Source organism: Chlamydotis macqueenii, chromosome 2, assembly GCF_036417535.1.
Source record: "Chlamydotis macqueenii isolate bChlMac1 chromosome 2, bChlMac1.mat, whole genome shotgun sequence".
NCBI lineage: Eukaryota > Metazoa > Chordata > Aves > Otidiformes > Otididae > Chlamydotis > Chlamydotis macqueenii.
In genome coordinates, this window is record NC_141557.1 from 112,860,742 (window position 1) to 112,991,424 (window position 130,683).

The following is a 130,683-nucleotide window of genomic DNA, read 5'->3' on the forward strand; positions in this document are numbered from 1 at the left end:
AGCTGTGATCGCACGGAGATGGGAGGAGGAAGGACTGGTGTGGGTGGGATGCGTTTGGGCTGTAGGAAAGCGTGGAGTGAGGGAGAAAATGGTCAGGAGAAGAAGTTTATTGAGCGGAGAGGGGGTGACTGATCTGCCAGCCGTTGTTGTAAGAGCCGGTGGCAGACTACAGATACGGAGCGCTGAAGGATGAGCGTGATGGCAATGGCCAGGAGCCCACGGGGCAATAAAAATACACTTAAAAAATATATTAAAAGCAAGAGGCATGAATCTCAACTGCTTCTACAGAAGCTTTTGGTACTAGGCTGTGATTAAAGAAATGAAATCAGTGCTTAAATATATAAAAAGGAAGAGTCAGAAAGAATCATCCCTTCCGCAGACCCCTCCTAGCTACCACCTGTAGAAACCCAGCGCTACCACGTTCACCAGCTCCTCTGCCAGCTGTGAGAGCTTCTGCCACCCTTTGGTTGTTGGTGTTTGTGCTTCTGGCCCTGCTTTTGCTATGGAAGGGAGATACCCAAAGCAAGAAGGATCTTTCCTTGGTAAACATACTGCTGGCCAAATGTGATTTTCAATTCCAGACGCCAAAGAAGAAAATACAAAATGACCATGAAAAGAATCCAGGGCTTGAAAGTGGAAGGCTTAAAAATGTTAGTATTTTCAGTTTGTCATGGAGCAGAACAACACTTGATTTTATTGTCCAGTGTAGGCTCCTAAATGTGAAAAGGAAGTTTTGGGGAACAAGGATTACATTTCACAGTTAAGCTCCAACGAGTAGTATGCTGAAATTAAGCTGGACCTTGAATTAAGATGGAGTTTTCAATTACTAAGGCAATGTAAGTGTTGTTAAAGTTTACCAGCAAGGGTGATGGATCTTCTGTTACTTTGACTTGCTTAAAGAAGCTTTCTAGAAAAGTTTTAATCCAGTTCTAGGGTGAGATCCTGCAGACCATCTATCTATGCAAGTGACAGCAGATCCCAGCTGTCTGCCTGTGAGTCTAAGCGCAGGACATCTCCAGTCTAGCCATTTGTTCCTCATACCAACTGTAACCTATATTGAGGCCTTTTATTCATGACTCCTAAATGAAAATTGAATGCTGTACAGTCTCAAGCTGCACGGAATACTTTTCTCAACTTTAGAAGATCAAATCATCAAAGATTGTTCATTTCCAGGATTTGGCAAAGGCACTAGAGGGTGCTCTGCTGACAGAGAGGAGTCGGGGTTTGTATCTGCAGGAAAACTCTTCCCAACCTCCGCAAGGTGAAGAAGCGCTACCTCCCTCTTCTTTCCTCCGAGATCACGTAGGCCTCTTCCTGCCATAACAGCTTTGTGCTTTTTTCCGTCAATAGATGCTGGTTTCCTTGAATCTTACACAAACTGACATGAGGACTATAGAGACAAAGAGGGCAACCTGGTGTATGAATATGAAGTACACATTGCCTTGACAACATTAAAATTGTAAAAGATTAGCTGAACATTATTAAATGCGTCTTTTTTTCTTAGATGAAGACAAGCCCTGAGGGAATCCTGGACCGGACTGTGTGGGCACGGGAACAGTGGAACAGTGCATCCCAGCTGTGTCTCTGTGTGCTTTTGCTGGGCCACCCAAGCATGGCTACCTCCCGTCCTGAGCTGGCCAGGTGCAAGCCAGCTCTGATCCAAAAGCTGGGGCTGTGCTGTTAGCACAATACTGCATGCAGGCGAACAGGCCTGGCAGGATTTATTAGTGCTGGAAGTTGGGTCAGAGCAAGTCCGGATCTGTTTGCAAAAGGCTTTTACTCAATCAAATCTCCTGTGGCTTAGTTCTGAGGAGCACAAGTACTAGGTGTACCCTCAGAGGGTACAAGCAGGTGCTGCGATGCAGCAAAAGGCATGAAGAAGCAAGGCAAGCCCCTTTGCGAGACATGTGATGCCTGTGATAGAACAGAGAAGGTAGTCTTAATTTTAAATAATCAGAATCTCAGGAATTAAAATACTGCATTTACATTTCTTGTTCCTTTAAAGGGGAATATGTGTTATCCTCATCCAGTATACTGACAGGTGCATTTATTAACATATGTTTTGTTTTCTATGGGGAACATAATGTTCTTGGGAACCTTTCTGTGTATCTTCAGGCTTTAAACATTTTAATGAGCCTGTGTTCACAGCACAGGTAGGATCAAATCACACTGTTAACACCTGTCCTACAGATAATTGCCATGTATATCAAACTCAGAAGAATCTTAGTTTTAAGTGCTTCGGGTCTGGTGTTCCAGTGTCCTGGAATGTTACAATGCTTACACGTGTAAGGAAAAGTTACTTTTCTTGATAAAAAGGTAAGCATTCCATTTCCCTGCACTGCAAACCTTGACTGTCTCCAAATGAGCACCCGGAAAACGAAGAACAGAAACAAGATACATGAACAGAACTCTGGCATGCATGATCTCTCCAGCACCATGCAAGGGCTGAGCGGGGCCCAGACAGAGATCACAGTGGATGCCTTGTGCAGTAGCAGCTCCTAGAGATCAGGACATGGCATAGCCCAGGCTCACCCAACCTGGAAGCCACTGCTACGTTTGATCCCTATCTCATGGCAACTACATCTAATAATGGATGATACAGAAAATGCAATGGCAAGGTAAAGAAAAATGTAGTAATCCAGGAGGTGTTTAAAGTAACATACACGATATCCTCCATTTCAGTGTTTTCAAACTTTGTGCACTCTGGGTCGCTATGAATGTACATCTGGGGGAAGGAAAGAGAACAAGACTCTGTTTGCGTTTTTTATGTTTGTAATAAAAAATTCCCAGTAGAGTTCACCAGCTCAGAAGGAAGCTCAGCACCTGCTGCCCATCCTCTCATTGCACAATTCCTGACTTGCTTCTGGCTACAGCCTCCATGGCTGCTGCTAAGTGCCGCTTGTCAGAGAGGACACATCTTTTTCTTATTACCCATGCTGTTTTGCTACAATGAGCTACTCCTGCCATTTTCTTTTCCTGTTTCCTTCAGCAGGAATAGAGAGGCTTGAAGAGGGAATGAAAAAGAGCAGATTTTGGCATGCTAGCAATGCTAATGACTTTCAACCTAATACAGTAATAAAAAATGGAAAAAAAGGTGGAAGCAAATCAACAAAAAAACTATCACGTAAGAATCTAGACTTCTCCATTTCTAAGTGTGTAAAACTACAGCTTCGCTGATATGAACAAAGCCAGGTTGATTTATGCTAGCTCTTCATAGCTTACACATTCACATCTCCTGATGACACCGGCACTGCATTAGATGAGCATAGGCAGAATGTTCCTGTAAGAGAAACCGTTAGTGACAAGGGTAGGAGCTAAGCAAAATAAGAAGCTAAGAGCCAGAAAAAATGGAGCTGTAGTGAACACAGGAGCACACTGATGACTTTTGTATGGTAAAGCTGATGCTTGCTAAAAGTTTAATAACAACTTATTTTTTTTCCCAAAAAATATCTGTTTACACAGTTGAGATCGTAGGGATTATTTTTCCTAACAGTAGAAACCTTTGGCTGAGTTTGTTATTCAAAGTATAGCTGTTCCTGTAGATAGACACCTTGCTTACAGTAAACATGTGCCAACATCAGTATACTAGAACACACAAACTGTAATTTGCATGTCTAGACTTTATTATTATAGCATTTTAGTTGCAGCTTATCCCAGACACACAAGTCAATGTTATTTTACACTTCATTATGTCTGCTGCTGCTTTCCCAAGCAAAATCAGCATTTAAAAAGAATTGCAGAATTTCAGCATCACTAAAAAGGTATGGAAGTGACAGTATGTGCCAGTCTGTAAAGCAAAGCCATTTTTTTTCCACAATCTTTCCCTCTTCCCACTAGTCATTATCTTTTCAAAACCGTTTTAATGCTATTTTTCATATTCATAAAATACAGACCTAAAAGATACAACTTTTATTACAACTTTTATTATTATTAATAAATTATTCAAACAAGACTTTTCGAGCCTTTAAAGGAAGCCAGTTATACATAAAGGAAAGCAGAAAAGCAATCCAAAACCTAACCTGGGTCTGGAGAATGACCTGACTTTTCTATGGCTCTAAATGTCCTGTAATAAAGTATGTATTTAACTAAGTGTCATAGTTCAGCCTGATCGGGACCAGACTACGCAGTCTCTCTCTTGCTCCCCCACCCTCCGAGAGAATAGGAGGAGATGGTATAAGGAAAAACGGCTCGAGGTTTGAGATAAGGAGGGGGAGAAATCCTTAAAGTTACCGTCACAGGCAAAACAGACTCGACTTCTGGAAAACTATTAATTTATTTCTAAAACTAGCAGGAGAATGAGATAGGGAACAAGATAAACTCCCCCCCACCCCTCCCTCTTCCCAAGCTTAACATTATCTCTACTACCTTCCCCCCCGAGCAGCACAGAGGGGGAGGAGGGAATGGGGGTCGCGGTCAGTTCATCACACGTTGTTTCACGTCGCTACTTCGTCGTCAGGGCAAGAACTCCTCGCATTCCTCCTCTGCTCCAGCGTGGGGTCCCTCCCACGGGCCACAGTCCTTCATTAAACTGCTGCGGCATGGGTCATCTCTTCCATGGGGTGCAGTCCCTCCAGAACAGCTGCCCCAGTGGGCCCTCCATGGGCCACAGCCTCCTTCAGGCCTCCACCTGCTCCAGCATGGGGTCCTCCACAGGCTGCAGGTGGATCAATGCCCCTCTGTGGATCTCCATGGGCTGCAGGGGGACAACCTGCTCCACCATGGTCTTCACCACAGGCTGCAGGGGAATCTTGGCCAGGAGCTGCATTACTCCTCCCCCTCCTCCTTCACTGACCTTGGCATCTGCAGCCGTTCCTCACAACAGGCTGGCAGACACCTCTCAGGGTCCTTTTTACATCTTATTCACTTCTCATCTCCTCTCCATTTCTTGCAGCCAGGCCAGGCTGAGTTGGGCCCAGTCAGCTGCCCGGCAGGAGGCCAGAGGGTGAGGCCTGCAAGGCCCACAAGGCTCATGCCTCCCCCTCTCTGCCCCCGCTCAGCTGCTTCACATCTTCTTCTTTCTTTTTTTCCTGTTTTCCCCTTCTTAAATATGTTATTGCAGAGGCGTTATCACGGGACATTCTGCTACCAATTGGCTCAGCCTTGGCCAGCAGGAGCTCTGCCCTAGGCCTGGCTGAGTCCGCTAAACAAAGGGGAGCAACTTTTAGCAGTTTCCTACAGAAGCTGCCACCTTAGGCCCCCCTCACCAAACAAAACCAGAACACTAAGATATGTCTAATCATCTTACTATATTATTTCCCCTCTGGGTATGTGACAGGAAACTAAAGCAGGTCGTAATTATCCCTTGTATTGCTTTGCAAGCCAACAGTCAATGTGACTGGTGATCTGGAAGGTAGCCTGTGCTCCATCCACAGCTTTGAAAATTGCTGACATTTGTGATACAGCAAGCTCAACATAGAGGAACTTTCCAAAATTACAACATCACCTACTTCTATTTATCTGTACTTCCCTCCCAGCTCTGTGACCTTCAGAGGACATAAAATCATTCGCATGTAATTTGTCCCTCCTTACTCCATTGTTCTACAGACCTTGGCAGATTACCCAGGGAGATTTATGGACAGCTAGTTTAATGGGATGCAGAGGTTGTTCCAAAAAGTAGACCAAAAACCCCCCAAACCACACCCCCAAAAAACAGTCCACAGTCACAGATTTTTGTCTTTTGAACAGGGTTCCTTGCACCCAAATAAGTGGGTTTCTCCGGCTCAAAACCTGCATCATGAAGGATAAAGCAATCACAAGGCAAGCTCAGGGTGGTGGTTGTATAATAAACCTAAATTAGGCTACTACAGCAGACCATGAGAATAAGGGAATAAAAAAAAAATATTTGTATTTATTCATATAGAAGAGTAAAAATAATGTTTCAGAGTCCCCTAGGCATTATGTTGCAAATGCATCTTGTACTTCTGTCAGGATAAAACACCATGCCAGCCATTTTCAAAAGAGTCTTTCCATAAATTACTTTATTTCTCATTAAATGAGCACAGAGTCATTACCATATTAATAACAGATATGTTTATTATTACATATCCATCAGTGCGGCTTTCAATACCACTTGAAACATGCATATCGTCCTAAGGACGAATCAGTTTTCCAGTGCTTCTTATTTAATACACAACTGCAAAGCCATTATAAATTACTGAGGAGGTATTTGGTTAAGAAATAAAATAAAATAAAACCATACTGCCCATACCATGAATGTATTCCTGCTACAAAGCAAGAGTCTGACAGCATTTACTGAAATTCCTGAATTACCCAGAGCTTTTGTGTTATATGCTTTTTTTTTTTTTTTTTTGCATTGCCTACACATCTCTCTCGGCTTATGAAACAGAATCAGTCTTTCTTTGTAAGAGGAATTCTCATTCAAAGATTGTACTTAATTTAGAAAATGCATCTAGCATCTACAATACTTCAACCAATTAAAATTCAATAAAAACCGCTGATATGCCATGGGTTTTTAGAGGTTTCCTTTGTTTAGTTTTAGATTTCTACATTTATTGACATGGCAATAATACAATTATCTCAAATTAAGGCACTACAAGGACAATGTAAAACTCAGTAAAAGTGTTCTAAGAATAATTTACATTTCAAACAGTGCATATATTTCTTAAATGTTTGTTAACTTAATGTATGTTATCACTTAAAATTGTAAGGCAATACATTATACAGTTATAGAAACAATGTACCCCAAAATATGCTTCCAAACTTGGTGGTTCTTTTTACTGTTAGTTTCTAATGCCTCTAATAGTAAAATAATTCAGTATGGCTTGGCAAAAATGCATAGATTAAAGGCAATTACTTGTTTTCCCCCCTTTACAAACCTGCTGAATCAGTATTTTGTAAAGCATAATACAAAATATTTAACACTTTGATCCATTCCATAGTGGGTGGTTAGCATTAAGGCTGTTAAGAACTCTGCAGTGAAGGCACTGAAGTTCAAGTGATAAGGCTTCATTTTTAAGCTAGTTCTGCAGTATTCAAGAGCACAACTTTGAGTCTTGAAAGCAATTGCAGTCCTTCTCATTGAGAAACCTTCCTCCTCTACTCCATTTCATATGCTCATCTTGACATAAATATCCCCTTCACAGGGTAAAAAGTCCTTTTCTTTCACTGATGCGAAGAATGTTGGCTGCATTTCATCATGATTGACAGGCTTTTTTTTTTTTATAAATCCAAAAAGGCAGCACCTTTTTTTATACACCTAGCTAAGCTTTATTTGCTTTAACTTGCATTACATAGTAATAATTAATCTAATCTACCTTTAGGCAAACCCGCAATTAAACACCCTCAGCGTGCTTTTGTGCCAAAGCAAGGAGGAGACAGTAATAGCAATCTTAACCCTGAAGCCTGTGATAGTTACGTTGAAAGGAACAACAGCCTGTCTGCACTGCTCTGTGTGGTTAAAAAAAGCCCTGTTTCTCAGACCGCATCCCATGAGATTCCATTAAGCCCTGTACGTGTGGTTAGCTGGAACAAAGAAGAAAACAGGCAATTAATAACAGATATAAAAATTAGCTTTGTAACACTAGTGCATGTTTGCCAAGAGCTTCAGTGAAGAAAATATTTTATGTTAACAAAATATTTTTTCAATTGAGATGGTAAAATAGCAAGATCATACCTACATAATCTTCCACAAACTGTTCTTAATTTCAAACAGCATGAAATGAATACAGAGATCATACAGATGATAATATTACTGCAGCTTTACAAGTAAACGATTAAGAGTAAACAATCATGGGTGTATTCATGGCAAATGCAAGGTGACCCCCTCTCACTTGCAGGACAAGAAAAGGCTCTCTATAGGGCTAAGAGCACGCACATGCAGTTGCCAAAGCTCATCTGATGCACACAAGTTTTGGTTGTTTGTTTTTTTTTTTTTAAACATGTTTTAACTTGATCCGGTGCTCAAGTCCAATTATATTAAAACAAAACACCTCAACTGTGCTGATACAATGTGTATAAATTAGCATACTATAAACTGTGAAGTGTAGTTTCAGATCTAGCAGCAGTACTACAAATACTAACAAGTTCATCATGAAGTTCTGATTCATATTTACTAGTGATAAGTTACTATAATGAGGACTAGAACTTTAGATTAACTTCTACGTGAAGCTCCTTTTAATGGGTCTGATACACCTCTCCATGAAGTTAAGTGCTGCCTACCAACTTCAAAGAAAGGTGGATCAGACCCTAAATGAAATCTGTACTAAAATGTCTTGAAGCATGTGTTAAAGTCTGTATCCATTCGACAAAATAGTTAATGCCTGCTTACGTGGTAAGACTCCATCACTGACAGCAGGTTCTGTTATACTGTCTGACAAGTGAACTATTTTCAGATACTTAGTAAAAGCTAAACATGCATATCCTATAAAAATCATCACTGCTTCTTTTACTCCCACGTTGAGGTAAAGAGGTCAGAATGAGAACTGCAGGGTGCAGTGTCTTGAGTTCAGAGAGGCTGATCTAACAACTCAGTGCCTCCTGAAAGGAAAAGAGCCCACTGTTCCTCCACTTTATCACCTTCCTGATCCCAGGGGAGCACCCTCCTACTTACCTGTCCTCAGATTTGGCAATCACCGCACTTCTCAGCTGTCTGATTCCACTCACTAGCTCAGCAAAATAAGTCTACATTTTTTTTGCCAGTCAGGAAACTGAACTGTGGACCTTCATGGAAGGGTCCAAAATGGATCACTTCAAGCACTTACCCAAGACACAATAACAGAAAAGCAGGGAAGGAAGACAGAGAGAGAAAATCCTCCTCCTTAAGTAGGAACAGGCTGTCAGATTAACTCAGCTACTGTGCAATCACCAGTTAAGTTTTCAGTATGTAAGATCCACTGTAAATTTATTTAATAATCCAAATGTAAACATCTGTTACATCAGAAATTACTTTTCCTAAAATAAATCTAATGCCTCTTCTTTCTAAACACAAAGGATGGAATATGTAGTGATATCAGGGCACAGGTTGGCCATACTGCATCACAGAAGTGATTGTCTAGTTCATAGACACAACTAACAAAATTTGTCTGACAAAGTCACAAAAATGCCCGCTGTAGGACAGCTTGAAAGAGAAGTTCCTATCTGACCTCTTTCTAATGCTCATTTGCTCAGTGTAACTGAATCTTTTCACTGTTCACTCGCATTGCTCTGCAGGTGCCATGTAAGCCCCACTACATTCCAGTGAACCCAGCAGCAGCTGTTTGATGGGGACAGAGCGTGCCACAAAGCCGCCCAAGCAGCTCCTCAAGCATCACCAAGGTGCGGAGGCTCCCCACCTGCCTCCTGCACACATCTCCATGCAGCACAACAGGCCAGCAGCACGCACGTACCTAGCACTCTTGCTGGTCAAGTACTGTGCCTCTCTAAATTGCTTATGCTCAATATGCTTCTTCCTTCATACTCAATGCCTACAATATGCAGTGTTAAAACAGAATCTGCTGTAAATTAATTATAGATTCTAAGAAGCTATGTCAGTATTAAACATCATTAAGAAGCAAGATTTCTAAGGGCAAATATCAATCACGTCATCAAACAGACTGACAGATTTGGCCTCAGTCTAGAAGAGTGATATCAATGTTAACTGTTTGTTTCACATCAGAGTCTGTTAGAAAAATTCAGGTTGAAGAGATAAGATATCATGCAGGTATTAACTTCTCAATTGCCAGGAAACCTAAATGCTTTATTTCATCTCAAGAACCTAGAAGATCCCCTTGCGTGATGAACAAGGTGTTAACAAAGGCCATACACTAGGGCAGGTGGAGAAAATGCAAGGCTGCAGTACTCTGAACAGCTGATCCAACCTGATACTTCACTACTGCAAGACCACCACCTTCTTCTTTCCGTTCTTGAAACGGATCTGATGCTCTCAGGACTCTTCCATGAAGCATTGCAACTTCCTAACCCAATAGAAAACCACATGCTTTTCTTTTTTGGTATTAGAGTTGGAGTTTTCTGTTGTTGAACTTCGGGGTTTTTGGTTTTTCTTTAGTAAAAACATTCCTGGATTAATTCTCTGCTGGAAGATAGATCAGTTTGCTGCGGTCACCTGTGAAGCATGAGCTGACACAAGATAAAGCGCAGGAATGTGCAGCTCTTCTCCTTCTGGTGCTGGTGAAATATTAGGCTCACTGTATCTCTAGGATCTTAAAAGGAGAGCTCTAAAAAGCTCTCTAAAAAGAGAGCTCTTTTTTTTAAAAAAGTTCCCATTCACTACTTGTATTCTCTAACACTCTCACACAACAAAGGCCAATAGGATTAATAACAGAAATTGTCTGAATAACGGATCGCCCTAAGCTCTTCCTTTAAGAGCTAATGTAAACTTTCAAATATGTAAATCTGTTCATTCTGTAAGAGATCAGCTGCAAATTTGTTCTTGCTAAAGGCAACCCCTAAGCATTTCTATTAAGACAGAGTGAAAAAGAATCAATGAATTGATTTAAGAAAATTTATTCGCTCCCATAGAAGAGTATGGATAAAAGCTTCTGTGCTCCTCCAACTAGCTCTAAAACTCCTGGAAAAAGGTTAAGATCTTGGACTGAAAAATCTGAGAAATCACATGGCTATTCTGGAAAAAAAAAAAATGGAAAAGCTAACAGTTATGAGACAACTGAATGTCAGAGCTGTTTTGCTTATAGTAGGTTTTTAACCTCCCTCTCCTTTTTTGTTTTTTAATTGCATGTGCGTGCACATGTAAATTCTCTCTTCACACCCTAGCATGAGGCATGTTACAGTAACTGCAGTATGGCTCATCTGAAGATCCTCCCAAAAACTGGAAACAAACATTGCAACAGAACTTCAAAAAAATCTGGTTATTACATCTACCAGAGAACTTTGCAAGGACAAATGGAAAGGAAAGCATACTCACAATACAATTCAAACAGTCTTTTGTAAAATAAAGTCTACAACTCTATCTAAATGTGAAATAAAGAAGTATGGACTGTCTTTACAAAGTGAACTCTACATAGGTAAGGTTTAGCACAGGGGAGGGAAGAATCTGTATACTCAGTAACAGAGGATGATTTCTAAAATATACAATCAGGACTATGATCTTCCAAGTGTTGTTTCAGATTATTCCAATTAATACAGCTTAAAGATGCATGTAAATGATATATTAAAATAATTCTTTCCAACTCCATTGGCTGGTTGGTTGGTTTGGGGGGAGTTGGTTGCTTTGGTTTTTTTGTTGTTTTGGGGGTTTTTTTTGTTTTTTTTGTTTTGTTTTTTTGTTTTTTTTACTGTTCAAGAATGCTACCTCATCAAAAGATTCTCAGTTAATTTGACATCTTTTTCGGTAAGCAATGTTGACTAGCATTATTTCAGTGTCACATTTTAAAAACACTTTTAAAATTGTATTAATTAATTTCACATTATAAGTTTTGGGTTTTTTTTCCCCTGATTTATGGTGGGATGACCATTCATTATCAAAATCGTTCCACCATTCCTTTTAAGTATCAATACAAAACACTTTTTCTTTCAGTTTTGGGTAGTCCAAGACTAACTGAAAAATCTTACTAATCAGTAGAAGAGCTCTTTAATCCGTTCTAAGTACTTCCATTTTAGTTTAAAAGATCCATAACTTCTGTAGTTTCTCACCTTGTTTTTCCAGAAGTGTTTTTAACAACTTTTCGGAATGACTGATTTGCTGAGGATCTTGTAGACATAGTTCTAGGAGAAGCACGAACAAAAGTAGATGGTGGTGTCTTAGGGATCTTCTTCACTAAATGAGTCACCCACTTCTTCTGTTCATCTTGACAGGATGCCAACAACAACATATCTCTTGCTGAGGTTACATCATAACTCACTATAAGTAAAAGGAGGAAGATGATTCTGTGAAAACTAGGACTTGTTATCAAAATAAGAATCATGACATACCAGGTGGGCCACTGGAAAGAACAATGGCACCTACATACAGACTTGTATTGGAATTGTTTATGTGTTTTTGGAAGACAACAAACACCAGAGGAAATTATGAATATAGTTCTTTCAATATTTGTCGCTCGGCATTAAGATTCTCGATTCTAACATTAATATTCAAGAAATGAGAAAACTTACACTAATTGCAGTCTTAATAAACTAGAAAGTTGTGTGGGTGCCTTATGGCTGAATTCCAGAGTATATACCCCAAGTACTCCACTTGGCAGAAGCACAGAGAGGAAACCTTTACTCCAATCTGTGAAGTGGCTGAAGAACCACTCTTCAAGGTCTTAGCACAGCTTGGTGATGTGGCCACTGCATTGTCCCTAATGTGGGCCACGCATAAGAGAACGGTCTGGGAACCAAGGAACTGCCCAGTACTTGAGCACAAACCTCTAGGGACCCTTGTGTTCTCAGGCCTTTCAGCAGAACCACATCTGTTACACCACCAAAGACCTCCCTACAGAGGCTTGCCACAGCTGTCTGTCCATAAGCAGTGTAACAGCCTATTATTTTAATAACACCTTTCACATCTAAAATTTTAAAACTAAAGAGTAGAAAACTTTTAAGCTAGAGTGCTTTTGTTTGCTTTCAATAGTTTAGCAGGTCTGGCTAAACAGGCGAAGAACACAGAACACAAAAAAAACATGAGTATACCTTTGCATGGTGCAATTAATTCCTCCTTTTTATCCAAGTGGTCTCTATGGCACTTCACATGGCATCTTCGACATTCTAGGGCAGCAGGGGGTTTAAAGACATGCCAGAGAGGCTTGGCACAGGCCTCACAGTTGGCTGGAAAGTGGTATAATGTTGGGATAAATTCATGGCCTTTGTGATTTAGAAAATTTGTCTTCTCTGTTGGCTGTACTGATTCTACCTCCAAGTCCTTCCTGCATTCCCCCTCATTAGCATAGAGAATCTGAAAAATAATACTGCTGTGTTATTGTTAAAGCACTACGTATTTTTATATACTTTTCAAAGAAGCTGTCAAACTTTTTTCGAGAGAGTTGAGTAGAAATATGATAACACTTCTTTTTACCTGGAATATTTTAGGAATTTCTTCAGTTTCAGCTCTATATACATCTCCTTGAGTTACAGGCCGGACATGAAACAGCTTACTAGATTAGAAGAAACATAAATCAGAAAATGCTAAAAGGCCATGTATGTTTTTAAAACAGTTATCAAAGTGCTTTCTTATAAATCTTATTTATGCAGGCAATATGATATACTTCAAGGCTGCAATATGATTTTAGGAATTAATAAATCATATAGATCTTGTCTACCCAAGTAAGACCAAAACATTTCATAGCATGGAAAAAGGATTATCTTACAATGGGTTCAAGATCCATCATGGCAATTTTACCTGTGAAAAAGGCTTTCAAATTCTTCCTCAGAACACTGGGAAGTCTAACTGATTATTGATAGAAAAGCTTATTGATAACCCTGGATGGAAGTAACCATACAAAGTACAATACTACTCACTAATTCTTTTAATAAATCATGTTATCAGTTAATAAACAAGCAATGCTACAACATCACAAAAGGCAATCTGGAGCACCAGCTGTTGAAAATGCTATTAAAATTGGAACAAACATAATCTTATACTGAGTCAAGACTGTAAGTCCATCTCTCCCAACATCCTGTTTTCAACAGTTGCTGTAACAGATGTTTATGAAAAGAGAATAAGAAACAGCTCAAAGAGAAAATAACTCTTTTCCTGGTTACGAGCAATTGGCAGCTTAAGCACTTCCTGAGTTTGAGATTCCTTCCAGACCACTGTATTTGTTAGTCACTGATAGACATATTCCTGAATTTTAAAACCTTTTTTCAATTACTACTCTATAAGGTCTCATAATGTCGATCAGCTGTTCAAACATTGTACTCAGTGATATTTGACACAATTTTCCTGACGTATAACCAAAGTACAGGGATCACAATTCATTTATTTTATCACTCTAAACAGAAACCATCTGGAAAAGTTAAAAATGCTTTGGGCTTGATCAATACTGATGCTTTCTTGGACAGGAACAAAAAGGTATGAAGCCAGGGGATGAGACCTAAAATCAGAAAGCCAGTTCCGTATCTATCCCACAGCTATAATACCCCCTGCTTTAGAAAGCAGCTGTTGAACCAACTGGAAAAACTAGTCATTAGACTGAATCATAAAAAGAAATAGCATAATACATAGATTCTACCGTCTCTGACCCTTCTCTGTCATAACGAGATCAGGCTCTTCACCTCTGTAAATTCAGACCAGTGACTACAGACAGTGACACTTCTGTATATTTAACTTTTTCTCTAACTTTTAGCAATAGTAGGACAAAGAAAAAGTAGTATCTTCTGTTAACAGCACCTTGAAATACAGATAAACAGGTATTTTCCAACTAGTATGGGAAATTCAAAATTTTTCATGGAATTTTAATTCCAAGCTTCTACATTTGTTATCAGTTATCTCACATACAATGCTTTTTGCCAATTTGTATCCAAAACTAACAGCAACTTTACTTACTCTATATCTAGTACCATGGATGGATTAGACTGGTCCTTGTCCTTTTCATCATTGTAGAACAGTATCTTTTTACTGCTCACCACAACATACTGGGAAAAGAAAGTATAAAACCAAGTTAAAATTGCATTTTTAAAAAGCAGTATTTATCCTACTGTACTCCCATACGTACATAAAAAGCTGAGTAAATTAAGATTTTTAAACTACTATCAGGAGATATGTAGATCATCATCCAGGCAGCTATACTACTGACAGCTGTGGAATGCTACAAGCTGCAGTGACTATTGTCCCTGGAGCACCCTACAATGCTCACGATTCCCAAAGTCAATCTGTACACAAACTCACAAATTTTCAGTTGCTACTGGCAAGTTACTATGAAAATTACTGTATCACTGAGAAACTCCTGGAGCGCAGAATTTATCACTTAATTGATAAAGTTGTAAACAACTTCTCTAGTTCTAGAGACCTGCAGGACTCACTGGTACTTCACACTATAGTAGGCTAAAAGATATTCTCACAGGTCCAGTTCACTATTTCCTACACTTTCGATTTAAAGAACTGGTAAAATAAAGAGCAAAAATGAATCAGCAGAAACAGAGGTCATTCCAAATCTAGGAATATGCCAAGACAGTAAGGGAAAGGTTTGCATAGGAAAAGAAATGGACATTCTTTTGCTACATGTCACTTTAAAGGTCAAACCACACAGGTTTTTTTTTCCAGAGTGGTAAAGATGTTAAAGAACAAAAACATTCGGTAATATATTGATTAGTTATTTCTCTGAGTGTTTTAAAAGTTCTTGCTCAAAATCTGCATATTAATATATTACATCTATCCCATGCCACTGAAGAAGTTGAACACTCCAGAATGCGTGGGATTCTGGGGAATCAGCAAGAGCTACTGCGAAGGTATTCTGAGTTTTAGAGCAGGAGTGGACTGCAGGCCCTATTTCCAAGAGAATTCCCAAATGCTGAGTATACCTGCAGTGTCTGCCCCTCCAGCCCCAAAAAGCCAAAGGATGTTGTTCTCAACTTAAAGTACACAAGACACTTCCAGTGCTGCTCACAATCACATAGAATTATAAACATTTGTTCATACAACAAGAAAAACAAAGCAAGTTGCTCAGTAAAAAAAAAATTGTCACTCACAGGCCAGTTAAGATAAAACACCTCTAATGTAAGCACTTCCCAGTGAGTTGAAACCTGTAGAATTCATAGAACAGTTTGGATTGGAAGGGACCTTTAAAAGTCATCTAGTCCAACCCCCTGCACGAAGCAAGGACATCTCCAACTAGACCAGGTTGCTCAGAGCCCAGTCCAACCTGGCCTTGAACATTTCTGGGGTTGAGGCATGTACTCTTCACTGGGAGCTGCCAGTCCAGCATCTTTGCTAAAACTGTCCATAAGCTCAGTGACAGCTGTGGCAGTTCCCTCCCTTGCAGTTTCAAACATTTTGGAAACAATGTATTAAAAGGTAGGAGGAACTATACAGGACTAAAAAGAGGTAGACTGACTGCTCTGTCTATATTGAGGTCCAGATTCAGGTAAAATACAACCCAGGAGCAGGGGAAAAAATAGAAAAGCCAGAGAGTGAATACGCAAACAGTTCATGTTGAATTCCAATTACTGGTAAGTAATTGAATGGGATTCTGCACAATGCAGATACTGACACTAAGTAAATGGTGTTTACTACTTCTACAAGAGAAGGTTGAAATTCCTCATTACACAGAACTTTGAGACCTCAAAGCCTGAATATGAAAGTTACCTTAGCAAGTTTATAGAATAGCGTTTTGAAAATCTGTTGCACAAGCTGTATGCTACAGTTGTACATCTCAGTTACTGAAATGCATCTATAAAAGCCACAAAGGGTGTTTTTTCCCCATGACTAAAAGGGCTTTCAGCCCCTTAGTCACGATTAATAGAAAGACTGATCAACTTGAATAGCCACTAAGTTTTAATGGTGTGAGCCTCTTGTGATTTTTCCCACTGAAGAAAAAGAGTTTATGCTTGAATTCCTTTGATCTACTTCAACAGAAAGTTAATGCCTTCCTTGTCTTTGAAGCATGCACCTCTGCCTTTCACAGACAAGAGCAAGGCCTTAAGATGAGTACTATAACAAATGCAAATTCTGACTGCATTGGAACTCAGTAATCACACTGTATACTACTCTTGGTCAAAGAACAATTTAACCTCACAAAACAAAAGTTACGCATAGCAGCCTCAGTATCCTGTTGTGAACATCCAAAAAAAAAAAATCTTCAGACAGTAGTTCTGTTCTACAGTGGTTTTTGAAGGATGTTTTTATCATCTCCACTTGGGATGAAGTGAACTTCCAGATAAAAATATGGCTAACCCATTTTAGTGTTAGCTCGAGGTATAACTCAACTGTTTCTTCTTTTCCACACTCACCCCTTTCTAACTTAAGCTAAACGACTTGGAGGGCACTACTGACATTTGAGTTAGAAATGCAGCAGCCCAAGTTATAACAACCCAAGCATCGATCCAACTGCACTGCTAATGCAATTTTGCTTTCCCTCTAATTTAAGTTAAGCTGGGCATGTCTATATTCAAGGTTGCATACCTCCTACCAACCCCAAAACTGAAAGTGCATAATTTGCAACAGAAGCACTTGAGGAGACTGACTACAAGCCATCTTACTTCAGATGCAGTATAGTTCAGCCAACCATAATACAGAATACAGGTGTAAGTCAACATGGCCCCTCACTACTGTCTCTCACTGGTTTGAATCTCAACTAGTTTAAGGACTCTTATCAGCATGAATCACTTTATGACAGAGGCATCCATCTGTAGCTCAAATTACTTCAAAGTACAAGAACTATCACTCAAACTAGGAAAGTATGAATGGAATAACTGCCTAAAATATCTTCAGGGAACTAGGTATGCCTATACTGGGCATGCCTAAAGAATATCAGATACAGTTTTTCACTGAGAAGATACATTTATCAGAAGTTTATAATTTTAATTATCAGATGATGCAAGAATAATCTTTATTTCTAGAAGACAACCAGAAAAGGCTGCTGGAGGTATTCTGACAGAAAAATTATGCAGTATTTTAGATAATCCAGAGCAGAATAAAGCTAGATGACTTATGCCTAGGCATAGTCACTTATCCTCATGGACACTGCCGAAGTCTGACAACAACCTGGAGAATCAATTCTGGAGCAATAAAAGTCAAGCAGCCTTAGCTATCAAACAGAGCAAGTTGTGGAACAGATTTACAAATAGGTGTGTTTTGTGAGACACCTGAAGAACATTCAAACACTATCGATGTTTGACTCAAATATGACACCAAGCACATCGTTGACCTTGCTCTGTAAATTTCCTGTAGTTCTGCTAATAGGGAGACAAAGTGAAATGCAAAGAGACCAGAAACCAAGTGAAAAGCATTTGAGGTATCTGCAGCAAACCTCAGGTTCCAAATTGTGGTAAGCAAGCATTTTCAATATGGCGCTTGTTTGCACTGCCTCTCATCTGAGGGTCTGGGAGAACGCTCTAAGCATCCACTAGTTGAAATAGGGCAGAGCTTAACGCTCAGCTCACTGCAAGCTAGAATAGTTGGCAGTTTTAACTTACAGACACATTAGCAAGGTCTGATATTGATGTAAAAATAGGAAGTGTTTTGTGTTCCACACTTGCAATTGTATAAAGAAGGTCCTGTTAGCCAACTGAAAAACAAGAGTACTTCAAAGAAGGGGTTCAGCACCTGAAGACCCAATACAAACACTTCAGTGCTTCTTTGACAGGAATTAAATCTTTCTCCTTTACATTTTGTAGGAACCACTTCTAACACTCATAGAACGTAAATGTAAACAGGAGCACCTGAGAAGGATCTTTCAGCAGGAATCAGAAAGTTATGCTGAAAATGTCATGAATAAACTGAGTAATTTCCAGCACTGGTCTTTGAACATAAATAAGGAAGATGCAGGGAAATAAACTATTTCATACAATTTGCTTGCAAAGTTTACAAAATTCTAGTGACTACGTTCACTTTTGCAATTTGTTATACTAAAGGATGTTCAAAGACAGGAACTGGAAAGCCAGAAAACATAATCAGAAACTGGTTCTAAGCTTCTAGGCATCTCAATTTGAACATTTGAAGTTTCAAACAACCAGATCAAACAACCTCTGCAGAGGCAAAACAATACTGCTTTGTTCAGAGTGGGAATTTCAGCACAGAGGTCCATTTTCTGAGAGTAAACCAGTTCTTTTCAAGAAAGCAAGAGAGCTGGAAACGTCCTTGGAAATCACATGTGGCAAGTTATATTTGATGCACTCTTCCATGGCCTTCAGAACATGTGTGGTATTCCCTGCTCTCTACTGTCAAGTTGCACAAAGAGCTTATTTTTTTCAGCAACAGGATTCTGAAGTTGTTTACTCAAAGAAGAAATGGGATTTTTTAACGGTTCCAAGATGCCCACTGTCAAGTGTTTCCTCATCCACCTGTCGTAAATTTACACAGTGTTATTACTAAAGATTTCATACTGAACTTGAATTTTCTTACTGGGTTTTTCTCTTCAATAAAGTAATGTATACACACTAAATTACTCTAATTATTTTGTTTGTTTGTTAAATGCGAGCTGTAAAATCAATTCACTGTACACTTAAAAAACTTCCCAAGTTTAAAAAAAAAAATAATAATCCATTTATACCTGTTTCTTCCAGCCATGCCGCTTTATATTTCCTTTGTTTGGTATTGAAAGCCAACCTTCAAGTCTTGATTCTGGTTTAAAAAAAATGCATATTAAATAATTTTATGTATTGATAAGAATAGAGCAGAAGAGCACAAAAGCAAACTATTACTAGAAAGGAAGATGAACTACATGCAATAATAGGCAATTACCTATTCAGCAAAGCAGAATAAAAAGCACAGCTAAATAAAATAAAGATATAAGCATTTACTTCATGCTTCATCACAAGCTAACACTTGATGATACAGTTACTGCAAACTGAAGCTGTTTTCCTTGATGCCAACATCTAACACTGTATGTAAATAGTTTGCAAAGAGCCAGGCAGGAAAGACTTTGCTTTGAAAACGTGTTACAGCTTAAACAGATAATGATTAAGAGATTTTCAATATAAACATAATTTAACATTCAGAGGGGCTGTATGAAAATACTCAGCAAGAAGATGCAGCAAGTAAAACAAACCAGATCCACATTTTCTAAGGGAAACCAAAAAAGGAGAGCGCACAACAGCAAGCAAAGCTACACAGGTGTCCCATTACTCACAGAAGATAAGCATAGGAGATAAATAAATAAGGAATGCAGGAAGAATCAACTAGATATAAAGAATAAGAGACAAGCATTTTATTCAAATTTTCATTGGACAATTTTCCAAAGAGTAGCGTAATAACATTTTCCTACCATGAAACTACTGAAATAATTTAACAATGATACAAAGAAGTGTCACAAGAAAATTTGCATTCTGCCTAATGTGAATCATAGATTTTAAAAACTCCTCTAGTTAACTGATACTGGGTTTTGATAGCTATTTTTTAAATTATGAAGCCAGCTAATAGCAGTGAGAAGCTATTGTGATTCCATTAATCTGAAATGACACAGTAAAAAGTCTCACAATTTTGTAAATGTGAGAATGAAGTAATCAAAATTTCACTCCATAATTATAAATTTATTTTACAATTTAGAAAATTTTGTATTTTTTTTTTAATGAGCGTAAAATTGTGATTTGTTAAAAAAGTGTCAGAGTACAGAAATACAGCCGATAGCTAATGCATTCTTTACAATAAACTTAACAGGCAGCACTGAAAACTTCAAAAACATTAAGTTAAGTGAAGCTGAAGCTGAAACATTCTCCACAAATACTTATGTAAAGAAGGAGCTACTGATCCCTTTTATCCTTTAGGGATAACTCTGTGAGGTGTAGCCCAGTAAGCTCTGAAAATACATCCCAAAATATAAGATATTTTTCATACACTTTGTTATGTAAAATTACAATGAGACTGACAGCCTAGCCTTTTAACAAGACATTAAAATTAGACATAAAAAAAAACCCTTCCCCCATTAGCCTCAGAGCATATAATATCTAGAAGTGGACCACACTTAAAAACATAGAATAATTTCCTAACATTTCTCCACACAAAGTAACTTCAAAATACTGGGGGACCACTGAACTATTGAAATTCTAATTGGAAGAAAGACATGTTAGCAGAACTCATTCCAGTAAGAAATGTGTATTTCCCTGCCTCTCCTAGCTGCATAAGAAATGCAGGGGGAGAGGGTTACCCACCCAGACCCCTCTCCAATTCTTGATATTCAGTAACTTTGGAAAAGGAAACCTATTTCCTTCATGTCTGCAGGCATCACAGATAATGCTTACCTTATTTTTAATACTTTGATTAATTTTTACATCAAGGGAAGATTATTTTTTAGAAATTTTAGAAATAACCTAAAAATCAAGTCCTCCATTGCAAAATAAAGTGATTAATTGCTAATAAAAAACATAGTATGTATGACTGTGATTCAAGAGGAATATAGTATGGACGACTGATTTGAAAGGAATAAGTACACATCTGTGGAAATTGTGGCATATGAAAACCTGCAAAGATCCAATAGTGATAAACTTTGAAAGATGTACCACATACTATGCTGCTTATAGGGACAATGTGAGTTTTTCTAACACTTCACTTCTATTTCAGTATGTTCTAAAAGAAATTTCAAAGGAAGTAGAAAGTGGATACGTTATTACAAATGAATCAGTTGACATTCTTCTCTGTCTACTACAAATCTATTTTAGTGATCAAATTTTATTTGCATGAGAGATGATTTCTGAGCCGTGAATAATGTCTTGCAGTTGAAAATAACAATTTCTGAATGTACTCCTTTTCAACAAACCTAAAATTTGTCCAGAACCAAATGTGCTCTTTGAAAGGGTACATGAGCCCTTTCATTCCAACCTTGCCACAAAGGTTTGTCTCAAGTAATATTTATAGTGCATTTTAATTTCCCTTGACAGAATTAGCTAGCACAACTGCAAAGGCTCATCTGGCCATTTCACAAATATTTGATTTAGAAGAATAATATTTACGAGTGTTCTGATTAAGTAATTAAGAAAATATGGGCTATCTAGACTATGAAAAAGAATCTTCATTCCTGTCTTTAAAAATAGGCTCAAAACTATTGCCTGACAACATCCCTGGATTTTGGAAAGAATCCGAGAACTGATACTTCATATTTCCAATCCAGAAAATCCAAGATAGGCCTCAAAAATATCTGACGGCTAGCTGGACCTGAATAGAATATGAAGAAATAAGATCTGTAGTCTTCATGGAATTCTAATTATCTCCGAATATATATTAAAATGTGGATTTGCATTCTAAATATCTTCATGGTTAGTATTCTTATTTCCAGGATTTGTTGTGATTCAGTATGATAAATTTAAATTCTAACAGTAAGTCTTCAATAAAATCACAACCATGACTGTACTGATTTATGAGACTTTTTGTTGTTTTTGAGCTAAGTAATACAGACACCTTCATGAGCAGTAGAGCATCTCTTTCCAATGTTCAAGAATTTCTACTCCTCAGATTCTTCTATAGTAACCAAAAACCTGGAGATACTGCCTTGCTAATTCTTTAAAGTCCACCCTTCCCATTTTATTCTTTCTTTCCTCACACTGTCTTACCATAATAACATGTTAATCTCACCAAGGACTGCTGTCTGGATCTTGCTTTGAGGTTTATTCAGGTGACAGCTACTTGCAGGTATTTCAGAAAGTCATGTATGTGTCCCATATTCCAAAAAAAAAAAAAAACTGTTGGCTTAAATGGTCCACCTTTATTATTCCATCCTATCTTTGTGTAAAACATGATTTATAACATACGCTGTAAAATATTACGTGCTGCAGTTAAATCTGGAGGACAGCTCAATTGCTTAAATTATCTTGCCAATCAGATGAAAAGAATTAATTCCCAACAGGTCAAGTGCCCTATAACAATTATGGAAAAAAAAACCTTTAGTTCCTGCTTATGTTTTGTCTTGACAAAGAAGAATTCTGTTTACAATCATGTAAGTATTAAGACTTCCTAAGTCCAGCCAGGAAGAAGAGGCATTCCAAAGTCATTGTTAAAAAGCAAGTATTTCAGCTGTTTCAGCCAAGACACTATACTAAAACTGGAGACATCAACTGAGACATGAGCTGCTATCTGAATCAATCAGGAGTGAGAGTTAAAAAAAAAAAAAAAAACAAAACCAAAAAAAAACAAATCAAAAAACCAAAACCCAATCCTAGAACTGCATACAAGGAAAATCTTCCTTCAAGTCATGTTCTTTCCCATCTGATAAAACAAAAGCCTGAGAACAGCCTGGACTGTCTAAAAGAGGCAATCCTGACCTTAGGAGCCCCACAAGTTGCCCTGGGAGCTACCAGAACTTGAGGGGGTATTTAGCCGAACAGACAGAAACCACCTCCAACTAAGATGCAGCTGTGTGTTACCATATGATTTCTCTGTATTTACCTCCTGTGTTGGTTTTGTTTAGTGGGAGGGGCTACAGTGGCAGCTTCTGCAGGAAACTGCTAGAAGTTTCCCCTTTGTCCCATGGACTTGGCCAGGTCTAGGGCAGACCCGCTGCCGGTCAGGGCTGAGCCAACTGATGACAGAATGTTCAGTGATAATGCCTCTGTGATAACGTATTTAAGAAGCGGGGAAGTGGGGGGAATTAAGAGCAGAAGCAGGGGCAGAAAGGGGGAGGTGTGAACCTGCGACCCTCACCCTTTGGCCTCCTGCCAGGTGGCCATCCAGGTCCAACTTGGCCCAGCCCAGCTCCAAGAAGTAAAGAGAAGAGATGTGAAGAGAACATGTGAGAGGCATCTGCATGAGCCTGAAGAATTTCTTGTGAGAGGAAAGGCTGCAGACACCAAGGTCAGTGAAGACGGAGGGAGGGGAGTAAAGTTGCTCCTGACAAGATTCCCCTGCAGCCCATGGTGAAGCAGGTTGTCCCCCTGCAGCCCATGGAGACCCACAGAGGAGCAGAGATCCACCTGCAGCCTGTGGAGGATGCCTGAAGGAGGCCGTGGTCCATGGAGGGCCTGCGTTGGGGCAGCCATTCCGGAGGGACTGCACACCGTGGAAAAACGACCCACACCAGAGCAGCTTCATGAAGGACTGCAGCCCATGGGACGGCCACCACGATGGAGCAGGGGAGGAATGCAAGTTCTTCCCCTAAGGGGGAAGGAGTGGCAGAAAGCACATGTGATGAACTGACCATAACTCCCATTCCCTATTTCTCACACCATGCTGCTTGAGGAGGGTGAAGACGGTAGAGATAACTGAAATGAAGTTAAGCCCGCGAAAAAGGAGGGGTGGAGGGAAGTTGTTTTTGTTCTCTTCTTCATTGTCTTGCTTTGATTTTAGTAATAGACTCGATTTGGGGAAAACTATTTGTTTTGCCTGTAATGGTAACTTCAATGATCTCTCCCTGTCCTTATCTCAAACCTTGAGCCTTTTTGTTATATTATCTCTCCCCCATTCCCTTCAAGGGTGGAGGGAGTAAGCGAGAGAATGCATAGCTTGGTCCTGAGCAGAGCTAAACTACAACACCTACAAACACAGATTTTTTTTTTCCTGACATTTTTCTGAGTATTAGGAATTCATTTTAGTGTTACCTTGAGATTATTCAAAGAGTGCAAAGCCTTCTGACTCCAAAACTTTACAAGATGCTCTTCATGTAAATAATGAATTCAACTCTTGTAGCCTCTCTGGTGGCTGGTAACCTAAGCTCCCCAATTAGACAAAACACTACCCCATAGCCTGAAACTCTCTGCCATGCAGGAAGACAGTGGAAAACACCTGGGAGCCAAGGGTCTCTCTGGAATTACACCAACTTTGATATCACACCATTTCATACCAAGATTTTTCTCAATTATAAACTAGAGACTGCCCATCGCCAGAACTGACACCATGGAATCATTATTTTAAACATGTTTACATTATTTTGTGTTTTCATTTTTTCCCTAATGATGCTTTTAACTGTGACAAGAAACTGAATAAATCATACTATAATTACATATTCAGTAGTTCTACTGTTTATTTGCCTAAAATATTTTTAAGGAACATTTTTGCCTTAAGAACAAATGTATCAGCTAGAGAATCCTGTTGACTACGCCTCAGATCCACCTCTTAAAACAAGATGCTATTCAAGGTGCTCTGAAGGTCTATATTTGGGCTACAGAAGTGACACGAACTTAACATACAGCTGAAGACAAACAACTTCATACAGCTAAATTGTAGCAAATGAACTGCTGTGTATGCCACCTTCTGTTTTGAAGACTAATTACTTGGTTTGCAGAAAAATAACTATGTGCTGGATAATTTCCTCTTTCTGTGGCATGGAGTATTTCTACTTTGAAGTCTGGCTTTTTTTTTTTTTTCACTCCTTATAATGCTAGTGCACTCCTCTGCCCTCTACTTGGCTTTTTGACAAATGTGTGAAATCTGACTATACTAATGTCACTTAATGTCTTTTAATTATCTAAATTGCTTCTTATTCAGATTCTGATCAACTCAGAGCCTCACTAAAAAAAAAAAAAGCAGCATGTAGGGACATGATCTAAATCTAGAGAAGTCCTAATATATATTAGAGGTCCTATGTATGACACAGTAACACCAGTAGCTCAACTGTAATAAAAATCAGAGGTATGTGTAGAGAAAAGAGCAAAAAAGAAGGAAAGAGAAGGAAAGTGAGGAAGTTTAAAACTACCCTTTTAGGTATAATAAATCTAGTCTGTTTTCTTTTAAAACAGCTTGCAATTTACAGGATTTCAGAAATTTTCAATAAAATATTATGAACTACAGTGTTCTACATTTAGGAGACACTATCAAACTTAAGGCTTGATTCCAAATAGTAATTTGCGGGGAGGAAAAAACCACTGGATTAAGAAAAACCTCTGTGATTTCTTTTTTACTCCAGCTAGATGGAATACACTGAGAATTAGTATCAAAGACAAAAACTCCTGAGAAGTACTGACAGTTCCGAAATACCAGAGGGAGTTCCTAAGAAGTGATAGCTAAGAAAAAAAATATCCCTTCACCTATCTAATAGCTCTAAGAATTCCCAATACAGAGTTTCAATGGAAGTCTGGCCCAGAAGATGTTTTCAAAAGTAGTAAAATAGACATTTACTTTACAAGATGGCAATTGCCTGAGGGTTTTCCATATTAAACTTCAGAAGCAAAAGGCTTATTGGACAGAATGAAAGTTGTGAAGAAGAGACTGTATAATTAACTGAACAAAACTCTATTCTAGAACACTATTCATTTAAACATTAACTAAAAATGAAAATCTAAAAATATACTAGAGGAAGACAGGACAAAAATAGACACAAAAAGGAATAACTACATAAAAACATATACTAATTCTCATCACCTACCTGAAATTTCACTCTAAAAAAAAAAAAAAAAAAAATCACTCCAAACCCCCCCCAAAAAACTCTAGAATGTGCCAATCTAAGGAGTATGAAGTGCATTAACAGGAAAAGACACACCTAAATTTATTCTATTTACTTTTAGCCGATTACTCATCCACTGAGGTCTTGAAATACCCAAAAGGGTATTCTATTTTCATGTGTTTGAATATATTTTTCTACAATAAAAAACAGACTGTAAATCTGTAAGACAAGCACTTATTAAGAATTTCATGATGCATTGTAAAAATTACTTTATTAAAAAAAATAAACCTAGCTCCAACATATGGAAATTGTTAAGCACAGCTTATAGCCACTAAACATTTTTTCCTGTATCTAGAGATACAGAACTGGATAATGTGAAAGTACTAAATGATTACACTTCTGAAACATTAGAGATGGGGAGGGTGGGAAAAATCACTAACCAGTATAACAGTGAGTCTCAAAACATAGTGCCTGGAACTGATACTACATGGAAATGGCTGACTACACTGTATTATTTGTTCTTATTTTAATCTACTAAATCAGAGTACCATACAACCATAAACACATTACAGAATTATTTTTCACATCAGCAATTATTGCCACTTCTCACAAAGTGACACTGACATGACTGTGAGTAAGACCAGACAAGATCAAGGCAGTTTTGCATTCAAGATATACAATACAGTCATCATGATGTGAAAGTGCTGGCCCTGTATTCTATTCACTGGACACTGCACATTGTATCCACTATATTCAAACACCAGCAGATGTAAAGATATTCTTTGCACAGAAGTGGATAAAATTATGCTAATGCCAAGCCATACAGTAGGAAGAGTGATGCAAGAAGAAATTAAGACTTAAATATAAACAGCTAAGCTACAAAATAAACAAAAAAAAGCAACTGGAGATGTGATACAGAAAGAGACAGGCAGAAGATTTTAAAAGGTAGTAATTCGTTTGAAACAATAGCTTTCAAAACTATGCATATGCACAAAATCAAGTAGTTCAAATATGCTTTTCCCTTACCTGAAAGATTTCCATCTGTTTCATCTGTCTGGAGACTAGCAACACTGGTAGAATCCATTCCTTGCTGGAGGTCCAAAATTTTCCTTCGGAGTTGTTCTATGTCACTCTCTTTACTATCCAGCTGCATCTGGAGCTCATTCCTGTATGTAGATTCTTCTGCTAGTTGCTGTATTTATATACACATGCATAGTTACTGTGATACCAAAAATATGGCAGCAAAGTATTCTGAAAACAAAACTCATTGCTATTTTTTTTAATATAGCTAGATACTGTTGATAGCATTAGCATAAATTATTATAGTAGAAGTGTTCATTCAGCCTTGGAAAAAAGTTAAATATCCAGCAATGCATTCAAGTACAAAACACTGACTAATATATAAAATTACCATTTGTTTTGAGAAGGAGACCACCTACCAGTGAAATAAACTGCTTAAGTAGTATGCTACAGTGTTCAGTTTTTTAGTCTTTATAATACATCAGTTACTTCCACAGTTAAGATTTTAAGAAAGGGGAAATGAATGAGAGCAAGCACAGCTGCACAGTTGTCAAGTTCTCTGCATCACTAAAATTCTATGGCCTAGAACATCTGAAATAGAACTTGTTATTTTTTCAAGTAGAGTAGGAGCATACATTTCTCCTGCAGAGAAAATTCCACAACGTAACACAAAAAATAAAATTATTTTACCGCTTGCATTTCATTGAGTTCCTTTTGGTATTTCACTACCATCTGATTGAATTTCTCTTTTTCTTGATTAAGCTCTAATTGGAGCTTTCGGTTTTCCTTCTCTTTCTTCCTCAAATCTTGCATGTTAGCTTTCTTTCTGTCTATTTTAAAATCTTTCCGATTCATTATCTCAGCTAGTTTGTTGACAGCCTGTTAAGAAAGACGAAAAGAAAAACCAGTTAGAAAAATGATACATGCAAGCATGTTTCTTATAAAACTTCTAAGTTCCTCTAATTATATGATTTGATTAAAAAAAAAAAAGAAACAACAAAAAACTTTCAACATAAATGGCCTGTACTCATGATAGAAGTAATACTGAAAAGTACACAGCATCAAAACTTATTCTTTCAACTGTAAATATCAAACAATGCATATTATACATCATGGTTAATATAAACTTGATCTCACAGGAACTAAGAGTTAGTTGCACAAAAACCAATAAATTGAAAATACATCTGATATGCAAAGTATTTATTGTTATTGAATTGCAGAAAAAGTTATACCTGTGTCTTCAGAGTTCTTTCAGTGTTAATGCTCTTCTCATAATGCATTCTAATATTATTGATTTCCTCCTCTTTTTTCATTTTGTATTCTGTTAAAATAACATTCAACTTTGAGATACTTTAGGACAAGATAAATATTTCTAAACTTAATCACTTCTACAACTGCATAACTTATTTTTCTCCTTTTTCCTGTTGTGTCACTTAATGTACAAAATACAGTTTGTAACAATAAAGATTACTAGTTTAATGCTACTGTAATGATAGAAAATTACCAGAAGGATACATAAAACACACCAAGATGAAATACTTAAGTAAACCTTTGTATTTTTGTTTCCTAGTGATTAAGATTGTTGCCCCACTTCTTTCATGTTTGCACTACTGAAAGTGTTTCTGCAACACCAAAAATTATTAAGTCAGTACCCACACAGAATAAAACTGATATGACTGGATTCACATTCAGTACAGATTCTCAAATCAGGCATAAAGAGAATACGGGGGAAAAAAAAAAAAAGCAAGCTTTCTTTGAACAAGGAATTACTCTGTTACATTGCTCTCACCCCTCTCACACACCAGTTACTCAATTCTATCAGTCTTACTATCATACCTCCAGTCTGCTGATTTGTTCCCAAAGTTTCTAGAAGTATGCATAAGGATTTCTCTGCCACAACTACACACAGTTCAAGAACAATTTTCAAGTACTTAAAAAGTAACAAACTCCATAAACTAAAAAATACTGAAAACTGCTTGCTCACACAATCCCTGCTGTTATGGAAATGCAGAACTAAGGGAAAATATTTTCATATGCCTTCCTGCCTACATAGTGTTTGCAACAACACTGGCCCCACAACCGATAAGGCCTTTACTTTCATAGTCAACAGATATTAAAGCATGCATTCCAATTTTGTAACGCTTGCTCAAATGCAAAACCATGGGAGTAAACTCAGTAATAAAGTAACTTCCCATATAGTCAGAATGCATGTAAATAGAATGCCAATCCACTGGTATGCATGAGACCACAACTTAGATTCTGAATCTAACTGAGATCTTAAGGAAGTTGAAAAACTGATAACTGCTTTACTGTAAATACTGGAGATAGAAACAAAAACTTCAATAAATACATTGCATGCAATATAAAATGAGTAAAATATTTTTCCTTAATAATTTTCATGCACACAAGGGCATGGCTGACAGAAGTGGATTAGACAGACAATGTATGAGTGACCTGTACTGGACAAGCATTCCCAACTATGCCTGCAGGAACTTAATGTTAATTTGTTTTTAAAAGTGAGGAGGGACTGTCAGCAGAAACTCACTTTTTCCTGCCTGCTACAGTTGAGGTTTTAATCATTTTCAACAATAAAGGCAGTGCATGGAAACAGAAGCAATACAGTAGAAAGAGTGGCAATTTACACGGAAGATATATTTTCAAGACAAAAACAATGACTTATATTCTTTTTCATCAAGCCCAAAAAAATAGGAAAGAAACAGCAATGTCTTCTCCCATTCTCCATTTCCATTTTGCCCCATATGCTTCAAATTCAATTGTGCTTCATAACAGACAAATTAAAACTCCAAACATGGACATACCTTCCTCCTGTTTCTTAATTTTTTCACTGATCTCCAAGTTTTCCTTTGTTATTAAATCAACATCTTTGGTTAATGTATTATTAGTTTCTTCCAGCTAAATGAAAACAAATATATTTTAAAATAAAGAACTTGCCATACATTCTAAAAATATTTATAATACTATTATTTTAAATATCCTTAAATCTATAACATTAATTTACTTGGAACACCTTCCTCAGATTATACACCAAAAAAAAACCCAAACCAATCTGCTTGCCATTCAAATCTGAATTTTTTTTAAAATAGTAATTTTCTTCTAAGCTGTCTTGATTTATCAGAAGGCTCAAAACACACCTGTTCCAGAGAGAATTCTCTTTTTTTTTTTTAATTATCTTTGCAGAACTGACAACACTGTAGTATATAATTAAAAACTCAAGTAAAATTAGATTGTCAGTTATTTAACATGGCAGTTTTCAAGCAGTATCAGATGCCTGATCCTCTGAATCCAGACAGAAAAGCAGCTGATAGATGATACAGCACCAGCATTCAAGGCTAAAGTAAATTCATGGCATCTGCTACTAAATGACTGTCATATATAATGAAAAATAGGTATAAATCAGTATAAAAATAAACCTAAATTTGGTCTAATTCAAAGCATACATGGGTAAATATGTACATAGGCTTGCAAAAAAAAAAAAAAAAAAAAAAAGAGAGGATTAGCTACCAGAAGATACAGCCAGGTATTAAAATACACAATTACATTCCTGAAAAAAGGTTTTGTTTGGAGCCTATATAAATTATCGTGTTATCAAGCTGCCTGACAAAATGATCAGAATATTTGAAATCAACAAATATATTGGTAAGAAGGTATTTCTTTGATGCCATAGAGAGACAGTCTTCTGAATGCTTTTTAAGAAATGGTGGCATTCTGGAGATTTCAAGCTTAAAAAAAACCAAACACGTATAACAAACACTACTTCTGCTATCTTCACACAGAGATCTAACATCCATGGTAGCACTAACAAAAAGCTTTAAGCAATTGTTCAGTTACACCTAGAGTTTTACTGGTGTTTTACAGTCCCAAGATTGTTAAGAAAATCTGCATAGCTGATGCTAAATAGGAAAAAATAATAATGATAAAATAACTATGCTATATATGTCTTGCTCTTTGAAACTCCTCAGTTAAGACATTTATCAACCTGATACTAATACTCAAGAGCTATGCTATTCAAGTATCATCAAAAATTACAGTTTGGGGGTTTGTTTTAGGGGTTTTTTTGTGTTTGTTTTTTTTTTTTTAAAAAAAAAAAATAGTTTGCCACTAAAAACAAACTCAAAGCTTCCAAGGTTTTTTTTAAAAGACTAAGTAATTTTGCAACAAGAGTTTCCAATACACAGCTCCATAATTTCAGAAATACATTGGGCAATGACAAGAAGTAATCAAAAAAGGCTCAATAACTGAATTGTAGACATTTGCTAGATTTTCAGTCTGGCTTCATCTCAGATTCACTGGGTCTACATTTCTTTGGGAGTTCACATGATGGGAGTTAAATATTGAAGGTTCCAACTGAGTCCAAAAACTCAGATACTTAAATAATTATCACTTATGATCACAACAGGACTTTATAAATTAAAATAAAAAGATAAATTTCTGGTTCCAGCTGGAGGATATATAGGTATTAATTACAGTGGAATAATTTACCCTTCTTATGATGCTGTCCTTATCAGTCATTTCTTGCCTGTGTCTTGATGCTGCTTTTTTGCTTTCCTGACTCAGTTCAAAATATTGCTCTTCAAGGAGTGCTCGTGCCAACCGTTCTGACTCAGCTTTGGTTTCAGCTAAATCCAACTGAGTAGTGAGTGTTTCTCTGTGAAAAGGACATTAAGATTTTGTTGTCCTATGCAAAATTCCAAATTATTAGGAAGACTAATAAACCCAAATTATATAATTCGTCTGTCATTATCTTAGTTTCTTAAGAAAAACAAGATTTACAAAATCACACTCTATACACTTGTATCTTTTGATGGTCCACACAAGCTCCAGCAGGAAGCTTACTATAATTCAATTAAAATTACAGTCATCCATGAAACACCAACCCTTCGGAAATAAGTTGTCAAGTTCTCCTGCCTTTGAGAAACTAAAAATAAAATTAAATTGCATATACAGTGTGGTCCATCAAAAGATACTTCACCCTATCACAGTATTAGTTACTTTTTCACACAATATTACTGCTTATCAAGATGCATGCTCCAGACTGTTTGAACAATACGGAAAATTGCATGAAGTTTCTGAAAACATACAGTGGTTCTACGCCTATGCAGCCTTTTGCAAAATGGCTTGCAAATTCTACCAACAGCTGGAGAGGCAGAAGGCAGTATCTTAGGTGCATTAGGTCTCATTAATATATACACAACTTCTAATCTGTTTAGCATGCAAGCCAAACTTTCTTGCTCTTGACTGGAGTACAGGCAGAGCTTCTCTATATTTGTCTGCAAAGAAACCCCCATCAAGCATGGTGGCAACCCTAGCACCCACAAGTCAGCTGTACTCAGCAACATGTGATACAGCCCACAGCATGCCAAGATAGAAGTGGCAATATATTACTTCAGTATGGGCTCATGACAGATGCCCTTCCTGCACTGCATAATAAGAAGAGATTTATGCAATGAAATATTTATTGCTACCGAGTCCACTGATTTGATGCATCTGTAGCAGAAATGGGCCTCTACTCTTAAAAGATAACTGCTGAGGTATACTCAAGTTTGTCACAATTCCTATAGTTGTATACAGATGAAAAATGTTTATAATGAACACAAGATTGTGAAGAACAGTGAGGGAACAGAAAAAAGGACCGTATAAGAATCAGTAAGAAAAGAGAAAGGAAAAAAAACAAACACACAAGAACTAAAGGAAGTGTCTCTTTCCTTCCCCTCCCTTCTCCTCCCCTTTTTCTTTTTAATTTGGATACTACTCCTGAACAACTTTACATACACAGGTATTTTCCTCCTACATCATATTTATTAGCCCATCATCTTTTCTTTCTCCCTTTCTTAGTCCACTGAAATGTATCATGAACACCGTACATAACTTCCTCCCATTAGATTGTTTAGCAATGCTGATGCTCAAGTAGAACAAGAGACCCCACAATGGGCATACTTTTCATTTTGCAATTCCTGCATTTTCCTTTGAGTTTCTTTATTCTTTTCATCAATTTCCTCCTTCAGTTCCTTAACCTGAGTTTTGTAAAGTGTCTGTAAAAGAAAGCATAAAAAAAAAAAAAAGAATCATTACTCAAATTCCATAGTGAAATTCTTCATTGTTTTGGTACTGGTTGGTTTGAATCTGTCAAACTCCCAACACATGCCAGTACTGCCTTTAATGGAATTTCCTCCTTCCTGCCTGTCCTTTCCAGTTTCTTGTGTAGGGAAATGATGTGATATTTTTCAGTTTTCTAGTCTGGTTTCCAACATAGTTGTACAAACACACCTGCTGACAAAAGGGAAGGAAGGCACTAGGACATAGCTGAGCAGGCCTCTTGGAGACAACAGGACGAAACTGCATCCTCTTGTAGCATCACTGTTTCAAAATGTTAGTAAGACAAGTCTAATACTGTCCTATGCTCCCACCTGTGTACTCTGTCTCCAAGTATCTTTTCTCTTAGACTGTAAGATTTCTGTGTACAGACTGACTTTGTCTTAGTAACTGATTTAACAGAGGTCTGATTTACGTGAATGATTGCTGTTCTTAAGTTACTATATTGTTACTAAGACCACCAGGAATTCTGAAAGTTAAAATTTGATCTTTTACAGTGAAATACTTTTGCTAAATATTCAGACTAAATTACAAATGTCTCGTTTAAACTACATGCTAGTGAAAAAAACAGAAAACAGAATTAGACACAATACTCTGGGTCTTCTTATTAGCAGTACATTACAGAGAAATGCCCAAAAGTCTGTAACGCAATGAAATTACAGTCATATGTAGTTCAGTAAACAGAAAAATTTGTATTGTCCCTCCGAGGCAGAACCAAATTTAAAAAGTACTTCCCAAAGTTAAATGAAACTGTCCATATTCACAAACCTATTTGAAGTTCAGGCATTGTAGAGCATCTCATGCTATTGTTTCTTTCCACAGAAATTAAACAGATCAAAGTTAAGTCCATGAGATACACATTTTGTCTGCCTGGAGTACCGAATAAGGCTCAGGGATGCAGGTGCAGAGACGGTATCTTTTTAGAAAGATGATGAATGCATGCAGAATGCTACTGGATCTACAGTTCTTAAATATACTTATGGTAGATGAATAGCATGGAATATATTCCAGTAAGTATGGAGATTTAAAACTCTATACAAAGTTTGCAATTATGCCAGAAAAATATCTCTTATCCAATATGAAGACAGGAACTACTCTGATGAATAATTCAGGTAAGAGTTACTCTATGTAATTATAAGATTTGACAAACAACTATAAAGCAACATATTAACTATTTAATGGTCTCTAATTTTTGTTTATTGTATTTCAAGTAGGATTTTGTGAATTGCTGATTTATGCTGGGTGGTTATTTATATTTTTTAAGTTTTCATATGTCAAACTATTCACTGTTCAATTATTTCATGTTAAAATGTAGCACTCAATTCTCTGCAAGTCTTACCGAAAAATACTGCTCAGCTTCAAGCTGATCCTGAAGCTCACGCATTTGACCTTCATTTCCTCTGTACTGTCTTTGAAGGAATAAAAAAGGAAACCATGTAAAAACTCAGCTACTAATAAATGACAAAAACAGACTATTTCTAACCAGAACAACATCCTACAAAGATCTTACAGTTGCACACATATTATTTCATAAAGATCAACAGTTTTGCTGTATCCTAAAATTCTTATTTAATTACATTCTTTATTCTACTCAGATGATTGTTTCAGTATGTAATTTAGAAGACAAGAAGTACCTGAAATGAAGAAACGTTAAGTTGGCTGAAGGAAGATATGATAGAAGCCTAATCAATGAAAAATGTCTTCAGTTAGCTTAAGAAATGTTAAGAAGAAGAATCAGGTAGTTAAAGGGGAAAAAAAGCTATTGACTCCCACGTAGTAAAACTAAAAGTCCCATATGATTTAATAAGGAGTATCACAGTCAATCCATAAAGTTGTCACTCAAAAGTGGCACATATGCCTTCACACAGAATGATAAGCCAAGAACTGTTCTGCATCATAGCTCATCGCAAAAGTATTCCAATACTGACGGCTACTTACAGAAATCATAACATGCAGCTAAAAATATTCTTTTAGTTTAGGAAAAAATGCCTATGCACCAGACAACTTTTTTCACTAATAGGAACAGGCAAAACAGTACATGTATAAGCAACTTTTTCCATTTTACTTCAGATTTTTACTTACTTAGCAAGTTGAGCCAATTCAAATTCCAGTAATCTCTTCGCTTCCAACAACGTATTGATTTCCTGTTTCAGCTGCTTCTCGGAACCCTTCAAGTTATCTGCTTCAAAAGCTTGCACCTTTAATTCATTCTGTGCCATTATTCGCTTATTTGTCTCTTGTTCGAGCTGAAGTGTTAGATTCTTTACCTAAACGAGAAATATTTCAATTTAGGAGTGGTTGCTGGATAACCAATTGCATGTGGTTTAAAATGTTTCATGTATGGATTCTTTCATGTCAAACACCATTGCCTAGATGCTACACATCGTACAATGTGTAAAAATACTCCTAAATCTCCAAACACTTCAGTGCAATTATCTTATAGAAAGCTGCTGCCCTTACAGAATGTACTAATATGATGCTGCATGATGATAAAGCCTCCCGGTACTTAGCTTATTTCAAAGTCCCATATGTGTTCTACCTTATCTTAAAGGCAACAATGGAGAAACCTAAACTGCCCGCTGAAAGGTCCTGCAAACCTCTCTGTGGATTTCAGATCTTAAAAACTTCTCACCCTAGAAAAAACTGCAGCCTACCAGCTATATAAAAACTAATTTACACAAGCTGTGACCCCTAATAAATGTGTTATAACCTTCATTTTTAATGTCCTGTAAAGAAAAAGGAAGGATGAAACTATTATTCTTAGTACCTAGTTTTCACACTCAATATTCTAATTGCATTTCCTTGAACAAATGCTTTTCTGGAGAATGCAAACTCAGAATTGCAAACCAATTAGACTACACACTCAAACTCACAATCAAGTTTTTCCTTTAAGAAAAAGGAAACAAAAAATTGCATTATATTAAATTAAGGGCTCAAATATGTAAGGTATCCAAGAGCTAAGAAACAAGTGCAAATTGCCTAACAGCATTTAGGCCAACAACTGTCTGGTTCTACTGAGAGGTGTATTATACAAGGAGCTCAATGTAAGTGAATTCCATTTTCTATTTCTCAATGCAACCATAATTTCTTATTTATATAGAAAATTCTTAGTGATAGACATTTTACTTACTTCATCTTCCAGTCTTTCCTTTTGCTGAACAAGGTGTTCCAGTTTCTGCTGAGATTGCTTCAGATCAAAGTCCAGCATGGAACACTGTTTTTCAGCTTGAACTATTCGATTTTCTGCCTTTTCTCTTGCTGCTCTTTCTTCTTTTACTTTTTTTTCCATTTCTAAACAAGATTAAGGAAAGAAAAACAACAAAAATTAATAGGTAGCAACTGCTGGCATGCTTTTGTAAACACAACCTTAAATATCCTGATATTTTTCAGACTCCTTTGTTCAGCTATTTAAGTTCTTATGCTGTTAGATGGACTGACTACTGAGTAAAAACTTCCAGGCATTATTACAAGAAACACAAAAAAAAAATTCCAACTTGCATTCAAAGCACTGAAATATTATTATGACAACTGAAAGATAAATAGTGAAAGAAATAAAAAAAAAGCAGATTCTTGAAGTAATCATTGTGAAATAAAAGCGAAGTTTCATTTCCATAAATGGGTAGTAGAGGGAAAGAAAATAAATGCTACCATTCATGTTAGCTTTCTGAAAAGTTACAAACTACACATGCAGGTACTGATGACCTTCACAAAGAAAACCTGATGTATTCAATCAAGATATTAAGACATATATTTGATTCATGGATAAGTATCTATAAAAGAAACTTCAACACTTCAGACAAGCCTGATACAACACTGATATTTTGAATGCAATTACACAGAAATGATTGCTGCAAGACATCTGTCTTGATAATGCATTCTTTCAATTCCATTTAGCATTAGCTAGAATTTCAAGATTCAATAGCGCTTTAGAAGCCATGGAAGGCTTTGAATTGCAAACACAGTAAGATATTCAAAACGTTAAGAAACAATGCGATTTTTATGGTACAAGTACCATGTTAGAGAAAAATAATTTAAACTGTATTTTTCATTAGGCATATTTTAAAATTTTGATATGCATTTTCTTTACACAACAGATTAAACACTTGTATAAGAGTACTATATTATAAAACAATGTGTTTTAAGCTGTCATAATCAAAATACCACTTATTATATATTTATCTGAAACTTTCAAGAAACACTTACCACACATTGCAACTGATCTTGCCTCCTCTATTGACTGATGTTTGTCAGTTAACCGAGCTTTAGTCACTTTGTGTTCATTTACTTCCTGTTCTAACCGGTCTTGTAATGATTTGAGTTTGTAGTTCAAATCTATCTCTAAATTATTCTTTTCCTAAAGATAAGAAAAAAGTTACCAGATTTCGATAATATTTCTATAATATCTGAGGGAATCACATTTCCCTTCTTCCCTTTTTTAGTGTTAACCTTTTGTATGAAGAAATTATCAATGTTATTTTCCACCCTTAATAAAAAATGGTAACAGACAAAAACTGTACTCAGTGCTCTCAAGAAAACGTCATTAACTTCTTTTAGTAATCTATAAATTCGTAAGATAATGGAAACTTCTCAGTTTGAATAATTAGTAGTCACCTAAATTGGAAACATAAAACTAATCCACCAACAACACTAGAGCACAGAGAAATGTGAATTATTGTTACCTGGATGTAATCCTATTATTTCATTGTTGGGATTGCCAGCTATTAACCATAACTGATGAAACAAGCCCTGGAGAATAGATTTGAGAGACAGGGACTTGCCTTTGGATTGCTGCTTCATATTACACCAAATGAGAACAGTAAATGCTTGCACCTTCCCTCATAGGTAGTCATATCTCTGGTTTATTTGTACAGACTACACAGCACAGCAAGTCTTTACCTGATCTCAAAGCATAGAGCTATGTAGCCTATCTGCAAAAAAAAGGTGCAGGATTTCCTTTTTTTTCTCTTTACTTGTTTCTACATCTTGGGGTGAGGATCAGAGATGTAGGGGAACATGCTGCTACCATTCAAGAAAGGACAAAAGGAAGGATGGAAAGAAGGTTAAAAAAAATTGAAACGGTTCAGCTCCAAAGATGATCAAAAGGTCTGGCACTGATCCAGCCAAATCGAAATCCAATAAAAGCAGAAATTTAAACTTCAGGTTTTTAAAAAGTTCTATTCATAGATTTTCAGGAGGCAAGTTTCTGCAGCAGTAGTTAGGTAGGCAGATCAAAAATTACTTACTACTGGCAGAAGAGCTGGATGCTTGAATCAGTGATAGTGAATTACAAACATTAATTTTATAACCAAATCTAAACATAAGAACTACCTGAGGACTTCTGAGACTTAGCATCCCGATGACATTGTACATTAGCACTATTTAGTTGATCATTTTAACACAAGATTGATTTAAGGCCAGAACAGAGGACTTAGCAACATCAATAAATACTATTTGAAAAATATAGTCAAAAGCTGACAAAGAACATTAGTCTCAATATCATTTTACTGTACCTTTTCTGAATGATTAAGCATATCTTGTGCTTGTTTTCTTTCCGCTTCCACTCTTTCAAGATTGTTTTTAACGTTTTTTACTTCTTCTTGTAAAGTTGTAATTCGAACTGCCATAAGAAATGAAATATCATTCCATATTAGCTACTTGACTTAGATCAATAGGCTTTTCAACCTTTATTGACTTCTGGGCCCCTAAAATATTGACACCTTCAAATTTTCAGATATGCAAAAGCTGTGCAGTGTAAACGAAACTGTTATTTTCAGCCAGTCCTAATGCCTGCCATTAGTAACAATTCACAAAAAAAAAGATCACATGCAAAACTTGGTACCTGCCTTCCATCATTCCATACTTAAAATGCAAAATTTCTTCCATTAATCCAAGTTCTGCTGTGCTATGCAAGATGTTAACCTTTTCAGATGTTAACTCCATTAATATGTAAATAAGGCACATTACACAGAAAGTCAGTCTCAAATGGATCTACACTTATTAATACAATATGTATTCAGCCAATTGTGACTTAAGTGCTCTGTCAGGGATAGAGGAACTACTCTCCATCCCCCATAGCATCTACCACAAGATCCTGCATGGCATTGGAAGTTTATACTAAATACTAAGAGGAGTCACAGAATGGTTTGGGTTGGAAGGCACCTTTAAACACCATCTACTTCCAACCCCTTTGCCATGCACAGGAACATCTTCCACTAGATCAGGTTGCTCAAAGCCCCATCCAACTTAACTTTGAACACTTCCATGGATGGGGCAACCACTGCTTCTCTGAGCAAACCTCCTCTTCTGGTGTCTCACCACCCTCATTGTAAAAAAATTATTCCTTATATCTAATGTAAATCTACCTTCTTTCAGTTTAAAACCATTGCACCTTGTCCTGTCACTACAGGCCCTGGTAAAAAGTCTCTCTCCATTTTTCTTATAAGTGCCTTTTAAGTACTGAAAAGCCACAATAAGGTCTCCTCGAAAGCCTTAGTAGTAGTAGAGTGTGTTTGTACATATGTACATGCCAAAGTAGTAGTATATATTTCTAGACTGAAGAATTTTCACTCTATATTACACTTAATACCTTAAATACAGTATACAAAAATCTACCTATCAATTCAAACACATATGTCTACAGTACAGTCTGCTTCACTTAATTTTTAGTTATAAAAAGACATCCTGGCAAAATGCAAGAAACTGAGAAGGAAGAAGATAAAATCTCCTTAAATCTTATGCTTTTTTCATTATTTTAAAATGTGCTTTTACAAACAGCTGTATGAGTTTTTGAATTACATAAAGCTATTTGGCTATATACCAGCAAAGCACCTTAACCCTACACGCTTCAGAAAAAGATGCTTTTCCTGCAGGCTGATGAGTTGGATGTGGTCAAAAATACATTTTGAAATGCACAGAACACTACATGCTGTTTGTACCTCCAGCTTGTAATTAGACATTTCAGAGGAACCTTACAAACATTCAAATGAAATTTACTATATTTGAAGCACAGTAAATAGGCAAGTTGATTAATGACAGCTCTTACTTTCTGATAGCAACGTTTACCTTAAAAAAACAAAACCAAAACCACCCAAAAGACCTCAATAGAAGATCGTGCCTCATGGAAAATTATTTTCAGTTCTGCAGACGAATGGTTTAAAATGGTAAATTAAGGGGCAGGATCCATTAGCATCGGCACAGTCATTAACTCATGTATCTGAATAGTTGCTAGCATGAAGAATCAGAAGTACAAATGGTAAACAAGTTCCAAGCATCCTGAAAAAAGGGATTCCACATCTGCATCCCTTGTTATGCTCTTCATCTTGCTTTAAAGTAATGTAGAAGCATAATAAAATAAAACAAATGCAATTTAACAACAAAACAGCTTTCTCCACAAACGAAAGAAACAAAAGTGCAGGGTACATCAACTTGGCTATTGCATCAAGGCTGTAAGACAGTGTTGTGTCTTCTCTAGCTCTGTATCACCTTTTCCTATTTTTGTACCACTAGACTCAGGCTTTTAGTCAGGGCAGCCCCATAGACTTACAATCAGTGATTTCCCACTCTGATTTTGATAGTTTCCCCTCTTAAGAGCTGCTCAGACATGATCAGGAAGCAAGACCCAATCTTCAGAAATCATTCCATTAAGTCACACTCTGTTTGCAGGTTGGTTTTCCTCCCTTTCTATAACTGTACTTTATTAAAAAGTAGGCTTATCACAACTTTTTGGGGAAAGTATAAATAAAGAATTACCCTGTAGTTCTCCAATCATTTCAGATCCATGACTTTTGTCCCTTCGTTCTGACTCCAAAGCTGCTTGCAGTTGGTAATAATCTTTCTCCACCTGTAGTTTTGTGCTTTCTAAAACTCTGCACCTTTCCTGCAGTTCTCTATTCAGTGATTCTACCTGACTTAATGACTTGCTCATTTCTGTGTTTCCCTTTCTCAGTCTTGCTGCTGTATCTGATTCTGTCCTCAGCAAATCATTTGCTTCTTCTAGCTGTTGAGACAAAACAGAAAAAATTCTTAAATGTAAAAATTAGTGAGATCAATTTTGTTATGATGGAATGCTCAATATTGCTTCTTAAATCTAAGAAATAATGAAGACAATCAACAGAAGGAACATACTTGTTTTTGTAACTGTGTTATCTTCTCATTTGTAATTTGTGAATGCTGGCTGATTTTTTTCAAGTCTTCCATCTGATCTTTTAGTGTGGATACTAAAGAGAAAGTACACCATGAACACATCAGATTTTTAAAATCCTTAGATTTTTTTCTATTACACAAACACACTGAAATAAATTCTTAGCATATAGAAGATATTTTGCTGACTTTTGCTTTGTATATACATTTTTAGGTCAAATTCTGTGCTTGCAGAACAACAACACACACTGTAGAGAATAGAATTTGAAAATAAAACAAAAATATTGTGTTCTTGTTAAAACTCAAATAAAAATAAACTCAAAATTTCAGTTCATCATTTGAAAAGTTCCCTTTAAAGTTGAGTAGCACTTAAGATACTAAGGTAGTAAATTATTCCCCAAAACACATCTTACACCTTGTCAGTGTCAATGCTTGGACAACATGGCATACCTTCATTTTCTGCATTCCGTCTTTTTTCATTCTCTTGTTCAATTTTTCTTTGATAGTCATTTACCTTATGTTGCAATACCATCTTTTCCTTCTCAATCTGAGACACTATTGATTCCAAGTTCTTTCTTTGATTTCCCTAAAATTAAAAGCATTGGTAATTTCTATTTACATTTTAAGGAATTATCCTGAAACCAGTATTAATCAACTAATTAATCAAGGAAACTGATGTATCATTTCCAATAAATGAATTTCTGGCTTCCTTGGAAAGGTTTTCAGAAAAGACAGCTTTTTCTTAACTTCTACATAACAAATTTATGAAATTACTAGAAAAGTTATTGTTAAAGTGATTGTATGTAAGTAACTATTAAAATCACTATTAAGAGACAACATAAGGACTCAATAGAAAATCATCCGTACATTAATTTTTAGAGTAACTTATTTTGATAAACTCCAAAGAAATTGCAATAAGCAAGACTAAGCAAAACATTTAGCAGAGGAAACAATTCAGCGTGACTTGCAGAAAGAAAAAGTTTTTGAGAACGTGTACAAATAAAAAAATATCTCCCAAAGCTACATATTTAAATATGATGGTTTGATCTCAAATTTAAACTCAGAACAATTTGTTTAGTCACAGAAGAAATATCTTAGATCATGAAAGCACTATCCACATTCTTTACCGAACTAAGAAGGCTTCACTGAGGAAAAAAAATTACCTCTTCATCCAGTTCTTTTGTTATCTTGTCTAGCTTTATGTTTGAAGATCTAAAAATAAACCAAAATCACTTGAATGATATTTGAGAAGGACACATTATACATACTGTTTTTCTAGTGAAATAATTTGTGACAGTTACTAAACTGAATATTTATATTTTGGCTATTTATTTTGCAATAAATATTTGAAACTGAAGAAAACAATCAATCATCGGAAATAATTGTAAAATATATTATTAAGTATTTATCAGCTTTGCTGCTGATATATATGCAAAACTTTAGGTACCACATGTTCTCCCTTAATCTGCAAATGTAAAAACAGTGTGTTTACACAACAGGCTACCATTAAAATTAGAATACCCTGGTAAACCGCTAAAACTTCCTCTAGTTGTGAGCTTTCCAAATACCTAAATTGGTTCATTAATTCAACAGCAGACAGCTCCCTACTATGTATAAGGATATATGGATAACAATATTTTTAAGTTTCTCTGTTGAAGCAATGTATTAGAACACAGTACTATAGAGAGAGTGAGGTTAAGTGCACAGTAAAACCTCAGTTAACTGGCAATAAACAGCAACACATCCATTGCATTTTTGTAGCTAGCTATCCCTCTTCAAAGAGACAACAAAAAGGAACAGATAATGTTACCTGGCAGGTACAACAAGAAGCAGTTACAGCAATATATCTTAACTACTAACTCTGCAGTAAACGGTATGACATATCAGAAGACACACTGTTGTGCTCTGACAGCTTCAGTAGTCCAGCAGGAAGACAGTTACTGAATATCTTTCAAACAACGTACATCCTGCTTGTGGAAAGCAATCAGGACACGTGAACAGTGAAGCTGTGTTTAAGTAAGCAACAGTGTCAACACAGTCTGAATTCCCAGTAGATCATTTTGGCTGCCAGTTCCCACATAAGTAGCTTGTACAGCTACACACTATGGTCCTAATTCACAAGCCTAAACTCTTCCTATATCCTATACCTAGTGTCGTCTCCTGGCTTTATTTAGGTCTTTAGGAAAAGATTTCAAAAGAAGAAGGTAAGGGAAGGGGAATGTAGTTTACATGAATTTGAGCAAAAATTTCTGATTATCAGAAAAGATTAATTCCAGCTGTTTGTTTGTAAGTGTAGCTGCAAGAAACAGGCAAATTCTCATGTAACTATTTCTTCACATGGTAGAAACAAGACTTTAGAAAGCAAATAGTTGTTCTTACCTATCGGTCACAGGGAAGAAAAAAAAAAAAAAAAAAAAGGAATGTGGTCTTCCAACAAGTACCATGTATTTAGAAACCAGACAGTTAATTTTAATAATATATGCTGTATATACAGTATTTTACATTAAAAAAAAAGCAGTATGATCATTGTGTACCTCAGTCCAATAAAACATCTGAATTCAGAGCATTGGGTAAACTCAAACATTCAAGGTTAGAAAGAATGAGTTACATGGGTGCCAATGAAAACAAAACATTTTCTTCATACTATATTCAACAAAACCACTCAAATATTGGTTTAGAATTACTTAAACCTGTGCCTGGAACTCCCTTGGAGAACTACAGTACCATTTTTAGTGTTATTCTGGTAATCCCTAAAGCAGTAATACAGACCTGAAGTGTTAGATGTATTTAAGTTATGTAAACAAATAAAGTTCAAAGTCTCACCTGCACTTTTGCTCCATTTCATCTTTCAACTGCATTTCATTATGTAGTTGTTCTTCCAACTCATAGATCATCTTCTGCATATTGTCCAGCTTTAAATATATATTTGACATGAAAGAACATGCATTAAATTTTACAACTTTAAAAAAGTATTTCAGAATATTCAGTTCTGCTTATGTTGTATCACAGTTTACTAATTTCTATGTAAACCCCAGATTTTTACCTTATAAAATGTGATCCCCCCCCTCCAAATTCTAAAAAGAAAAAAAAAAGAAAAAAAAAAAAGAAAAAAGTTAATTACAAGATGCAGTTTTATCATTCAAAGGCACATAACATTTTAGAGTTCTGAATAGTTCTGTCAAAATTGATGGGGCTAAGCCAAGTTAAATCCTCTTTGTTTTAACTGTCTTCAGAATCAAACTAAAGATATCATGGCAAAGATATAAGAAAGCATTTTAATTAGTCTCAGAATTTCTTTATCTATCATGAACTACCACATGTATTTGCAACACATCTGCAAGCTCTCAACAGTTCAGGAAGCAGAACCAGTCCTGTTATTTATTAGCAATGAGGGGGAAAATGCCCTTAACATTTATTTAGTCAGAGATAATTTTTACAGCTAGCACTGTATTAAGGTTTGAAAATAGTAACAAGCTTCAGCTATTAATACAGAACATTACTGTATAGCATGTACTGTTTGCCAGAAGATAAATTCCGAAATTCATTCTTTTCATGTGGTCTCAAAATATCTCCTTTCTCCTGGATCTCTGGGCACAATAATCCCAACTCCAGCATCAGCAAAATCCTCAATTAACAACAAGATGGTGTCAACTTTGAGGAAGCTCATTAAGTCAACCACGTACTGATTCACTCTTTTAAACCTTTTTGCTGATCTTGTCAGGATCCCAGTCTTATTTAGCTTTCCCATATTTCCCTCAACTCTCTTGGAACTGCATAGAGAAGAATTACTGTCCTAACCTAGACACTCTTCAAAGCAACATACTCAAGTGTTCTGACCCTTTGCTTTCTTGTTCCTTATTCTAACTTCAAAAACTCCAACAATTGCCTGACCCCTTTTGCACAATCATCTCAGAAAAATGAAGTTTCTCCTACACCCACTCTTACTTTTTTTCTTTTCCTGCAAAATACGCTTACAGAAACCAGAACTGCTCACTAAGATCACAAAAAGGCAAAAAAATCACACTTTTCTCCAGTCTTTCTTGAGGGCAACAGTAAGTGTTCTCAACAAGGACTGCCCTCTGTACAGTCCTAAACTAAGATTTCAGTTTGGAGGCATACTGTAGCATGAGAAAGTTACAGGTGAGATTATTTTTGCCTACTTCCAGACAGGCATTTTTCTTACTTCCTACTTTCAATCTGTTCTCCTTCCCACTGCAGCAGGAAATAAAATCATGGAGCACTCAGGTGCTGTCAAGAACTGGAGATCCTTCCTCATGACCTTTGAAGGTCCCTCCCAACCCTAACCGTTCTATGATTCTATTTCCTCCTTTTTCCTTCTGCATTCTTAAGCTACTCTGAAGTTTTCAAAGGAAAAACACAGACATGGTGACTGAGGGCTAATCAGAAACTAGATATTTGATATATTCACCACTCTATTTATATATTTACCACTATCTATCCCAAAGCCTTGAGAGAGCAAGGAAATATTGGAAGAAACAGACTTCTCAGCACTTACAGAACAGCTGTGAAAACCAATTATTGATGTGACAGAGAACATAACACCATGTAGATGAGAACGGTTGTAGTTAAAAACCACAGAGATGGCCTCTAAATCTAATCTTTGAGGAAAACAGAAGGAGGATTAGTACATAACCCATTTATCTCCGTGGCATGAACCACTGAGAAATAAAGCAAGAAGCAAGACTATCTAAAGGCTAGCTCTCACTTTAGTAAAAAGGAACCACAGCTAATGCACAAAAATTAAGGATAAAGAAGTTTCAAAATAATTGCTCTTCCAATTCTTGGTTACTCATTTTGTAGCCCTTCCAGACAGGCTGCATAGACAAACTAAATGGGACAGATAAGGAAGAGGTCTTCAACTGAGCCATTTCTGAATGCTTTTATAGTGCTGTACCCCAACAGGTCTATCTAAGCTAGCTGAGCAGTCTAATTACATTAGTAGAAGACAACAAGCTTCCAGAGAAGTTTTGCACAATCTGATAGCAACAGATTAATTGAAGAAAATCCTGAGTTACAATTAACTCAGTAGAAAAGCATTCCTTTACGGTTTAGTATCTTCTCAGTTTCTATTTTGAGTAGGAGGTGGAGGAGGAAAGGAATATGGAAAAGCCTGCCTACAGCAGAGAAGCCAAGAAAAATCCCTCTGGAACTGCCCTTTTTATTTTGTTGTTTGGTTTTTTTGTTGTTTTTAAAATCATCACAGCGTAGCATGTCTGGTTCTGCATCCTGAGCAATGAAGAAAACCAAAGACCCAGTGTAAAAGAATCTGTTAATCTCCTCTTTCTTAATATCTGTTTACAGGTGGTTATGGTAGCACTAAACTAAATAATCGGATCTTCAAAGAGGTCTGAAATTCAGTTAAAGGACATTAAATTCAATTTTTCTCCAACTTCATGGCCTAATTCAGTGAAGCTTACACACTTGCAAAATGCAATTAATTTCTTGGAAATTTCTGGCCCTCAGTCCCTCCCAGAAGATACTCAGTACCATTCCAAAATGCAGACAGAGTAGGTAACTCTTGTGCTGTATTCCCAGAACGAATTAATTTGCTAACCATGTATCACCATTACCGTTTTCATTGCAGCATGTAATGAAAGAAAAACAGCTCAGAAAGAACTGTGGGGTAAAAACACCTTGTAGTAAAGACTTAACTTCTATTCAAGCCTCTGTATATCACTCATATCTTTCCAGCGCTTCACCTTCCAAAACTGTTAAAATCACAAGACATTCAAATACACCTGACAATACAGACAGGACCCTTGAGGTATCTTTAACTATAAGCAAGTGCCTGTATCACACTAGTTGTGCCAAGTCCATTCAGGAACTCTCTTCAAAGTCAACAAAAGGCCAGCACATAGCTTTAAGTATCTGCAAATATTTGAAAGTCTGGCTCTGTTTTTAATTTTACCATATCAAAAGTCAAATCCTTATGAGGAAAACAAAATTTACGGAACACACCAACATATACAAAGAAATCAAGACACTTCAATGCTTAAAAAATTCAGTTAACCCAACGAAATATATGATCAGTTCCCCTGCCCTTTACAAATTTTCTCTGGGTAATATCATATATCATTAAAACCTTTATATTGCAAGTTTAAGAGAAAAGGGAACATGCATCAATATTTGCTTCTCTTCTACTTTAAATGGAAAACATAACAGAACAAAATACTAACAGAGTAAATCGTAGTCAAAGCCAAGAAGATTTGTTTTAAAGTTAATTATCAATTTTTTGACAATGTTTTCTTCTGGAAAGAATGTAATCCATAAAATATCAGACCATTCTAAGGGAATAGCTTGATTTACACCAGAAGTTGCACAGAATCCAAGCAGGCCTTATTTCCAATACCTCAGTGTACCTTCCCGGAAACCTGACTGCCAAGAAGCTTGAGAAGCAGTAACTTAAAGAATTCCTGAACTTTTCTTGCTTGGTGAACTGCTCTAAAAATGCAGATCCTCATTGCCCCAATTCCCAACAGCCTGTGGGACACTCTTGGTAAGGAACAGAATACCCAAGCTTGGCACATTATCTACCACCTCCCACTTAGTTCATAGGAAGTCCAACTCCAACGTTAAACTGTCAGATTGCTGGAAAGCCCAAGCTTCCCACCACACTCACATCCAGACTCCACGACTGCCACAAAACCAGTGCACACCTGGGATTCACAAGGCACACTAAAAATACAGCACAAACACTTTCATATTTCTGAAGATAAAAACTGTGAATCCAGTTCCACAAAAAGAGTATGCAGTTTCAGCTATTTTATCCCAATTCTGGAAAAGCAACTGAAATTCTGCCTTTCCAATAACTTTACTAGGCAAGCGATACTAAATAGTTAAAATTTATGCATTGATTTCCCATATTCCAAGCACTAAATTAATTTGAGACGTTTAGACCTCAAACAGTTTATTCCCATATATGCAATAGATTCTTTATTAGGATCCCACAAAGTTAAAAATCAGTGAGACATACCAAACTTTTGTCCACACTGGAGCCTGTTCTGTTATCATTGGAATTTTCTGCAGAGACAGCCAAGTACCTGTAACGACATTTTAAAAGTTTTATTTTAAGAGTTGTTTAAAAGCAAGGTTATGAAAAAAACAGAATACAATCATCCTAAAACATAACCCCCAGAGTTTTTGCTTCAAAATGTGGATAACTAAATAATAACATAATCAGATTTTTTTCATTTCTGTATTTATTATAATTTATGATTTAAGCATATTTAATTATAAACCTCAGATATTTTATTGTAAAGGCTAAAGTAGAAAGCTGCAGTAGAAGATCTCCAGAAAAAAGGATTTCTGCCAAATACTAATATAATCACTTTTCTTTTTTTAATAACCATTAAAAAAATCTTTTCTTTCCATGGTTACAACACTCTCATTGGCTTTTATCCCATAAATATTTACTCAGGCACTTATGCAGCAAGGAACAGCAATGAAGTGAACTCTGCAGAGATTGTGTAACTTCCAACAAAAGTTACTAAGAGTTCCACACAGAGAAAGTTTGCCTTGAAGCCAGTGTTCTTATTTTATGTAAGTGTTTTCTAAAAATACCACAAATTTCTATTTGTCATGATTCTGAAAAGTCAGGTAAATAAATACAAATCACTGTCTTCAAATACCAAAGGAATTTGATGTGATATTCTTGGTCTGATAACTGATCTTGAGAGACGTAACACGTCTCTAACTGCATCCAATTATGTGAGGAAAAATTCTCCAGCACACGAACTGAGGAAAATGGACACATCCTCTTTTTTGTTTCACATGCGTATTTTTGCACATACAAAAACCTCTCCAAAAGATCAAGGAGGGTAAAATCAAAGACATTTCCAAAGCCATGGTCAAATTAAACATCAAGACTGCTTTCAGACAATCAGATGACAAAGAGGAAATGGAACAGTTTGCTCCAGAAAGGGGCTTGTTGTCTTGAGTACAAGAAGCCACCATATTTTGCACACCAGGGCTGCTGGCAGAGCACCAGCTCCATCAGAATTCAGAAGGGAACAAACAAGCCAGACAGGGCTGCAAAGTGTTCTCAGCTAGTGTTCAGAAATCTGTGTTATAGGTGAAGTTCAATAATAAACAACCAATATTTCCTAGTTGCTTCAGACTTTTCAAGGCTATCACACCAGCGGAATATGATAGGACAAAATTCAATTCTAAGACAGCACTCCAGTTCTAGTAAGTCTACAGTTAGTTATCTACTAGTCTACAGTTAGTTATCTACTAGTAAGTTATGACAGTATTTAGTAGCAGAGTTCTTCAATGACAGTCAAACACAGCTATGTAGTTCTCTAAATTCCTGATACTATCCCCCAAGAAGGAAGAGGGGGAGAGAAAAAATTCTGTTATTAACAAGCTTCTGTAAGCTTCTTCACCTTCTTGATAAAATATTCCAAAATCTTCCTGCAAGGCAAAAATTAAGACTTTTTAAAATTATAGACCAAAATCAGAACAGCAGGTGAAATTTCTTAATGACTGAACTCACACAAACTGTATGCAAAGCTTGCAAGTCCTTCTACGCCTAACTATGCAGAAAGCAAGAACAAATCCAACTCTTTGCAGAGATGGAAAAAATTTTCACCACAGGCTTGGAAAAGTGGTTCCTCTTATATCCAAGAACGAAAACCAGATTTATTTCCTTTAAAGCTTTCCTATCCAGAAATGCTATTAAAACTAGTAGTGACTATCTGACATGTTCTAGTAGAAGTTTTAGCCCATTTTAAGCCTGACTGACACCCATCACAATTAAAAGCGGCTTTCAAAGTAAGAAAAAGCTATTAAGATATTCGAATATAGATAGATCTATCCATAGTGCCTACAATAATAAAGATTCTTAAAAGTATGAATTAATATAATTTTAACTGATGTAATTTAAAGTCACCTAAGCAACAGTGAAAACTGTAAAGCATCAGTCTCACTCTGCAGTGCAAGAGTACTTTGGGAAAAAAAAAATTATGAAGCAGGTAACAGGCAAACAGAAAATATTTTATTTCTAGTAAGCCAAGGTTTAATTTATGATACGCTAAAACACTGAGGTAAAGTATGGAAACTTCACATACCACTTAGGAACAGTACTTTGTAATAAAACAGTGACATTCCTATGCCCGATTCATGACTCTACATATATAATTCAGTGCTCTGCAGGCAGCTGTCCTTAGTACCAGCAAGAGTGGATTTCTGCTGCTTAGCTTCTGCAGCATCACTATATAACATCCTTAATGCAGAATAAGATATTCACTAATTCAGTGTGATATTTTAAGGTACTGATGACTAGCAGTCCTGGTTATCATTATCTACATGTCAACAATGTACAATTTATTAGGATTCTGAATCACTAATAAGAATCTGAAAAGGCTTATATCAAAATATCGGTTGGTAAGAGTCCGAAACCACGTCAACAAAAGAATACACCATTAGCGTGCTTTCCACATACATACCGACGGTTGCTGTAGTATGTAAATCCTACAAAAGGAAGCTGGTTGCCCACAAATGCTTTTGGTATTGGAAATGTTTCTTCCTCTCCTTTGTCTTCTTCCAGATCATCAAAATTACTAGTGTCAATGTCACTACTTAAGTCAGGCACAACTGGTGCTACAGCTAGGAAAAAAAAGCAGCACAGTACAATAATGATCACTGTATTACTCAAGTGATACAATCAAGAATTTCAGGAGAGAGTTTATCTTTGGTATCTAAGAAATCTTTTTCCTTGGTACAGAGTAAACAAAACTTTAAATTCCATTAAAAAGAAATATAGTAATCCTTTTGCTAACATAATACATAAGTAAAAGAGATCACTGTCTCTGAGAAAAGCATTATACTTACTGTCTCTGAGAGTTTCCCAAGCCCATTGATCATTTTTGAAGAAAAGGTGCCGTTTAATTTCTTCTACGCCATTTCGTCCTAGCCTTACTTCCCTGTTTTGGTTAAGCATGGAAGATTACATAAATTATTCTGAAGAAAAGACTCGTTCTAAAGCATAATCTAACAACAAAGACTAAAAATAACCTCTCAAACTAAGCTAAGAAATAGACATATCTCAAAGTTTTCACATGAAGACATCTATAGAAGCCCAGCAGCTACATTTCAGAATACAGTGTGGTTTTAAGTCTGGTCCAAAAAAAAAGTCCCACTGCTACTGTTTCCATCATCATAGACTGGCTAGGCAGCTGCCACGCAGCAGCTAGATTCCACTTTTTCCTAGGAGTTCATACTGCTGTTTATATCCCATGCACCCCAGCAAATGCAGCAGCCGTCCTCCTTCATAGCATCATTTCTCAAGCAAAGGTTACGGTTATATTAGTAAGTAGTGTAGGTACAACAGCAGTGTACTCACAAAGACCTAACACCCACATTTCAGATGGGCCTCCTTTGGGCTCACTCTACCCTGATCCTGAATGCCCATTAAGAGCTGGGAGTGCATTAGTGGCACTCCTGAAACGCAACTTTTGCTTTAGCTTTATCCAAAAGGAATCAGTTTTGCATGCCCCTCAACACTGTGCAACACAGACCAAGGTAGCAGTAGCTGTTACTATGGAATAACACTTCATACTTAAACTACATTTATAAGGTAGACATACCCATAGTAGCAGGACTTCCCTTCCCCCAGTACACATACCTTACTAACACAAAGAGCAGCAGCAACCATTGATGATTCCTCTCCCAAATACTCACTTCTGTTGAGCAGTTTAGAAACCCACACAAAACAAATACATATATATATTCTTTCAATACGAGAAGAAATTATCTTAATGAAGGCTTACTTTCATTTTGAGTTAAGTTTAAATCTTACCTATCTGTTAAAAAGGCACAAATAAGGTTTTTTGCCTCTTTAGAAATCTCATTGTCATCAGGGAAAGTAAGGGAGTTCTTATGGTTCATAATCTTACTGTATGTTCCAACCAAAGAATCTGCATAAAAAGGTGTATCACCTGAAAAAGTAGCAACATAAAAATTAAGCAGATAAAAAGTAATGTAGATTTGATTTATAATCTTTGAACTACATACACAACAATGTAAGCAAGAAGAGGTGAAGACAAACATTTGAGAACTGTGCCAGAATATTTCTAAAACATATTCTGTAAATGCCATGATCAGTAAATCACAGCTTATGTCAAAAGAGTAATAAAATAAACAGAAACAAAAGTGATTTCAACATGGAGTCTAGTTAAGTAGTGTAGTCAATTCTGATTATCCTACTACTCACCTACAAGCATCTCATACAAAAAGACTCCAACTGACCACCAGTCGCATTCTCGCCCATAGTAACCATCACCACCCTGGGACTTCAATACTTCAGGAGAGATATAGTCTGGTGTTCCCACAGCCGTATCACATCGTACCATACCTTCCTACAAAGAGAAGGAAAACAGCCAGGCCCAAATATAAGATCCAAAATTGCAAGCTATTTCCAAGAGTTTATGCAGTCTAAGCAACATCAACAAATCAACATCAACTTTTGTCAACAAATGCTCTTTTATGAATGGGTATTTCAACATCTTTAAATTCAAAGCTACTAAATCCAGAACAAAGCACCAGATCTGTCACAGTGGAAGTTACCTTAAAGACCTCAGTTAATATCAAGAAGTAATCAGAACTACATCTAGGCCCTGTAAATACTGCAAAGCTTCTCCTGCTCTTGCCGGTATAAATGTGTCATACGCTGACAGGATGTACCAGAAACAGTGGAAGATCCTCTGTTAACATAAACATGTCAACATCAGGGATTTTGCTGACAGCATCAGCTAAACTGCAAGTTTTTCACCTTTGATCCAATATACTTAATGCCAGGAAGACTAAATGTAGACAGGGCCTTGAAACTCTAAGTAGACTTCAACCAGGTAACAGATGAGAAGATTGTTTGATTTTCCTCATGCCCCTGAGAAAGGGCTGGTAGAACAGGGATCAGTCACACTGGAGCTTACATCTAGAATGCTGAACCTGCAACCACGGGCCATTCAGGCACTTGTGAAATAATCCTGTGCCATTCCCAGAAACGGATCAGTAGAAAAATTTGCATAAAAATGTATAACTAAGTAAATATAACAAATACAAATCCAATGTTGCATATACAGCAAATCCAGAATGCACCTAAATTAAGCTCCTATGCTGAGCAGTTTCTCTCCCACAGAGTAACATTTCTCTTTCAAAAGACTAGAGGAACCCAAGATCAGGCTCAAGACTACTAAGCTAGCTTTGTTTAGAACAGCACAAAGTGTAAAATGTTATTGACGTGAGTTTACTTCTGTAATGCTAATATACAGCAAAGTTTTGTATATTCTTTCTTTCATTTTTTTTTTGGCACTTACAGCTTAAATGCTAGGATAATGTTTTCCCTCATTGTTAAGAACACAAATCAGTCAAGGATAAATCTGTATTAAATCAAAATAAAGCCAAATTTTCTGTCAACTATTCCACTGAAGTGGACTGTTTGTGACTTAAGGCAACTCCTTGAATTTGTACACATAGCCTGCACTTGGTTTTCATTGCTGCCTTTTACTTACAGCAAAGTAGCTAAGTACAGTGATTTATCCAAAGCTCCTGGAATATACTGAGGACATAATGTACATATTACACAGACTCAATTAAACACCATGTATTTCAGATTGTTTTCCTCATATATATGTCCACGCTGACATAAACTAATCAGAGTTTCTGTTAGAGAACAACAGTGTTTCACAGTATGTGAAATACTGCTGTAAAATATATTTTTGGTGACCTCAGGAAACATTTAAATAAATAAATAATTCTATGACATTCTTTAACCCGTTTTCTTCAGGTTTGCCCTTTTGCTACATCAGTGTAAGGCTAATAAGTACAACTTGGATTCAGTGACTTGTACATCAGTTTTGATTCTTTCATTACTGACACTACGTAAAAACAATCTCACTTCTTTGCATTAACTTTTGATAGCCAAAGACTTAAAGAAATAATCCAGAGGATCTAGAGACAGTCAAAGGCTTGACTTCAGAAAGTTTCTCTAGGAAACAGTATAGAAGCTGATACAGTCCCTACTTCAAGAACCATTTCCACATTCTATGTTGCCACTGAATAGGATGCATAAATAACAATAATGGGAACAGAGTGGAACTTCCGATTCTTGCCACGTAGCTGAAAAGTGTTCAGAATATTTTCTTTTCACTTTTAAGCATGTTTTCCTTTCACAAACAGAAAAGTAAAATTAAAAACATGTTTACCTTGTTCATCTTCATACAAGTACCAAAATCTGCTAGTTTTAAGTGACCAGCTTTATCTAGCAGCATATTATCAGGCTTCACATCTCTGAAAGGAGAAATATATATTTGTTTAAAAGTAAATAAATCAATTTAACTTACGAAAACAATATATGTCAACTATTTTTCAGATGCAACATTGCAAGGAGAAACATCAACATGAAAGCATTTTTCTTCTGCTTTCTTTAAGTATCATGTCCAACACACAGACTGCTAAATCACAACTTTTAAATAAATTATAATGGCTGTAGGAATACAGTCTTAAGATACCCAGTTTAACAAATCTGGACATTCATCTTGAACTCCAAGTTCCTAAAAAACACTCACTGGTTGAAGTACCTCTCCACTAGGATCCAGCTACAGAAAAAAAAATCTATTTTGGTTCTGAGTTAGCGATCTCAAACAGACCTTGAAAACATAGTTTCATCTCTGTATCACTTCTATTTTAAGGGAACAAATTGATGTCATTCTCAGAATTATATAACATGAATAAATATTTTTCTATGGTTAAAAGGAATATTGCTTACGCTCTTTTCCACAAAGTACTTCCATTACAGAAAATAAGTTTTCATAACTGGTAAAGTAGCACATCTGATGTTATTAAATATAGTGACGCAAAATAATAGTAGGAAACAAGTATCAAGAAAGTGTAACATGAATTTCAGGAGAATGTTTATTTCTGGGACCTCAAAGGAAAACTCTGGCCATAAATGTGAAGTGCAGTGGAAACGTATCAGTATACTGAAAAAAACCCCTTTGTTTGGGAGAATTTTTTGTAAGAGCCCTGGTTCAACTGTCTGATCAAAGTACAGCTAACAGAGTTAGATCTGAAGTTACATTAGGTTTCTCAGGGTCAAATCCAGTCAAGTTTGAATTTTTTTGGAGGATACATTCCACAATCTCTCTAGGATTCTCTTCCACTGTTTGACCACTATCACAGTGAAAAAAAATATTTCCCTAGATGTAGAATAGCTAGATATTCCCTTACTGCAATTTGTGTCATCCATTGCCTTTCACCTTTTCAGTGTCCAGCTTCAAGTCTGGCTCCACATTTTCTATAAAGTCCCACTGGGCAGCTGGTGACTGAAGCTTTCTGTCTCACCTTAACACAGTTCAGGTTGAGAATGAAAATACAGTGCTGACCCCAGTATCAATCCTGGTAGCTGACTGTTGGCTGGACATTGTACTATGAGCACAACCCTTTGTTCTACCTATTCAAAATGTATCGTTCTAATCTGGCTACATGAAAAACCTTGTGAAGACAAACAATACACGCTGCTCGTCCCTCATCAGTGGAGCCCATCATCTCATCAAAGAAGTCAACTGGGTTGGTAAGGCATGCTTTAACCTTGGTAAATCCATGCAGGCTGTTCCCAATCATCTTACCATCCATGTGCTTGGAAATGGTTTCCTGAAAATTTACTCCATAAGATTCCCAAAGACTGCCCCCTTAGGCTGATTAGCCTGAAATTCCCCCAATCCTCCCCTTCTCAGGGCAAGATGAGTGTGCCATTTACTTCTTTCTAGTCATCAAGAATCTCCCAGTTGCCACAACCTTTCAAAAGTGACAAAAGAGCAGTGTCATAAGGACCCTGTGTAGCTCCCTCATGACCCTTGGGACATCCCACCTACTACCTTGAACATGTGCATGTCCAGTTTGCATAACAGACTCAGCTTGATCTTCCCCTGCCACAGTAATGCTTCACTCTCTCAACCTCTGCCATGAGGCACAGGCATCTGACGGGCCTGAAAACAGACCTTATCAACAGAGGCTGAGGCAAAGGCAGCAGCTTCAGCTGTTTCCATGTCCTTTGTCACTAGGCCCTTGATCCATTAAGTAAAGGGCCCACATTTTCATCAGTTTCTTTTCATTCCTCAGATTTGAGGAGAATAACCCCAGTAGAAAAATAATTTTTAAAAATCTGCTAGTGTCAAAATAATTTAAATTTTCAACACAAACCTTACTGTGCTGCTGGCAACTTCTAATGCCTGATTTCCAAAGCTTGCAATACACATGTACAGATGGTCTGTTCAGCCAGACAATTTAAGCACCAGACGTAGCATAGCTACATAATTAATGATGCTCTAGATCCTACTCAAGCAACAGATGAGTAGTTTGTTTTCCTTTGCTTTTTTGTAAAAGCTTATGTGTTATCACTGATCATCTGGCCAAATTACAAACTGAGAATTTATATACTACATCTTCCTCAAACTCTTCCTGCATTTTCTGTTGAAAAAGTTATTCTTCTGCTTCTAGTTAATACAATTGAAAGTTAATAACAGATAGAAGCTCAAACATAAAAAAGAAAAACTTCTCAACCTATCTGAGAAATGACTACATTTCACTTTAGGGCAAGTATATAATATGAAACTAAGCCAAGTCTCTCTGCTCTGCACCTCAATTTTCCATCTTGCCCCTTACAAGAAAACATGTGGCTGGGAGGTTTTCCTCACATTGTTCACAGATTCTTGTTTAATGAGTCATTGATGTCACCTGGGTCTTCAAAAGCAGAGCAGAGAATTAACAATTCCTTTCAGTGGATACTACTGCTATCAAATTCCTCAGATTTGTCTAATCAAAAGAAAAGGAATATTTTAGGGCCACCATGTTCATATCATTTTAGTTCTTGTATCTCTTGGTAAAGAGGGACAATTTTATTACTCCCCAAACTGAGGAACATCAGCCTGCTGAAAACCTTTGACTCTATCACCTCAAACTTGTGGTTTCTGATGGCAAGAACCTTTGTAGTTGTAAGATGGAATCATTATGAAATAATAATGAAGTAGTAACATAACAAATTTTAAGACTGCCTAAACAATTACTGAAATAATTCTGGCAGCACCAGGAGTAAAACAACACTGTGTAATAACGCTTTTTTTCTTTTTCACCTGTGGATAAAACCCATTGAGTGAATTGCATCTAATGCAAGTACAACTTCAGCAGTATAAAATCTTGCCCACTTCTCTGGAACATCGTAGTTGCTCATTAAATTCACAAGGTCCCCACCAGGCATGTATTCCATCACCATGTATAGGTAACGGTCATCTTGGAATGCATAAAATAACTGTAAAAAGCAAATAAATAAAAAAACAAGTCAGTGAATGTTCCAGTTATCTTTAATCTTTTGCTTGCTGAAAATCAAAGGAATTTCTGCACAAACTGATTTATAGCAATTCTGTTATTCTGTAACTACTGCAGCAACTTTGCATCATCCAGCAGACCTCCTAAAAAGGAATTAATCTCTAGAGTAAATTTCAGCCAGGTCTTCCATCCCTTTGTGTTCCAATGGAATGAGTACAGGCCTGTTAACAAATTAAGATTAATAAATTTGGTGCAATAATTTTTGAGATCATTTCAAAGAATGCTCATTGCATAAGAGGACAAAATGCTTCCTTACTCACTGGGATGCTAGTTGACAAAAATGTAAACATGAAACTAGTGTACTGCCTGATTCGCTCTGTGTTATCACTAAATATTTATTATTCTATTGTTAATGTATTTATTGTTTATAAAGTGAGTTTAAGTTTTAAACAATTAAGTAAAAATATCTCCCTTACAGTTGTCAATGTTCTGTTCAACAAGAGTACTCCGAATATACTTAAGTTTCCCAACTTAAAAGTTTTTTAAAATCACAGAAGCACTATCCTGGTCAACCACTCTCAAACAGAAAGTAGTTACCTATTTGATTTAGGTAAATCTTGAATGACTTTGTTTAATTCCAATCTAACAGAAGCATGAACATGCTTAAGGGTAAGAACAGTTTAAATGAACAAGTTAACATATACACACAATGCATGATGGTTGCTTCAGGTGCACTTCTTAGAATCTTCAAACACAATAATGCCCCCATAAAAATTGTCAGTAATAACACTGAAATGAGGAAAAAATAACCAGAATGGGCACAATTTGCAATCAAATATACACACAGAAATTAGAACATACAGAAGCTGTCTCGTAAGTATATCTTTCTTGTATGCTGGATGCCTCAAAGAATTCCTACAGAGCAGGCTCATCAACATATATATCTGGCAAAGAATTTTAATCATAAACAGAACAGCTTATCTTGTAAATGTTAAGACAAAATACAGTTTTGAGGCAAGTGCAGTATCTGCTATCCTGATGTTAATAATGTATTTACCTAACAGACCAATGAAGCCAAAAATATTTTGAAAAGCTAAAAATGAAAGCATGTAATTCCAAGTCATGCGGAGTTGTAATGAAACTATTACATAGTGACAATATTTTAAAATAAGAATATCACTATACCTGAACAACCCAAGGACTGTTAGCAAAAGCCATAATATCTCTTTCTTCCCAGAAGAATGCAGAATCTGATCTTTTTATCATCTCAAATTTGCTCAGAAGCTTCATAGCATACACTCTCCTTGAGGATTTATGCCTTACCTGTGAAGACAAATGTAACATACAGAACATATTAGTTTGCCACATTAACATATGAAGAACACCGCTGAATATATTACTTTTCCTGCTTCACTATTAAACAAGTTTTATAAAGAATTATATACTGTAGGTTTACAGAATAATTATATTCCATTATCTGACAATATATACATTGCTCTTAAAATACTTGCTAGAACTACTCAACATAGAAGTCCAAAGGCGTAACAGTCACTTTGTGATTTGTAGATACATGTATTTAAAAGGACAAATATTGGCATCTGTTAAATACTGAAAAGTTAAAACTCCAAGCATTTTCCAGATTCACTAGCAGAAGTGGATACTTGCTGCCATATTTTCAATTTCTCCCATCAGTTCTCAATTCAGTACAGCAGGATGAACAAGCCTGGTTGCTGATCTATCACAAACACCATACAACATCTCTCATCTGTGAGCACTATGTCCACAAAAATCTGGTGTAATCCCTGAACTGGCAGAAATTCTTCTAGTCCTGAAAATTTGTTTAAGTGTCCATGTATACAGTGGCAAAGGCTAATTTTACTCATGAGGAATAATCATTCCATCTTATTTTAATAGAGAAGCATGACTACAAAGCAAAGCAAGTACTTGTGCACTTTGAGAGTACTGAAATACGAGATTCTCAAAAACATCTCCATGGGATAAGAAGAAGAAAAAATTCACTGAGCTAAAGACTATATTCTAAGGCTGCATCTTCTGAACACTGTATTCAGAAATTGACACACAAACACTACATAACACATTAATACATTTAATTGTACATTTAAATGTACAAATAGAAACATAACTTACCAACTGAACCTCCCCAAAGGCCCCTCTACCGATCACCTTCACCACTTCATAATCTTCAGCTTTCATGCGCAGATCTCTCATTTTATTTACTGTGTCTTTATCTACCAAAAAGAAAATTCACATTTCATACATAATTAATTTAATTAAACCCATCAATCTCATTTCAATTTTTCACAGTTATAAGAAGATGTGCTGTATAAAGAGGGGACTTACTTTTGGAAACCTCTTTGCAGAATGCATGACCTCATTCTCATTACCATAGAAACCAAAATTTGACATAAACATAATGCAAGGATTCCACTGTACAATCAAATTACCAGAGGTCTTAGTTTGGGAATTTTTTAAAATTACTTGCAAAAAAAGAGCTATGCAAAAATTTCATATCCAGTACGATCTTGCTTGTGAGCTGATCAGTATTAAAACATTATTTCTGGACAAATATGCAACACATCTGAGAAAATATCATAAAGTACACATAGAAGACACTTGAAGAAACTATTTTTTAAAAATAAGCTTTTGCTTTTATGCACTTTTATTATTTCTAATACTCAAAAAAGTAGATTTTAATTTAAAACATGCAGTGGGAATCACTGCAATTATTTATATAAACCTGTCATTCTATAAACTACAATAACTTACAAACTCCCAGTGGGCAGATATTCTAATTCCAAATTTGGTCAAAGATTAAAACAGTCTATTTTAATCCATGTGGGTCAACACTGGCATGAAATTACATGGAAAAGCTTCATGCTTCAGTATTTCTAAAAGCAAGAAACATCTACTAAAACAGATACGCTTCTAATAAATTAAATTATGCAACGATAGTTTGTTTTCAAAAATAATATTTTCAGCCTAAAAGCCAAGTTTAGAAAGAAGTAAGCACAGGGGAAGACAAAGGAGGATAAATGTAATTTTTTAATTTAATATTTTTAAAAATTATTACGCAGACAAGAGAAAATTACCATTAGATTTCTACCTACACTGGCCATTATCTAAAACAAGAGCAGCATATGTACAATTAAAACTCAGTAAGATTTTATTACCGCAGCAGGAACAAACATAGCTTTGTTTGAATAAATATTCTGTGGCATTATTGTCTAATGTAAAACCATCCTTTTACAATGCAGCATACCACTAGCTGATTTCAATAAATTATATTAAAATTGCAAATTCTGACAAATTATTTCATATTATGATCAAAATATTCAGCAATTTAAAAAAATAATGCGTTGCCTTATTTGCCCTGGTGAAAACTGACCTATAGTGGACGATGAGTAAAACTGCATGGAACTAAAACACAGCAATTCTTATGACAATAATTTTGTAGTTTGTTACCTTACTGCCTAGTAATCTCACAACACGTGGTCCATCGCTTCTGAATGAAAAATCTTGACATTGGTGCAAAAGAAAGCTAGGAACAATACAAATGCTTTACATGGTTTTCAACCACAAGCCTTATCTGTGGTCAAAACGGAGTTAACGAAAATACATCTGAAGAGTAATCTAAGCTAAAGATTTTTAAATAATGTAAACCAGGCTCGTGAGTAGTTGCAAATTGCAATTCACTGCTTGAGAGACACAGTAACACTCAGTTATCTTCAGACAATACAATACAGGAACAACAGTGCTGGAAATTCGACGTCTGTATGCTAAGATCTGTTAAACAAGATTTACCAGGCTGCAATATATTTAAATAGGCAATTCCATATTTCCCACTAACAGTGGAGGACCCAGCCATCTTACACTGTATGAACAGCTGAGGAAGCTCCCATGGCAATAGAACACATTCTCCAACTTGCCCTGAAGTTTTATTATAATCTTAGATGCTGTCTTGAAATAAATGTCGTCTCTGCTGCAAGGTAGGGCTCTCAACTATCTTGAATATTGATTTCTTTATTCTTTTAATTCTGTATAGCAGGAATTTAATAAGGTTCTACATTTGCAAAAATAAATCTCATGATCTTAGGCATCTGAAGCAGATTTTGGAGGCTTCACAAATATGCAATGTAAACCAAAGAAAAATAAGAGGGGATAAGGACTGGCTTATAGGGGAATTGGTCTAAAAATTAAAAGAAGCAAACTCCCATTTTATTTGCAATCTAGAAGTTAATTTCAAAGTTCTAGAATAATGGTGCAAACTGTTTGGACAGCTAATACTGCAAAAAGATATTTCAAACATTATTCTACTAGAATGAAAATAAACATGAACATGTTCCTATACGTCTATTTATTTGGGGTTTTTTAAATCAAAAATTCAAGACAAACTAGAATTCACAGTTCCCTCTAAGGCCGCTAACTTGTACATCCACAGCTTGCTTTCGTATTTCAGCAAACAGCAAGATTTGTGTTCTAAAGACAGTTTGAAGCAAAATAATACGGGCTGCTCTCCACCTTCATATTACTTCAACACAGTATATAATTTATACCTACAAGACACTCATTACCAGACCATAAACCTAAGGTTTCTTTTCCTTCATTCAGCCCCAAATGCAGAAGTAAAGCTCTTTGAGACTCGTTAATGATTTCATTATTCATAAAACTTACATTCAAGTTATCTGCTGCAATGAGTATTTCTTTGCCTAATACAACTTCTCTTTTCTCCAAGAGTTTCACCACACCTTCTCTGTAAATAACTAAGTATACAAACTGTGCATGTAACATGGTGTACGATATAAAATATAGTTTGAACTGCGAAAAGTTAAACAGAACATTTGAACTTAGGCCTTTCAACAACTAGCTTATGCGCAAGTGAGCCATCAACTAGGTCTAGTGGACTCATATTCCCACAAATGGGGAATAATATAAAATAAAACCCACAAACTCACTATCATTGCTTACAGTTGCACCAAGCAAACTGCTTGAAAACACCTTGGAAACATAAATTTCAATGAAGCAAAGACAAAAATTATTTTAGCTATATTACTTTACATTTGCCACAAAAGCCATTTATTATAACATTTCATTGATATGCTTAAGCCTGCAAAAATCTAGTAACATTAGTTTAATTTCAAGGCTTGCCCATTCAGTACACAGACAGAAATTAAGTCTTGAATCTGCAAACATGTCTTCCACAACTTCCAGAATTTGTCAGTTTGGCAGCCTGGAGAAAAGACTTAACTCTTAAACGCCTTTTTGGTTTTTAAATTATGGAACTACAACTTCTATTTTAAAAAATTCAATTTTATTAATTTAAAATGTTATTACAGAGTAGAATGCGCAGGAAATCTGGTACTGGAAAAATATAGAGTAAATACAGAAAAGAATTCTGCAGACACATAAGCTGCATGCACAAATAAATACAGCAGCTACGCAGTATAGGAATTTCATGGGATAATAAAAAGAGACCTCTTATACTAAAAAAAGTCTACAAAACATGCTACACTCAGTGAAAAAAAATTTAGTACGATTTCTTGACACTGTATACATGTTATCATGTTTTACTGTTAATTGCTTATGATATATTAGTACATGAAATTACAAAGTAAATTATGGGAATCCAGAGGGTTGCTAAGAACAAAGATAACAGGCCTTTCTCTTAAAATGCTTTGTGCCACTGAAAACAACACCATTTACAGCAGCAACAAACTTGGACATTCAACTGCTGGGGATTAGATTTTTAGAGGTAGCTGTCAAGCCTCACTGAGAAATAAATAACTCTTAAAACAAATTGCAACCAAAACTTAATGCACTCCAAAACCCTAGATGCCTTTCAAGAAGCTAGAACCACTTTCATTTTTCATTTTTGCTGGTATTTATAGTCCTTCATTATTTAGTAACTGAAATATTAAATACTTACACCTGTTTAAGAAGTTATCAATGTTTTTGTTTTTTCTTAAGGCAGGAAAATCCAGGTCATATACCAAAGCATCTAATCCATCCTGGGGGGGGAAAAAAAAAAAAAAAAAAAGAAAAAAAAAGGCAAAATGAAATGTTTGGAAAAATAATTACACATGCTGCTAACTGAAGAGACAAGATAAAAACAGTTGTCTATCAATTTTCCATACAAATGGAATCATTCATGTTTATTTAATGACTCAGTTAGCAGTTACATGAAACAGCTCTTACTCCTCCACTTCCACTGGACTCTTCAAAACTTAATTTCTATCCAACCCAAAACAAATATACTTCTATGAATTATTAGTTACCATAATTAGCTCTATATTTACATGAAAAAAACCCTATTTTTCCCAGATATGAAAAGCACAAATAGCAGTTCTAATGGAGTTCATCACTGTTAAAAAGTCACAACATATCACACAGTGGGCACTTGAACATTAAGTGGCAACTGGCAAACAGGACAATTATGGTAATTTAATTCCAAGAGTCAACCCCCACTTTTTATTCATTGAATTCAGAGGGAATTTTCATGAACAAGATATTGGCTTTATGCATTCTAACTTAAATCTAGGAATGAACAGCCACAAGCCCATCTGACATTACTACCATGAAATACCTCCCTAGGACAAAAACAAAACAAAACCACAAAAAAAAAAAAATCAACAGAAAAGTAAAACAACAATAAAGAAGAAGCTATTTCTAAGGTCTTGTTAAGTGCCATAAACTTCCTGATAAAGTTTAAGTCTAAATTTTACAAGAAGTATACATGATTCTTCAGTGGATTGCATCCTCTCAGAGAAAAAGTAAACAAAGTATTGTCGTTGAAAACCACAGATATGGTTTCTAATGAAAAGCAATCAAGTATTCCAGGGAATTATATCATGAAGACTCAAATAGCATTAGGGAGTCATCTTTATCAACTAGGCAATGTTTAAGTGACAACTGCAAAAATAGAGAGGAAGGTCATAAAATACAAGTTGATGGATGTTAACAAAGCATATTGGCAAAGTACTGCTATGTACTTGTCCAATTCCTACTTATATGTCTTTACTATCTGTTATTGACCTGTTAAAAGTGAAATATTACGCTAAACAGCTCTTTGACCTGATCATTTCAGGTCTGATTAAATCTAATTAGAATGTTTTCAGCTTTTATAAAATTATGTTATACAGGACTGAAAGTTGATTCATTAGTCTTCAACCACTGCATCCATCAAGTAACTACGCCTGAAGAAAAGCTAGAGCATAAGATTTCTGAAAGCTTATTTTCCAGGAATATGTATTAGAGAACACACTTAATCTAGATTTAAAAATTAGTCTTTGATCCCTCATTTCAAATTCAAACCTATTTTTCCTCCTCAGTCTACAGGAGATTTTAAGTTATAAAAAAAATCAAATGCTATCAAAATCAAATTTTTTTATAGGCATGCAGTCCTCACTTTTGTAATATGTCAGATAAAAATTATTTACTTCAGATATAATGAGAATAAGCAGCAAAATCACTACAGAATCTGAAAACACAGGTAAGGAAGTAAAACTACAAAGATAATCAGAATTACTTTAAAGGTTGGACGTTATTAAATTTGTTAATTTCATAAAAAATTCCTGTTTTCAGTTACCTCTCCATACAGTGACTTAATTTGAACTAAGAAATGATATAATGAAAATTATAGGAATCAAGAAAAGCATCACGATATTTTCACAGCAATTTATTTAGTCAGGTTTTGCATCTTGAATGTATGAAAGAATCATATTTTTTGGACTTAACTGATGATGAAAAAGAAAAAAGCAAAGCAAATGGCAATGAAAAAAATAGTTAATGAGTCGGTAATATAAATAAGAGGTCAACAACAACTTGGACTCACGACAGATGTAGAAATAAAGCTCTGCAGGGTAAGTGCAACTTAGTGAGAAATACTTTGTAACTTACTAAAAGACACCTTTTCCAAAGATACATAGTAAATATTCCAAGAAAACCACTACAGAATTTCATTTCTTTGGTAAATTCAATAGAGAAACCATGATAACTGCTTGTACAGGAGTACAAAGTGTTCTGGTAGTTCTATGCATTGGATCCCATGCTGTGAGAAGCAGTAGGCAAAGAACATCTACGAGGCTGCTAGGTCACATTCAGGGATTTTTAAAGTGATGGTGATGAAATGTCAAAGTTTGGGGTCCAGTCTGTCCTTAAGCTTCAAATCTGTTCAACCAGTTTGTCCAGGGTCACAACTAACACAGAAAACTTCCACACATCAAGCAGAAGCAAAACAAAATTCTCAAAACCCTGGTTTGCTCTGAGACGAGTATAATTAACCTGCTTCATTTCAGAGTTTGCTTCAAAAGACAAAATTCATTCTCTCTCTTTAGAAAAGGGAAGATTTTAAACACTGAATACAACAACATAGCCCAAATGGGAATATTTACAAATTTTTAATCTTATTTTTGTATCATACTCTTGCTTTCAAAATATCAAAATATAAGTCTATGCAGAAAAAGAAAGCAAAAAGTGTAGAAAGTGTTGCAGTTGGTCTGCCAGGCATGTTGGGTATTTTGTTGTGTATCTTTTCAAAAGCTCTAAAATAAAGATTAAAAAAGTACAAATTCACTTTTAACAGCAAATTTCAATACTGTTTAATTCAGAATTCACCATGAAAACATTGCCTTTCAGATATTAAATATGAACTCTTTCAAGTAAAACATTTAACAAAAAGAACCAACTTTGAAATACAGGTTCAAGCTATTGTTCTCACACTCAATTCAGATTACATTTCCAAACCATGCAAACATCCCCCTACAGAAGCTGCATGCCAAGAGTTGCTTATTTAAAAGGCTCTTCAATAAATCAGCTCCTCTTTGCTACAGTATCCAGAAACTATCATGGTTCAAAAATGTTTATTTTTAAAAAGGTAGAGGTAAGGTGGCATTCCTACAATAATTAAGAGACTTGTAAATCCTGAAGTCTCAAAATCATTAATTTCTTCAGCTGAAGTAAGTTTCTGAAGAAAAAAAAAAAAATAGCACGGTATTATTTTAATGGTGAACTGTAAATAAAAGACTAAGCTTAAGGTAATTTTAGAGAATTGTGAATAATGGAAATAAAATATTTGGGATATCTATTGTATAACATTAAGCACGGAATAGCCTTTTTCTTTCACTTACATTGGCTAAACCAGAAGAACTTGCAAATGCTACAAGCTGTCCCAGTAGAAAGGGAAATACAGAAGCGTGGCTATCTTAAGTGGTACCACTGCTGAACAAACAGGGAGGAGGAGCACACAAGCTCAATAGTCAGAAGGCAATGTTGGTTGAAAGTGGTGCGAGTCAGAGATGGGAATACACTATGAAGTTTTATCAATAATGGTTAATAAAAAAAAAGGGTAAAAGCCAAATGAAAGGTGACACAATCATTATTGCTGATAGCTGCAGAGATAACTCAGCTTTCTTGTTTCCATCTTGCTCGATCTTTGAACTATGCCATCTGATTTTTTTGATAATACAGAAATGAAGGAACATTTTTCCTTCAAGACCTACAGTAGCCATACTCTCCTCAATTTAATGAAAAAGGAAAATAAGACATGATTATAATAAGCAACCATACATCCAATAGTTTAATATACTTTATTAAAATACAAAGGCTACATTTTTATAATGGATTTTTTCCCTACTTAGATGAGTTCAATATGTTTTTAGCATATATTTTCCTTAAATAAAGCACATCCTGTACTACTTCGAAATACATATTGTAGCTTTGATGTATTTTCAGCTAGTACTAAGTTTTACCTTATTCTGTTGTTACAGAGCAATTTTTCTGTTTAGCTTTGAGGTCTACACAGACATTTTCCTTTTATGCTAATAGTTAAATAAGATTACTAAAGTAAATTGGCTTATAATAGCAAACATGCAACTTCTACTTGCATCTTACATGGTAACAGTATTTCAGAGGTGATTTTAAAAGAACAGGGGAAAAAAATGTCCTTTCTAATGTCCTTCACTCAAACAGTTTCATGGTCTGATACAATCTTTTCTATATCACATCCGTTTAATGAAATTACAAATAGTTCATAATCTAGTTTGATAACCTATTTTAAATACCTCGTATCATCCTGAAATTAAAAAGCAGCACATTAGAGAGTCATTACTGTGCGCACAGAGTTCTTCCATATGAATATACCAACATTTCCACACATTCTGTTGATTTGATTTTGTTCATTACTACACCATACTTAGAAGCTTCAAAAGAATAAAAACATAAACATAAAAGAAACAAAGAAAGCCTACAGAGGGTGGAAGCAAGGACAGGTAGCATGGAAAGATTATAGAGAGGTTGTCTGAGCGGCCAGGGATCAGGTAAGTAAGGCTAGAGACCTGACAGAATTAAATCTGGCCAGGAATGTCCAGGGCAACAAGAAAAGCTTCTTTAGGCACACTGGGGATAAAAGGAAGACCACGAAGAACGTGAGCCCTCTCCAGAAGGAAACGGGTGACCTGGTTACCTGGAACATGGAGAAGGATAAGGTGCTTAATGGCTTTTTTGCTTCAGTCTTCACCAGCAAGCGCTCTAGCCACATCGCCCAAGTCGCAAAAGGCAAAAGCAGAGACTGGGAGAACGAAGAACAGTCTACTGTAGGAGAAGCGCAGATTCAAGACCATCTAAGGAACCTGAAGGTGCACAAGTCCAGGGGACCCAATGAGATGCATCTGCAGGTCCTTAGGGAACTGGCAGATGAAGTTTCCAAGCCACTGTCCATCATATTTGAGAAGTCATGGCAGTTTGGTGAGGTTCCTGTGGACTGGAAAAAGGGTTACATAACCCCCATTTTTAAGAAGGGAGACAAGGAAGACCCAGTCAACTAAAGGCCAGTCAATCTCATCTCTGTGCCTGGCAAGGTCATGGAGCAGATCCTCCTGGAAACCACGCTAAGGCACATGGAAAATAAGGTGACTGGTAACAGCCAAAAGAGCTTCAGTAAGGGCAAATTGTGCCTGATCAGTTTGGTGGCCTTCCATAATGGGGTTACAGCATCAGTGGACAAGGGACAAGCAACTGATGTCATCTACCTGGACTTGTGCAAGGCATTTCGCAGTGTCCCACATGTTCTCGTCTCTAAACACATGGATTTGATGGACAGACCACTCAGTGGATAAGGAATTGGCTGGATGGCTGCACTCAGAGTTGCGGTCAATGGCTCAATGTCCAAGCGGAGATTGGTGACGAGTGGCGTTCCTCAGGGGTCGGTATTGGGCCCAGACCTGTTTAATATCTTTGCTGGTGATATGGACAGTGGGATAAAGTGCATGCTCAGCAAGTTCGCCGATGACACCAAGCTGTGTGGTGCGGTAAACACGCTGGAGGGATGGGATGCTATCCCCAAGGGACCTTGATAGACTGGAGAGCTGAGCCCATGCAAACCTCATGCAGTTCAAGATGGCCAAGTGCAAGGTCCTGCACATGGGTTGGGGCAATCCCAAGCACAAATGCAGGCTGGGCAGAGAATGGATTGAGAACAGCCGTGAGGAGAAGGACTTGGGAGTGATGGTGGACAAGAAGCTCAACATGAGCCAGCAATGCACACTTGCAGCCCAGAAAGCCAACCACATCCTGGGCTGCATCAAAAGAAGCACGGCCAGCAGGTCAAGGGACATGCCCCTCTACTCTGCTCTCATGAGACCCCATCTGGAGTACTGCGCCCAGCTCTGGCGCCCCCAACATAAGAAGGATGTGGACCTGTTAGAGCGAGTCCACAGGACGGCCACAAAAAAGATCAAAGGGCTGGAGTACCTCTCCTATGAAGACAGGCTGAGAGAGTTGGGGCTGTTCAGCCTGGAGAAGAGAAGGCTCCAGGGAGACCCTATAGCAGCCTTCCAGTACCTAAAGGGGGCTTATAAGAAAGATGGGGAGAAACTCTTTAGCAGGGCCTGTTGTGATAGGATGAGGAGTAATGGTTTTAAAATAGAAGGAAGTAGGTTCAGACTTGATAAAAGGAAAAAAAAAATTACAATGAGGGTACTGGAATGGGCTTGCCCAGCAAGGTGGTGGATGATCCATCCCTGGAAACATTCAGGGCCAGGTTGGATGAGGTTCTGAACAACCTGATCTAGTTGAAGATGCCCCTACTCTTTGCAGGGGGGTTGGACTAGATGACCTTTAAAGGTGCCTTCCAACCCTAGTGATTCTATGATTCTAATAGATACATAGAGTGAAATCAAAGGTCAGTCTCAACTCATATACTGCCTTTGGAGGTTATAATAAGGGTGTCTGGGAAAGAGGACATGAGCAAGTCCACCATATGGTAGCACTTCTCTGGTGTATTTATGAGCCAAAAATGGCACTGTCATACTTAACTGCTCTAGCTACAATTTTCTTCAGTGATTTTGTCTAAACATTTTCTGTACCTGTTTTAATCTCTTGCATTTACAGCATCATATAGATTTTAATTCCACCACCTACAGGCCATGTGAAAGTGTACCTCATTTTGAGCTTGCTATTATTCAGTCACAAAAGGAACAATGATTTTTCACCCACCTGCCCCAAGACACAGCTTTACACATTTCCATCATTTCTTCCTTGGTCATCTCTCTTCCAATTATTCTTGTATGAAAGCTATTGCAATTCTCACCATCACCACTCCACAGTGCTTTTATATTTCTACTACACACTTCTTGAGTCCGCGGGGAAAATTGCAAATAGTATTTAAATTGTGAGCACACCATAAGTAAACAATACAGTGTTTCCTGTTCTGTTCTTCATTGAATTTTAAGTTACTAACGGAAATATGGTTAATTTTATAGTCACTAGGTATTAAACAGATTCTTTCACAAAACTAGGTACTATAAATCAAAGCTAGCTCAACATTCAACAACACAAGTACATAAACATGAGAGGCTTTTCTCCCATGCACTCACTCAGCATTCCTCAATGTTGAATTTCACCTATCACTTTTAATCTCCCAGGCACCAATGAATATTAATTTCTTCTGATTGCTATAGCTTTAGTTTTCCCTATTCTGTCATAATTAATCATTATTCACCATTTTAGATCACTTATAGTTGTGAAATAGCACAGACCTGTTAGACTCCATTACTGACCTCTCTGTTTTGAATAAACTCATCACCAGTTCTCCATTAATTCATTCATCCATCCAGAAAACAGGGCTAGCCCAAAGCAGTTTAGTTCTGATAAAAAGCTGAAATGAAGAGCCTCATCAAAAGCTTTTTGTTATCTTAATACTCAATTACTTCAAGGAACTCCACTAGGTTTGTAAAGCGTTACTTTCTTCCAAAATACATGATGAGTTAGCTCTTCCCCATCCTAACACCTGTGGGCTCACTTGTTCTGCTACTGGGCTGGGAGCTCATGCATTATCCACAATATTTTTTTCTTCAACAGAAAAAAAAAAAATCATTTAAAGAGCTACATGTTTACCAACTTCCTTACTACTGTTGTCAAAATGGTTTTAAGCACCAGTGTAGAAAAACACTGTTGTACACATGCTCACGTGCCTTAATGAGACACAACCAGGTACAAAAAGGATGGGCAAATATCAAGCAGTCTCAGCATCTCAGCAATCTGTTTGTGCCTTTTTGTAAAAAAAAAAAAAAAAAAAAAAGAAAACAAAAAAAAAAAAAAAAAAACCACCAAACTTTTCTAGTAGCACTTCAGCTTGAGAGAGACCCTCTAGCATGAAAATCGTAAAGAAGTATTCCGGTATGGAAATGCCTCTAAGCTTATATAGGAAGAAATGTGCAGAAAGATTTCTGCAACAGCCTTTTCATCTACTATCCCTTCAGTTTTTCTAAAAATATAGAACACAATATCATAAAATTTATCATTAACACTGCCTACACAATCTCTTAGCACTGAATTTCTCTAGGCTGTTATATTAGTTCCTTTTCATTTGATTCCTCTAAAAATGTGTTGGTTTTCTTCAGTTTGTCTTAAGTGGTCCCATATAAATTTGGCTTCTTTTCCCCACATTTTAGTCTACAGCTATTTCCAAAGTTTTAATGCATCAAACTGCCAATTCTACCATGACTATACTGGGCTCTCTCACTCTGTAACTACATTCCTTAACCTCGAAACTCACTACAATTATGTAATGATGAGTTTACTCAAATGTATGAATTAATACTATTGCAGATTTATAACAAAACTTACTGCTAGGTTATTTGAAAATACACTGTGTCAGGCAACTTCAATTCATCAAAGCATATTCTCTCAGGATCCACCAGTGAAATAAAGTAAAAAATACAGTATATGATCTACATTATCAGGGCACAGTTATAGTTATAGTATCTTTATATCTTGATTTTTTTTACTTCATATACATTTCATTATAATATCCCATCATCTACTGGAAGCACATGATAAAGAAAAATTTATTAAATCCAGTTGAAACTTTGTTGTTAAGACACTTGTTTATTTTACTATTTATCTACCATTCAAATAACTAGGAAAAAAAAAAAACTCAATGAATACTACCAGCATACAAAATTAGCATTCCTTGGACCAACTGGCGGTTACCCAAGTTCAAAGTCTTTGCTACTTTTCCTTTTTTGGAGAGACCAAAGTAAGCCTTAATATCTACAACTCTATCCATATTTTAGTTTTGTACTGTAGCCATTTTCCTAATTATTTCTATAGTAATAAAGCCTCCCTCCATACTTTAAATCAACCATGACTGAACTTCATTTTCATATGTTCCACCATCATTTCTCATAACGCTGTCATATATAAGTGATCTCTGTGGTCAACTATCAATACTGAGAGAGCCTATTCAAGTGCTATAAGTGAGAAGCTAGTTTTTATATCCTATTTTCAAACACGCATGAAAAGTAACATCTCAACTCCATCATCAAAAAAAAAAAAAATGTAAGTTTCTTTGAATTGCTTTAATCATCAGATCTTGGAATTGTCAGAAGGACCTGGAGAGGCTGGAGAAATTGGCAGAGAAGAATCTCATGAAGTTCACCAAAATGAAACAACAGGTCCTGCACCTAGGGAGGAACAGTCCCAGGCACCAGTACATGTTGGGAGGGCAAGGGGTGACCAGCTGGAAAGCAGCTCTTCCAAGAAGGACCTTGGGTCCTGGTAGACAACAAAGTGACCATAAGCCAGCAATGTGCCCTCACAGCAATGGCAGCCAACAGCATCTTGGGCTGCATTAGGCAGAGCACTGCCAGCAGGTCGAGTGAGGTGAACCCTCTCTTCTACTCAGCACTGGTGAGGCCACATCTGGAGTACTGGGTCCAGTTGTGGGCTCCCCAGTACAAGAGAGAGATGGACATATTGGAGCAAGGCCAGCAAAGGGCCATAAAGATGATTAAGGGACTGGAGCATCTCTCACACTATGAGGCTGAGGGAGCCGGGACTGTTCAGCCTGAGAAAGAGAAGGCTCGAAGGGGGAATCTTACCCACGTGTATAAAATAGGAGGGAATCAAGAAGATGGAGCCAAACTCTTCTCAGTGATGTCTACTGACCAAACAAGAGGCAATGGGCACAAATTGAAAAACAGGAGATTCTATCTGAACACTATTTTAACTGTAAAGGTGGTCAAATACAGGTTGCAGAGTCTTGATCTGTGGAGATATTCAAAACCTGACTGGACGCGGTCCTGGGCAATCTGCTCTAGCTGACCTTGCTTGAGCAAGTGTTGGACTAGATGATCTTAAGAGGTCCCTTCCAATCTAAACACTTACATTTTGTCTACAATACCAAGCTATGCTTTTGTCCTGCATAAAGGTAGCTCCTGCAATGAATCATTCTATCAAAAATATCCTTTAACTGCCTGCCAGTGGGGCAAGTGACAACATTACAAGGCTTAGCTTTGCATGACTCGCATTTTTCAGCCCTCCAAGTAAGTCCACAGCAGTCATTACTCCTTTGTGACAAGGGCAGACTTTTTCTAATGCTACTGACTGAATCAAGAGTAAACCTTGAACCCTTCTTTGATACTTACTGTTTTGGGGAATATCCTACTGCCCCTTCATTGGTAAGGAAAAACACACAGAGGACTTTACTCTGGTGCCCAACATTAATAATTATTTTTTTTAATTAAATGAGCAAGTATAAGTTTACCTGAGAAACATAAATCTAAAATAGATCTATACAACTCACTAGTTTCAGGCAAGAACATAGTTTGAAAGCCAACTTCCAGGCCAGAGCCAATAGTGCTACATTTCTCTATCTCTAATCAAGTACCCAAAAGATCCCTTTACCTTGTTTTAAGTTAATCACATTCATTTATTTTGCTGTCCAGAGAACAGAAAACTGCAATTTAGTACTTAATCTTTGAAGTGGATGAGTCAGTGTAGACAGAGTTAAGACACTCCACTTAAGAATTTTCATTACATTGTTAGACTAGGCAAAGTATACAAACTGACATATGAGCGTAAGTACAAGGCACTTGATTCATCACCCATTCTTGTTGCCAGCATAAGACAATTCTACAGAGCCTGCTACTACTTAATATCTTGCAATACTCATAAAGAACTTCTGCAAATTTAGGTTAAATACATAGCCTTTCACAAAGAAAAATTTTTTAACTCAGTAAACAGCTAAGAATTTAATTCAGTAAAGATGTCAAATCTCAATGAGGAGATCTTGAAACCTCAAGGCAGGATTATTGAAAGTAGTACGGACTATTGCTTTCATTTCTACCTTTTAAAAGTGTTATTCCATGCGTAGTTGCAAACTCCACCTATACCACATCTTGTGTAATTAAACATAGATGTAAATGTACTTGCATTCTGTTCAGACATCAACTGTTCAACATTTTTACTGAAAAATTCCTAGAGTATACACTTACTATATGACTCAGTAAATTATGCATTAATATTGATATCTCAATATATAGATACACACACACATCAAAATACACACTGTAACTAACACCAGAGCCCACAGACCTCTCAATATTGTTAACATCCATATTCGCACTGAAGGAAGCCTCGCGTGCAAGTCTACAGACAGGTATACATAAAAGTAGTAATGCTCTTTCATCGGCACATAGCTCTTCCATGTGTTGCGTTTTTTCCACTGCTGCAATTAATCTTACCACCTGAAACATCTTTTAAAATAAACTAAAATAAAATGCAGTGCAAATCTGTGAAATCAACTCATACACAGTAAGCACGCAGGAGTACTGCAAGTATCCAGTACACACCCAATTTGGAGAACCTACAAGCCTCAGGCTTCCACTACAACTGATGGCAAGTCATCCTTCCTCCACACCAGAGCCCCTCTGTCCACTGACCAGACACAGGAAACTTGGATCCATACAACTGTTCTGAACGACACCTATTCATAGAATCACAGAATGGTTTGGGTTGGAAGGGACCTTTAAAGGTCATCTAGTCCAACCCCCCAGCCGTGAGGCAGGCACTACTTCATGCCTAAAATTACAGAAAGTTCACATTGTCTGAAGATGCATTTCGGACAATGTATTTCAGTGTGTTTCTTCTTCCTCTCCAAACAAACTTCTAAGACTACATTACACCACTAATTTCACTACACTAGGATATTTTATTGTAGCTAATAAGTCTTTACATCCAAATGTCAATTTAGTATATTAGTGGTTCATTGTTTCACTTCAGCATCAGAATGAATTCTATTTAATATTACATCTTTAAGAACAACTATCACATGCGAGAGAGAGCAGTGTCTTCAAGAAAGATGAAGAATATAGACCAAAATGTCACCAAGAATATATTTCAGTAAAATTTATGGAGAAACAGGTACAATAGATATTGTTTGAAAATAATTCAGGGAGACATGAAGCAGCAGTAAAAGCTGATTACTATTAAGTCAAATTACATTATTTCATTTCACAGCAACTGAGATCTCTGGATATTTGCAGCTTGTTTTCCTTAAAAAAGATTAACTTGCATGGGTTAATATGCTCTGTCAGCAAGTTTTACAAACTACAAAGCTTCTATACCAAATGCAGCACATTCTGCCATGAATAGAATACCTTACATAAAACAGTTGTGTAATTATCTAGAAGACTACACAGATTCTTGATACTTTAAAGTGTAGAAAATAAGGAAATAGATGGCGTACTTTAGGTTTAAATTATTTATAAAGCCATATTTGTCTCACACTAGGATTAAATAAAGCATAAGTATAGCTTCTTAACACTGCCCTTTTCAATAAAACTCTATTAAATGTTTTGAACGTGAGTACACTTAAAGTATATACATTTAAGTAGTCTAAAAAGAAGGAGTATTGGTAGTTAAAGAATTGACTGATGTTTATCACCACGGAAGCAGCATTCCACAGCAACTTCAGCACTCAGCATTAGGAAGTGCCTCATAGGTCTAGAGTTCCCAGCCACTGTAACCGCAACTGGAGATGAGCAGCAGCCAACCTGATATACAGCATGGTAACACTACCCACAGAAATACCTTATGGGTGGGAGGAAAAAGTGACATCACATCCTCTCAAGTTCTCAAAGTTATCCTATTCACCAAAAATATGAGGTTCCTCCACCTAAAATACAGTAACTATTTAAGAAAAATTTTAAAAAGCGCCATATCTCACTTATAAATTACATCAGTAAAGGTCCTTTGAGGTCCCCACAGCTTTCCTGGTTATCCTGAGAGGACAGAATCTTCCACACGCAGCACATATAGATCTACCACTTCTGGTTTAGAAGTCCTAACGTTTTCATTTTAAATATACACACTTATAACTACCAATTTAGACCAGTGGGAGTCAACAGTCTAAGCAACACTCACTAGAAAGCAAAAGATGGGTAAAATTAAAATTATGGATACAAATACTGGTACATAACTTCCCTTCAATAAAATGGTATAAAAGACAGAGAGATCAGAGATATGAAAGAATAAAGACAAACTGTGTCAGTCCCAGCTCAAAAGTCTAAGGCTTCTTTGGGCAGCAGCCTGCAAGGAATCAGGTAAAGACTTCAATGAAAGGAAAACAACTGCACAACGCCATTAAGAAACAGTGGTATTTAGCAAAGGAAACAGGACTCTCTCCACATCTGTTGCCTGGGAAATTGCTGTCTGCCTCTCAGATTTTTTCCAGGCAGGTATCCATGAAGCCAGACTTCAGGAAGCAGTAAGCTTGAGTCAGTTGGACAGGACTGGAATTAGCAAGATACTAATATGTGCATAAGAAGAAACATAACACATCTTTAAAAAAAAAAAAAAAAAAAAAAAAAAAAAGCTGTTTAACAAGCAAAGCAACTTTAGATCTCTTACTTTAACACATTATGATAGAAATAGAGTAAGTTCTCCCATCAACAGCTTAAATTGCTGCCTCTAGCTGCCCCACTATACTTTTGTCTGAAAAGCTTTATCTCTGCTATGGAAAAAAAATAAAACAAACCAAAAAACATTATCAGCAGAGTTAGCAACACAATAAGTCACTGGAAAGGTAACTAATTTTTCTATAAAACAACCATACCCCATCAGCTATATGGTACCTGTTATTACCTGATCTGGATTATGTTTGTTGCAATGAAAACTGTGTGTTAACTATAAACAATGAGCTATTAAACAATAAAAAGGCAAGTTCTACTTTTAGCCTTGACAACTCAGTCTCTGGAGATTATATTAGTTCAATGACTATGCTTTAGAAAGGACTCTCCAAAACCCTCTATCAAAGGAAAAAAAACAAACCTCTACTGCTAGTAATACCATCTAGCCCACAAAAAAAGAACCGTGACTGGAGACAAAGGCTAGACAAACTGAAAGACAAAAAAAAAGTACTTAAACAGATGGCAGACGATTAATTTAACAACTTTCCAAGAAAAAGTGAGAACATCATAATCTTTCCAGCATTCTGGAAATACTGCACAAAATCTCCCCTAACCCCCTAAAATGGAAATTCTTCCCTAAAACTCTAGAACAAGTCAAAACACTTTTTCAATTAGAGGTGAATAGCCATGACATAAGTCCAAAAATGAAGGTTATGAAAGAATTATACTAAAAACACCTTAATTTGTAAATCTAAAGCTATACATCTTTCTGATCTTTCTTTAGTGTCCCATGCAAGCCACATTCAGGCTGGGGGAGAATACTCTGAGAAGCTCTTCTGATTGTGCAATCTCCTGTCAGAGCTCTAGCTACATTTCTGCAATAAACATTCCATCACAAGCAATCGCATGTCAAACATATTTGAAATATGCAACTAAACAAGAACTTAACACTAAAGAATTTGTGCATCATTATGCAGTTTCATAATGCAAACCCTAGCAAAACCCATGGATGACTTTTTCACATATTGATTAAAAGAAAAACTTCACTTTCAATATAACAGAAGATTTATGTATACAGAAAACCACTCTTTTTCTATATTTATTCTTTTTCCATGATAAATATAGCCACATGAACGATTTTAAAGTAATGTTTTTAAAAGGTAATAAAAATTCCATTATAATTATTTTAGATATAGACAAGTTACTTCTACCACCAAGTACTAAGATTATTCAAAATTTACAGATTTTTTTACTAACAGAAACAAACCAGTAAGTCTTTCACACTTTTGGGGTATTTGCACTGCTAATATAGAACAAAGCACTTCTGCTAATAAAATGTTTCCAGATTTCAGAATCCAATACATTAAATTTGTAACTTTACCTACAACAATATTCTTTTACCCACCACCTTTAATCAATTTAGAAAAAAAAAAGGTGTGATAGAGATATGCTCTGCTTTTCAAATTCCACCTGAATAAAAAAATGATAACATGTACAGACAACGCCATTAGCAACACAATTTTTAATTAATACAGGATGTTTAAGTGAATTTTCCAGCCGCTAATAGTGACTACTTTCAGGTCAAGAAATACTTCAGGGCATTTAAAATCAATCTCTTCTAAGCACCCTTTTTACCCTTTCTGACATCATAGTACAGTCATGACCAAAATCTTGAATGATTTGGACTGCGTGTAAAAAAAAAAAAGCTGTAACTACAAAACCAAAAACTTACATGAAAACATGGTTCCATATCCAAGTACTGAAATGACAGAATAGAATCAAAGCTGTCCATGGAAACTTAGAGTGGCTTTTTCTAATTGCAAGTTTCTCATGTGATAACCAGTAAGGATTTTATCATATCTAACACTGCAAGAAAACAAGTCAGTTTACCTGAGATTTTCAGGTATAATATTTCAAGACTAGAGGAAGAGAGGAACTACTATAAATTCTACAGTAGGATCCAACACTTAATTTCAACGGGGCCCATAGAACATGTGATGTATTAGGTTTGCAAGTTCGTTTAGGGACATGCAAATAAGTTTTTCTATGTTCCTTTCAAGTCTTGACACTCAAGCTTGAGGAAAACTAAAGCCGTTGACTTCATATACCAAGAAACAACACCCCAACATGTCCAATAGAGTTGCTCAAGCACGAGACACGCATTTCTAATAGAGTTGGTCAAGCACGAGACACGCATTTCTAATAGAGTTGGTCAAGCACAAGACAGAAGAATTTTGTACAACAGTGGCATTCAACTTCTAGAATACTGGGTATTTTCACCAAACTTATATACTGCTATCAAAGGGATGAAAAATACTAAAATGCTAAGAAATAGCTGAAAAACAACTCTTCCACTGAGTTTTATAGCTACATTGACATGAATGAGTAAGTCAGCTCTTCCCTATACTATTCTCCCCATATAACACTTCAGAACTTGGAGAAAATACACCCCTGCCCAAACAGGATGCAGTGGACTGATGCATGTCCTCCAAAGGCATGGTTTTCTTTTAGATTTAGAAGAAGGGAGAAAACAAATCTTAGCCCAAGAGGAAAGAGAGCCAGGGCTGTCTGGACTACTGCCACTATCATGGAATCTTGTCAAAGTCTCTCCTGCCTGTCCTTACAAGGGAGCAAGGCTGAACTTGGGCTGATTAACTTAATCTCTACAGGAGATGAGGGTGAAAAATATTTTTGTCACACCATAAAAGCCTGCCATGAAATAAATCAGAGCAGACTAACATTTCTGTTCCTCCATCCCACATACCATTTTGAGCAGCTGTCATTTAGTTTTTCATTAAGCAGAGAGTAAAACTGATGAAAACATGCTTTCTAAAAAATAAAACAAAAGCTAATGAAAGGCTATGTTTGACTTGCATCCAACTTCTACATGATTTTTTTTCCTCCAGCATTTGTTTTATGAAATCAGTTTTCCACCATTCAATTAAAAAAAAAAGTACTACTTTCTTGGAAATCTACACGAACTAAGTGACATTGTGATATCTTGTGTGTGTCTGTGTATATATATATATATATATATACATCTGTCTAACCAGTGGCTCAAAAGCCATGTCCAGTCAGGTCAAGTAGTATCCGCTCCTTCGCATTCATGTAACTCCATGTTTGTAGAATACGTAGTAAAGCAGGTTCCCAAATTCTAAATACTGCAAAATATCAACAAGCGATATTCCAGAACACAATTAAAGAGCAGTAGTACAATCTCAAAAACTCAGAGTTATACTTTTGTCAGAGTTCCTGTACTTCACTTTCCAGAAGTCCCTGCTGGACCACAGAAGCAATTTCTGAAGAACTACATAAATACATGCATGTAAACAGTCATTTTGGAAACACATTCCAATTACTGAAAACTTTATTCTATGCTAATAGAATTCTATGCTTATATCTATGCTAATACTTAAAATGGACAGTTATGTACTAATTGAGCAATTTCTCACCTGAAGCCATCATGAGACAAAATCTACTGAGTGTGTAAGAACTCCTACTAGCTCCTGATCATTTTGCAAGTTTCTCTTAGCCTAGCAGAGATCTTTCCCCAACCTAAATGGATACTTTGACCTTGCTGGTTTCAATCTCAGGAATAGGTTTTTTTCCCTCTTTCCAGATAGAGTTCATCCTCACCTGAAAGGTATTAAATGTCACAAACGGGGGGGGGGGGGGGGGGGGGGAACCCACCAACACAAAAACCACACCTCTACAGGAGCTGCTTTTCCTATAGTTTTTCTTTTTAACACTAGATACAATTGCAATTTACAGTTGCCATGTAGCATGAAAAATATTTAAGAAATTATCTAACAGCAGTTTATCTTTTTGTCCATTTAGAAACCAGATTTGTTGTGTATGCATTCTGTGGTTGAATTTCCTCCATCTTTTTACGTAACTAGATTTAAAGATTTTTGTCCTTAAGCCTGGTGTTTTGTGGTTTGTTCCCCTCTGCCCCATTCTGACCAGATCTGTCAGTTGAAGACAACTGACGTGATTGTTGCGCTGCTCAGCACAGATACCTTATCCCGTATAATGTCACCTCAGAAAAGGGGGGCCTCAATAGCTACGGCTGAGAAAGTAATTTGTACATACAGTATATTTAATTACTATGTCCTTAACTAGCACTGCTGTAAACGGATAGTTGCACTGATTAAAGAACATCACTGATGCTTTGAAACCAAAGCAAGAAAAAGACTAGTGAAACACTGTGCAGGTATTTTTTCAAAAGCTTGAGAATCACAGAATCTTAGAACAGCCCGGATTAGAAGAGACCTCAAAAGGTCATCCGGTCCAACCTTTCATGAGAAAGGGAGACTAGATGAGATTATCTAGCACCCTGTCCAATCGTACCCTGAAAGCTTCCAGCAATGGGGACTCTCTGATGTCTCTGGGGAGGTTGTTCCAGTGATTTATTGTTCTCACTGTAAAAACTCCTTCCTTGTATAGATAAGAAACCCCTCCCAATGCAACTTGTACTCCTTGTCCCTTGTCTTCTCCATGTTATTCCTTGCAAAAAGATAGCCTCCCTCCTCTTTGTAGCTGCCATTTAAGTACTGAAATAGTGTGATGAGGTTCCCCTGAAACTTCTCCAAAGAGAATCCTTTCCTCATAAGGCAGGTTCTCTAGCCGCTTTGATCATCTTTGTGACCCACCTCTGGATCTCCTCCAGTCTATCTGCATCTTTCTTGATTTGTGGGAACCAGAACTGGACATCGCACTCCAGGCTTGGCCTGACCAGCACTGAGTGGGATGATCACATCTCCATCTCTGCTAGTAACACCCCTGCAGTTGCAGCCCAGGATCTGATTTGCCTTTGTTGCTGCAGCGGTGCTCTGCTGCCTCACGTTCAGCTTGCTGTCCACCAGGACACTCCCAGGTCAGCAAGGCTCAGACCCAAGTCTGTACCAGGCTGTTTGGTTATGTCATCCCAGGTACAAGACTTTGCACTTGTATTTGTTAAACTTCATACTGTTCTTACCTGCCCACTCTTCCAGCCTGTTTAGATCAAAGATGGCTCTCCCTTCTGAAGTCTCCACCTCACCACCCAGTTTAGTGTCATCAGACTTCGTGAGGGTGCTTTCAAACTCATCATCCAGATACTTTATGAAAATGTTGAACAGCGTGACAGGCTGCCAGTCTGAGTAAAAATCGTTGACCAACAACAGATCTTTTGAGATTTTTTTTTCAAATAGTATATTTGATGTCTCACCCAAATTAACTCTAGTTTGACTACATATTAGCAAACTTTACGCAGATAATTCCTTGTGCCATTTTGGTGTCATCACACAGGATACAGAAATATTCTCATCATAGTCCCTTCTAGCAAAATCTAGAGTAGGAAATTGTAATTATACAGTATTGAAAACAAAAACTCCTATCAATTATTCTGAAGCTTAGAGTACTTCAAATGAATTTGCAGGGTTTTTTATTTTAAAGGAAAATGCACATCAGGACTTCATATTTTTCATCATATAGGTGTGTGTGTACATGTATTTTTTAAAAGTCCCATGAGTGTACCAAACAAATATTTTCTTTCTAGTCAATTCATTTATTTAATGATGATCTCAAATGATTAATGAAGCTTTTCACAGAAAGGCTTTCCTGGAAACCTGTGACATACACCTTCAGAAGTGAAGTAAAAGCCAAGCAAAAGTTGCAGATGAATTTGTTAAGGTAGAAAAATACTACCTACTCAATATGCAAGGCTAACAAGAAGGACAGTTATTTCAGAGAAACTAATGAACTTTATTTATTACAACTCTCAAACTATTTAGCTCAATTGAACATTTTAGTGATCTTTCCCCCTTTCCTCCAGTGATTACACTACTGGAAACTATGGCAAACAGGAACAGTCTCCTGTTATACAGTTGAGCATTATCAGCTGAGCATTGGACACTTACTGGTTTATAAGTTTAACTGAAGTTTAAAATGCACACATTTTCATTTTTAAAGCTCCGTATACATGCACAACAGACCTCAAAGTCAGGCAGCGTTGAACTTTTTCCCATAAAAAGCATCAAATTTCATTAAGCTCTTCGTAGTTTGTCTCCAATTTCCCCCCCTTGAAAATACAATAAATCCCTACCACACAGTCTGTGCAAAGTTAGAGACTGATGAACATTACAAACATTAAAGTTTCCACACTACTAAAAAAGTTAAGGCATTGTAAAAATTTACTTATTATATTGAAGAAAAGTAATTTTAGGCTCTTATACTAATGTACACTAACACACAGATAAACTAGTTTACTTAAAAACAGTATATTGCAGTCATAAGTCTATGTTCAGATAAATTAGTTTCCCCTATTTATCTGTGGAAACATCTGTATCTAAAGAAAATACAGCTCTAACTTAAAATACTTGAGAATCTGAAAGCAATGGCTTATATTAAAATAGCACAGTTTAACATTGCAACTTCATTGGTATGTTATAAACAGACTCACAGCTTCCTTTCAACTTAGTTTAAGAAGTTGTCTTGCGGAGTTACATAGTCATTGATATTTGCCACATGTGTGCTTGAAGATTGAGGTCTGGTTTTCAGATATACCATGGTACTATCAGGGAAATTTCTGCACCTCTTAAAAAGAGTACAAACAGTAGCTTGCCTCCACACCATTAAACCCACAAATCGGCAGGGGGAGAAGCACTTCCTTATTTTAGATGCAGGAAATACAAATTCAAAACCGTCTCACAAAAAGCCTGAAGAAATCAGGAAGCCCTGACTTAAGTCACCATAGGCCAAACAATTCCAACCTCAAAATCATCTTTAATTATAATCTTGCCAATTTTTCTGCCAATTTTCCAGACCTCATATTTGTATCTTATAGATAGACGAGACTTCCTTCCGCACAAAGAGCTTCTTTTTCGGGGTTCTTGTACCCTACCCACCACCCCGTAAGTGAAATCCATTTTGTGTTCTGCAGTTAGGAATATCAAAATGTACAAAAGGACAATACCGCAGTGTGATACTGCACTGATGGTCCCTATTGCTTGATATTTCATTTACTGAGTAGGAGGAGAAAAGAGGATAACATTGCATGCCAACTTTGATTACAAATTCTCTGTCTTTTCAGTTGAGACTTGATTGGTACTTAAACAACAGAAAGTATTTAAATGGAATTATTGACTTTCCACAATCTTGAAGTCAAATGGATAAAGTTATTTTTTAAAACTCTTAAGAATGAAGTTATTTATGGTAGGCAAATATCCACTGCATTAGTTTAAGAATTGAGCACAGAGCCTATGAATAGACAGGATTGGGATTACTGAAAAAATTACTTCTTTCATCATCTGCCCCATTAGTCACTCCTACCCTCCCTATCAGAACTTGATTACTTCACTTCACCTGTAGTAGAAGTGAAACAGAAAGTAACTGATATGAACAGTGAAGAACATGAGATCTTGGTAACAGACATCCCCCTTCTGTATTAAAAAATTAAGAGACGCTTGTGTTTTGCAGAGTTGAAAACACAGGTACCTTGCTCAATTTAAGCATGAGATCTTTTGCTTAATATTGCTTCCACTTCCCTCTAGATGAAGAAAGGCAGCTTAACCAATAGAACAGCTCATTTCTGTAGCTCTAGCAGGGATAAGCTGCACTACATACCATTTGTTTATCATGATGCAATTCCAAGGCAAGTAATATCTATAGAAGATTGTCTAACCTTAAGTATGAGCTTTAGCTCAAAGTTGCAAATTACATGATTTTAAAAAGTGACTTTTTCCATTGTTATGAAAACAGTTATAGAATCATAGAATGGTTAGGGTTGAAAGGGACCTTCAAAGGTCATCTAGTCCAACCCCCCTGCAAGGAGCAGGGACATCCCTGACTAGATCAGGTTGCTCAGAGCCTCATCCAGCCTGGCCTTGAACGTTTCCAGGGATGGGGCCTCCACCACCTCTCTGGGCAACCTGTGCCAGTGTTCTATAACTCTCATCGTAAAAAATTTTTTCCTAATTTCTAATCTAAATCTTCCCCCCTCTATTTTAAAACCATTACCTCTCGTCCTATCGCAACAGGCCCTACTGAACAGCCTCTCCCCATCTTTCTTGTAGGCCCCCTTGAGGTACTAGAAGACCGCTATAAGGTCTCCCCAGAGCCTCCTCTTCTCCAGGCTGAACAGCCCCAACTCTCTCAGCCTGTCCTCATAAGAGAGGTGCTCCAGCCCTTTTATCATCTTCGTGGCCCTCCTCTGGATCTTCTCCAACTAGTCCATGTCCTTCTTGTGTTGGGGGCTCCAGAACTGGACACAGTACTCCAGGTGGGGTCTCATATGTTGATTCCAACTCCTCTGAGAAAGTAAATATATTTTGTTAAAACACCAGATTACTTCTGAAAGTAATTCTTCAATAGTTCATAGCCATATTTCATTTTTTCCACTAACCCATCACTTAGTAAGATTTTTTTTTATTAAATGTAAAGACTTGACTGATAATTCCTCTTGCAAAAGAAAGCTTACCATTTCATCAATTTGTTTCTAAAATACACCTTTGTTGGATATTGTTATTTCATCCCACAAAATGTAAATATTGCAACACCACCGGAACGTAAGTTTGCCAATGTCAAAACGCACAAGACAAAGAAAATGAAACATGTCCTGTTTTGGTACAGTTGGTCTACCTCTCACAAGACAACCTGATTTGAAGGAAAATTTTCAGCTGCCTATTCACATTGAGTCTTAAACTGAAAAATTAAGTTTCTACTCCCAGGGCATCAAAAACTTGGGAAGAAACTTCCCAACCTTCAAATACATGGTTTTAATCAATCTTTTCTATTATTCCTGACCACGACTATGAGTTTGTTGAACAGCAATGAAAAAGGATATATCAAGAAATTCCTTTTTTTCTTTCCCTGAGAATTTGTGGTTCTCAGACCCTTCCTTCCCTTACACTTATCAAGAACTATGATAGAAACTATTCTTTATATGAAGGTGAAATTGACTTGACTCCCTTCTTTACTGGGAGCTCCAAAGGAGGCTGTCATGACCAAACGAAAAGGTAAGGTCAAGAACAATGCAGCCATCCCAACTCTTCCCCGAGAGCCAAAAATCAATCATACTGTACAGAAGGCATAAAGTTACATAAGTCATTTACAGTTGCAGTCCCAGAATCAAAGCAACTCCAGCAGTATCAGCATCATAATATTCCATTTTTTCCTTCAAATGGCGTCTTTGATTACACTTCAAGTCCAAACTGCTGATGAAAATAGTATATGTATACATCACATTAAGAAGGATAAAAGCTTTGTTATGAGAACCTGAGGGCATTTTAGGACAGAAAAGAAACAGTACAAGAAAACTTCAAGACTCCTCTGACCTTGCACTCATCAAGAATTAAAAGCAAAAGAGACTTTTAGTCCTTTCCTTACTTCAATCCAATCTGCCAAGTGGAATCAATGAACAGCTCTGAGCATGCACATTGCTTAATACAGTATCTTCTTTGTGTTACAACTCTATTCTTTAGACAAATAACCCAGAATTCTCCTGAACATGGTCTTCCTAACAAGAGTCTTCACAGCTTGGTTAAGAACCACAGTGTGACTAGTTCTGAAGATCTCTTCAATCATCTGCTTTTACAAGCCAACAGTATCTCCAAACACTTTAAGGTCATGCTACATTCAGAAACCGTATGCACAAACAGTTTGTGGAATAGGAGAAAGGCTGTAAATTGCCACAAGCATTTTAGTAAAAGACAGAAGACAAAAGCTCTTCCAGGAAGCACACTAATCTATTCTCTACAGAGAGAGCCTAGCTTCTTAATGACATCTCCAATTCCAATTTCAGTGTAAAAACAAACAAACAAAAACAAAAAAAAACCCAAACAAACTCACCCAACAAAACAAATACACAACTACACCAGCTTTCACTCCATAGCCCTTCATGGGCATTTTGTCATTTCCATCACTGCCTTTGCTCTGGTAGTGTTGGCAACAATAGCCCCTGTTTCAAAAGCCATGACTATTGTTGCCAATGTTAGCAGAGAAAAAACTTCAAGTCCTAATAAGTCTACCATTTGGCTAGCACCATTTTTGGCCTTGTACTCCTACAAAAGAGGATACATAGTATGTAATAGCAGGTTTGAATGGTCCCAAGATCACCACAAACCAAATCATTGGTATGTTGGCAATTGTTCATTTAATTGCCCATTAACTTACCAGTAACAGGAGTTTAAGGAGAAGGACAGCAGCTCACAGAAGATACATTACAGCAATAAACAAACTGCTAGGTAGATTGAAGTGGCAGAAGAACCTTTCCGCTTTGCAAGGGGAGAGCAAGTTCTCTCAGTTTAATACTGACAAGATTCTTCATGTGCTTACAACCAAAGCTACTTTCTAAGAAGAGATTAATAGAATAACATATTGGTATAATAAGATTTCATAACAAGGAAGGGCTCATGAGAAAATCCTGTGTTTCCACCTCTAACGCTGTCAGTAGTGCATAATATCAAGACAAAGTTGTGAGGCACCAGTATTACCTCTATTTTCAACTACAGCTTCATGTCCTGCCTGGTACTGTTCTGCGCAACCTAGCATCTGTGAAAAGGCATGGAGCAAGCATAACCAGCACAAACTCATTGTCCTACATCCAGTCTCCCTCCTCCCTGAAGAATCTTCCTCACCCACTTCTACCCTATTGTCTCCTGGCTGGAGAGATTTACTTCCCTCCTAAGTACCTTAACACAGAGTCACTCCACACTTGTAGTCAAAGATGCTCTTAGATCTCAACGGTGGAATAAACATGCTGGACTCTGTCATCCATACTTCAGGAATTGCTTGTTCTACTGACACCTTGCACTTCAGCTTCTACCACAGGCAATCTCTCCTCCCTCTTCACCTATCCCCCAGAGACAGGTTCCTGTTCCATTAATATCAAAGAGTCTTCCACATTCCCATGCCACCAAGAAAGTCTTACTCTTGTCAGAAGAAGAATGACGTAGACGTACAGATATAGAAAAAAATGCTAAAAGAATAACGAAAAACTGAAGCGGCACTACTGGAATGTAAATTGGACATTAACTCTTTCTTCCTCCCTACCAACAAAAAATTTCTACATCTAATTTGTTTCACCTGTAGTTACAAGTTTAAATTTAAAGAGCTTAACAATTCACAGCAACTTTCCCCTCAGATACAAACCCTTATGCCTAAGATCTCCAAATTTCCAATTGCCTCCCTGCAGAAAGTTCCTTCTGGTCTTCTGTGCTAGATATCTTTCAGAAGAAAATTATTTGAGCTACAAAGAGCTCTACTGACCAAGTTAAGAAGGCCAAAACACTTAGAGAACTCTGCAAATAAATGCAAAATCAGTACTGATGACTTTTCTGTTTAGTTTCCGTGAATTTTATTCTCTGCTATGAAACATTAATCAAGTAAACATACTGCTGAGAAGTGGAAAATTACAGGTTGCCCAGAGAGGTTGTGGAGTCTACCTTGTTTGAGATATTCAAAAGCCATTCTGGTCAACCTGCTGCAGGTGGCCCTGCCAGAGCAGGGGAGTTAGATAAGAGGACTCACAGAGGTCACTTTTGGTCTCAATCATTCTGTGAAATAATGATCACTCGTACTCAACAAAATACTACTTTCACTATGTGCACGGTATTAAATATTAAAAAGGCAAACTTCCCAACCATCTTCCAAAGTAACTAATTTAGAGAAGAAACATTTTTTTTAGTTTTCTCTAGAAGCTTTTAATTAAAATATGAACATATAAATAACCTGCTTTCATCTCAAGATCTCCGTTTTCTTGGAATAGTAAGCATAGTATCATCTATCAGTGGTCAGTATGAGATGAACGTCCTGACCATCTTTCCTTCATGTTTTCCCATTTGAAATAACCATTATTGCTATAATACAAGCCCTATTAAACATCTGTTGAAAAATGTAACTTCCCTAACCACAAAACAGGGAAAAATTTCCTAGCTAAAATCTCCAGATGTCAGGAGAAGCTTCTGGCCTCTTCTTCGGAAAGTGCATTACATACTTAATTTTGTGTAGTCAGTGCATTTTTTTTGCCATTACTTATTCCTAAAAAAGAAGCCCAGCCTGCATAGAAATAATATTTTCATAGCAGTCAGTGAGTACATGGGAAGAGAGCCACCTTCTATTAATGCATTTTATATGTGGAAATCTAACATCAATAGACTTTATCAGAAGGTATCAGTTTTCCTCTGAATATATCAATAGCTTAGAATTTAATATATCTGAATGCAAAGCAGCAGCATCTGAATAATCTGCAACTTTTAAGAGAAAAAAGATAAAGACATAAATACTCAATATTTGCATAACTATTAGAATTCAATGATATCTTAGTTAACTTTTTAAAGTTATTACTATGACTCAAAGATCTGTAGGAAAAAAAAAAATATGTATACCACTTGTGTTTCCAGATCAGTTGTAAGTTCTGTAGTCCAGACATACACAAGCTAGAAACACATTTAGGTAGCTCCAACCTACAGTCCAAAACAAAGCCTTAGTTTGTGTAGTGTTTTCTACAAAGGTTTCCAAGTACCAGGTCTTTGCATCATCTCAGACTGTACAACTGAAAAAAAAAAAAAAAAAAACCACCCAAAAAAACTTTCACATATTTCTCGATTCTATAAAGAAGCAGAAAAATGAATCCATATAAGAAATTTAAGAGGGAAACATGAAATAAAGAAGTCAGCAGATGGATTTAAATTAGGACCTATTAATAAAGAGATCGTAGCTGCTGTCCCCATGACAGTTTGTATTGTATAAATATTGACAGGGAGTGGCAATCTCTCAGCTAGTTAAAGCCAATCCTTAACAAGACTTTGAGTATCAGAATAGACTTTGACCTGTGCTCCAGAAGCTGGTACTGATCCTGTGCTGGTTCTCCCCTAGCAACATAGGTAGCTAACCGGATCAAACAACTGCTGCTCGTCTAGACAGTTTCTAGACTGCTATCACTAAAGATGCACCACAGCATGTTATATTCTGCTGATGATGTTTGGATATCCATCAACAGTGAAAAGCCCAAGAAGAAACCTGGCTAAAGATTACACTACAGGAGATCCAATTGTTTCAGCAGAGCAAAACACTATGGATAACAAGAGCTGCAAATCACTTTTCTTCTTCACAGAGATCAAGTTTCAGCTCTTGTTCAACCACTGTTAATTCAGGTGTATACTTCAACAGACTACTGAGAAAGCTAAAAGATGGTATTATTTGCATTTGTTTTAAATGAGCTATAACTGGGTGTTGTCTGCACAGTACATACAGTTCAATCAATATTGTCTTGTCATCCTTCTGCCTTTATTGCTGCTTCAATGAGTGGATAAATTAGGGGAAGACAATAGTTTTCAACCATTCTCTAAATTTTGTTCTCAGAGAAGTTAAGTTTCTCTGTATCTCCATTTGGAACTGCAACTTCTTGATGACAAAGGAGTTTCAATAAATAGCACCAAGCAACATCCACAAAAAAAAAAAAAAAAAAAAAGAAGTTTTTAATTACATGTTTTGGGATCTCTCAAATTCAAAATAAACATCCTGTATCAAGACAAACATCTCAGTATTCTTTGGTAAGACACCTAAAAAGGCTTTTTATTTTTATGTAGTACTAAAGTACGTCTTATGGAATTCTGCTAGCAGCAACTGTGAGGCTACCAATACCATCTGCTCATAGTGCTTCTAAATATTTAAGTTCTCAATGAGTGGCTCCTGAAACTATCATTGCCCTCAAAGTCAAAGATTTACAGACTAACAGGTTGATTTTCAATTTGTCCAACAAACAAATTCCAGGTGTTTCCCTCTTCCTTCCCACTACTCTGAAAAAATTAAAACACTCCACAGTTGCCAGAGAAAAAGATAGTTTATAAATATTTTTCTTGATAAGAGCATTTATAATCTACTACACAGTTTTGAGTGGTTTTTTTTCATTACTCTTGTTAAAATGTGTCTTATCATCAAGTTTCTATTAACATTCTTGATTAAAACTTTTTATAGGAAAAAAATAAATAATTACGTTCCTACAGCCTCTAGTTTTATAAGCAGAAGAATTCGCGAAGTTAACTGTTATTCCGGTATAAAACCTACCATACACTGTGAATCAAACGCTAACATTTTGACAGCCTTCTCTACTGTTAACTCTCTAGAGGCCTACATAATATTTAAAGTCTCCTAAGAGGTGAAACCCAAAATAAGAATCCATCAGGTTACTGCATTTCCAAAGCCAACTTACAGTTGCATTTTACCTGTGATTAACATACCAGTTACTTATTTTATCATTAATTTCACATCAATCTATATATTTCAGAATTCTTAGTGACGAGCAGGCAATATTAACCTGCAATCATAATCAGTTTTGCACATAAAGTTTGGCTAGGGTAAGTTGAAGACACAGAATTATATTTCTAGGTCAGCTAGAAGCCTTATTAGATCTACCCACAGAATCATTTGGGTTGGAAGGGACATTTGAAGATCACCAAATTCCAACTCCCATGGCCATGGACAAGAACACCTTCAACTAGATCAGGTTGCTTAAAGCCCCATCCAACCTGACCTTGAATACTTCCAGGGATGGGGTATCCACAATCTCTCTGGACAATCTCTTCCAGTGTCATATCCTCACAGTAAAAAATTTCCTTCTTATGTCCAATCTAAATCTACCCTCTTTCAGTTTAAAACCATTGATCCTTGTCACTACAGGCCTTGGTAAAAAGTCTCTCTCTGTCAGAAGAGAGACATACTCTCTGAGAATATCCCCAAGTCCTTCTCCACAGGGCTGCTCTCAACCCATTCAACATCCAGCCTGTACTGATACTGGTGATTGCCCCAACTCAAGCACAGGACCCTGCATTTGGATCGAAAGAATGGTAGAAACATGTCCAGGGAGATTTAATCAATGATGACATTTCCCCTTACTTTGAACTACCTCCAGACAACTTAAAACATTCTGAACTTGACACTCTGCAAGTGTTCAAACTTCACTCTATGTGTGAGCTTCATTAGCAAATGAGTAAGCTTCCCAGATACCAAGTTCCTCTAGCATTTTATCACTCCGATTCTAAGAGCATAGCTAACACGGTTTCAGCAAAAGTGATTTTCGACAGTTATGTTGATAGATAAGAACATGTGAAGTAAAGGTATTTCGAGTTTTATTTTTTATTTATTTTTAAAAATTTATTTACCAAATATATACCCACAAGGTCTTCAGAAGTGCTTTCTACAAGTTAAGCAGAGGGGGAAGAAAAAAAAAGTCTAGTGACAACAGTGATTTAGAACTTCAAATCCCAAAGAGGATGAGATCATCTCACCTTTTCCTATGCAAGACAGATGAACACTAATTCATCTAGCTGAATATGAAATACACGTAGGAAAAACAGGTGAATCAAGCTCTGTACTTGTGTATTTTTGGTGCAACAAAAATGGAAACCTCTTGAGACCAGATAAAACAAGTTTGTCATATGTAATGTTTACTGTTGTCAGTTAATTTGAAGTCAAACAGCTGAACAAGTGAAACATTAGACATCTTTGAAGATTAAGACCATCAAAAGTCCGAAGTTTTAAAAATCAACTACTCAAATAATTGACTAAGTACTTGAACAACTGAGTTACTTAAGTGTCTACATAAAACACTAAAAGACTCTTTGTAAGTTATTGTCAGAGCAGAAGGAGCACCAAAAAGCATTTTCACAAAAATTTACTACTTTTTGAATCAAAAGCATAGGCAGTTTCCAGTTAAGATGTCTCTCATCCATTCACCTGTTACACACCTCCCTCCCCACTCTCCAAAAACTGGAAGCACATAAACTCTGGGGATTCAGTAAGAAACACAGAAGAATAATAAATCTGGTTTTATTCCAAAATTGTTGTAGAAGTACACTCATTGAATACTACTTCCCACTGCTTAATATCATTAATGAGACACTAAGCTCAAGTTAATAGCTAGTTACTTACACTGCCTTCGGCTTTACTTAGCACACCTATGGTATTCACCAGCATCTGATCATTGCACACCCTAGAACGTGACTACCTAACACAACCTTCAGTCTTAGCTCTTTTTAGGACTGTAGAACTTCTACTACCTGATATTTTGCACTGCATTATGTTGTGGCACACGCTTTACACAGAACTTAGGCTTCCGCCTCCTCATGGCTCACCAGAAAAAAAGACCGTTTACCTGATTTCCCAGTTTCATATTAAATCAAGTGCATGGAAGCCCCAAAGAACCAAACAAATTTAGTCACAGACAGTTGCAACTTTGTCCTTTTTCTTACTCTGTTTTTATTATAGTTGCATAAGAGAAAACAGGAAAAATAAACACAACTCCTGCACCTCAGATTTATAAATTTCCTTCCTGCAGCATGTAAATTCAAATTATATAGTCCTCAGTGTGTCTTTTCTGCCTGCTCTGTTGTCAGCACTCTTCTCCCACACCTTCCTGAAACAGTAACACGCCTTCCTTTGTATCAGCCCACCCCCAATCTTCTTTTCTTACCGTTCTCATACTACTTCACATATAGATTTAGAAACTTTGTAGCATACAGAAGCTAGCTTATGACCTTTACAAAAAGCAAAATGGTTACAAAATTGATTTAAAGGTTATTCCATGCCCGCCTTTAGTCCACAGGGGCTACAAACTGATGGGAAAGAAGAGTAAAAACAGAAGCAAAAGAAAGTACAGCTAAAGAGGATAAAACAATAAGAGAAGCCAAGGACATTGCTGAGACTTTTCTTTGCACAGATTAAAGAAAAAAAAAGTGTTTCTTGAATCTAAAGGAACTCCAGCATTTTAAGTCTATATGTACAGAATATCAGTCATTAAATTTCAAGTGTCTGTGTATCAGTTATTCATATATTATCACGCAGATACACACAGTTAGCTAACACCTTTGCTCAGGAAAAGTGAAAGCAGTTATAAATAACATCAATTCACAACTTTAATCAGAGGAAAGAGGGTTTTTAGATTTAAAAAGTTTTAGAAAAAATTATTTTTTTTAAATGTAGTCTGATCGTAAAATCATGATTTTAAGTGTACCAGGCCTAGAGCTTGACAAGTCTCCCTCTTCAGCCAGGAACTGCAGGGAGGGGAATGGGATGTTCATCTTAGAAGATATTTTAAATGCAGATCAATTATATCTACATCTAAGCATTTCTTTCTTAAAAACATATCCACAGAGACTACAATGGATTTGATACATAAACAGCACCTTGGGCCAAGAATGATGCTTATAGTGTGAATCATCGCACTAAGAACTGGTGTAAAATACTTACACTCTTATAGAAAGTGTCAGGATACTTAAATTCTACAAAAAAGAGACCAAGAACCAACTCAAGATGAGAGATATGAAATAAAGTCCAGCCAGCAGTGTTTGATATAGTGACCAAACACATACAAAGTTAACTAACCAGTTGATGTCTTCAGAAGCAGCATTTTCTTTTTTATTTGGTATTAGTTTAAAAGAACAGTATCTGTAACTAGGGCTCGCTAGAAAAAAAAAAGACAACATAGTTCTGATGACTATACCATAAAGAGCTGCCTTTAAAAGAATATGCAAAGGTATGCCCAAAAGTGTCAGAAGATTTCTAAAAAATTGTCACTTTAAAGGACATTCTTAAGATCTGAGATGCAAACACATAGTTTAAAACTTTACACAAGAATCCCAACAAGTTCATTCTCAAAATGACTGTAGCTTAGCTCCAAATCACAATTAACTGAAACAGGGCAAATCCTTAGACTGATTAAAAAAGATGAAGGAATACAGTTAAAGATACTATCAACTGCATATTTGATACCTGCAAACTCCTTATCATCACTATAGGAAAGTCCACATAGTATTGCCAGCATTAAAGCACATACTAGCAAACTGAGTCACAGTCAACATAAAACTCTGGAGTCTTAACTGGATCTATATTCTGACATCTATTAATAGAAGCTAGGTGTAAAAACGTAGATTTGACAGTAGTTGAGTTACCAAAATTGACACAGTATATCCGAAGCATCAGAGCTCTTCCAGTTAAGCAGGTTAACTGGAAGATGCAGTGCTGTTTTCCCTGGTGGCAACAACATCCACAAGGCTCTGCTTTTATCCAGGGATCCAAGTTTGACCTGTCAACACTTCAGAAGCTCACAAATCGGTAATAAGCTAAACAAACTACAAATATAATGAATTCGTACAGATTCTTTCATTATATTATTTTCACCTCTCCACCACCTTACACTCAAGCCATGCAGCAGAAGATGAAGAACGACAATGAAGAGCTGACTCCACCCCCATGCCTCTCTTCTCCCATCAACCGTCAGAGTTCATACTAGGAACAGATTCAACTTACTTGTTCTCCTGTCTGACAACAGAAAGTCAGGGAAAAAAACACACTAAAGAACTTTTATCACTTGCTACAAATAAGTTCTCTACTTCAACATAAAAGCACAGACTACAATTTGCTACTATTTAAGGGCATCTCCAGGCATATCAAAGTACCCAGCTACATTCCAAATAAGTTGGTTGGATTTGGCATACAGTTTGTCGAGGTACTTTTTATAATCAGAACTAAAATATCACCCACTTTTGTCAAGCAGCTATCAAATTATGTTGGTTTTATGTCAGGAGGTGTTACAGTTCGCTTTCCTATGGTGCAGTTGTAACACTGACAGCACTAGAGAGATCCATTGAAACATCAGGTATGATCAAGCAGGGAAACAATAAGCAAGCAGCCCTCTGTCCCAGGCCTAGCTTAAGATGCATTTAAACCCCTGCCATGACTACTTCCCCACTTGTAAGGGCATATTAATCTTAGAGCTGTGTTTCACACGTCATTAGTCAACATTTGCAAACGTCTACACTAAACAGACTGAAGTCAGTGCTGCAATGCTTAACCACAACATAAGAGGACCTCACTCTTAAAAAAAAAAAAAAAATGCTGTTGAAGAGGGAATTGATACATCAAAGCCATTTACAATCTTCTGCTCACACACGACGGGCACTTACAAATTACGCCTTTGTACGAAGTGTCCACCGCCCCTTATGACAGTTGGCGAAGAAGAGAAAAGTGCATGAAGCGAGAGAGATGACAAGCCTGAGGCAGGGCTGGGCAGGCGCCTCCTTGGCATGAAAACCTCCCTCCCTGCACAGAGACATTCACGCACCCTCAGCTCAACGCTGAGTAAACAAAACACTAGTGCGGAGTTAAGCAGGGTGGTGACTCAGCCAGGAGTGCGAGATTCGGTCCCACAGGGTAAGAAATTCGGGGAGACGGAACCGGGAGCCCATCGGCGCTCCCTACTCACCAGCAAACAGTCCACGTTCACTTCGGACTTGGGGTCCTTTAAAGTCACGTCGATTTTTTCAAACCGAGACTCAAAACTTTCTCCCGTCGACATGTTTCCAGAGATAAAAAGTTTTCCGTATTCCAGAGCAAAGTAAGGTTAAAAATAATGAAAAAGTGAAAAACAGGAACAAGCGAACACAAAAGAGAAATCACACAGCCTATACCAGGCTGAGGAGCGCTTCCTGCAAAATCCCTTCAATCACAGAAGTCTCTGAGGCAAGTTCCCCACGCTGCCTCGCCAAGCGGAGAAAAAACCGAAGGAGAGCCTGCGGCGGGGGGTGGGGGGGTACAAGGTTGCTTCTCCCCCCTCCTCCACGCACGCACGCACTTTCCTGGGCTGCTCACAACTCCGTAGCAGCAGGTTTCCTCTCCCTCCCTCCTCTACTCGGGCTCCAGCGTCCCAGCAACCTCATTTTCCCAGCCGGGGAAGCCGCCCTGGGAGCCAGCGTAGCGGTTCCTCCTCCTCGCCCTGCAGGAACGGCGGCGGGTCGGTGCCAGGTTCCGAAGCGCAGCTTTCTTCCCGGAAAACCAGAAGTAAAAGCAACAACGACAGAAAACAAAAAAAAAAAAAGAAGAAAGAAAAAAAAAAAGTCTGCAGGCACACCAACGAGGCAAAAACGAGAGAGAAAAATGAAACCCGTAGGAAAATCCTCTCGGCGGCGTGTCTCAGCGCCGTGAAGTTGATCCTTCCATGGGCACAGAGCGAGGGAGCCCGGGGCAGGCCGGGGGGAGAGGCTGCCCCTCTCCTGGGCTGCGCCCTGCCTGCTGCGGGCGGGCGGGCAGCGCAGGGCTGCCAGCGGCGCGCACAGGCCGCCCCGGCCCCCGCTGTGAGTGACCCCCAGGGGCAGGGGACGAGTCACTTCAACGGCGGAGCCACGGCAGCAGCATCGTTCTTCCTCTCTTCTCCTCCTCGCTGCCTCCCGCCGCTGCCAACGCCGGCTCCGCTCCCCCCTCCCCGCTCCTCCGCCTCACGTACGGGACGGCAGCCTGGACCACTTCAGGTTCGACCCGAGGTTGCAGCGTGAGAGGGAGGAGGGAAGGAGGCGGCTTGAGGGGAGGGGAGAGCGTAAGGTCCAGCCGCGGCGGCTGTGAGGAAACCTGCGAAAGACACCAACATGTCCGCCTTCCTGTTTGAACAGTCGGGGCGGGGGGGGGTGAAGGGGAGCGGCCGGGACGGAGGCGCAGGGCGCATGCGCGGAGGGAACGGCTCCGGCAGGAGCTGGGAGGGGAAGAAGGCAGAAGGTATGCGCGCGAGGCGGGGGCGCGCGGCCGCCGCTGCTCCTCTCCCCTTTCACCCGCCGCGCCGCCGCTCAACGGTCGGAGGGGGCGCGCGCGCGCCGCGCCCGCGAGACCCGGGAAGGAAAGGGCGGGAGGGGCTGGCGCGGCGGCGGGAGCGAGGGGGCGGCGCGCGCGCGCGCGCTGACCGGCGGGGGAGGGCGGGGAGCGCGCGTTCGAAACGGCCGCCGCTCCGGTGGGGGCGGGGCGGGTTTGACAGCCCGGCGGCGGCGGCGGCGGAGGGGCTGGGCCCTTCCGGGAGAGGAGACCGGTTGTCTCTGTGTGCCCTCCCACCCGGTCCCCGTGGCGGTTCCGGCGGGCGTTGTGCGCGGAGCCGGCGGGCCGGCATCCCGGCGGGGAAAGCGGCCGTTCCCTCCCGGGGTCGGGCCGAGCGAGCGGCGGCGTGCCGAGGGAGGACGATGCCCCTGCTGAAGGCACCTCAGAGCTGCCAGTTCCTTCCTCCGCGGGAAACTGCGCGGACGGGCCCGGCTGTGCCGTCAGGCGGGCGGGCGTTGCACAGCGCGGGCCTCTGCTGGCTGCTGGGAGGGGACAGGTGCCTGCGAGGGTCAGCCGGGTCAGGGTGCCCAGGGACCTTCTGGGGCCTCTGTCCTTGGAGATCTGCAGCGAGCCCTAGGTGGCCCGGCTTGAGCGCGGGGGCTGGAGAAGTCACCCTCCACAGATGCCCTTCCAGCCGATCCTGTGTTCCCCGGAGAAGGAGAGGCCACCTTCCCCAACACCAGAAGTCCAGGGCATTCCAGTTTGTGTCCTAACAAGAGCCATGTGCAAGGTAGCACACCTAACTCATAAAGAATAGAGAGATACAGCATTAAACATGTAACCCGTGCAGCGTGTCTTGCTGTTTCTAGTTTAAATCTTATTCTCAGACTCCAGCGGGGACCATTTCTTCAAATAAGGAAACCAGTAAAGTGATGTTATAAAATAATATGGGACAGAGGCCGCTGTACTGGTTCAGTTCTTTGACTTCCACTGCAGTTCCAGAAATGGCAGTGGCATTTTCAAAAAGATGACTAAAAATTATGTAGAGAATGCTATGTCATTCATCTCCGGTCACTGAACAGTTGGCAGTAGCCAACGTGAATCACTATCACTATGAGTTATTTTCGAAGTCACGGTTAAGAAACAAATGATCTATAGCCAAGTCCTAGGGCATTTGAGCTATTCAGTTTTGGATGTTCACTACTTACTATCTAACTTTATTCAGAGAAAAAAAGAAATGGCATTGTACATTTTGCTTTTTCTTGTCCACCGCTGCCTGCATCTTTGTTTTTGTTTTCTAAGGAGAAGTATGTACTGTTAAAGCAAAAATACATGCTACAACAATGTTACACTTCTGTTTACTTTCACTCATTCTGTGCTGGCTGTTACCACAGCCCTTTGATTCGGAGAGTTTGGTCGCTCTTGGAAATGCAGATGTTCCATTTCAACAACCACAGTCCAAAGAGAACATCTTGTGTACTCTGCAAGCTACAGGGTGTAGGCTTGGGATCATTTAATATATGATGCAGCAAGTAATTCTTAAAGTACAAAGAAAATGTTTCTTGCAGTCTTCATATATAAGAAGATGAAAATCATCATTTAGAGATACAGAGCCTAAGTTGCAGTGTTCCTAGGCACCCAGTTGAAGCATTAAAACATGCAGAGGGATGATGCCAGGCCTCAGCAGGGTGACTCGAAGCACCTGGCTGTAAAGAATGCAAAATTCATGAGGCGTGTAATAGAGTAAGGAAGAGGAAGCCTGAAGTGACAACAGTCCTGAGCTGTGCTCCAGATGCTGCTTATGTGTTTTTTCCAACGTCTCTGGGAAAACGTATAGGTGGTATTGGAAATGCAAAGCTTCTTCCATCCTCTCCAGGCCTCCCTCCGACAAAGGGTGGAGTACACACAAAGGGTGTTACTCTCACTTGCCCTTTGCACCACTTTTTTTACAGCGGCCCAGCTTCAACACAGTAAGTGGAGAGAAGCACCATCTCATTTGCTTGGCAACTTGGAGAATTCACAGAGATATGAGAGCTGAGTGTCAGACAGGCCCAGACTCACACATTTATTTGCTAGTGACGGATCTTGCCACTAGAACAGTGCACGCCAGTACCTCTTACAGTGTTTGTGGCCAGGGGAGCTGCCTGCAAACTTGGTGTGTTTCAAACACTTCTGTCAGACCGGGCTTTTCTCACGGCTATGGTGGAGTGAAAATGCTTGTCTGTCTGTCTCAAATAGAAGAGAATTTGTGTGGGAGGTACTTCACCCAGCTGTCTAGGAAACTCTGAGCACTACTTAGAAAACGTAAAAGGGAGGCTTTGGCTGCAAAGAGCAAAAAGGAAAATAAATTCTAATTTCAAAAGCAGGTATGGGTTAAGTGGTGTGATAGAGTGCTCACGTCGTAACTCGAGAGTGTAATGTAATAGTTCCTAACCCAGTGAATGCTCATTCATGTGCTTGGATCTTGAAGCTCATTTTCATGAGCTTCAGTCAGACTATTTGTATCTCTGTGATTAGGAACTTGCATATTTCCAGCACTGGCCACGTAGAAATCATATGAAGTTCCGTCCTGCTTAACCAATTAGTGCATTGAACATGATGTTTTAGTTTGTTTTTTCTCCCTGATAATAAATAAACTAAAAATAGGTTATTTCTTCTTCCTGCATTTGTTGTGTCGCATATTTGGAGTTGAGCTAGCTTTTGTTGAGTGAAATGGAAATTACTCAACATATGTATGACCTGATAACACTGAGCTGATTGAGCATGCAAGCCTGAAAGATAATTTTTTCTCTCTTCAAAAGCTTATAGTCTCTAATTCTTGAAAGTGTCTCCATGTAAGTTCATGTTCATGCTTAGTAAACAAGTAAACTGATAATCCTTAATAAAACAGGAATCATAGTCCTCATATCCATGTCGTCTGGCCTATTTTATAAGCTATTTAAATGCTCTTGCTTTTAGTGTGATACAAATATGACAAACTGACACTAACTTAAGAGCTGATTGTTTGGCAGGGATTCCAATTTCCTATTAAATACAGGAAAACAGTGAGCTACGGAATTACTACATTGGCTTCCTCTAAAACATTATACCAGACTTATAGAAAGTATATGTAATAGTGTGTATTGTGTAAATAGCATTCTTATGCATGAGAGTAATAACTGTGCATCACAACAGGTTTCAGTAGTGCCCATTTCGGGAAATTAGCAAATGGCGAGAACATAAGAGCAGTGGAATACTTGACAAGTATTAGCTGGGCCCTCTCTGAGCAGGTACTATTACCCCCATCCTCTCATGAAAAAGCTAAGAAAAATTAAATGAAAGAGCTCGTAATAAAGTCAAAGGCCGTATAGATTTCTTAGGTCACTGAGTGTGGATCTTTCAAAGGCACACACTCTCAGAACGAGAGAAAAGGGTAGGTTACGCGAGTTCCTGATGTGACTACTGACTTCAGAAGAGTTACACAAGGCAGAAATGAGACCATATCCTGTTCACCATATTAGGCCAAGTTAGTAATGCGTGATCTACCTTCACATTCAACTTCCTGTTTAGTCAACATGAAACCTACAGCCGTTCAGTCACATTACGTTAAGCCTGCCTTTGGTCCACCACCCTCTTTCCTTGTTTGACGTACAAAACTGGCTCAGGTTTGCCTCACATCTAGTGTTCCAGACACTTCATAGTGCAGGCCAGTATTCAAAGCTCTGAGATGAAGACTGTAGTCAACAAATCCAGTCATTGGGCAAAACATTTTACGACTGCTAAAGCTCATCTGTGCAACAGAAAGGCCTTTTGCAGGAGCTCCCTACTTCAGGCAAGGAATGGTAGCTGCTCATGCAGACATACCTGAACTGACTTTAGGAAATGACAAAGACACCAACATTGATCTCGATGTGCTTGCAAAAGCTGGTGGGGAATGCTGGTGGCTGTAGGTAGCTGCTTTAAAGCTGCAGTCACAGCGTCGAAGACAGTGCAGCCCCCTCACTTCCCTTAGAGGCTCAGCTGCGCACTGAAAAAAACTCCTTAAGGAATTACAGACTGTAAGCTCGAGCTGCAAAGTGCTCTGAGTAGTGAACACATTATAATGCTCTGTCAACAGGGGAGAGAAAGCAACAAAAAGTGACAGATATTAGTCTCATCGTTTAGTACACTGAGAAAAAGGCATCTTGGTTCTTTCTGGATGAGGCAAAATGTAGGAACCAGAATAGAATAGAAGTAGAATAAAATAGAAATTACCTAGGCAATAAATAATTGCTAGCAAGAAAAGACAAATTTGGATAGAATTGATCAAAATAAAATCATGGATATACTCAACAAAAGTATCTTTCAAACATCTCTACATGCTGAAACAGTGCAACATATACATATGTTTTTCCTGCTTGTTACTAGCTTTAATAAAGATGTGAGGCTCCTGGCACATGACCTTGCATATTCCAGTGTATCTCAGCTTCTTGACAAACAGCAGTTTCTGTTTCTTCTTAGAGCGCAGTGCATTTTCAGGCACTGTCATACTTTTTTCTTTTGCATCCAGCGCTGAAACCCTGGGGAGAAACCGCTCCCACTGATGAGTGATGAATAAGAAATGGGATACTCGGATCATTGTTTCTTTTTCTTGAATGAGCTAGAAATAGGCAAAATAATCACCTTTTGGAACTTTTGCAATGGCCCAGTTTCATGGAGAGGGTTGGGTCTGAAAATAAATTGTTGCAAGGGAGGAAGTAAACTGGACAGGATTGTCTGCTCCAGTGCAAACACAGATGGGTTTGCTGCCAGCAGACAAGGCCATAGTTGTATAAACAGTGCAGTATGGCCACTCCCAAAGTAACTTTTGCTGTATCTGGAAAGGAGGGGAGCTGTGAGCCCAGAGATAGATAGCAATCCGCAGGATAAATATCTGGTTACCGTATGGCTCAGGTCAATATCAACCGCGATTGCATATACTGTGTAGGCTCCCTTTGCTTTTGTGCTTTAAAAGTGCAGAAAAAAAACCCTGTGACCAATGTACGGCAAAAGCTCACAAAGTGAGTTGAAATCAAATCAAAACAAAATTCCACTGGAATGCTGAAAGCTTCATACCTCAGTAAGGACAATTTCCATGGCAAATACTATTTTCCCACTGAAGCCACTTGGTGGGTACAGAAAACGTTAAGATGCCAGAAATTCTTCTTTTACCCTGGGAAAAAGCTTTTTATTTTCACTATCCCAGAGCTTAAAAATGGCCCAAGTACTTCTTGCTTGAAATCTTCAAAAACCCAAACAAACTCAACTCTAAGTTGAAGAAAAACCATGGAAAAAAATTAGCCTGAAAAATTAATGTTTTAGAAAGTTAGCAGTATATCAAAGCAGGAGATGTTACCATGGTAACATCTATCCTGATGGTAACATCTATCAGAGTATAAAACATATGTATTATCTGTGTCTTTTTATTGCCATTGTAAGTAGAGTGATTACCATCATTAATAGACCTCTTTGCAGATCAAGCTATCAGGAATCTAACTTTCTGCTCTGCTATTAATTTGTTAGCTATGAATCACCTACAAGAGTGAGACTTTTTCTTCTTATTTCTCTAGTTCTTAACCCTAAGCGCTCTCTCCCGGAACAAATTTCTCCCACCCCACCTTACTGCTACTTCCCCCACATACACATATCACATTTCCTATGGTTGGATTAGTTTTGCAGTCCTTGCTCAAATAGTTGTTCTTCTGAAGACAAAAGTTAAAAGTAAACTGGGCTGAGTTTAAAAGTAACCTAGCTTTGATTCTCCTGGCTTTGGTTTTATGTATGTTGTCCTAAATATCTACACCCCCTGTAAATGCTTTGCTCTGCTGAAGACTATGTCAAATCCATAAAAAGCCGTGTTTTTATCTTGGGCCTGGGAAATATTTAACAGTTTCAGACTTCAAGAGATAATTAACTTCTAAGTGACACATTTCATAGCTTTGCCGGAATAAACGGAGTGGGCTTTGCATGATCCTTCTCTGGGCAGAACAGCGGAAGTTGCAGTTCTTGACACAGCGTAAAGCTTTGCAACACAAGTTCTAGACGACTTCTTTTGTATCATGAAGCTTCATGGGATTCTGTGTCGCTTGTGTCGTAAATTTAAGGCACTGAAATGGCACTAAATATGCATTTTTTGAAAACTCATGCGTTTCATATGACTATCTTCCAGATATTAAAAAGAAAAATTTAAAATGTTTAGTTACCAACAAAGAATTCAAAATCATTGTAACCACAGGACTTATAAATGAGTCAATTTAAGCATTTTTGGTGGCTTTTAATAACTAAATCACAAAAGCTGAATTATTGATTTTGTTCACACTCAGGGTATTTTCAAATTCTTCTATTAATTTCATGCCACTAGACAATTGACTAAGTTATTTTACACCAGCAGTACCACTGTTGTTATGTTTGCAGAACTCTACTACTCTTAGAGCATAGCTGTAAGCTTTGAGAGAGTCTAGTTTTAGAGGACAGAGAGGATTTAAAATTGATTTTTCTTATAATTCTGTTTTCATTCAGCCGTAACAACCCAAAACCAGCAAATGGAAGCTTTATAGGTGTGATCACAGGCAGAAAACGACGTGTATGAAAGTTTGAGCAAGCTCCTTCTCAGGCCTAGAATCAAAGGGTTAATCTCTTTATTCTTCTCTCCCTCCCCTCCTCAAAGATAAAAGACGCTAAACTTCCTACTTCTTGTTGCAAAATGCTATGTGGGTCTGTTGGGTAATTCAACTCTTCATACTTGGAAGGTGGCAATTTTCTATGTGTTTTACCCCATTATTATGCTGATTACTTCAAGTCAGTGGTGCTGCCTTGAACTGGTTCAACATAGAGAAGCGGGCCCATAGGCTCCTAATTTGATGAGAGCAAAAATAATCTGACAAAGGAAAAAAATTAAAGCCCAGGAATGGGCCTCTTGCTGAGATCCATTTCAAAAGTGTGTTAGACCCAAAGTAATACCTTCTCAATGGCGAGATTTTAGGCAGAGGGAAAAAATGAGCCAACTTGGCCTACTTGTCCACAGAGTCAAATGTAGCCCATCCACTGGGACCAGAGAATGGCAGGATCGCCCTAAACTGACTCTGAGCAAGCACTGGTGCCTGGCAAAGGTGAAGAGAGCCTCCGGAGTAGCTCACAGTGTAGAAAAATCTTTCTACAGCATAGATTTCAGCCCAGCAGAGAATCCAGCCCTGCAAACCCAGCACAGTCTGTGCATAATGCAAAATCCACAGCAAGCTGTTAGGGGTGTTACTAGACCTGATGACGAATTGTGGGATTTCCCTGTAGGTGTAACTGTGCGTTCAGCATGTGAGGTGGATGAATGTGAGGATAAAAGGCATTATTATGAGCTTGGAAATATGGAGGAAACAAATAGAAATAAAACAATTGCTTGTAAGAACTCTTAAAATATTTATATGGTCTTGGTTTTGTGTGTCTTACATTTCATCTGTAATCTCTTCTCCTTTTTGGAGTGACTGTGTCAGAGAGAATTTTTTTTTAAAGGGCAGAATTACATTTAAAATCCCCTGTCCAAACCTTGTGCTGCAAATCTCCTGAAAATTCATGTTTACCCTTTACTTCACAGTAGATGTGTAATGACCCTCCTAATGTATCATAGTGCACCATAAGAATAGATGAGGCTGCTCTGTAAAGCACTGGATTAAAAAAGAGTACAAGGTGATTGACTTATTAATGGCCCGTGGCCATTTGAACACTTGCAAAATTGCTTTTGGATGATGTTCTAGCACCTTTACCATAGAAACAAAAGGTAGTGTGGCAAGCAAAGCTGTCCCTCAAGAGTCTCATAAAATTGAAACATAGCTGTGAAAATGCAGATGCAAAAGCAGTGTTTGTAAGTAAGTTTGCATTATTACACCTCTGCAATTACTTGCTCCTCTTTGTGTGCCAAACATTGGTGAAACTATGGAGTAAGAATAATTCAGAACTAGGGTAAATGCTTTTAAACAAATTATTGAAGCTACAAGTACTATGTTCAAATTATTATGGAGTTTGGGTTTACTTTAATGAAAATGTCTCTTGTTTACCTAATTTTATGTCATTTCCAGCACTCCTTTGCGGTGGCCATGCCATCGTTTTATACTCCTATGAAAGTAGCAACATTATACTGCCTATGCTGTAAAATGCCCACAGTAACTCAGACCACGTCTGCACTGTGCTGGCAGATGTGGTGACATAATCCAGCTGGCTGAAGACACAGCGGTTGCATCCTCTTACCCCAAACCTGAGCTGCCTGCTAGCCCCAGGTCATAAGACCAGAAGTTTGTCCTTTTGCCTGCAAATGTACCTGCAGAAAAGGGATATACAACTCTGCACCTCCAGATGTACCCAGGTTAGTTTCTAGCAAGCTAGATGAGGTCCCCACAGCACTAAGATCAGCCTGCACTAACCATCGTGTTACTTGCCCAGGCCCTGAAGCCCGTGTTGCTGCAGCTTCGTGCAGAAGCGTGCGTAATCCAAGCTTCAGACAGCTTGGATTACACCATCACATCTGCCGAGTGCGGTATGGATGTGGTCTGAATTGCTGTGGGCATTTTACGGCACAGGCAGCATAATGCTGTTACCTTCCTATGCGTATAACATGATGGCACAGCCGCCGCAGAGGAGTCCTGGGAACTACTTCAAATTGGATGAACACAAGACTTTTTTCACTGAAACACACCTGGACTCTGTAATAGTTTGGATATGGTACTTGTAGTTTCAGTAATTTGCATATAGGAATTGCAAATAGAAATCCATCCAATTATAAAAAATTATGCAATCATAACAGTCAGTGGTCACTGATGTTATCTGCATTGTGAGTAAATATGGCAAGAATGTCTTGTGGCCAATATTTCTACTATTTGATGACCACATGATTATTTGGGTTAGCTGTACTATTTCCTTCCTGACTCATTCCTAAAAGGTACTGAAAAATCACAGTCTTATCATTCAGACAGCAGTAACTGCAACTGTCTTTAAATCAGTTTTGCAAACCTGCATCCAGAGCACCTTCTACCAGTAGGATATGTGCTCTGCATCTTGTCAACTTGAAGTCCCCTCGCTTTCATTTGACATCAGCCACGCAATCCAGTGTTTCATTTGGGCTCTTTGAGACTGGACCGAGTCTGAGGGAGTGCTGTCTGCAATGTGCTGGAGGTAACACCACACCGTGGGAAAATGAAGAAAGAAATGTTGGTCTTATGCAGTGGGGGAGATGATCAGCTACTAGCCGCTGTTCTTCTCAGCTGGGTGGAGATTTTAATCCTTCCATCCCCAGCAGCCAGCAGATCATTTCACAGCAGTCATCTTTATAGCGTCTGTGTGAACGTGGTGGGGTGCCTTGTACTTCTGAGCACAGACTTTGTTCCTGTCTTTGTCATGTCCTGATCAGACTATTGCGAAACTCCATATGCAGACTCCCCAAAATGAGTCATGTCTGCCAGTGTGGATGTCTGCAAGCCGCCTCTCTCTGCGCAGAGATGTGGAGCCGTGCGGGAAACGTGGGAGAAGACCACTCTGGCACAGCACAACAGCTTATTTGTTAGAGAGAACGCCTTAGAGGAACAGAGAGGGGCTAACAGATCTGCACTGGCTGTTTATTAGCTTCCAGGTAAAATGTAATGGGTTCATTGTGACCCCCAAAGCCCTACGTGCTGGTTTGGCTGCCACAGGGTCTGCCTCCCTGTGAAGTACATCCCCCGCCTTACATCTGCAGAGAGTTTGAGGCTGTGCTCTGGAATGGTAATTCTCCAGGGCGACTCAGGGCACTGGAACATGGTCCACTTCGCACCTCCAGGTTCTCAGCCTTTCCTTGCTTGTGCGATGTTCTGATTTATCTGGTTTTAGACCCACCATCCACAAGACTTTTCCTGTACATTAAATCCTACACCGAGAGACGGAGACGCATTACTCATACATAGTTTCAAAACAGCGGGTAAACTGGATGGTTTCTTACTCCCATAGACATATGACTTCATCCTCTCTATCTTCCCAATTTCATACACCAGCATGGCTAGATTTATAAAGTGATCCTCTTTGCTTCAGAGGCAGATCCACACTGCCTTATCACCAGCTGAGCAAGAATTCCTTCCTTATCGCCTGCTAAGTGGAAGGATCAGCGTGTGCTGAAGTGGAGCAGCCATGTGATATCTCTTCGCTTCCACCTGTTTGTGAATTAATGGCATTCAGTTTCAGTAACTTGGCTTTTCTTAATATGTTTTTACATTTTTTTTTGTTATTTAAACAAGAAGAAAATGTGTTGGTATGGCAAAATTCAAATGCTCTAAAGCATAGTAGGCTGATACAATTATCTCAAGACCTTATTGAGACAATATTGAACAAGTGAAAAATATTTTCCACTCAGGGACTCCTGAGCCTTCCACAGCACAGTTAACTGAGCAATTTACTCAGATTATTCATAAGAATGTTGTGATTAGCAATGTGCTATTAATTACTGAAACCCTCCAGTTTGCTGCCATTTTCCATAAAGAATTAAAAAATCTTAGACACTCCAGTTAACTTCTAGCCTTACAACTTACACTCGCTAAATTACCGGGATCAAAACTGTATTCAAAAATTGTTCCATCCTACTCTGTGTGCTACCTCACTCTGTTTCCTAGCATCTCTTTCCAAGCTGGTATTGGGCAATTACTTTACATGCAGAAAATAACATCTGTACATTTATCTTCATTTTTTAAATGTTTACTTTCCTGTCATTGCTCAACAAAAAAACAAATTACAAAGCTATGTACAAACTGATATTGAGAAATGGTAATGCAAATTTTCACATCTTTCACACTCAGTAGCTCTTTCTAGTACTCTGCCTTTGTCCTTAGGATTTAATTAAATCTCTCACAGAAAACAGAATTTGCTAGTACTTGACCTTTGTTTTCAGAGCCCCAAAACACAAAAGGCATTTAGAATCAATGATAATGCACAAAACACAACGCACTCCACGTAGCGCTCGGCGCAACACAATACTCATCCTTTATATGGAGAGACTCTGAGTTAAAAATGAATTCAAATTAAGCCACAGTATTCTTTTCTAGGTTGTCTCCTGAAGAATCATGACGGCCGCTTCAAGCTGATTATACATTATGTGGTCCAGCAGCACATGATGCCCAACGCTACAGCTCGAGTAATCTTTTTCTCACTACATAAACTATATCGCCCTCCACTCTTTATTTGCCTTCACTGGCTTCCTTCCTGTCTCTTAACTCCTCACTTTAAACTCTTCACCCTCTGCTTAAAGACCAAACATAATCTCCCGGCTCCCATTTCTGCTCCCGCTTCCCCTTCCTCCCAGCCGAGCCGCCCACAGCTTCTTGTGCTCCAGCAGCCTCTCGGCTTTTGTTTCCCAGCTGCTCCCTCCTGCATCCCTTTAGCTTCTCTTTACACCACTTATATCCCTTTCCTATGTGGCTTTTCACAGAGATACTTCACATTTTTTCTTTCTTTTCTCACACCAACTTCTAGCTGTTGTTTTTTTCTTCTTCACTTTGGCATCAATGTCAGATGTTAGGTGGATTTGTGATGGATAGTCACTAAAGAAAAAATGAGTAAAATTTTAGTTCTTGCAAAACTCATTGAAACTTAACTGAAAAGTAACACTCTCAGCTAAAATGAAAACTAGTGGAAAGATAATTAAGGGAAAGCATTATGTTAATGGGCCTTGGGCTGTTTAGAAATGGTTGCTGAATGAGAAACTACAGAGAACAATTTTGCTTCTGGTCATGTTAACAAGGGACAGTAAGCCACACATTGAATATATTCCTTAAATTAGGAGCAATTTCAATCTGAAACTCTTCTCTTGCAGGGAGGCCCACAGTAGGAGAAAGGTGTTCTCTTCCTATCGCGCCAGCCAGCCAGGCCCGTAACATTTCCTCCTGTTACCCTCTTCATCATTTACTGTCCCGCAAGCTGCAAGGAAGCCCAGTCACGGCTTCTTTCCCACCCAATGGCAGGCTACACCTCTCCCTGCTATTCATGCAGCTGAGGAAAACTTGTCTGCTTCCCTGAGCAAAAAAAAGTGTCTTTCTTATGACTTCTAGAGCAGCATTGCTTGGCACAGCTCGCTGCCCCAGGTTTCACAGCCCTGGTTTTAGCTTAACCACAACCTGAGCTTTTTTTTTTTTTTAATTTCTTGTGGAAGTGGAAGAAGCAACAAATACAAGCTAATATATTTGAGGGAAATACTTAAAATAATTTAAATTATACTGTAACTGATGCTTTCACCACCAGTATCCTGTGAATGATCACCAGGTTTGCTTTGGCATTTACAGGCTCCCCATAATATTGCTCATGATTTACACTGCTGAGAGGCCTCCTATATTTATGGCTTCTGGGATCCCTGGTCTTGGCTCATGTGGTACAAATCACATATTTTGAAGACTTCTGTCAGAAAAGCAGAAGGTGTCTACAACTTACAAAAGCAAGGAAGACTGGGGAAGATGCACCCCACAGAGAGGGTGGCACTAGTCCTATTTCCATCCTCCCTGTTGGTTAAACTGAAAAAGACTCTTTTTTTTTTTTTTTTGTCCAGAACAAATTTTGCTCATAGGTCATTTAAAAAATTCCTGTAATCTCTGCACAAAATCTGGGGACTCACTGTGGCCTTATATGTATAGATAGGGTGGAATCCACCTCTGCCTCTGCTGGGGCCTCTCCAGCGACTCCGCTGGCAGGAGCTGCTGCGAGGATGTGTGAATCACTGAGGTGTTCCCAATTTCTGCAGGCTGTTTTACCAGCTGGCAGGCAAGCTGCACTGCTACAACCTCCTGCCTCGGGGACTCGCTCTTGCTCGTGGACCTCTGCCGGGCTCTGCACAAGCAGGGGCCTGATTCCGCAGACAGATGAAGGAGGGAAAGGCAGATGTTCTCCCGAAGGAAAAAAAAAAGGCGCGAACTCAAGACACATCCTGTACCATGACCGCACATGCCTACAGAAAATGCTCCACATTACTCTGCTACAGAAGCCGCCTCTGAGGGCTTGCTTTTCCTTTGATTTTCCTACAACCAGATATAGCAAATTACAAGTTGGGAATTAAAAGCTATACCCATCCCTGAAGCCCTCTACATTCAACAGAAACCAGTAAAAGGCTATTTTTCTCCAGCATTTTTACGGTAATCTCTGAAGCTATTTCCAGATTGCATGAACCAAGAATAGCCAGAGAATGTCAAGTCCTCCAGTGCATGGCTGCATCCTTTATTTCTCTGTGAGATACACTTCCAGGCAAGTATACAGGCCTCAACAACTACATCAAATATGCAGATAAAGAAATGTTTTGTCCAAGAGGTAGATAATTTCCCCCCTGCTGGGTCCAGAAACAGGCAATATTCTACAACCCGGCTCCTCTGCTTCTTCCCATCGCATACGCCAGTCACCGTTGTTTTCGTTATTCTGTCTTCATCCAAGAGTTTTGACCTCTGATTGACTTTGAAGTTTACATATGAGGAAAAACAGTCAGGCAGCTGCTAAAACAAGCAAGGGGAGATCAAACAGTTCCAAAAGAATTAAAAACAAACAACTTTTATCTTTTTCTTTTGTGTTTACCAATACATTAACAGATCCAGATAGATGAAGAGATACACAAATGCACATACATTTATTTAAATGATAACATTAAAAAATTACATTAGAAGAATATTGTTTAGGTTACTGCAGCCGAACACTGAAGGATAAGGAAATTAGGAAAATTAGGAAATGCCAGATTAAGATTGCTATGCTAATTTATTTCTGCCACTGGGTGTGATTATCCTGTGTTGTACAGAATGAGGCATGCATCCTGTGGGAAAGTCTAAAATATGACTGTGTCATGGAAGGGATTGTAAGAAAATGTGCACATGGGGAGGGACAAAAAAAATATTACAGAGAGTCTTAAATCTGCCATTTTCTAATGTATCAGGAACTGACACTGTAGTTTAAATGACACTATTTAATGACTGGGGCATAGGGAATCGGATGTCCTAGCTTGTTCTTTAGGGAGAAAAAAGCTAGAAGAGGGCAGCCCCCTGCGACATGGATGAAGAAACACAGATTCTTGCCTTTTATTCAGTAATGCAAGCTCTCATTGCAGGCATTTATTTCATCAGCTGTGGAGTGGAGGTCAGGTATAAGCAGGAGTCATTTGGTTCAGATCCTGCAGCTGGAAGACCAATTAGTAGAAATCAAGTTTTGTTTCCTTTCCCTTACTAAACCTTCCTAACCCTCTTCTCTATTAAATCCAGTCCAGAAATTTCATCCTGCTTTTGCAGTGCAGTTTCTCCTAGTGCTTCATCACCTATTACTGCTTTAGTGTCAGTGAGAACTCAGATCTCTGAAACGGTGATGTTGTCCAATTTCTATCCTGACAGACTGCCTTGACCTTTCCTTGTTGGAGAAACCAACAAGAGAAAAGCCCTGGTAGTTTGCAACAGTTGCCATTTCAATGAACCTTACACAGAAATGCACAGAACACAGGAAAATTTTTGTCTCCAAGATTAATGACTTTGCCTTCCAAAGGCCTGCCGAAAACAATAAAAATGTTAAACTTCCCAAAGGATGTTCAATTTCCCAAATCCTTTTAAAAAAATTCCAGATATCATACAAGTATGAATAGTAATGTAAACCAGAATGTTTTTATTGAAAATAAAGCTCTATTTGCTTCCTTAGAAGTTTCCTTTTTTGATTTAATAAGATTACCCTGGCCTGTACCATCTGAACTCTGAAGTGCTCTGTAACCTGGGACAGAGGCAAACGTGTCCATGTACTCTCCTGCCCCTGGACATTGCATATACAGTAAAGGTAATTTCCAGAGCCAGCTAATTCAAATCTGTTTTCTTAAATGCTTGAATAGTACTAATTTATAAGATGCAAATCCTACCAAATCACAACTCTGTGTGTGTCACTCTGCCTCTCTGCCAGAGATGATCCATTGTCTCTCATACAGGCCAAACCTGTGACCTTAATAAGCTATAAAAAAAAGGTCAGTTTGGATAAATGGAAGTACATTTTCCTGTGCGTTTTTTTTTATGCTGAATTTCACAGATTGTTATGATAGGCTTTGTAGAGCACAGTATCGCTATAAACAGAAGTGGAATATCTTTTCAGTATTAGCTTCACAGCTGAAGCTGTTTGTGTACAGCTATCTTTCCATCTATCCCTTGGGCATAAAGGCAGTGAAAGAATTCCTGAAGAAGGGAAGGAAATTGCGTTGGTCAAGATCAAGTTGCAAGCATGCATAATTTGATGTACTAACGATTGTCCACCAGATACCGCTGCAGGAAACTCGCCAAGATGTTAATTGTCCTGAGGACGGGAGTTTGATGCTTAACAAACATCTCCTCAGTTTCGTTGTGGAATGAAAGTTATGACAGCTGCAAAGATTATGTGTCTTAGTTTAATGTGCAATAGTGAGTAGCGTTCACAGAAAACCTGGTCTTAAATGAAAATCTCTGCTTGCAAACAGCAGCTATTGGTAGGGTTGCTGCAGAGATAGGAAGTGTAACTCCATAGCTTCAGTATGTGGAGTCAGTACAAGGCTCCAAGGTTAACTTTGCAGCTTGAAATGAACTCGAACTCTAGAGGGGCATGTCATTTGGTATAGCTCTGTCCACTTTTGAAAATGTCGGGTTGTGTCATAGAGATGGTCTCACATAGCACAGTGAAGTCCTCCTTGTGTAAAACGACTCAAAGCTGCACTTCATGGTCTTTGCATGGAAGTCTGCAAGTTGCAAGATGTCATTTGTCACCTCTCATCTCCAGACATAAAGGCCAGCAGATAGAAAGGCTACTTTGTTTACTGGTTTTGGAAGCAAAGAAATCAGTCAATAGTCCATTAAAAACACTTACAGTGAATAAAATATTCCTAAGCACAGAAGACTCTTCTAATATGTCTTCTGCTAAGCAAGTTTGCTATTCACCCCAGTGCCAAGCAGCATACATAGTGAGAAGAAATACTCCACTTAGGACAGAAAATGTTCTCGCTTTGATAGCTAGGATTTCATCGCAGATATTAAGAAAACTCTGACCACACTACTTGCTATCTACATAGATCTGCTGCTCATGGAGGGAGAAATAGCCTCATACCAGTCAAGTAATTGCTGGAGAATGTTACGGCCTTTCTCCCTGATATTGCCCATTTCCACTGGACTGAGAAGAATCCCCCTAAACATATGTTTAACAATCTGATTTGTTGTAGATGTTATTGTAGAAATTGTACACATGGGCTTTTGAGTGAAGAAGATTAGTCTGCAGAGGGAATACCCGGAATTATCCAACAGTTATCACACATATGCTGGGTTACTGAAGCATGTATGTGATCAGCATTTCCCACAGGCACCAGTAAAAAGTCAAGTCCTTTTCCTGTGATAATCTTAATTTCCTACCAGTATTCTTCTGAAATAAAATCTGGGAGGTAATGTTCATCCACAGCCTGTATCTATGACCTGTATCTATGACAGTTTCAGTTTCCTCTCTGTATAAAACCACACAGAAAAATATGATCCAGAATGAGACACATTAATTTTTTCTTTGCTGAAGATGTTGTTATCTTTGCTATGATATTCCTAGACAGAGTTCCTGGAAACAAATGTAAGATCAAATAACAATAAATAATGTTGAGAAAAAATAAAGATATCAAACCAGAAGAATTACTGAACTGCAGTGGTCAAAAGCTGAATCTTCATCAGGAACACATCCAGATGCCTAAAAATGGTGTGCACTTCAAAGCTCTGTACATCTGTCTAGACAATGAGAAGTAACAGTCATGTCATGGCCCTTCCATAGTTCCTGAAATCCTTGTGTATCTTCAAAGAATGCTGTCCAGCAATCTCAGTTGACTAAACTGTTAAGCATTTTCCTCCAAAGCAAGACAACCTGGCAGCAGCCTGGAGCTCAACCTGGAGTAGTTTGGATGAGTTGTGAGGTGGGGAGAGCAGCTGCTGATCCTGTTTTTGTTTCGACTGCTGCTTGCAAGGAGGTATTTATCTTGCTACACTTCACAGGCTGCCCCAACTTGCCATAAGGCTTTTCTTTCTTTCTGCAGCATTCAAAAGTCAGGACTGTAAATCGTCTTCTCTTATTACTCCGAATCACGTTAGCCTGCTGTACTTTGTGTAAGCGTACCCCATAGTGACCAAGGGTGGCTTTATCAGGGAGGCAACTTTGCTGCTCCCGCCCTTCCATGTGTGCACGCACACTCCTGCATGCAGCAGCCCTTGGGGAGCACATACCAGGGAGCAGCTTTGCCCCCAACACCAGGACAGACCTCGGGGCTCCCCTGCTGCAAGAGGAGGGGAAGAAAACCCTGCTCACCTGCCCGCCGGGGGATGCACAGCCAGCAGAAAGGGTGACCAGTGAGGAACCTGCACAGAGCAGGGAGGCCATCCTCTGAGAAAAATCTCCATGGACACTTGGAAACATTTTGTTTCTAACTGCCAGGGAAAATACTGACATTTCTCTTTGGTATTGGTGCCAAGTTACATTTTGGCTTGCTCATGCTGAGCAACTTTCTGGCTTGGAGAGAGAAGAAAAAGAAAGCAGCAGCCCAGAGGTGGGCAAAATAAAAGGCCACAAGGCTCCTTGCTGCCTTTCTCCTTACTCCACAGCAATTCATGTGGGAGGGGGAAGAAGCAACTGCGGCACCAAAGCACGGCAATGCACAACAGAAACTGGAAACAATAACCTGCAAATTGGGGCATGGTGACCAGCAACTCTGCCAGGAGCCGGGGATAATAGCCAGGGCGCAGCAACCTGAGCTAACAGCTAGGAAAATGAATTGATGTGTTTCCAGGTTTGCTGACCTGTCCTCCTCTAACACCTTCCTGAGGAAAGGTGTAGAGCTGCTGCTTGCTCTCAGTGCTGCCGTGCACCTTGGAAGAGTTTCTCCATATGCTGAATACTCATCTCTGGGAAGTGAAGAATTTTTGTTTGCATAAATAGTTCATATTTTATTATTATAACTTACCCAATCATAAATTGCACTCATCATTTATTTTATTATTATAAGCTGTTATGTATTTTATGTGAATATATTTGATTCTCTAACTCTGATTTGGACTGCTGGCTTTGCTTTCTTAGGGAGGAAGAATCCTTGTTTTGAGAAAGTATATAACCACGTGCAGAGGTACCACCAAAGGCCTGAGACTCAAATGTTGTCCTGCACTGTACAAAGTGAAGAAAAGGCCACTGGTGATTATTCCTTTGGGCTGAACTGAGAATGCCTTGTTTGAGATGCTAATAGTACGTGCTTTGAAACACTAATTGCATCCCAAACGTCCTTGCATCATTCCCAGATGCTACTAGAACAACATTAACTAAGCTATCTTCCTACTGTTAGCATTAACATTTACAAGGACTCTACATTATATTATGTGATAATTTCTTGGTTTATTTTCCTAATGATGTCTTTAAGAGTTCTCTCCATGTAGGCTAGAGTTATACCATGGATCAGTGAAATCTAGATGCTGAGCTTCTCATTCCCCAACCCAGAATGTCTTAGAAAGCTAACATTTATCTTAGTGAATGTAGTAAGACACAGTTCATGCTTCTGTTAAACTTTGGACTACTTGACAATGAAAATATATGTTTGTAGTTGAAGATACTAATTAAGCAGGTGAAGCACTAAACTCTGAATTGGTCTTTTATACTGATATATCCTAAAGTTGTACATCTGGGGCCAAAGAAATCTCCTGACATACTTAGATATGCTTCTGAAAGAGGTCTGGTTGGCACTGGCTGATTAGTAATTCTGGCTTTTAAGCTCGAGGTATTATGGTTCTAGTTCCAAAACTGAGAACAGATGAGCAGAAGACAATGTAGAAAAGTACTTCGAATGCCAGGTGTATCAGTATTATGTAATGGATTTTTTATGGTTAGACTCAGTGATCTTAATTAAAGGTCTTTTCCAACCTAAATGATTCTATGAAAATCTGAGGAACACGGCCTGAAAAGAGGTGAGTTTTTCTGGTCTCACATCCTGGTCACCTCTTTGCTCTCTCTTACAGAAGATGTTGGCTAGGGTCGGTTTCCATGTAGAGAAGCTTTTTCTGAAGGGAGCTTAGCCTGAGGCATTGGGGTAGCTGAGAACAACTGCTGAGCAAGAACATTCACCACTTAAGTTTGAGCAAAATAGTGTTTACCCCTTTCTTACTCATTTGCCTCTCCCATTTCCCTGTTTCTCACTGGAGGCAATGACTGCCTGAGGCAAGGGAGTAGGAGCAGATCCCGCAGCTGCTATGGCTGTTGGGTCAGGAAGGGGATGCTGAGCCCCACAGAGCAGCCACTGCACACCCAAGACCCTTGGAAATCCGCTCTCTTTGCTCCATGGTCCTGTTACCATACCCAAAGTATGCCTACCCAAAGCCCCTTATGCACAGGGAGATGCCACTGCATGGTCTGACTTTCTTCATGCACATGTCGCACCCTGACTAGGGTGCTCTGTCATTCCGGATTCCGCTGCACAGCATGTTTATGCATAGCTGGAGCTGATCCCCTTCTTACCACCACCATGTAATTGCTTTGAGATATGAGCAGAGGACCCCGACAAACACCTGCAGAAGGAGGTCTCTAACTGTGGTTTCTGGTCCTAGCTATGCTTGTGCCAGCACAAGTGTCCTTCATTCATGGGAAAGCAGATAAAGAAGAGGCTCAGTGACTAGACCTGTAGGTGCCTGTGCTCAGAAGGTCTCAGGGGCTCAACTGTTGGCACTCAGATTTGCCTTTCTCTGGGTGTCTGGCCCCTTCCTGCTTGCCCATAGCTCTTTTCCAGTCTTGCCTGTCTTCTTTGCAGGGGAGACTAGGAGGCTTGGGCCAACTAGTCCTGCTTACACTGGGTGAAGTGGCTTGGGCTCTGGTTCATCCAGACTGGTTTCTGCATATCTGCAAAGTTCCTTACTCATCATAGGCACCACCACCCATGGTGAAACCCCAGGTCTTCACAGTGGACCATGAGGGAAACTACAGCTTGCCACCAGCCAAGCCAGATTCCTCAGTGAGACACTTGATGCCAGCAAGAGCAGGAGAGCTCAGGAAAGGGAACCCAGCTAAGCAGCCCTGGGCACAGTGCACACCATCTGCATGCACAAAGGATCCCGACTCCCCATGCTTGTGTTTTTGAGTCCTCCCAGTTTTAAAATCTGATGTGTAAGATTTGCTGGACCTGTCTATGCCAGCTTCATAGTGTATACACAATGGATCCAACCCACCTAGCATCAGGCCTGTCGTGCACTGGCAGCTGCTGTCGGGGCCTGCCTTTCCAATTGGGAGATGGATGCTTTTGTCCATGGACTTGTGCCTTAACATGGCATTGGAGTCAATGTGCTGAAGGTTGTCTACTGCAAGAAGAAATTTGTGGTGGAGCCACTCTTTCCCTGAGTTAGTTACAAGACTGTTTCCTTCAATGCAGCAGAAGCCAAACAGCAGGAGACAATTCCTTTCCTTGTTGCCACCAGCTCCTGCCACCCAGAGCTCATCTAAAGAGGCTCTTCATTTCATTTTTCCTCAGAGGCATGTTCCCTGGTTTCCTCCTGGACCACAGGATCAAATATTCCCTTTTTGCTTCATCTTACAGATTTTCCCATCTTTTCTGCTTTTCTTTCATATATTTCCAGCATGCACTGAACATTGGCCATAGTAGCTTCTTCACTCACATGTCTTGTATGTTTGCTCTACTATGGGCATTGACTTGCTCCTGTGTTTGGGATGCTACTGTTTGTACAGTCCAGCTACATGGAGATCCTTTTTCCTGGAACTATCTTAAATGAAGGATGGCGGTTAATGAAATATATAACTTTTTAAAGTATAAAATACCCAAGTTATTTGAAGAAGTCTGCTCCTAACTGTCCCAGACTGCTCACTCAAAGTTAAAAGAAACTTTTTAATTTGATCCCCCTGTTCTATGTCACATATAGGGATGACAATCCTTCACTTCACTCATATATTAGAAAGATAAATATATGTGTATGTGAAGTTCTCAGATATAATAATGAGAGGCATAGAAAAGCCTAGAAAGAAGCTAGTATTTTGTACTCTGAAAATGAGGCTTGGGTCAGGGGAGAATATGATGCAGAAAAAAACTCACTTCTACCACAACCTTTTCTTTCTTTTCCTGCCAAATTCTCAGCCCACCTCCTGATATTGTGGGACATGGGGGAATGACTAGGGTAGAAGCAATCGCACCGCCTCCACCAGATTACAGCAGCAGAGATCCCTTATTCACCAGGGAGAATCTACTGTGGGAATCTCCAGTCGGTTTAAGTTCATGCTCTGCTTATGCGTACATAAGCAGAGCAAACTTGGCAGGCTGAACAGTCTGTCCCTTAGGAATATTGACAGATGAATTTAAAGTCAATTACCTTGCTTTTTCATTCCAGTTGGGTTATTTGCGCTGTGTACTAAGTATATTAGCATCTGGAGTTACTTTGAACAACAGGAGACAGCATTTTCCGGTGTCAGAAGTAGAATTTTGTACAGTATTTATAACTTGCATAAAGTCAGGGGTTTGGCTGTGCTTTGTTTCCCACCATCCTGAAAAAAAAAAAACAAAAAACCAAAACCTATGCAGAAGGTTCATCATCTCCAAGGGCTGGGGGCTTTTTGGAGTATAGCTAAATGGCTGATAGCCATTTTGCCTATGAGCCTGTAAAACTGAAAGATGTAAAACCAGCTCCTGAATTTTCCTTACCATTCTCACCACCACCACCACCATCTTCACTATCCATTAGCCTGGCTCATTACTGAAAGCTGAAAACACAAACGAAGTAAACATTAGTTAATTAGGTTTGCACCTGGGGGTGGTAAACAAAGCTGCTCTCCATGCTGGTTAGCTCCTGTAGGGAAACTCGCTGCTGTATGAAAGCAAATCTCAGCACAGAAAGGATAGGTCTGCCCGGGGTAGGGTGTATGTGCAGAGAATGAGAAGAATATCTTGATTTTTCTGATTTCATAATTGGACAGGGAATGATGAGGAACAAAATCTTTCCTAGATTTGTCCCTCCAATTACAAAATACATATTTGCCTTATCTTTGTTTTCATTGTAGCTAGAAGCAGAAATTGATGCTAATCTGATTCTTTACTCCTCTGAAGTTTGGGATATTTCAAATCCATATTTTTTGTCCTCGGGTTTTGTCTCAAAGGGAGAGAATTGAGACTTTGTCTTGGACTTAAAGAATCAAGACTTTGTCTGAAATGCAGTAATACGGTGCATGCTAAACAAAACAAGTCTTTGTGTACCATTGTTATCAAAACATTATAGCACCAGGAAATAGCTAGACACGGACTTTCCTTTGCTGGTTAACTGCTATATAGTAGTTGTTAAAGTTCAACTCATTTTACTTTTAAATTCTATTGCAGTAGCTGAATGCTTTGTCGAAGAAAGAAACAGCTTCTAAGTCAGTTCTTTACAAAATAGCAATGCATATATTAAATGAGCATGTTTTCACCTTACCGTTTCCTTCATTCAATCCACACTTCTCTGAACGTGACTTTCACTCCTTTGCATGACCTCCTTCCCGCCTGCCCAGTGGACCATCACCAGTGAGCAGGCAGAAGCCCCCCTAGCAAACCGGCCCCTTTGGGAGCTGTACATCAGGGCCGGGCTCACCCCAGGCTCGACCCCTGGCATAGGTCGCCAGAGCCAGGCTTGGTCCCAGTCTTGAAGGTGCTGCTGTGAGTTGTTCGGTGGAAGAAACATGCTGCATGGTTTAATTTCCGTCGCGGAGTCTGCTCTCTGTTTTGTTGCTTTCCTCTGTGCAGGTCTATGGTCTGAAAGAAAAGCAAGCTCTATAAAAGCAGACCTCCTTAGGCATACATTCAGGGATGGATTTTCTTCTTCTCTTCTTCTGGTGCTCAAATCAGGGTGAGGATTAACTCCACTGAAGACAATGGAGCCAAACCAACACAAGTCAAAGGAGAGTCAGCCTGTAGCTCTAAGAAACATCTATTCCCATTACTTCCCAGACTTTTATTGCTGCAAATATATAAATCTTTGTATTAACTGACTTCAAAGATCATAAAGCCCTAATTGTGTATGCAGCCTACTAGTAACGCAGTGTGCTGCTGATGCATAAAACACGCATAGATAGTACACAAATACACTCAGCCTAGGCTTAAATTTAGCTTCAACCACACAAAAGATATCTTCATAACTAAGAATGATGGGAAGAAAAATCTCATTCCAGACCAGCTGAACAACTCATTTTTTCACTGATCCTGGATTTGGCTGACCTGACTTAAATGTGACCTAAGACATTTCTTAGTGCTTTGGAAATTGCATCAACATACTTGGGTTGGAGATGCCACAGTCAGAAAAAAAAAATGGGGATTCTATTTTTAAAATTCTGCTGTTCCTTTTTAAAATAGATCTGTGAAGCATAACTTTTCCTATAGCTGTAATTTTTCAGGCTAAGCAAACTCCAGTAATTTCAAAGGCAGTGGGAACAAGGGGTCACTTGGGGCCAGCCAGAAAAAAAATTAACTCTTTGTTCTTTTCCAGTAAAAGGTTTTGTCATGTTATGATTGTTGAAAAGAGACAGCTTATAAAGGAAAAGGTACGCTTTTACTTGCAATAAAGAACAAACTGAAAAAATACGTAGCAGTAGCAGTCTCAGAGCTGTATGAGAATATTAATGAGGGAAGACAAACACCAAGGGAAATTCAGCTATGCGTTTGCTCTGTACCTATCACTAGTGCAGGACTAGGTTTTGCTATATGACGACTGTCGCTACATAGCTGGTGTCAAGAGGAGACTGCCAGGAGCTACGAACACCTTTCAGCAGCAGGAGGCTATGAGCCACACAGTGCATGAGCTTTTCCTGCCATTATCATCAATGCTGAGAACTCCAAAGCCTTTCCCTAATAGCATATAGCTGAAAGACTTCAGATTCAGGAGGAAAACTCACGTTCCAGCAGCATGACCTCCTTAAGTACGTAACACGAATAGAACAGATCTTGTTTCTTGACTGCTTTGTATTGGAACTGCTAAACATGCTTTATATAATAAATGTTTTATGAGCCAGTGTGTTAGGTGATTTTTAGATCATACATTTTATATCAATGTCTAAATAATCCCAAAACACTGAAAAACCCAAGTATAGGTAGGTAGGCTGTCCTTCCCATTAGGATGTGTTTTGCTGTAGGATGGACTCCCGGCCTGAAGTCACACCTTTGAGCATTGGCCATCCCCCAGACAAAGTCCCTTGGAGTAACACACTGCCCTTACTTGACCTGTGAGCTGTAGCTCAGGTTTCCTGATTTCAACAGGGACTGAATTCACATTTATCTAAAAGTTATTTGCTATCCTCCTGGCAAGTCATAGAGTAGCTGATTTTTTTTCAATACTTTTTGAGTATGGGAATGGCATTAAAAAACCCCAAACAAATCCCAAGTGGCTTCCAACTGGGTGAAGTAATGATAGTTTGGCACTGGAAAGGCTTGGCCTCTGTAGTTTGAGAGCCAAACTGGGGATGCTGGGATAGACATTTAGGCTTTGAAAACACCAGCTATCTTCTGTTTGTTTGTATCTACATTTACATTGGGATAAACAGCTCTCAGCAGAAGAAAATGCAATTCATTTAAGTATTTCAGCCAAAGGACAGCAATTATAACAATAAGGCACTCCTTTCCCTACCTTCAAAGCATTGCTAGTATCAACCGTGGACCTGAGACCAAGTCCTGTGGCTTAAATATGTTCCAAGTAAGCCAACTTGACACTTCAGAGATCTGCTCTTTGGATTAGACACTATGAAATGTTACAAACATTTTTTAGTTAGAGCATTTTTCTTCCATTGATTATAGAATAGAAGTTCAGTACACTGCAGTGATGTTGCAAGGTTCTTCTTGAGAAATGAGTTTCTTCACGCTGTAATTGCAGGGTGCGATCAGTGGACAGACCGGATACTAATAAATCTTTAGTCTCAGGTCATCCAGATAGTTCAGTAGTGCCCTCTGAAACATCCATGGTTCCTTAGTTGTCAGGAAATGTGTTGCCTTACTAAATCACATAAATGTTTAACGATATTTTAACTTACACAGCACTGAGCATGCATTGTTTCTAGGAAAAAAAACTCAGATGTAAGGATTTTAAGTAAAAAAACCTTGGTGGTCTGGAAGCATAGACCAGGAAGAAATCCCCTGTAGCTACAACTTACAATAGCTCCTCATGTTGGCATTGACAAAACCAAAGAGAGCCTTCTCCAATGTTCCCGAGATTTCCAGGAGTTGATGGGAACATGCGAAACCCTTTGAGCAAAAATCTCTTTTACTTTATAAACAAATGTCTGCAGTACACAAACTATTATCAAGAATAATTTTTAAAGGCTCAGTCAAATATAAATTTATTCCATGGTTTAAAAATGCTAAAGATAACTTTTTGAAAAGAACAGTGTGTTTGATTTACACAGTGCCGTTTGATTGATGCAGTAATATGTTGTGATCCTCAGTAGGGTCTAAAGCGCATTGAGAGCATTTTTTCACCTTTCTGTTTCAGTACAGATAATACGGTTTACAGCAGTGAGAGTCAGTGCAGAGAATTAAGAGATAAGAGAGTTAATAGTATTTAATTCTGCGTTTGCCTCTTTGGCAGAGCTAGAGCAAGTAATTCCACTGGATTTGATTCAGTTTTTCTGCCAGTGACGCTTGAGCACTTTTGTAAAATTCTTTAAAACCTGTGGCTGAGAAGTGCAATATAAGGTTAATTGTTCATTTTGTGTCTGTTACTGGAAAAACTCTTCTGCTAAAGGGAAAAAAAAAGTACTGCCTTAATAGTTTTTTTTCTCCCTTTAACTTTTCAAGTATTTCTAAATTTTCACCTTGGGATTTTGTTTCTAAAAAAGCAGCTTAAATATTCTTCCCTAATTACATTTGTGAATGACCCTAACTGGTGCAATCAAGTAGCTCAATGCAAACCGTCTGTCATGTTCAAAGACTGCATCTAGCTCCTACATGAAACGCTTTCCCTAAAATCTGGTCACCTCAGTCAATGGCTATTTTGAATTGTATAACCTAAATAGCGCCACACCACCAGTCAGATGAGAAATACGCAAAGAAAAATAATGAAGATATTTTAAGGAGCTGTAGTTTGGAGACATGGTAAATTTGCCTTTAGGCTGTAATACTGTAAAACATTTCAGTAAAAAAAATAGTTATTTTAACTGAATTCTGTTTGAAACAACATTTACTTTGTGCAAGTGAGTCTTAGGCTTGTTCTAATACTGTTAGAAAAGTTTCATGAGCCAGTTCTCAACTTTGTCATTTTTTCATCTCCAGGTCACTGTTGCCGGTCACTGGTGTCCTTTAACTGGGCATTCAAGTCAAAGCCTCTTTAATCTCTATAAGGAAGCCGTTCCCAGCTACCGACCTCACTTTGCCTCAGATATCTTGCACATTTTGCTTTTGACCTGTTCTTTTGCATCCACTTTTTGCCTCCATCCTCATATGCTGAGGATGGTGAAGCAATGTGAGATGATCACAGAGCCAGAGCTGGGTTTCTATAAGTAAAGAGGCACGCTACAAGTCACATGCACCCTTTGTATTTCCCTAGCCCTGTCTGCCAAAATTGACCCCGGACCCAGCTGAGGAGCCGGACACATGTTGGCAGCATACGTCATGATGGAGTTTACAATACCATTTCCGTGTGGATATCGCAGGGTGGACACCAAAGATACTGGAGCGGTGCAGGGGCAAAGCTTTGAAGTGTGACTACAAGAAGTCTAGTGACAGGAACGGATGGCCTGATGCAAAAGGGTGCTGCTGGTTCCAGAGGAGACTGGCTTATCCAAAGTGGGTACATGGGCAACTTGAGACTTCCCTTTGTTTGAGACTAAACAATCTCTTATCAGAAAAAAAAAAAAAAAAAAGAGATTCAGAGATGGTGAGTGGACTGTCTTAGGAGATGCGGCTACAGGGGAGAAGGGTAAGTGGGCAGTGCCTTCTCTGTCCTTGGGTGTTTCTTACAAGAGGACTTCAAGGTAAAAAAAAAAAAAAAATAATAACCTGCCTCTGGGCCAAGAAAAGAAGCCTGTTTGAGAGCTCTATTCTGCTTGCATTTTGTTTGTTTGTTTGTTTGTCTGATTTCTTTTGTGGGGTGCTCTGGTTTTCTGGGCACGTTGCCAGGAGTTGTGTGCTTTGCCAAGCAGCAGCCTTGCATTCTTGGGCAACATGCTGGTTCCACCCTACCCTGAACGGAGAGTGCTCACACACCCGCATGTACTCTAAAGGACACTACTTCAGATGACGTTTGGTGAAGAGAAGTTAGGCTAAACCTTCATTTCTCCCATGAACTGACCTTAGCTAGTGTACCGGCAGCTATAAAAATGACCTGGAGCTTGACATAGCAGTGTTGTATCCTCTGGAGAGATCCCAGGAGAAGAGATGCTCCCCTAGACGTGCCCAGGCTCTTTGCACGGTCAGGTTCACAGCGTTTCCTCAGGCAGCAGTTGCCGTTGCTATACTGTAGCACACTTTCACTTGAATGATAAGGGACTGCAGACGATTTGAAATGATGTGGATCACTGTCACATTCTCCAGCAGAGCAGAGATTTCACTTGCAGACCATCGCCCTCCACTGACACTACCCCCTCACCTTCTCCATCCATCAGATTTCCATCCATCTCACACCTTACTTGGAGATACTCCATGAGTCCACATGCAGACATATACTACCACCAGGACTCCCTGGGCAGGGAAGGAACAAACTAGTGATGCAAGGGTCTAAACAGAAAGGAAAAATGTTACTTCTAGTGGAGAAAATAAGAACTGCCTAAATTTTACATCCGCGCTCCAGGACAAGGATTGAGGGGAAAGATGATAAATTAGCAGCAGTGAAAGCTAGGGAGCAGGAAAAGGCAGCTGAGGTGGTAAGAGAGGACTCAGCTCAGTGCTGGGGCCAGTTCTGTTTAATAGCTTTATCAATGATCTGGATGAGGTGATTGAGTGCTCCCTCAGTAAGTTTGCAGATGACACCAAACTGGGTGGGAATGTTGATCTGCTCGAGGGTAGGAAGGCTCTGCAGAGGGATCTGGACAGGCTGGATTGATGGGCAGAGATGAACTGTATGAGGTTCAACAAGGCCAAGTGCCAGGTCCTGCACTTCAGTCACAACCACCCCATGCAATGCTACAGGCTGGGGAACAGTGGCTGGAAAGCTGCCCAGCAGAAAGTGCCCTGGGAGTGCCGGCTGACAGCCGGCTTGAACATGAGCCAGCAGTGTGCCCAGGTGGCCAAGGAGGCCAACAGCATCCTGGTTTGCATCAGGAACAGTGTGGCCAGCAGGAGTAGGGAAGTGATTGTGTCTCTGTACTTGGCACTGGTGAGGCTGCACCTCGAATACTTTGTGCAGTTTTGGGCCCCTCAGTACAAGAAGGACATTGAGTTCCTGGAGCACATCCAGGGAAGGGCAACAAAGCTGGTGAGGGATCTGGAGCACAGAACTTAGGAGGAGCGGCTGAGGGAACTGGGATTTTTTAGTCTAGAGAAGAGGAGGCTGAGGGGAGACCTCATTGCTTTCTACAGCTACCTGAAAGGAGGTTGTAGGGAGGCAGGTGTTGGTCTTTTCTCCCAAGTAACTGGTGACAGGACAAGAGGAAATGTCCTTAAGTTATGGCAGGGGAAGTTTAGGTTGGATATTAGGAAACACTTTACTGAAAGAGTGGTCAGGCACTGGAACAGGCTCCCAAAGGAAGCAGTGGAGTCACCATCCCTGGAGGTGTTCAAAGAACGTGTAGATGTGGCACTTCAGGACATGGTTTAGTGGACGTGGTGGTGTTAGGTTGATGGTTGGACTTGATGATCTTGGAGGTCTCTTCCAACCTGAAGATTCTACGACTCCCCAGAGCAGAGCTCTGTTCCAGGGCAGCCATCAAGAGCAGCCAGGTTGCTCCCGCAGCCTCTGCTATTGGCGGTGCCACCTTTGCCAGGCCGCAGCTGGGCCTCCGACGCTCCCGGGGAGCGGGCAACCCCGCGGAGCCGCCAGAGCCGCCCGTAGGCCGGTAACTCGGAGCCTCTGCCTCACCGGGGGGCGGTCTGCGGGCACCGGGAGGAGGCCGGCAGCGGGGCGGGCCCAGCTCCCCCCGCTCCCCGCCCAGGCGAGCACGGCGGGGCCAGGCGGGCGCCGCTAGGCGGCACTGCGGCTGCGCGGGTGCACGAGCAGAGCTGCTGCTCGTTTTAATAATAATAATAACAAAAAGTCAAATTAAAAAAAAAAAATCATGGTTTTAGGCGCAGAGGAAAGGTTCTGTGGGAGGATGAGGCCCTTGGCGTTGCCCGCGTGTGGAAGCCACCCCCGATGGCTCCATCCCGTTCCCCGGGATCCCCCCCCCGCCCGGCGCCCATGGGCCTCCCCGTGGAGCCCTTTAAGAAGGCTGTAACATGTCTCCCACGCTGAGGCCGTGCTCATCAGAGGGGAAACTCTCTCCGGAGGGTAAATAAAGATTTCTGCGGAAAGGAGAGAACGGCAAGCAGCACAGGGGAGAAGGGCTGGCTTGTGGGCAGGCAGGGACAAGGCCGCTGTGATGTAAAACCACAAGGACACTGCAGAGATGAAGAGCAGCAGAAGTATGGAAAATAACCACTTCAGAAGAATGCAGTTCTAAAATTATAGGAACAAAGTGATTTTAATAATGCTTTGGTTGCTATATATTAATGGTAGAAATGCCATCAGTTGATGTAGGCAGGTGAGAAGCTTCAATCAACATAACTGTGCTCTCGTTGGGGAACACTTCCAGGGGCTTTAAGACCCATTCTCAGTCTTGACTCAAGGTTGCCTGGGATTTTTGCCTATGTGCTACATAAACCACAGGGTGGACAAAGGTTGGCAGTGGACTTCATTCAGGAATTTCAATAAACACCTCAGTTCTGCATTTGGGGAAAGGAAGCAAGTGGTGTCACTGTTGTGGAGGAAACAGTGGGTGCCTCAAAAGGCTCTGACAAAAGAGCCTCCAACAGTGGGTGCCTCAAAAGGCTGATACCAGACATCTTAACATCAGAAAATGTGTATCGTTAGCACCACAGAACTTTCAAGGAGCTGACAGACAAATGCTTTGAGTCATTAAAACTCACTTTCAGAAGAACTGGAAGTCCAAGGGATCTCCAGGGGGAGGGAAAGAAGTTCCCACTGGAAGAGTATTTCGAAAGATACACAGAATAACCCGGGCAATTCAGGCTGCGAACTTCCATCCGGCCTGTAGTCTGAAATTGCCTGGATTCTTCTGGCTATGGGCCTGATGGAAGTCCATAGCCTGAAATGCTTGCTGTCCAAAATAACTGTGTTAATAAATACCAAAATAAAAGGAAGCATGTTATTTATGCCAACTGACATGGATTTACAGAAATTAGATTTTGCTGAAATAATCTTGTATCTTTTTCAGAAGACTAAGAGCTTAATTTGTAAAGACAGTTATGAAGACAGCTATAAAGCATGAGGCTTTACTTTTGCACAGTTCTTTTATCATTATCACAAACTAATATACCAGATGGTTCAAAATCCAGTGGTTAACTCAATTTTTAGTCTCAATGCTAGACAATGAATCATTTGCTCAGTAGGGGTGTTAACTAGTGGAGCTCCACCTGGATTGTCTCCTGGCCATTTTCCATTTTGATCTGTGATACAGAAGAAAACATAAACTCATTGTATTGCAACAGACATGAAGACCAGAGGAACAGAAATTAAAATAGGTCACTGATATGATCAGTTGGTAAACAAAAAGCAACCATATAATATATTACTTTACCGCAGGTAAACATGAAGCTATATATCTCAGAACAGAGAATGAATGCCACACTCATAAGATGGGAAACTACACTTTGAAGCAGTGGGTCTGGAAAGGACACAGAAAAGAAGGGCACAGCAGCTGAACAGAAACTCCTATTGAAATGGGACCTAAAGGGGTAATGTAATCTTTAGACATACAGGCAGGGGATTCTTGAGTTGGGCTAATGAAGTTAGGGTATTTCAGGATTTGGCACTAATCCTGCCATTATACTGAAATGCTGGGTCTACTTCTCCTAGGCTCAGGTCAGGGAGTATGTTGCCACATTAGTGGGTGGGGAGATCAGTGTCATTTTGCTGTGTTAGACCTAGAGCACATGAGAAGGAATTCCTAATGCTCCAGGGACTTCACTAGTAGACAAGAAAATGGTGTAACATAGCAATCAGAATGATAATATTTGTGAAAGCAGAGCTTTTTATATCTGAAAGATAGATTTCTGATAGTTATGTGTTAGTTATGTGCCCTCTGGCACTTGTTGGAAAGGAGGTGCAAAAAGAAAGGGTTTCGTATATACATGAGTTGTGCAACCAGCTCTCAATGCTGATTATATTGCCTTCCATTAATACAGAGCTCTTGCTCAGTTTGCTACAGGGGCTATTCCAAACAGAACAAGAATTAATGCTTTTTCCAGGAGTTTCTTCAGCCTCAAACATCCCTCCCTCCACCCTCCTCTATTTTGCAGAAAAAGGGGACCCCTGGAGAGCACCTGCTCCAGCCCGCTGCTCATAACAGCACCAAGTTGGCACATGCTGCTCTGGGTCTTTTCCAGTCAAGTTGTAAATATGCCCAAGGATGGAGATTCCTCAGTTCCTCTGGGCAACCAGTGCTTGAAAGGCTTTTTTTTTTCCTAACGTCATGGTGGAATTTCCCTTCTTGTTCCCCAATAGTGTCAACTGGTGTTTACAGGAGAAGGCAGTATGCTTGATGGCAATGTGATGAAGGACAAACTTCTCTGCAGGGAGGTGGCATTTACATTCTTCAGCATGTTCTTGGTCTAACTGGTTGCTCAGCAACTCGTCTCCAGTGAAACCAGATAAGATTTGAGTAGCAACATTGTTCTCCCAGTCAGCAGGCAGTTTAATGACCAGGTAGCTGACCAAAGTCTTTGATGAAGTCAAAGAGGACTCTGTTTTGACGAATAGTTTAATGATCATTGTGTTTACCTGTCTCCTTTTCATGTCCATCTTCTCCTGGCAATTTTAGTAATTTCTGGTTCCCTCTCTAGTAGCATTTCTTGAAAGATTTTATAAACCACTCCTAATATCTGTCTGCTTTCAACTTTGACTTGCCGATAGCACTGGGCTCAAGTCTTCCACTCACAAGTGGTATGTTTTTCCTTCTACTCTCAACTTCATCTGGAAGTGAAAAGCTCAAAGTCTTGTGATTTTCAAGTTTCCTTCTGCATAATGTTCAAGTTCCTGATGCTGATGATCACAGGAGATGTAGAGAGGACCCAAGCACCAAGAGTATAGAATCATAGAACCATACATCATAGAATAGTTTGGGTTGGAAGGGACCTTTAAAGGTAATCTAGTCCAACCTCCCTGCAAGGAGCAGGGACTAGATCTCTGTCAGCACTAAAAGTTTGCAAAACAGCTGGAGCCACCATCTGTAAGACACCACATAGCACATTTGGTACTCTAGGAAAAGTGTTACTCTCACGCTGTCCCTTGAAGAGGTTCCTGCTGAGCCAGACAGTAGTATGCCTTATTTTCATTTTGGGGTGCCAAAACCCAAGAGGAATCTTCTGACTTTCAACTACAAAATGTTACATAGAACTGAACTTACTGTATGAAAAATCCTTCCTCGAGGGTTAGGGAAAAACAAAACAAAACAAAACAGAAAGCAAAGGAGGGCAGAGATACCATACATGTAGGATTACTGATCTGAAAACACTACTGCTCTCAAAGCAGAAGTCCAGTTTATGTGTTCTAATATTTTATTTCAAGTTCATAGATTGGTAAGCGTCATGAGTGAACATAGTAAGTGACTTAGCTAGCTTTCTGTTACTTCATATGAACAACAACTCTTGCAAGCAAACTAGAAAACCCAGAGGGATCTGGTTTGCATAGCCTGGACCTACACTTTCTCTGGAGCTGCTGGGACATGGACCATTCTATACGATAAACACATAAAAACAGAAATGAATAGAGATTAACTATTTTTAAGTTAAAAATAACACACAACATTAATGAATCCAGTTTTTGTAGCCCTTGGAATTTTCTTCCTCTTTTTGGCTCACTGGACAGCAGTCACAATCCTGTCTGTTTAACTGGCAGGAGGTACCGAGAAACCTGTACAAAAAGAACAATATGTAAATAAAAGATGACCTGAAACCTCACACTGCAGTCACGACGATCCAACCCTGTCCGAGCTGGGACTAGCAGCTATATATTGGCTGTTGCAGGTTCCAAGGCAAAGCAATGCAGAGGGTTAGTGCAGCAGCCTTCCCTGCTGACCAACCCAAGTACAAATCCCAGCCCAGATTGCTTTTAAAATGCAAGTAGGGACTTTCCACTGATTCCCTTTCACTGATGCCACCAGAAGACCTGCAGAAAGGCAGAAGTGGTACAGCAAGTTGTTAGCAAACATAACTTACGGCACATTTGGTAGTACCATGTGCTTGAGAGATGGTAATATAGTGAAAGACAGCGAACTATACTAATCTTGACAAAACAACTGACACTCAGATGAATGTAACTCAGTATTAAAACCCGTAGCTT

General features: G+C 38.6%; 1 protein-coding gene across 3 annotated transcripts; it reads right to left on the reverse strand.

Annotated features, from left to right (window-relative positions):
- Positions 1-5,958: 5,958 nt before the first annotated feature.
- ROCK1 (Rho associated coiled-coil containing protein kinase 1) lies at positions 5,959-96,861 on the reverse strand. Of its 3 annotated transcripts, XM_010129313.2 has the most exons (33): positions 95,910-96,861; positions 63,409-63,490; positions 59,613-59,713; positions 58,650-58,787; positions 57,272-57,447; positions 54,347-54,431; positions 52,357-52,501; positions 51,943-52,081; positions 50,976-51,067; positions 50,591-50,750; positions 48,118-48,184; positions 43,947-44,035; positions 42,287-42,335; positions 41,574-41,709; positions 41,109-41,200; positions 40,734-40,980; positions 38,495-38,601; positions 37,188-37,338; positions 36,115-36,275; positions 35,067-35,251; positions 34,324-34,393; positions 32,829-32,923; positions 31,374-31,539; positions 29,693-29,786; positions 28,106-28,194; positions 27,564-27,752; positions 26,880-27,045; positions 19,101-19,171; positions 14,438-14,526; positions 12,968-13,046; positions 12,586-12,847; positions 11,608-11,815; positions 5,959-7,482 (listed from the first exon to the last, which is right to left on the reverse strand). In XM_010129313.2, the coding sequence occupies exons 1-33, from the start codon at positions 96,000-96,002 to the stop codon at positions 7,479-7,481; spliced, it is 4,077 nt and encodes a 1,358-aa protein (XP_010127615.1). In that variant the 5' UTR covers positions 96,003-96,861; the 3' UTR covers positions 5,959-7,478. The 3 variants fall into 3 exon arrangements, 2 of the variants coding, with proteins under 2 accessions (XP_010127615.1, XP_086596823.1); XM_086740697.1 differs by lacking the exon at positions 63,409-63,490; XR_015257679.1 differs by lacking the exons at positions 5,959-7,482; positions 11,608-11,815; positions 12,586-12,847; positions 12,968-13,046 and adding an exon at positions 19,680-19,728 and having other exon boundaries at positions 14,450-14,526.
- Positions 96,862-130,683: the final 33,822 nt, after the last annotated feature.

Coding starts and splice junctions, on each gene's coding strand:
- ROCK1 (XM_010129313.2), bottom strand. CDS start 96,002: ATGTCGACGGGAGAAAGTTTTGAGTCTCGGTTTGAAAAAATCGACGTG. Junction 63,491..95,909: donor TGAACGTGGACTGTTTGCTG/GTGAGTAGGGAG, acceptor TTCCCCCCCCAG/GATGGATTAGATGCTTTGGT. Junction 54,432..57,271: donor TCAATGGGTTTTATCCACAG/GTGAAAAAGAAA, acceptor TTCTCCTTTCAG/AGATGTGAAGCCTGATAATA.